Source organism: Dryobates pubescens, chromosome 10 (assembly GCF_014839835.1).
Source record: "Dryobates pubescens isolate bDryPub1 chromosome 10, bDryPub1.pri, whole genome shotgun sequence".
NCBI classification, from domain to species: domain Eukaryota; kingdom Metazoa; phylum Chordata; class Aves; order Piciformes; family Picidae; genus Dryobates; species Dryobates pubescens.
Window position 1 is genome coordinate 7,045,232 of NC_071621.1, and position 144,179 is coordinate 7,189,410.

General features: G+C 44.3%; 2 protein-coding genes across 3 annotated transcripts; one reads left to right on the forward strand and one right to left on the reverse strand.

Moving 5' to 3' along the window:
- Window positions 1-12,788: 12,788 nt before the first annotated feature.
- Window positions 12,789-101,491, forward strand: SLC9A7 (solute carrier family 9 member A7). Of its 2 annotated transcripts, XM_054164615.1 has the most exons (17): window positions 12,789-13,135; window positions 50,397-50,596; window positions 52,426-52,503; window positions 53,257-53,333; window positions 54,284-54,396; window positions 59,289-59,394; window positions 59,680-59,821; window positions 63,853-63,958; window positions 64,678-64,766; window positions 64,882-64,995; window positions 67,401-67,512; window positions 68,850-69,003; window positions 79,616-79,675; window positions 84,689-84,752; window positions 87,135-87,217; window positions 90,441-90,546; window positions 98,945-101,491. In XM_054164615.1, the coding sequence occupies exons 1-17, from the start codon at window positions 12,868-12,870 to the stop codon at window positions 99,191-99,193; spliced, it is 2,121 nt and encodes a 706-aa protein (XP_054020590.1). In that variant the 5' UTR covers window positions 12,789-12,867; the 3' UTR covers window positions 99,194-101,491. The 2 variants fall into 2 exon arrangements, with proteins under 2 accessions (XP_054020590.1, XP_054020591.1); XM_054164616.1 differs by lacking the exon at window positions 79,616-79,675.
- A 25,823-nt stretch (window positions 101,492-127,314) lies between these two features.
- On the reverse strand, window positions 127,315-128,941 carry CHST7 (carbohydrate sulfotransferase 7). Its single transcript, XM_054164820.1, has one exon. The coding sequence runs from the start codon at window positions 128,824-128,826 to the stop codon at window positions 127,426-127,428; it is 1,401 nt and encodes a 466-aa protein (XP_054020795.1). The 5' UTR covers window positions 128,827-128,941; the 3' UTR covers window positions 127,315-127,425.
- Window positions 128,942-144,179: the final 15,238 nt, after the last annotated feature.

Here is a 144,179-nt window from a genome sequence, read left to right on the forward strand (position 1 = left end):
CCTCAGTAAATTTGCAGATGACACCAAGTTGGGTGGGTGTATTGATCTGCTTGAAGGTAAGAAGGCTCTATAGAGGAATCTGGACAGGCTGGATCGACAGGCCAAGGTCAGTTTTATGAGGTTTAACAAGGCCAAGGTCACAACAACCCCATGCAACACTACAGGCTTGGAGCAGAGTGGCTGGAAATCCGCCCATCAGAAAAAGACCTGGGGGTGCTGGTTTACTACCATCTGAACACAAGCCAGCAGCGTGCCCAGGTGGCCAAGATGCCAAACAGCATCCTGGCCTGTGTCAAGAATAGTGTGGCCAGCAGGAATCAGAGACGCAATTACACCCATGTATTCAGCACTTTAAATACTGTGTTCAGTTTTGGGCCCTTCACTACAAGAAGGACATTGAGGTGCTGGAGTGTGTCCAGAGAAGAGCAGCAAAGCTGGTGAAGGATCTGGAGAATGAGTCTTAGGAGGAATGGCAGAGGGAAGTGGGGTTGTTCAGTCTGGAGGAGGCTGAGGGGAGACCTCATCGATCTCTATCTGAAAGGAAGCTGTAGTGAGGTGGCTGTTGGTCTCCCTCATATCAAGCAATAGAACAAGAGGAAATGGAATCTAATTGTGCCAGGGGAGGTTTAGGTTAGATATTGTGAAAAATTTGTTTGCTGAAAGAGTGGTCAAGCACTGGAACAGGCTGCCCAGGGAGGTAGTGGAGTCACCATCCCTGGAGGTGTTAAAAAACCATGTAGACACGGCAGTTCAGGACATGGTTTAGTGGGCCTGGTGGCATTGACATTTGGAGTTGATGATCTTGGAGGTCTTTTCCAACCTTAATGATTTTATGCAATAATCAGATAAGGAAAAATCTCCTCTACTTCTGTAAGTGACTGCACATGTTCAGTTCAGGTGAATTATCAAAAAGTGCCTTTTCTGATTGTTTGTTTGTTTGAGTTTGCAGTGCTTGCTGGGATCCACTGCTATCAAACTAGATTCATAGGTAGGATTCCTTATCCCTACCATAGCAGCTCTAGTTAGATATGTAACTATGAGTTTGTCACCCCAAGCAATATCTTTCTAGTCAGCAGAAAAAAAAAATTAGGATAGTGATTAATCTCAGATAAGCACTTTTGGATGCTAGATAACTCAACTGTCTGATTTTCTTTGTAACCTATAAAGACAATAAAGGGTGATGAACACAGACACCAAAACTTCAGCTGTCTAGAGCTGACCTTCCAAAGCTGTTTTAGGTAAATCACACTTTTTATGTGGAACTGTTTATCATTGATTATTTCCATCGGTTCTCTTTAACCACAGTCCATGCCAGAAAGGGCTTACACCTGGAAAGCAGCTAAGCCAAACCAGCTCACACACACATGACGGAGGTGCATGCTATAATAACTTAGCATCATACAACTGGATAAATTGTACTCACTAATTAAGAAGGTGATATTTCTATAGAGATAGATATAAACCTTGGATCATACCCTGAAACAAATCCACTAAAAATCTTATTCAGGCATATGAAAAGAGGTTGTAATTTAATGACTTGTGTAAGATAAGGTACACACAGTGTTATTTTTCTGTATTAAACTGGCCTGTGATCAGGTTATGGATTTTTTTTAATATTGCTTATTTAAAAGTATTTCCTTTTAAAATAAAGTGCTTTGAAGTTCCTCTCTGTGTTTCATAGCTATTTACACACCAAAGAGGAGAGAATAATAGAAAAGAGCAAGCAAATAATTAGAAAACATCAAAACATGCGGCCAGATGCCATGAATGTAAAGGAGGTGTGCTAGACAAAAACCCCGAACACCCAACTGTGAGTGAAAATGAACTTAAGTGCAAATAAAACAGAACATGTTTTGCAATTGCACTTTGCCAAAATGTCTGTGCACCTCTCTCAGCTGTGGCAGAGCACTTAAATTCTTCCCGCTCATTGTGGCTCAGAGGCCACGGAATATGATGGAAGAGAAGTGAAACCATGGGAACAGGCCCCGTAACTATCAAGAATGTAACTTGTTTGTCCTGGGGTGTCGTGAAACCTGTTGGCTGTGCTGCTGAGAGGCTGCACCAGCAGCTCCCTGTGAGAACACTAATTTTCCAGTCCTGTGGGAAGGCCTGGTTTCCTAATCACACAGTCATGTTCAGTGTTTCCTGTTTCCACATGTGATGCCATTCTCACTTCATCTCTGTGCCAGTAGCTTCTTTCTGGTAGACCTGATCCTACCTTGTCCTGATGCCAAAGTCAGTAGCCCAGATCATGTTTATTCTTATTCTTATTCTGTGGCTGTTGGGACTCTGGACCCTCTAAGAAGAAGACAGCAATGATGTCTCCACCTCTCCAAGGGATTAGGACCCACAAACGCAAGGAAACAGGACATTATTCTGATGATGATGTTAAAAGAAAATGTTACTTCTTTGACTTTCTGAGTCACTGCAGAGGGGACTGCCAATTTCACCTCCCTGACATTCCTTCTTGCACTGGTGTTGCTGGGTTCCTTATTTCTCTACAAGACAAAGCAGGAAAGATTAATGACCATGTGTGATTAGTTGACAATGAAAGCATTGCTGCAAGACATTTACTCTGCTGGGTGTTTGGAATTTCAACTGAATTGAAATTTTTTCTCAGTTGTATCCAGGCAGTGCAACAACATTTGGGATGGCATAAAGTTGGCATTAAGGTGGGGTACAGCAGTACATATGTGATAGTTCCTCTGTAATGTTAGATTTTGCCCAACCATATCAGGCTGCTAGGAGTGAATTTGATAGTGCCTCAGGCTTCATACCACTAGAGGTCATGCAATGTACTTAGTATCTAAGCTGCTTTTGAAAAATGCTCTAATGCTCTACATCTAGTAGATGTTTGTATTGACTCTATTTGCTGACACCTTTGGCTCCTAGATGTCCCTGCTTCATATGCATGTAATAAACACACAATAAATCATCCCATCATTCCATCCTAGGGTGCTGAGAGAGCTGGCAGATGAGCTGGCCAAGCCACTCTCCATCATTTACCACCAGTACTGGCTCACTGGAGAGGTCCCAGATGACTGGAAACTGGCCAGTGTGATCCCCATCCACAAGAAGGGCTGGCTGGATGAACCTGCAAACTACAGGCCTGTCAGCCTGACCTCAGTGCCAGGAAAAATTATGGAGCAGATCATCTTGGGGGCAATCACACAGCACTTAGAGGATGGCCAAGGGATCAGGCCCAGCCAGCATAGATTCAGGAAGGGGCAGGTCCTCCCTGACCAACCTGATCTCCTTCTATAATCAGGTGACCCGCCTGGTGGATGTGGGGCAGGCTGTGGATGTAGTCTACCTGGACTTCAGCAAGGCCTTTGACACCGTCCCCCACAGCAAACTCCTGGCCAAGCTGTCAGCCCCTGGCTTGGACAGCAGCACTCTGTGCTGGGTTAGGAACTGGCTGGAGGGCCAAGCCCAGAGAGTGGTGGTGAATGGTGCCACATCCAGCTGGCAGCCAGTCACTAGTGGTGTTCCCCAGGGATCAGTGCTGGGCCCAGTCCTGTTCAGTATCTTTATTGATGATCTGGATGAGGGGATTGAGTCCATCATCAGTAAATTTGCAGATGACACCAAGTTGGGAGCAGGAGTTGGTCTGTTAGAGGATAGAAGGGCCCTGCAGAGGGACCTTGACAGGCTGGACAGATGGGCAGAGGCCAACATGATGGCATTTAACAAGTCCAACTGCCAGGTGCTGCACTTGGGTCACAAGAACCCCATGCAGTGCTACAGGCTGAGGTTGGAGTGGCTGGAGAAAGGGACCTGTGGGTACCAGTTGACAGCCAGATGAACATGAGCCAGCTATGTGCCCAGGTGGCCTAGAAGGCCAATGGCATCCTGGCCTGCATCAGAAGTAGTGAGGCCAGCAAGAGCAGGGAAATCATTCTTCCCCTGTACTCAGCACTGGTTAGGCCACACCTTGAGTACTGTTCTGGGCTCTCTTTCCAACCTTATTGATTCTGTGATTCTATGCTCTATTCTATTGCCCAAACTTGGAATGTGTCTCAAATAGCACACCACTGGGGAAGAATGAGGAACTGGGAGTGCACAAATAATATTAGCATGAAAAGCCTTCTGTATAGGATGAAGTATCCTATCCACTAAAGTAAGCAATAATCAGGGAAAGCATTGCAATAACACAAGTGGTGGCTTGTGTCTTACCTGACTACTATGATACTGATTCTACTAACATATCTGCCCTGGACTTTTCTTATCTTGGGGGGGGAACAGTTAGAAACAACACTGATTGTGTCTTGAACCATCTGACAACCTCTGTCTTTTGATTTCAAGCCTTTTGGTGTCTTCTTGCCTTTGGCCAGCAGCCTAGCAGTCAACCGAATGGCAAACATTCCATATCTGTGTCATTCAAATCCAGCTCAGTCTCAAATAGGCATGCTTTTAGGGAGCTGTCAGACTTCACATTCCATCACAAATTGGTCCAGCCTTATCCTCATAATTTTTCCAGTAGGTGCAGTTGTGAGAGGACTCAGCTGTTGGAGCCAACATGTTTTTGCTTAGAACTTCTTTTTCACTACTGGAGCAATCACTCTGGTTGCTGTTTGGATTCCCATCTCAACCATGGTACCCTCAGGTGATGTTTGGTTGCCTGCCTCAGCCACAGTACTTTTAGAATACTGAACTGTGGCTCAGTAAGAACAGGCCAGGACCCAAGAAGTTGTTTTCATTGGGATAAGCAAGGCACCCTTCTATCAGATGGTGAGTCAGTTTAGGAGGCTTGCTTGCCTCTTCTGGGGTAAAGTCCCAGGCTATGGGAGGTGATAACTGCCCTAGGAATCTGTCCAAATCCTTCCACACACCCTGCCACCCAGGGACTGACTGCCTCAGGGCACATTTCAGTGTATACCCATCCAAGGACTGTCTCCTTTCATGCCATGATGACACTAAGCTCCACAAAGCCTGTAACATGCCAGTGATTTTGATAAGCAGTGTTAGAGAGCTCATGTAAGGATAGATCAAATCTTGGGGGCCTGCATAATAAAATATGCATAATAAAATTCTCTATATTCATTTCAGGTGGGGAGAAAGAAATTATAACCTCTCCAGCATAGCTCCCACGGAACAGCAGTCCTACAAGCATTAGAAACAAACACATAGCCATTATCTGCCTTGGCATGTTCCTAAATACACTCAATATTTCCAAAACAAAGCAAATGTTATCAACAAGCCACGTGACCAGCACAGAAGCTTGTATCTTAAGCAGGCTTATAGAAAAACTGCAAAACTGCAGCTATGTTGTATTTTCCTGGGGTTTGGCACCAGAATAGACTGTGATGGTTTGGGCCTGGCCTAGGGGCCAAATGCCCACCAAAGCTGCTCTATCACTCTCCTTCTCAAATGGACAGGAGAGAGGGGAGAATACAACAAAGGCCAGTAATAAGATAGAAACAATTTAATAACAAGCAAAAGCAATTGACCACACAGAATCAAAAGCAGAGAGAGAGATATGTTAGAATAGAATAGAATAGAATAGAATAGAATAGAATAGAATAGAATAGACCAGGTTGGAAGAAACCTTCAAGATCATCGTGTCCAACCTATCATCCAACACCACCCAACCAACTAAACCATGGCACCAAGCATCCTGTCAAGCCTCGCCTTGAACACCCCCAGTGATGGTGACCCCACCACCTCCTCGGGCAGCCCATTCCAATGGGCAATCACTCTCTCTGTGTAAAACTTTCTCCTAACCTCCAGCCTAAACCTCCCCTGGTGCAGCCTGAGACTGTGTCCTCTTGTTCTGGTACTGGCTGCCTGGGAGAAGAGACCAACCTCCACCTGTCTACAACCTCCCTTCAGGTAGTTGTAGACAGCAATAGGGTCACCCCTGAGTCTCCTCTTCTCCAGGCTAAGCAACCCCAGCTCCCTCAGCCTCTCCTCGTAGGGCTTATGCTCCAAACCCCTCACCAACTTTGTTGCTCTTCTCTGGATTCGTTCCAGCAAGTCAACCTCCTTCCTAAACTGAGGGGCCCAGAACTGGACACAGTACTCGAGGTGCAGCCTAACCAGTGCAGTGTCCAGGGGCAGAATGACCTCCCTGCTCCTGCTGGCCACACTGTTCCTGATGCAGGCCAGGATGCCATTGGCCCTCTTAGCTGCCTGGGCACACTGCAGGCTCATGTTCAGTCTACCATCAACCAGCACCCCCAGGTCCCTCTCAGCCTGACTGCTCTCCAGCCACTCTGACCCCAGCCTGTAGCTTTGCATGGGGTTGCTGTGGCCAATGTGCAGAACCCGGCACTTGGATGTGTTCAATCTCATGCCGTTGGACTCTGCCCATCTGCCCAGCCTGTCGAGGTCCCTCTGCAGAGCCTCTCTACCCTCCAGCAGATCAACTCCTGCCCCCAGCTTGGTGTCATCTGCAAATTTACTGATGATGGACTCAATCCCCTCATCCAGATCATCAATAAAGATGTTAAAGAGCATGGGGCCCAGCACTGATCCCTGGGGCTCTCCACTAGTGACTGGCTGCCAGCTGGATGTGGCACCATTCACCACCACTCTCTGGGCTCGGCCCTCCAGCCAGTTCCTAACCCATCGCAGTGTGCTCCCATCCAAGCCATGGGCTGACAGCTTGGCCAGGAGTTTGCTGTGGGGGACGGTGTCAAAGGCCTTGCTGAGGTCCAGGTAGACTACATCCACAGCCTCCCCACATCCACCAGGCGGGTCACCTGATCATAGAAGGAGATCAGGTTGGTCAGGCAGGACCTGCCCTTCCTAAACCCATGCTGGCTGGGCCTGATCCCTTGGCCATCCTCTAAGTGCTGTGTGACTGCACTCAAGATGACCTGTTCCATAATCTTGCCTGGCACTGAGGTCAGGCTGACAGGTCTATAATTCCCTGGCTCATCCAACTGGCCCTTCTTGTGGATGGGCACCACGTTGGCCAGCTTCCAGTCCTCTGGGATGTCTCCAGTGAGCCAGGACTGCTGAAAAATGATGGAGAGTGGATTGGCCAGCTCATCTGCCAGCTCTCTCAGCACCCTGGAATGGATCCCATTGGTCCCATGGACTTGTGGGGATCCAAGTGGCTAAGCAGATCACCAACTACCACATTCTGGAACAGAGGAAAACTGTGCTGCTCCCTGAATCCTTCTGCCAGCTCTGCATGCCAGCTGTCTGGAAGACATTCTGTCCTGCTAGAAAAAATTGAGGCAAAGAAGGTGTTAAGTAACTCTGCCTTCTCCTCATCCTTTGTTACAACATCCCCCTCCGTGTCCACCAAGGAGTGGAGGTTGTCCTTGCCCTTCCTCTTGCTATTAATGTATTTATAGAAGGACTTTTTGTTGTCCTTCACAGCAGAGGCCAGTCTAAGATCCAAATGTGCTTTTGCCTCCCTAATTTTCTTCCTACAAGACCTAGCAACATCCTTAAACTTTTCATGGGTTGCCTCCCCTTTCTTCCAAAGATGATACACCCTCTTTTTTTCCCTTAGTTCTTTTAGAAGCTCATCACCCATCCAGGCTGGCCATCTGCCCCGGCAGCTCGTCTTCTGGCACATTGGCACAGCCTGATCCTGTGCCTTCAAGAGTTCCTCCTTGAAGTAGTCCCAGCTCTCCTGGACCCCTTTGTTTCTAAGGGCTGTCTCCCAAGGAACCTTCTGAGTTAGTTCCTTGAGCAACCTGAAGTCCGCCCTCTGGAAGTCCAGAGTAGAGGTCTTCTTGCTGCCCCTCTTAGCTTGCCCAAATACTGAGAATTCAATTATCTCGTGGTCACTGGCCCCTGAACAGCCTCCGACCACCACATCACCCACCAGCCCTTCCCTGTTGGTGAAGAGGAGGTCAAGCATAGCCTTACCCCTGGTAGGCTCACGCAGCACTTGGGATAAGAAGCTGTCCTCCGTGCACTCTAAGAACCTCCTAGACTGTCTCCTCTCTGCTGTGTTGAGATCCCAGCAGATGTCAGGCAGGTTGAAGTCGCCCATGAGAACAAGGTCAGGTGATCTTGAGACAGCCTTAAGCTGCCTATGGAATGCTTTATCAACTTCTTCTTCCTGGTTGGGTGGTCTATAACAGACTCCAACCAGAATGTCAGCCTGTGACCATTTGAGGCTGTGCCTTTAAGAAAGGGGCAGTACTGAGACACTGGCTGAATGTTTTTGTATCAAAATGAAAACCCTCTGATATTCTAAACGAATTTCATTGGTAGATGGGCAGAATGCAACTTTAAGTTTTAGGGCAGTTGGAATTTTTTCTCAGTTTGGGTTTTGGTTTGTTCTGCCGTGCCAGCCTGATCTGCTTCTCTGCCTGTCTGCTTCTCAGCAAACTAGATGGAGCTGACCTTGAGATAAGCAAAACTAATTCTGCATGTGCTTTTGAAGCTTAATAACACCTCTTTTCCTTACTAACTCCCTTTCTTTCTCTCTCTAACCCCTTTTTGGGAAAAAAGGGAGGTAGGGGGGGAGAGAGGGGGTTACAGGGAGGGAAACCCTCCTCTCGAGGAGGGAATTTTGTTGTGTTATTTTTCTTTGCTGTATATTTCTGTATATATATTGTAAATACCTGTATATATTGTGTTATATATAACCTGATTTCTATATATGCTTGTAAATATAGCTTTTGCTTCTCCGACTGAGTTTAGCCGTGGTTTCTTTCTCTGTGGGGGAGGGAGAGCTAGGCCCTCTCTCAACCTACCACACAGTCCTGTTAGCCTTCCCTCTAATTCTCACCCACAGGCACTCAACCTGATGATCCCTGATCTCCAGCTCAATGGCATCTAGTGCCTCCCTGATGTACAAGGCCACCCCTCCACCCCTTCTTCCTTGCCTGTCTCTCCTGAAGAGCCTGTAGCCATCAATTGCAGCGCTCCAGTCATGTGAGTCGTCCCACCACATCTCTGTGATGGCAACTACATCATAACTTTCCTGCTGCAGCAAGGCTTCCAGCTCCTCTTGTGTGTTACCCATGCTTTGTGAATTAGTGTATTTGCACTTCAGCCAGGCTGCCAGTTTCACCTCTGGCTCCAGCTTATCACCCCCAGACTCCTGCCTGGGGGGACTGGTTTCAGCCCCTTCCCCCTTCGAATCTCTTATTCCCATCAGCAGGACAATGGTTGGTCTCAGGAAGCAGGGCTCGCTAAGCTCCATGGTTCCCTAGGTGCCATAGACAAATCCCTCCATTTCCTTCTTTCACTTCAGTCTTTTATCTGAGGTGATGTCATGTGGTATGGAATACCCTTTTGATCAGTCTGGGTCAGCTGTGTCCCCTCCCAAGATCTTGATCACTCCTCAGTGTACTCTTGGGGTGGGAAAGCACTGCCATGTTATCAACTACTGCTGCAAAACACAGCAGGATGCTTTGAGGAGAATTAACTCCAGCCCAGCCAAAACCAGTGCAGTTGGGCTGATCCATATCTGTGGTGTTTTGGTCAGACCCATGTGAATCAATTCTATGTATAAATACACATATTTATTAGCATTTAATACCCAAATCCTCCTGTCTCTCCTCAGGTATGGCTGAACTCTGTTGAATGGTTAGATTTTGTCCTTCATTCTACTTTGGTGCCATCTCATAGGCTTTGGATACCTCTGCTGTGATCCCACTTGGCCACCACCTTCCGTCTCCCTAAGTACACGTTATTGTTCTTGCCTCAAGCGTAGCATCTCAAACAGCAAGCAGATCAAAGGCTTCTGCCTGGGACCAGATTACAAAGCAAAAAATGGGAAAAAAGCAGAAATAGAACAGAACAATAGTTTTGCTAAGCAAGCAGGTTGACTTCTGCCACAGAAATGGCAGCTATCAGACAGACGCAAAATTCAGGTCCCACCTGTAGAGAGCATGAAGGAGGTTTAATGCAGAACAGCTTGGGAAGGTAGGTGGAGGTCTATCAGAAAAAGTCTGGAGCATGAACTATAACCACAGGGTTATTAGAGTGATGGAGCAACCCCTTGAGGAAAAATCGCTGATGCTCCTAGTGGACTGAAAACAGCAATCTGCTAGCTACATTTCTGTAAGGAGCTAATCTTTTTGAGTACAGCTCTCTTACAGGAATGCAGCCTGGTTTACTGTGATGTGTAGACAAGCTCAACTTGCTATCTTTCTTCTTAATTGATAGAATCATGGAATTATATTCTTCTTAATTGATAGCATACATTCCAGACAATCCTGTTCAAATCAGTTAAACTATTCATGCACCATCATATCAATCCACAAATAAAGACAGCAAACTTTTGCCTGTATGAACCAAACATACCATGCATATCAAATTCCATGGCAACAACATATTAGACAGAACACCGAGTTGAGGATAATAATAAGTATTAAACTTTAATGCCCTACATGGACAGAAACAATCATACTTCCAACACTAGTTTTAGTGTGGGATTTAGTTACATCCACATTGTCCAGAGTAAGGATGAGTTGTGCCTGATTTTGTGCAGAACAGTGGTGAACATAATTTTTTTTAATTCAATGAAAATATTTTGGAACAGTACCTACTGATATATTGATTTCAGTGGAGGCGTTCCTAGGATCAGGTGATATTTGTGCACAGGCTACAAGGGTAAGGTAGCAGTGAAAACACCCATAAATGTGAATGTGGTGGTTTAGAGTTGTGCTGATGGCATCAGTAACACACAACAATGGATGAATGCTTTCCTCCACAAACAAAATTGTGCAGCTGTTAAAAAGAGAGAAGGGAAAAAACCCTAAAGCTGGGCTATTACACTTAACTGTTAAAAAAACTGCCTAGATATTTCTCATTGTTCCATGGAGAGCAGAAAGCATAGCAGTGAATACTGAACTGTGCAAATGTTGAAGGATAAAACACAGGTTATCAGTGGAAGACTTTGCAGAAAGTAACTTAAGACCCTGACTGCAGCTGAGGTGAGAGGCAGATGAAATTACAATGTACATGGAAATTGTCTTCTTAAAAAGAGCCACCATACACTTAGTGACAGATGTTCCTCAGCACTATGCATCACACACACAAAAAGAAAACAAAACAAAACAAAACAGAAGAAAGCCTTCTATTATCATTCAGATTATTATTTTAAAACTTAATCAGCATTATGCATAATTAGCATGTCATTGCATACCAGTAGTTTGCTGTGAGGCCTGCAGGTTGTAACCTTATATTATAGGTAAATTGTATCCTAAAGACACACAATGAAGATTCAGCAGTATAATGCTCTCATTTGAGTGTGAGACAATGTACAGCAGTCTTGAGGAAGTAATTTTTCATGGTTCATGTAAGTTTAAGAGCTAGGTCTTCAGGGCAAATACATGTTTTTCATCTCTAAGAGGTGTACAAAATGATGGCACTATCAATACAAACTTTCACCCCTGCACAATTAGATATTTACAGCTAATTGCACATAACTATACTGGGTTTTGAAGGTTACTGAGGCCTTTGCATAAATACCATATTTTAAAAGACTACTGTCATCTTGAAATGCTTCTAAAATAGAGCCTCCTAAACAAAAGTATATGTGACAAGAGACAATTCCAGACCCACTAGCAGGAGGAAAGAAAGTTTCGAAGTGAGGCTCATGTATCTAGAGCACCCCAATAAATACCCTCTGAAGTGGCCAGGCAGCCATGTTAAGAAACTGAACAGTCCTAAAGGAGATAGTATGTGCCGTATAACAACTAGACATATGGCCAAAAGTATTCTGCTTTTTTAAATGGCAAATAATTGCTAAAGTATATGTTGGAAGCTGTGATTGAAAATAAAAATTCTGTCACAGAAACATCGTAGAAGCAGAAATGTCAATGCTGCTCACACCACCACTTGAAACTGGGAAGTCCGTCCTCTGGTAAGCAAAGGCAAAGCACGTTCCTCTCAAAGCTGAGAGAAACAAGAAAAATCCAGAAACCTGAGTTTTACAGTGTTTCATATTTCTTTAAAATCAAACATTTTTATTACTCAGAATTCCCTGGGGCTTTGGGTTTTATTGTTGGTTGTTTTTTTTTGGGTGGGTGGGTGGGGTTAAGTTCTGATTTTGGCTTGTTGGTGGACAGCTAAAAGTGACTTTTCTTTCTCTCCCGCAATGTAAGATGGTTTTAAAAGAACAGGCATATGCTCTTCTTAATTTTTTTTCCCCAGCAAAGAAATTTCAAATGAAAAATACTGACTAACTTTATCAATTTCCTATAATTGTCTTGCTCCCTAGAAGCAAATCTCCAGTAGGGTGTATTTGAATGGAAAAAAACAAGTTAGCAATGTAGGTTTTCTGGAAGGGAAAAGGAAAAGAAAAACTCCAACCAAGCAACCAAAAAAACCCCAACAAACAAAACCCTCTAAAATCAAACATAAGAACCCCAAGTGGGAAAATACTCGACTGACTCAAGCGAGTATATTCTCACTCATCTGGGAAAACTTGCAAATTCATAGAGACCCAAAGCGCCCAGCGTCTGCTCCCCTAGCGCTCTCACTGAGCCTATTAGCCTTTTGCCCCTACGAGGTCTCGAATACGGGCAGAGCCGGCTCCAGGGTGACGATTTTCAGCACCGCACCCATGCCACAGCCGTTCACCGGCTTGCTGTGCGACGCGCGGCGGAAGCAGCAGCGGGACCGAGACTGCAGCGCTGCTCGCTCCGCCGGGGCAGCACCTGCGGGTGTCGAAGCAAAAGCAGCCTCGCAGCGCAGGCGGTTCCTCAGCCCAGCGACTCCTACGCCGTCACCTCCGTGAAGGTGGAGGGTGGTCGGGCCGGACGGGCGGAGCTGCGCCTTTAAGGGACCGGGGGAGGTGGCAGCAGGCGGGTTCTTGCACCCTCCTACCGTCCCCCTTCCCTCCTCCCCACCACCTCCCCCCCGCCAGCCGGGCGGTGGACAGTGCCCGCGGGCCGCCGCCGCGGGTGTGGGGCAACGAGCCACGGCTGCAAGCCCGCAGCCATGGCTGTGCCCCTGCGCCGCCGGCTGCTGGTGCTGCCGCTTCTGCTGGCAGCCGGCGGGCTGCGGGCAGCAGAGCGGAGCAGCGGCGGCAGCAGCAGCGCCATGGAGGAGCTCGCCACCGAGAAGGAGGCGGAGGAGAGCCACCGGCAGGACAGCGTGAGCCTCCTCACCTTCATCTTGCTCCTCACCCTCACCATCCTCACCATCTGGCTTTTCAAGCACCGCCGTGTCCGCTTCCTCCACGAGACTGGCCTGGCCATGATCTACGGTAAGTCCTGGCGGGGCCCCGGCAACGCGGCACGGCGCCTCGGCCAGCGCCGCTCGCCCGCGCTTCAGTCCCGCTCCCCGCCCCCTCCCCGGCGGGCGGCATTCAGAGGACCAGTGTCACCCCTAGCAGGTGCCAACAGGGACGAAGGACGGCGGCCCGGAGGCGGTGGTAGGGAGCCCCGGTGCTCGGGCGCGCCCCGCCGCGTCTCCGCGCCCCCCGCTGCCTGAGGGGAGGCGAGGTGCGGGCGGCGGCGCTGCAGCCTCAGCCCCCCGTCACGGCGGGCGGCAGCACGGGGGTAGGCCGCGCCCCGAGGAGAAAGCCCGCTGATGCTCTTGCATCCCTTTCCCTCGGTGGCACCTTTGTTCGGGCCGGAGGCAGAAGGAGGAGCGGTATATAAGGCCCGCTGCATTCCGTGTGGCAGCAGAGCGATGTCCTCCGCAGAGGTGTGTCCCGCCGCCGTCCCCAGGCACCGAGGTGGCCGTGATGTCAGGAGTACAGCGTTTTCATAACCTCCGCCGCAGAAGGCTAGCTTCTTGCAGGTACTTCTGGCAGTTCGGAGTAGCAGGCCTCGCAGGTCATTATGGTAAAGGTTTTTGGAAAGCTTTATCCAAATACCCTCACCGCGCTGTGGTGTTCACTCTGTGAAAAGGAACGTGTTTAAACTTTGGTGCTCTGGTGTGCACTTACTGGCTGCTGCTGTCACTGGCGATCAGAGGTTGCTGGTTACCGGGTGACTGCAGTGACACCAGATTCCCTGGACAGTGCCAACATCCTAAGACCACTTGGTGGAATAAAGACTGTGATGAGCTTGTCCTCTCCAGCCTCTCTCTCCCCTAGTGAATAGGAGCAAAGGGAAAATAAATCTGCAAAGAGAAGCTGCGTTCTCCCCTGTGTCTGTGGGGCAGATGATCTGTAGGAGCCAGGCTATGTGCTGGTGCTCTTACTGGCTGGTGCAGAGGACCGCAGGTGAACCCTGAATCTGCAGCACAGGGTGCTCTCTTCGCTGTGAACCCTTGCAATTGTATTTTGTGTGCAGTGTGTTAACACAGAACACAAACAGTTGCGATGAGGAGCAGCCATCCGTTTAAAAAAATGATTTGTCTGCTGGTGATTGGCTACTGCCCTAGTGCTGGGAGCACTTCTTCACAAGCTGAACCACATGAAACACCTACTCAGTGTTGGTTGGGATAAGCACATTGAAGGTAACCACAGGTGAGAAATTTGGCACCCCAAGGGAAGGGAAAAGGAAGACATTTCCTCCTTGATAAGTACTCCTGCTTGTGAAAGTGATGTGGTTGCTTGCAAAGCAATGGAATTTTCCTCTGCTGATGCTTCTCTTAAACCACCCCAATTTACTCTTAGTCACTGATCTCTTTTGCTGCATTGCTGTGTGTTTCACATATGCTTGTTGCTGAAAACTGACAAATTAACAACTGGGCATGTAAGTAAGTTTTGTGCTAGCGTGATAGTGCTTAGGCGCTGAATGGTGCCTAGAAGATGGTAGATTAACTGTATACATGCTGACTGGAAGAGACAGAGTAAGGCTGTATGGAAAATATTACCAAAATCTTGTCACCTTCAGAAAGTTCACTTGTGTTTTAAAAGCGTGTCAGTGATTTAGGTGGTTTCTTTTATGGTGGAAATCTTGTCTATGTGGGAATGCTAATGTATGCTGTACAAGTCCCAGGGCATTAAGGGCATTTGGTTATGCATTTTGATGAGCCATGTGGGAAATAAGAAATTGTTCCACTGGAGAACTTCTGCCTCTCATTAAGCTCAAAGTAGTTTACTCTAACATCCAATTCCTGATCCATGAAATGGATGCTACATTCCCAGTTTGATGTGTGAGGGCTGAAATTGTGTATTAGGAAAGGCACTGCACTCTTTCTGCACCATAGGCAGCATTGCTGAAAGAATGGTTCACTCAAACCATTGCATGTTCTTGGTATGCCCTTGTTTAAATGATTTTCTTTTCACAGATCCTTCCTCAATGCACCATTTTCTAGATGAGCCCCTCTAGTATACCAAAATACATGTGCTTTTCCTGCCCAAGCAAAATGACTTGCCATGTCATGGCAAACATCTGATGAAACATCTTTAGCAAGCTCAGCTTCTTTCTAACACTATTAGCCTTCATGCCAGTAAAACTCTGCTGAGGCCCTACTTCACCTGAGCATTTTGCAGACTTGCTTTAGAGCGAAGACATAAACCCAGCAAGTGTCAGATTAACTGCCTGTGATACTTCTGACAACCAGACTTTATTCTTCAAATATGAGTTTCTCCCTTCTTCATCACTTAAAAGAGAGTGGTTAAACTGATGGGTGGTTTGCTGATAACTTGATATCTGAGAAATGCACATTTTTCAAACTGTGTGTGTTTAAAATGCATGCATTTGATCAGTCTGACTTAGGCACAAAATTACATGGCAATATTGCAGTTCTTGGTGTCTAGGTGCTCTTGTAAGGATGTATTTCATACGTTGTTGGTATAGGCTCCAACTTCTGCCTATTAGGTAACTTTGATGTAGTTTTGTGGTGAAGTCTACAGTACTTGTACCATTTGCATTTGAATTTTCTAAAGGAAAAATCAAAGTGTTTTATTCACAGCAGTTTTCAATGCTACCTGAGGAAGTGGCTTTCATTGACAGGAGAAGTAAGCTAGCACTTCAGTGTCAATTAACTTTTACCGTGGAGACACTGACCTAGGAACCACTCCAAAACTCTTGGTTTCAAAGTGAATCGCTGAATGATTCTATTGGATCAAATACACTTTTGACCTGAGCTAGTTAAAACTGTAGGTCTTGATGTTTGCTTGCTTCTTTTGCTCTTTAAGAAGATGTGATGGAGCTGGATTTTTTTTCTTATCTAGCTATGATCGTTTGCAGCAATATGCAATGAAACCCCTTTCCTTGAGCACAGGAGGAAACAGGTGACATGACACTGTCTTGAAATGATGAGCATAGAAGCTGCCTCCAGCCAGAGCTTTAACCAACACTTCTCACCTTTTTCTGAGAATCTAGATATTGGCACATCCTGTTCTCCTTTCACTGTTTCTGATGTTGGTTTGGTGTGTGTTGAGAGCAGTACGTGCTTTACCCAGCTAAAAACACCTGTGGCCCAGGTACTGCTGGTTCTGCCAAAGTCTGCATGTCTTCCAGACTTTGAGTAGTGTGTTTTCTGCTGTCCATTGAATGAGAGGCATCTGTCATGCCTGGCAGTTTAAGTGTGGTGGTCTAATTACCCTGTCCTCAGTAGAACAAAGACTACTGTCACATGCAGATTTCCTGTGTTTTATATGACTTCATTGTGCTGGCTGCTTTGATGGAAGATTAAAAAGTCATTAAAATCATTATGTAGTCTTTCCATGTTTTGTATTTCCTGTGTTACTCTCTCTTCATCAAACAGCCGCTGCTTGTCTGTCTGCATTTTTCTGACATGTGAAGTATCTGTCTCTGGAAATACCTGTTAAGAGAAATAACATGAAGTTTACATGAGTATTTAATTAGTTGTACTGATGCTTTTTCTTGTGATGTCCAGCTTAAAATCCAGGGTTTTGATGAAGCTATATGGAAGTCACAGACCTTAGCTACACATGCTAGATCTGACAATTGTGTAAATTAAAGTTGTTGTTTGGGGTTTTTTGTTTATTTCCTTTGCTTTGGTTTCTAATTTCCTGAAATACTTTGGCAGGTAATTCACAATGCTGACTTGAATCAGTTATGCACCATGCCATTGCACTGGGATTATCTACAGGTCATTCCACAGGGTTGATTTGGCTTATGAAGTGCTAAATACAATTGAATTCTGGTCTTGAAATTGTAACAAGGGTGTTGCTCTGTGAAAGTTAAATACTTGCGTGGGGCAAATGTTCTGCAGTTGCCCCAGCAGCAGCATTACTAATGCAAATCATCTTGGAACAATTGAAAAACAAAACAAAAAACCCCCAAACACCAATACAAAACCAACCAACTCACAACAGACCAATTAAGAGATTGAAACTTTGCTGACACATGCATGACAACTAGTGATAGTGATCATGATGCTTGCTTTTCTTTGTGCTGATCTGAGTCCAAAGGGTAAAGAATTTTCAGCTGTGTTTTTCTTGAAGAAGTTCAACTCTGTGTTTGGCAGGTTACTTCACTCTCTGCTGAGGAGCATTCCCATATGGTAGGGAGCCACAGGAGATGGACTGGGCATTTTGAGAGCCCAGGGCAGAGTTTAAGGATGAAAAGTAATAGTGGCTCCCCAGCACTCTGAATTTTAAGAAGCAGCTGTCTGAATATGTAGATGTGTCCCAGCAGATCCAATTGTATCACTCACATTAGCATTTATTTTTTTCTAGAAACCAGAAATCTGAAAAAGGGAGGGGGAGAGAAGGAGGGGGTGGGGTAGGGGGAGAGAGAGAGAAAAGGTAAGCCTCAGAACTATGGTGTGCTATGTTATAGGACATCTCCTGCAGTACCCGCTATAGATATTGGCCTCTTAGGGGCCTGGCTTGTCATTCCTATCTAGCCCTTTAACACATGCTGTGTACCATGGATGCTCTTTCTTGCTTACATGTTGACTGCTGAGCTGTCCCTGTGCATTCAGGAGATAGCCTCAGTATTTAACTCAAGGCTGTTGATTCCACTCTGACAGCCAAAAATACCAGCTTGTAGACTTGATTTCCCCCCGCCCCTTTCCCCCTGTCTTTCTTCCCAGCAGAGTCCTTATTTGTGACTCAGAATTAATGCTTTATCACCATGTAATACTGAACATAGCCTTTCTCCTCCTGCTTTAGACTAAGTGGTGTCTATACTAAAAGAATGTAATAGAAGCAATTATTCTTAAAGAAAGGCATTTATCTTGAAGGGTTTTTTAGTAGTGTTATAAAAACTACACAGTTGTTTTCAGCAGATCAGATCTTTTCTGGGTCTACCAGAAATGGGTAATTTAGCTCAAATGCACTGCTTTTTTTATCCCCTCTTTATTGAAAAACACTTCAGTCTGCAATTAACTGAGTGTGAAGGGAGAAAGGAATATAGTATGTAACTGCTTTTTATTCTTTCCCCCCCCCCCCATGACTTTAAGTCAGACAATTCAGTTTACTTTAGAAGCTCTTAAAGGCTCTTGAAAGCTATGGTGGAAGAAGCTGGTTTTGGTGTGTGGTGGTGGTTTGTTCATTTGTTTGTTTTTGTCAGGGATAAATAGTTGAAGGCTCTTCCTCAGAGTGGAAGAGATGAACAGTGCTCTTAGCCAGAAGAGAAGTGTAGTTTCTGTGCTTTCTTCCTGGCTCCCATATTTCATGTTCCGTTTCAAAGGCTCTTGATGAAGCTGTATGTTTCCATGATGCATGGAAAAACCTCCTCCTACCTGGTAGATCTGTCCCGTCAAATCACTTGCAGCCCTGCTACCAGGAAGCGTTTGTGGGCTTAGTTGTGGCTGCTGTCCTAGATGGCCTAGCAGTGGGATAGCTCTGTCACCTCTGGAGGGTCCTGTCTGTGAAGCTGTGCTGGTGGGACTTGCAGGTCTGCTGTAGTCTGGATACTTCTCCATAGCTGCTATTCTCTCTGCTTGCAGGGTTTTCAAACTACCCCCACTCTACTGAAAGAGTTTTTAAAGGCTGCTGGGGACGACTGAAATGCGTGGTGCAAACTTGTAAGTGCATGCAATGAGTGTGTCACTGGTTCCTCCTCTGTTACTTTGTAAACCCACTGGAGAGGGCAGTTTGAACAGCAGAGCTGTGTATCTGATGCACACCTTGGTGTACCAACTTAGTGGAAATGTTTAAATAAGGCGATATGCTTATTCTGAATGCCATGCCTCTCTGTAGCTATCTCCACTGCTCACTTATGCTTAAAAGACCAATTAGTACTGAGTAGATTTTCTTCTTTCCAGTGGGTGCTCTTTGACTTGTTCTGCTCTCTTATTGTGAAGCTGAGGGGCTATTTTTAACAGAAAAGGATGAAAACAAAGGAACACAGTATAAATGTATTCTAAAATGCAATTAACTTGTCTGTGCATAGATGACAGCCTTCTGTGTGCTGACTCTGTGGATGTGTGGTGTATGCACCTGCAACTCCTAACATCAGTAGCTAGCTGAAGATGAAGCTGCTGATGCAGCTTGGTGTCTCTTGCATGCAAGGTTCTTCCCAGTGTCAGCTCTGCAGCAGGGCATGCATGATCGGTGCCAAGCCACTGGAAGTGTAGTCATTGCTTCTGAGGCTCGTCTGCTGTCCCATTAATTCAAGAATTGGATTAAATATGAAACTGTTGTCAGCCTTTACCATTGCTTTGAACATGAGATGCTAATAGAAAGATATTATAGCTGCTGATAGTTCTAAAATATCAAGTGTCCCACAAGGATATGAGTAGCTTTTGATTTGTACGCATTGAATCCATTAGAATGAATACCATCTATTTCCATGCTAATTCCAAGACATTGTTATTTTTTCCCCTCCCACACTTCTTAGCACTTAGAAACAAATCCTTCAGTATTGAAAAGAGACCTGTGTTTGCAGTGTCATACATCTCTCTGCTGTTGTTCTATTGCTGCACGATCCTTCCTATTTGCTCTTTCCTTCACGTCAGTCTTCATTGTGGTTACTGACTGTGTAATGGCCTTTTGCCTGGGAATAGTTGCCTTATCCACTAGACAGTTTGACTGTTCTCCCTTCAATTGCCTCCTTAGTGAGTGAGTGAATTGTTAGTATTTATCCTCAGAATCCACCGTCTCCTGTAGCTAAAGAACTTGCTTTACAGCCTTTACTGTCAAGTCTTCAAGCATGTGCAATTCCACTGAGGCTGGAGATCATGTGTTTACATTCCCTGTATGCCCAGCCCTGGTGTTTGCCAACTTAGGATTTAGATGGTTTTGTAGGTGAATTGCAACTCTACTTTTATACACTGCCAAGTGTTTTTGAAAAAGTAAAATTTGGAAAAGTAGAGGCCTCATCTGGGCATACTGGAAAGTGCTCTGAGTTGGCTTTTTCATATAACAGCAATTAGCAAAGATTTAGCTAGGTTCTACCCGATTGATACTGTATTTGTCTGCATAGGAGTAATGAAGCTGATAACCTCAAATGGGTGGAAGAGAATACAATTAATGCTTTATTTGTGTTTGCAAATAGAATGCCATATTCAGACTTGTTATTCTTGGCCTGAAATACCAACTTGTTCCACCTGGCTTTCAGCTGTGCTACATAATTGACTTCTTCCAAATATCCTTTAGAAATTGAACTTACTGGAGAAGTTTGAACTGGCAAACGCAGAACTCCTTGGCTAGTTGGGAGGGATATGCCATCTGAGGTGGGAAGGGGCCATTCACAGGAGAGGTGAAACAGTGTGTGGAGTTGGCATCACTGGTGATGCTGCAGTTCTGCAACAGCTGGAAAATACAGGTATAAGCACAGGGGAAGAAAACTCAATGTAAAAGCTTATTCCTGCTGTGCAAGTGCAACCTCATCGTCCAACCTGGGTTATTTTTGGTGTTTTCGCTGAGTATTACGTAATATTGTATGTTAAGCGCAGAGGAGGCTGGCTGCATGTGACCTTCCACAGACAGGTCTGGCAAGGTTGGCTGTAGCACCTTTTCCTGGCTCACAGTATTGGATTAGGCACTTCTGCTCATTCAGCTTGTCTTGAAATGTTATGCTTTGACAATTGTGACTGCTGCACAGCAAAAAGGTTACAGTTTTGTCATACCTATTTGCAATATTAGTATCTTGCAGGGAGCATATTCCCACCAGACACTGTTTACAGCGAATTGCCCTCATAAGGAGGTATTCTGAAGACATGATGGTGCAAGTGAACTAGCCTTAACTCTGGAATATAGTTTTATATGGGCATCTGAGTGTCAGTACAGCATTTCAGCTTAACCATTCTTGCTTTGCATCTCTGCACAGCAGTATAACCAACTTGTCAGATATTTTGTGATGTTGATTTTTATCTCTAGAAACTTTTAACCTTTTTTTTCAACCACATTCACACATTAGAGCAGTGTCTATCTGCTCAGCCCAAGGCACTTTCTTCAGACTTCAGGAACCTGAATGGAGAGATTTTATTTCTGTATCTGGTTTAATTTTTCTCTGAAGTTCTGATGTACCAAGTTCTTGGGGAGTTTGCTGTTCCCAAATCTTCTGCTCTGAGAGGTGGAGTCTCCTTAGACCACAAAGAAATTTTTTGAGATCCCCAAAAATTCTAATGGACTTTTACAGAGATTCATGAATGTAATCATCTCTTCAGCACTGCATGACTGAAGAGCTAACAAGTGATTTCCTACTGGTGACCTGCTTGTTGAGCCACAGTAACTAAATGTAATTGCAGCATACTCAGTTTTTATGTGTGCCTACATGAAACAGAGAAATAGATATCTTGGTAATGCCTAGGACTTGATTATGTCCCCCTTCTCCATATATTAGCCTCAAGGAACTATTAGAATACATAGAATAAACCAGGTTGGAAGAGACCTTCAAGATAATCGCGTCCAACCCATCAACCAATCCAACACCACCTAAACAACTAACCCATGGCACCAAGCACCCCATCAAGTCTCCTCCTGAACACCTCCAATGATGGTGACTCCACCACCTCCCCAGGCAGCCCATTCCAATGGGCAATCACTCTCTCTGTATAGACCTTCTTCCTAACATCCAACCTAAAAGGAGTTTATTGCTCTTGCTAACAAATGCTTGAGTATATATCTAAACATTTTCAGGTTTTGACTCTAATGGTTTGGGCATTTCTTTCAAAATGTAAAACATAGAACAGTTATGTTTCTTTTTGTCTGTACTTAAGACACAAATACCTATTTTTCTCATTGCTTTCGCTGTGAGATACAGAAGTGTTTTGTCACTTCTAATTAGGGATAGAGGAGATTTTTGCATTACACCTGTGTATGGCAAAGCCCTTCTCATAAAGACTGTGCTTACAGATCCTGCCCATCTTCCAATTTAATCATGTTTATGAACACTTTCTTCATACCCTGTTGAAGCTAAGTGCACACACCCACACCCCCCCAACCCAAGTGCTCAGGGCCTTAATCTTTTAAGTACTGGTAAAATTTACAATTGTGTTCTTAAAAACAAAAAAAACCAGACAAACAAAAGAAAACCAGCTATTTGGTTTGCTACACTTGATGTCAGAAGGATAGAGTTAAAAAATTTTGGGCTGAATAACCTCATAATGACCTGCTTTGAAACCAGGATAACAAAAATGGAAGGCCCTTAGGACTAAAGGATGGGATGACCTGGAAGGTAAAATAATCAGAAACAAGGCATAGTACCCAACAGCAGTATCTAAAGACAGTAGGATTCTGTTAAATTTTGTAGATAATGCTTTGTTGTGGCTTCTTTCCATAAACCAGAGAGACAGATTTGGATGAAGATCTAAACAGTATCCCCTGTATATCTTGTGGTGATTTTAATGCTGAACCTTACACCGCTAGAAGAGAATAGTTCATATGTAAATGTAGGACCACCTTAGTATAATTAATTAGCTAATTGATAGAGCATGCATAAAAATGTGTGGTGTAAAATCATATAACCAATCATACTGCAAAATTGCACTGGATTTGCAATTTATTGCCCATTATCTGATTCTGCAGAACTGAAATGAGGGAAGTACCTTGACTTTATTTTGATTGGCTTTGTATACTGTGTAAAGGACCTCTTTTCTGGGACTACACACTCACTGGCCAAAGTCCTACTGTTGCTGTTATGGTGGATGAACAGAAGCGACATACACACACTTGTAGTGAGCAGAGTACCATTTATTTCTTCAAGCAACACATATTTGTATGTTTGTTATGCCAGTGTGGCTACTTCTAATTGGTTAACAAGTTGTTTTTAAGATTCTTATTGGTTACTGATACATTGCTGCAGTTATTTGCTGAGCTAGGCAAGGTTTCTTCTCCTGTGATTCTTCTGTCTCAATCTTGTAGTTTCTCTGTCTCAACAGGTTACACAGTAGTCTGTCACAAGTTATTTATATTTTCAGCTCAGGGACTTTCCAGACATTCAAGGGTACACAGCTCTTCTTGGCCCATCAAATGGTCCACAGATTCATCACGGTTTCCTACTCTGTTACCAGGCCACAAGCTGTTTTTCTGCATTGGGTGCTACCTCTACCACAGCTCCAAGAAAAACTGGGGACTCCCAGAAATTTTAGTAGCCTTTTCTCTCTTCTTTCTTCACACATGATGTGCCAGAACATACAGATAAATCTTGTCCTCCAGTGATTCCTGTGGCTTGCACTATTCTCTTCTGGTCTTGTCTTTTAGCTCACCTGAAAGAATCATAGAATTGTTTTACTTGGGAAAGACCTCCATGGTCATTGAGTCCAACTGTCCACCTAACATCACCATGGTCATTAAACCAACTCCTGAAGTGCTGGGTCTTGGTATACTTATTCTGACTGCCCTTGTTCTAGTGGGAAGTGACTAGAACTTTCCTCGTTGTTTCCACTTCTCCCCACCACACATCCAATACCTTATTTTAATGCTGACAGCCTGGATTCCTTTCTATTTATTAGGACTACTTTTTCTTTTCTTCCAGTCTAAACTAGATAGCTTTATTTACTTCCCTGCATCTTTGGAGTTTGTAGGAACTGGCTCAAGCTCAGAATGGCTGAATTGACTTCCTGTGTTTTGGCGGTGTTGGTTGGTTTGTGTTTTTGTTTTGTTTTGTGTTCTTTGGTGGTTTTTTTTTCCCCCACTCTTGCTACCACAGCCTTATTCATCTCTCAGGCTGATTCCCAAGCACTGCTGGAATTACCTATACCTTGTCTTCAGCTGTAGGCTGTTTAAGCTGTGTAGGGTTTTTCTAGGTAGTGTGCATGTGACTAATTTTTCTCTCTCTCTACACAGCTACAGTTGAGGCTTTTGTTACAACATTGACTCCTTCAGTGTTCTGCTTCTCAAGGCACGGGAGAATAATTGCATTCAGACTGAAGTTTTGCTGTTTGTGCTATAAGTAGGTTTTTGGTTTTGGTTTTTTTCCCCCCTCAACCTTCTCTTGCTATGTTCTCATCTGTATCTCCTGGCTCTGTGGCTAATGTTTTAGGTTTTTCAATTAATGTTATATGAACCAATGTATTGGTGAAGTGAAAAGTAAAGATGCCACTGTTTCTAGAATGATTTAGTCATGAGTTAAATTAACATCTAACTTGTTAATAGGATGTGTCAAAAGCAAGACCCACATTTTAGTTCTTGGGCTTCCATACATGGCATAAAGTTTGACTTGTGAGCTATGTAGAGACTACTCAGCTATTAAGAAAAAAAACTTGGACCATTGATGACTCTTTATGACCAGGATTGTGTTACAGAATTTTCTTGGAATGGCAAGTGAGAACTTAACTTGGGTTGTAACTGTGACAGACTAAAGCTTGTCTCTCCTTGTGTGACTCAACAAAGATAAAATCACTTGCTGCTTGCCCAGACAATAGCTGATATGTGTTGGGCAGAGCCACTGGAATGACTCTTGGAAGGTGCAAAAGATAACATCAATCACTGGACCACAGCTGGCCTCACAACAAAGGACCGAGGCCACCTTCGGGAATATGCATAAGACAAGATCCTGGGGAACGATTCCTGGATATTTACCTAAGGATGATTTCCTGGCCCCTGAATTCCTGAGGGACAATGCTTTGACACATACCTAAGGACTACAAACTGTATAAAAGACTTGAGCCACTACTGGCTTGGAAGAAGAAAAAGGCAGAAGAAGGACCATGCCGGTGAGAAGGAAGGAAAAGCCCAGGACAATGCTGCTCCAGAGAAAAGAGGCAGTGGAGCCTGGAAGAAGCAGACTGAACCCTCTCTCCCTGTCCTAAGTCCTACCTGCTGCAACTTACGGAGCTGAAGAGGCTGCCCAGAGGACCTCATCTCTTCTCCAGCCAAAGCCTCAGCACCCTTTCTCTACAAACCCAGCATCTCCTGCAGCACCTTTCCTCCACAGACTCAAACTGTCTTGGGGGGGTGAGGGGTGTGGTAATATAATTCCTCTCCCCTTCTCTCGCTCTTCTTTCTCCCCCTCTCTCTTTTCTCCCTCTCCCCTTCTTATTTCCACTTTATTTATGTAATAAGTAATCTAGCTGTTGATATTTTGGCCTCGTTTGTGCCTCTAATTTCACAACACGGGAATATTCAAAAGAACTGAGTCTCTCCAGACCAAGGCAATAACGCTATATTATAATGGATTTGTGAAAAATGGCGTTTTAATGAATCTAATCTGAGCTCTTCGGACTCCTTAATTGCAGAAAAGGGCAATGCTTAAGAACAAAAGTTGGCAGCTTTTGCAATGAAGGCAAAGTGCCAGAATCCAAGTGATGCCATATCTGCATGACATTTTTTTGGACAATTTAATCCTTGAGCTGGTCACATTTCTGACCCACGTGTGTGCACCCACATACAACATGCATGCCTCAGAGTTAAATTACTCACTTTCTAGAATAGCCTGTTCTTGTTTAACACTCTCTATCTGAGCATGGAGTTTCCTGATGCTTTATTTGATTTGAAACAGTATTTCTTTGCATTTGATTCAATATATAAAACCTACCATTTTACATGTGGGTGTTTTGTTTGTTTGTTTGTGGGTTTTTTTGGTGTCACAGAATGTTAGAGGTTGAGAGGGACCTCCAGAGATCATTAAGTCTAACACCCCTGTTTTGGTTTTTTCTTAATAACACCAGAAAAACTTGTCAACTATAGATGTTTAGATGCCCTCTTTATTGTCCTGGAATGTAAACTGAGTGTTTATAGTATAGAGAATGTAAAAAGTCTATAAATCCTATAATGAAATAAATATATGATTGGTGGCACCTTAAGTATCCATTGTGTACACTCCTACATGTAATAATTGTTACTATAGGTGATTTTCCTATTACATTGTATTTACCTTAGTGGTTGAAAAACTTGAAACAGCAGCTTGTTGACATACAAATTTATGGGAAGTTCCTAGGCAATAGAGGTTTTATATGGTGCAGAGGTGGTGGGGCTCATGTGACCAGGAGTGAGTCTGTAAACATGAGACAGACTCTTTTTTTAATTACCCAATTTTGTTGCTATACAGCTTACCACTGTGTCCAGTTCTGGGCCCCTCAGTTTAGGAAGGATGTTGACTTGCTGGAACGAGTCCAGAGAAGAGTAACAAAGTTGGTGAGGGGTTTGGAACATAAGCCCTATGAGGAGAGGCTGAGGGAGCTGGGGTTGCTTAGCCTGGAGAAGAGGAGACTCAGGGGTGACCTTATTGCTGTCTACAACTACCTGAAGGGAGGTTGTAGACAGACGGATGTTGGTCTCTTCTCCCAGGCAGCCAGTACCAGAACAAGAGGACACAGTCTCAGGCTGCGCCAGGGGAGGTTCAGGCTAGGAAAAAGTTCTATACAGAAAGAGTGATTGCCCATTGGAATGGGCTGCCTGGGGAGGTGGTGGAGTCACCATCACTGGAGGTTTTCAGGAGAAGACTTGATGGGGTGCTTGGTGCCATGGGTTAGTTGTTTGGGCGGTGTTGGATTGGTTGATGGGTTGGACGCGATGATCTTGAAGGTCTCTTCCAACCTGGTTTATTCTATGTATTCTATGTATTCTGGGGCTAGTGAAAGATCTCACTAATTCCCATTAGCACCTGTTTGCCAGAGGTCTGTTCTGTAATGCTGGGAGTCAAATCTAAGGAATGCTACACTGAAAACAATATCCTATTTTAAAATGTATGGAAAAAAAAAAGCTTGCTTTTGTACTGTAGCATAACCTATCCAGTTCTGTGCACTTGGAGTTAGTACTGGGATATTGTGTTTTCAGTTCTGCTAGCAAGTGGCTGTATTGACAAGGACAATTTATCTATGACTTGAGTTTGTTGTGCTTGAGGAATGAGCAGTTTCATTGTAAGCTTCAGTGAGCAGATCATCCAGTACTGAAAAAAAATCACCTACCCTGTCTGGAAGAAAGTGCAGAGCAAATTGCTGTGGAAATAGGTACCTCGAGGAGAAATGCTTGGCTGAATTTCATCTGCAGAGAGAAATTTAACCAAGGCATCAGTTTCAGGTAGACTTATTGATATGGACTGAGAGACTGACTATGGGAAGCAAGTATTCTGAGGGGGTATGAGTTTTAATGTTTTTTGGTTTTCAAGAGATGACAAAAAATGTCTGGAAAAAGAAGAAGTTTTTCTGCAAGGAAGAAAAATATTCTGATTATTGATCTAGGCTTTTCACTGCTGTATTCCTGTGCTGTTTGGCAGACCTTTCTACATAGTTTGTGGCTTGCAGTCCAATAACTTCAAGTCTTTGAGCTGATAAATAGGAAATCCTAAAAAAGAGCACTTTTCCTCAGGAACTTCTGGGAAGATAGTTTCTGGCTGCAGCTGGAGTTAGGCTATTGAGCTGTGTGATACATGTTCCTGAACCACCACAACTATATTGGTCAGCCTGTTTAAAGAAAGAAAACAAAAAAAAAGTTTGGTCATGTTTACATTGCATAGGTCCAGTCAGTCTGTGGCTCAGTTGGTGGCACATAAGACCCTTAATGGGAAGGTTGTGAGTTCAAGCCTGCAGTGGGCACTAGTGGCCTCCCTACTCTAGTCATGAGGTCTGTGGTGACAGGTTGGACTCGATGATCTTTGAGGTCTCTTCCAACCTTAGTGATACTGAATCATCTACTGAATCATACTGAACCAGTGAATGATTGGGTCACAGCTGCTTATTAGCCTGAAAGGAGGATTCAGTTCTCCTTACCAGGCTTTGTACCTGTTTATATGGAATGAAAACCAAACAGACAAAAGAATGTGTGTAGGCATTTACAGATCCATGAAATACCATATCGGCATCCAAACATTGTAAAGCTTTCATGATTCTTGTCACTTAAAGGTGGAAAATGGTACTAGGTCAGGATTATGCAACAGGAAAGACTTGCTCAAGGCTTGCTGCTGAATTTGGATCATGATTCTGTCCTTACTCAGTGATTTCCACCAGCATTGTCACTTCTGCTCAGTGAAAAGCAGAACCAGCCACTCAATTCAGTCAGTGCTGAGCATGCTTTTTGCTCCTATAAGGATCATACAGGGCCCCAGCTGAACACAATCTGACTTTGCATACTGTGGTTATGCCTGTAACATGTCTGAGTTTTGCTTTACAGCAGCTGTGCAAAGCAGGCAGGAAGCCATGTCCCTTATAGGAGAAATGTGAGTTCCAGAGAGCATGTGGGTGTTGGTGTGTCTCTTCCACACTGCTGAGACTTGAGCTGGCATGGAAGTGTGCGAGGGACTTGTGCCTTTTTTTGGGGAGATGATTTTTACTTTTTGTTTATGAGTGTCCAGGTACAGGCAAAACAGGAGGGCTTGGTGAATTTTTTAAAATTTTTTTTGGTGGTGTAGTTTTTGGTGATTTTTGGGGGGGGGGTTGGGGGGGGGGGCATTTGCCATGAGTATCTTGGTACAGGCACTGTGTGCATTGCTCGTCGCAAAAGATCTCCTCAGGCCTTTATTCCTGTTTGATTTGATGGGAGATTTTTATTTAACTCTTGTGACAGGAGAATTGCAGCACCAAATTGTGACCTTTCGTGTGAGTTTAGTAATAAATCTTTCACTTTGACTGCTGGAAAAGAGGACTTTCTGCTTGGTGTGTCACCAAAGCTGAACCTAGTGGTTTTATACATTTAATGATGTTTATGTGGGGGGTGAGGGTTTTTGTTTGTTTGTTGGTTGGCTTGTTTTGATTGGTTGGGTTTTCTTGCAATTTGTTGTTAGTGGTCAAAAATGTGGCTGACTGCTGTCTGAGTATTTCCCAATAATCTGTCAGTTTGGTCTGGCACCACTTAGCATGAGTAACCAGGCACATCTTTTGTCTTTGCCCTGCTATTATAACAGTTTAGATGGTGACTTTCTTCTGGATCTCATAACCTGAAACTTTATGGTAACAGTGATAATACTGTGTTCATCCTCAGAGTTCTGTTGTTCCTTCTGAAATATACAAGTATTTATGCCAGAAAAAAATGATAGTCTGCTTGCTTCATTATGATAATTATCTGTGATCCCAAAACAGATTCTGCATACCTGTGGGCCTAATAGCTAGGTAACACTTTACTGTAAGGAGAATTACCCAGTTTGAGCTTCCATTTTGTCATGGTAGGGCCGAATGGCCCCAGCACAGACCCAGACAGATGCTAAGGTGTCTAGACATGGTCACCCTCTCCCCCTCCTTCCTGCAGAAAACCAGGGTAACGTGGGAAAAGGAACAAAGGGGACAGGACCATGCATGTCTGGTAAACAACCCTGTATCTGAGGTAAGGGTATGTGTTCTGGCCATAGCCTGGCAGAACCCCTTCCCATTGGGTAACTATGTGCTGGTTTCAGTGCCCTTATTGGTCCAATCTATCTTGGGCAAGATTTATATACAGGCTGATTTTTAGTTGCCTGTGTCTTGCTCAAACCTTGCTTAGCATTGGTCAGCCTTACTGAAGCCTTGTGTGCCTGAACCTGCTTGGACCTTGTCTGGTTTGAAACTGCCTCGAATTGCATAGCTTCAAGTTGCCCAGTCTAGCGCCTGGGATAAAGCCATGGGTGTACACACCACAAGCTATGAGAGAAGCCACAAGCTTAGGAGTTGGAGCCAAGCCTGATTCTCCTTGTGGCCAGGATTCTGCGGTGCCTCAGTTCACTCAGGACAAAGCAAACACCTGTCACAATAGTGTCGTTCATGGCCCGTTGTTGTCTGAAGCCAGACCAGCCATTGAAGACTGCGTGACATTCCTGCCGGCAACCTGCCATACCTGGCTCAGGAGTGCCCCAAAGTCTCTAATACACAGCAGAGCACTCCCTATCTGGGTACAACCAGTTGTGAGTGGTTAATTCATTGCCTCTTTGGCATAACAGTTGTTGTTGGGTCTCCCCCGCCATGTGGTCGAGTGCCATTTCGCTCCCCGGCTATTCTGTTATATTCCTCCTGGCTTGCATAGAAGTGTTTAAAATTGTTACAGTTGCCCAAATACTGTACATTCCCACTGTAAATATAGTTTGACCATACATCAAACCTTTTGATAAGTTTTGGCGATTTTCATATTAATAAAGGTTATTAATATTTTGGTTGCTATTGCGGTATTGTTTATAAAGTAAAATATTATGAACATTATGTGAATATTATGACTGTTATCACAGTATCACTAAGGTTGGAAGAGACCTCGAGGATCATTGAGTCCAACCTGTCTCCACAGACCTCACGACTAGACCATGGCACCAAGTGCCACGTCCAATCCCCTCTTAAACACCTCCAGGGATGGTGACTCCACCACCCCCCTGGGCAGCACATTCCAATGACGAATGACTCGCTCAGTGAAGAACTTTCTCCTCACCTCGAACCTACACTTCCCCTGGTGCAGCTTGAGACTGTGTCCCCTTGTTCTGGTGCTGGTTGCCTGGGAGAAGAGACCAACCCCTTCCTGGCTACAACCACCTTTCAGGTAGTTGTAGAGAGCAATGAGGTCTCCCCTGAGCCTCCTCTTCTCCAGGCTAAACAATCCCAGCTCCCTCAGCCTCTCCTCACAGGGCTGTGCTCAAGGCCTCTCCCCAGCCTTGTTGCCCTTCTCTGGACATGTTCAAGTGTCTCGATGTCCCTATTAAACTGAGGGGCCCAGAACTGGACACAGGACTCAAGGTGTGGCCTAACCAATGCAGAGTCCAGGGGCACAATGACTTCCCTGTTCCTGCTAGCCACACTTTTCCTAATGCAGTCCAGGATGCCATTGGCCCTCTTGGCCACCTGGGCACACTGCTGGCTCATGTTTAGGCAGCTGTCAATCAGCACCCCCAGGTCTCTGTCTGTTTGGCAGCTCTCCAGCCACTCTGACCCCAGCCTGTAGCTCTGCATGGGGTTGCTGTGGCCATTATGTGAGCGTGCTTTTAGTACAGAAGCGGCAGTGTTGCACAGTGCCTGCACCAGTGTTCCAACATACCCATAGCTGCATTTTACTTTTATCATTCATTTCTTTTCTATGACTTACTGATTTCTAAACCAAAGGGCCAGGGCAAGGTAGTCTTCCTGTGTATTTGGGAGGGAGGGTGCTGTGAAACAACTTAATTTATAAATGTTTGGGTTTTGAAATGCAGTATCTGAGTTATGTAGTGCTTCACAAACCCTTTTTGCCACTCTTTGCACCATTTTGTCTCGAAGAGTGTGTACATTTTCTGTCACTCCTTCGTGCATATCAGCGGATCTTCAGCGCATTCTCTGAAAGCTTGGATTTTCTTTGGATGTTTTTTCATTATGGCCCTATTGCTGCCCCTTACCATCTAAAGAAAGCCTGCATTCATGAGGATTACTGCATCTGCAAAGGATGAAGAATAAGCAGAAATTATGAACTCCAGTGACCATGAATGGACGGATTGTCCTGGGTGTTTTTTCAGTTGCCAGTATATTGTGAAGTATTTGGGCTGGCATAAAATGTTAGCTTTGGGTAACGTACTCTTTTTGTTAAAAGCACAGTACTCAGAGTGTATTCCAGTGCAGCATGTGATATACTAGTGTCTCTATCCTTATGTGTGGTTGATTGTTTTTGTTTTTAGTTTTGTTTGTTTGTTTTCATTAAAAGCTTATAACTTTACATTTTAATTCTACTTGCTGTTGGTAGTTGCCCTTGTCTGATAAGACAAGTCATATCTTAGAAAAGTGCTTGCAGTTCCAAGTAGGATGCTGCATTGTATTATGCCAGGAGCAGTGAAGAGGGAACACCTTGCTGTGCTGGCTGAAGATCAGAGTTGACTCTGGAGTGTGAAATGTTCCCTATATTTGTAAATATAAATAGCACTGTGACAAGGAGTGGCATGCCTTCAGATTCTGCTTTGTGAGTGTTGGGGGGGGTGGTATTAAAATAAGTTTTATCCTTGCTGTTCTGATAAAGCACTTAAACAGTTCTACCCTCTGTTAGACTAGTTGCTTCTAAATACTTTATTAATCAGGTGTGAACGGTCACTGGATAGTTGCTGTACTCGTGTGGCGTGCAGCACTTGGCAATGCTCCAGTACCACAGCAACTAAATAACGTCTCAGGTTACTAGTTTGCCTTTGATAGTGCAGTGCTTCAGCTTTGGCCAACCCTTTAAACAGATAAGATGGTAGAAAGTTAGTACAATGTAGTTTCAAATAATTACTTGGAATGAAATTGTTGAAGTGCTTTTCAGGGTATGGGTACCTAATGTGCCTGGCACTGATGGTGCAGATCAGAATGGACATGTCTCTTGTGACTGACTGGGGCTTCTGGTGCCATTGGTACCATCTATTTTAGCAACTGCACAAACCAAACATAACACCTGTTAGTGCTGTATAAGAAATATGACACTTATTTGTATTGCAGTCTATTAATATTTCAGTTTGAAAAAGACTTTCTTACAGTTTTCATTATGGAATCTGTTTTGGTTGAGTCAACAACCAAACTTGGGGGCTTTCATACAGCTACTGAAGTGTCAAATGCACTTTTGGAAGACATTTACAGCTAAGGAGAGAACGATGTTTTGGTAGTGGCAGTCCATTACTGTGGTGGTTTTCACTGGGATAGTGTTAATTTGCTTCACAGTAGCTGATATGGGGCTGTGGTTTGAATTTGTCCTGGAAACAGTGCTGGTATCACAGGGATGTTTTAGTTGCTACTGCATAGTGAGTGCTCCACAGCTTAAGGCTTTTTCTGCTTCTTGCACCACCCCACCAGCAAGAAGGCTGGGAGTGCACGAAAAGCTGGAGGAGACACAGCTGTGATGGCTGACCCCAACTGACCAATGAGATGTCCCAGCATATATAGCTGGGAGAAGGAGAAGGAAGGAGGGGACATTCAGGCTTTCCTGGGGATGGATGAATGTCTGCCAGCTGATGGGAAGCTTTGCCTATGAAATAGCCTTTATCTCAAGCTACAAGTTTTTGCACTTTTACCATTCCAATTCTCTCCCTCATCCCATAGGGGGAAGTGAGTGGGTGACTGGATGAGGCTTAGCCATTAGCTGGCTTAAGCCATGACAGTCCTTTTTGGTGCCTGACATGAAGCTCAAAGGGTTTGAGATAACAGCAGGTTTGACTGGAATGTGCCAGATTGAATTTATAGCTGTACTGCTGTTTAGCTATTAATTGACAGGCTTCTGTGCCATGGGGCTTGCTTGCCTTATGTTAGATTAGATTCTAATGTTAGAGTCCTATGCTTATTAGTGGCTAATTCTTGATGTCACTGTTTGCTGAGTGACTGTACTGCTAATCATCTTACTCTGCTATGCCTGGGAACATTTTGATAATGAAATATTGATAGCGATGGAGATGTTTCTGGGCTGGCAGATGTCCAGGACATCGCTGCTGTTTCTGCGCAGTAGCACAGGCTGGAACTCCAGTGTGAGCTCTTGTTGAAGGGACTGTAACCTGTGGATGAGTCCACACAGGAGCAGAACACCCTAAAGTGTCTGTGTCCATGGATGAGTCCACAGTGGAGAAGAGACACCTTGAAGCATCTGTGGCTGTGCATGAGGTTGTGCTGGCGCACCTCAGAAGTGTGTGGCCATGGATAAGCCCATAATGGAGCACGTATGTCCCTGGTGAGACTACAGCCATGGATAAGGCTGTGTTGGAGGAGGTTTACTTCTGAAGGGACTATGGCTGTGGATAAGGCCACAAGGGAGGTAGTGCACCCCAAAGTGAGTGTGGCTGTGGAGAAGTCTACACTGCAGTGGGTATACTCCTGAAGAGTCTATGCTTCATACTTAAGACTCCACTTGGAGCAGGTGTACTGCTAAGCACCTGCAGTCTGTGGATATGTTCAAGCCAGAGCATGGGCAAGAGGAGGAGTTCATTTCCATGTTAAACCTGATGATGTCATCCAAGGGGACCAGGTGTGGAGGTCTGTAATGTTGTAGCCAGGGGATTCAAGTTGCATGTTATGGGAGTTAGTGTAGCAGGAGCCACCTGAACCACTGGAGAACAAGTGTAGCAGTGACCGAACCTGAGCTGGATTTTGTGCCTGATAACTTCTTTCCCTGTCCTGAGTGTCCACCATAACTGTTGGAACCTGAAGTCATAGATTAAGTGTTTTGTCAACATTTGTGGACCCCTAGAGAAATTTTGCAGACATTTCACAGAAGTGGTCCATAGAGCCTTTGAATACCAAACTAAGAGTTTGAAAATAGTAGTTACAGTGAGGGAAGAAAGTGAGATTTCCTTTGAAGACACGTTGCTACATAAGCCACCTAGGTGCATATTTTAAATAATGCTTTCTTCAGATTTTCAGTGAACTATTTTGCATGAAATTTCCATCTTTAGGATCCAATAATGTGCTTTTTTTTTGCAGATCTCTGCTAATGTTTCTTAGTTTGATGGGAATTGATGTGAGTGTATCTCCTGACACCAGGATGTCTGTGATTATTGATGATAAAAGTTGGTACTTTGACATTTCCACTTCTGTAGGTATCAGTTGCCCAGCTGTTATCTGTCAGGCAGTACTTTCAGTACTACAATTGTCACAGACTTATTTTCTTTTTCCATATTCATACCAGGTAATTTTGATAGGTTGCACTGAAGCAACTGGTCTGTATTGTACCTTTGTACAAAGCAGCTCCCATGCTACTTCTGGCACGGAAAATCTGTTAACAATGTCCAACCTTAATTGCTCTTTGTTCCCAGAAACCAGCAGGTAGACCATGAGACCATTGTGCCACATTAGACAGCTCAAACATGATGTAACCTCATTCCACCATGTCTCTTGGATTTACTTAAGATCGTGTCCTGGTCTGAGTTAGAACAGAACTAGTAGAAATATTGTCTGCTTCTTGTCTGCAGAAAAACAAGGCATGCAAGTATGCCTTGTGCAAAATCTGCAGCATCAGGTGAAGGTACCACAGAGACCACTCGGTCTGTCAGTGTTGGATTGCAGAGTCTTGAGTTTTGTTAACACCTCTGCAGGTTGTCTGGCCGTAATATTCATTTGGCTCTGCAATCTCCAGAGTGAGAGGCATTGTTTTAAAATCGGCTTTTTACCTTTCTGCAGGCTCTTTAAATTCAGGTGTGTGCTTGCAATGCTATATCTGGAGGCTAAAGCAGTAATTGTCAATTTTTGTGGCTCCATGCTCTTGTTGTATTAAATGTTCAAGCAGTTTACATAAAGAATACTTTATATAGCACAGCAGGACTTTGGTTTTGGTCCTGATTAGTGGGAGTTACTGCAAGTCATTTCAGCAGGGTGAGCATGAAGATGTAATTAACTTGGCAGAAGCTGTTTGTGCAGGCAGCACTACAGCCTGCGTAGCTGGGTTGTCCGTTTGATGCTCAGTGGGACCTAGGCTTTTTCCAGAGGGAGCCGGTCATTGCATGAGTGGGAGATGCACAAGAAGTGCAACTTGCTTGCAGTGAAATGGCAGCAGTTGAAGTTGCAGATAAAGATCTGCTGATGTGCTAGAGAAGAGCAGTTTGGCCTGCTCCAGAAAGACACACTTTTTTCCCTTTTTTTTTCTTTTTTTTGTCTCCTGACAAAAGCTGTGGGGAATCATAGGGAAATACAGTCTGAGTAAGATTGTTTAGGCAGCATCTGTGAATGTCTCTTTAACTATCAAACTTCTGATTTGAGCTCTGGTTTTATCTTTGGATACACAGCAGTCAACTTGCTGACTGTCTGCAGGTTACCACCAGTTGGACTCATTTGTAATAGCAGACAGTGTTCAAATTTGCTAGCTTGAATTGGAAGCTGCTGTTTCACAGCTACCATTTGTGGTTTTCAGTCAGCCGAGGTAAAGGATCTAACTTCTTTCTGCAAAGCCTTAGAGAGCAGAAAAGCCATGCACAATTTATTTCAAGTATTTAGAATATATAGAATAAACCAGGTTGGAAGAGACCTTCAAGATCATAGCGTCCAACCCATCAACCAATCCAACACCACCCAAACAACTAACCCACGGCACCAAGCACCCCATCAAGTCTCCTCCTGAACACCTCCAGTGATGGCAACTCCACCACCTCCCCAGGCAGCCCATTCCAATGGGCAATCACTCTTTCTGTATAGAACTTTTTCCTAACATCCAGCCTGAACCTCCCCTGGTGCAGCCTGAGACTGTGTCCTCTTGTTCTGGTACTGCTTGCCTGGGAGAAGAGACCAACATCCGTCTGTCTACAACCTCCCTTCAGGTAGTTGTAGAGAGTAATAAGGTCACCCCTGAGTCTCCTCTTCTCCAGGCTAAGCAACCCCAGCTCCCTCAGCCTCTCCTCGTAGGGCTTGTGTTCCAAACCCCTCACCAACTTTATTGCTCTTCTCTGGACTCGTTCCAGCAAGTCAACCTCCTTCCTAAACTGAGGGGCCCAGAACTGGACACAGGACTCGAGGTGTGGCCTAACCAGTGCAGTGTACAGGGGCAGAATGACCTCCCTGCTCCTGCTGGCCACACTGTTCCCGATGCAGGCCAGGATGCCATTGGCCCTCTTAGCTGCCTGGGCAAACTGCTGGCTCATGTTTAGGCAGCTGTCAATCAGCACCCCCAGGTCCCTCTCTGTTTGGCAGCTCTCCAGCCACTCTGACCCCAGCCTGTAGCTCTGCATGGGGTTGTTGTGGCCAATGTGCAGAACCCGGCACTTGGATGTGTTAAATCTCATGTATCTTGTTAAGGAAATCCATGCTAAACATGCTAACACTTTGAATTATTCTTGTGTAAGAAGCTGTGTAACTGAAGCTTAAACCACTGCTCTAAGTGGTGTGGTTTGGGAGTTTTCTAGACCTCTCCCCAAAACCTTTTCAGTTTTAAACGGAAAGAAGTGGCTTTTTTTAGTCAGTGGTTTCAGTCACTAACTTTCAGCTGACATCTAGGGGAAATTTAAAAAAAAAAAAAAAAAGAAAAAAAGAAAGTTTAAAATTATTGTTTTTTTCCCCCTGAGGCTTGAATTAAATTCTGATATTTTCTGTTTCTTCTTAGTTAGGTATGCAAGCTGCAAATTCGTTGTAAGAACATCTTATTTTTCTCCTAAAATATCTTTGGATTTTCAAATTGAGCTTGAACTTGAGTATTAGTTGTTTGCCATTCTGGACTCTATGCTTATACTTCAGCACCATCATTTATTTTGTTTGCAGTTGATTACTGTTCTTTTTTTTCCCCACCTATTTTGATGAGCAACCTGAAAGGTGACTGTATAGGAACTCTTGCAAACAGCTAATGGCTTTTAAAAGGCAAATCGTTAAATCAGAACTCTCTTCTTCACGTACACCAGGGACTTTAAGTGCTTGCAGAAAATGAACTTCATTTATAGCACTTCTGTGACTTATTCAAGATGAATTGCAGAAAAGAGCTTCAGTGTCTGCCTATGAGATGTAAATTAACTCAACTCTAATACTTGGAGACATGTTCAAATGTAGTTTCTGGGGTGTGGGAAGTATCCCATTTGTGCAACAATGCTCTGATTGGCTGGAAGCCTCAAGCAGTACGATGAAAGGAGAAGTTCTTTATCTTCTGACTTGCAGCTTGAAGCAGTCATGGGAGGAACAGGCAAGCCTAGGCTCCAACTGGTTTCTCTTCATCTTTTGTAAGCTTGGTTGTTTGGATGTAGGTGAGATGACAGCTGTGTTTCCTTCTGGCTCCAGGCAAGAGCCGTTCCGTTATCCTAGCGGCATTCCTAAATGTCAAAGTATACAGTGATAGTACCAAATGTAAGCTTGGTGGAAGCAAATTAAAAGCTTTCAATGAGTTACTCTAGATACTTTACCTCCACTGGAGTAAATCTGCAGTCTTTGTGTATTACCTACTGACCCAGCTTTTGCGCTGTGAGGGTATTAATAAGCGTATGTGCATTGCCGTTTAACTTGCAAATTGAAATAGTGACAAATCATGGAGTAAGTAATTCCTAAAGTTTCAAGGGATGTTTTTCCAAGTGTCTGGATAATCATTCATCTCTTAACTACGTTGTCCAAAACCAACAGTACTAGTGTGTAATTATTAAAAATACAAAGCTTGTTGTAAAGAGTTGTGTATTCTCCAAGGGTAGCTCATTCTGTTGACAGATGTACGGTGTCTTGGCACTCACGTATGGGGTGGTGTATTTTGCTATCCACATAAACCAATGTTTTGTGAGTTTCTGTGTTGGGTTAAATTATTTATCTGATACCAGAGTCCTACCAACCACAATGCTATTGAATGAGGTACTCTCTGTGGTTTGGTGTTGCAGTTGTAAGCTGTACAATGCATGTATTGCATGCTGTTGTCGCTGGAACTTGTATTATTCTGTCAAACATTTTCTTAGTTTAAGAAAAGAGTGTATTTGGAGAAGTTAAGTCAGAATTAACTGATGCTGTATTTAACTTGAAAAATATAAATGGAAAAACTGAAAGAAAAGGTGATGAAGGTTACATCTGAACAGTAGTGTGGCTGATTAACTCATAAGTGGTAAAAGCTTTGCATGGTGAGCAGCAGCGCTTGGTTTCGTGGCCTGCTTACTCTTCATGCTATCTCGTGGGTTTGAGTCTGTCCCCAGTCCTCTAGTTCTATGCCAAGTGGGAGTTGTTCATGCTTCTGCTGGAAAATGTGCAGGTTCCTGGGTTTTCTTACCTATTATATGCAGTTAACCCTTTAAAAAGCAAGCAACTTTTGAGCTGAACTATTTGCACATAGTTTATTTTTTGCAATAATAAAAATAATGTAATGAGAAACAAGGAAGTCTGGAGGTTATTTTGGTGATGCTTATCTGAAACAGCCCTGACAGTGCAGTGATGTGAAGAGAGTGAAATGGAAAGATCCTTTTTTGGCTTGGTATCTTCCTGAAAGGTTACTCAGCCACTTTGGAATGCAAGAATTGCTTTACAGTGATTATTTTACATATGTCCAAACCCAAGATTTTAGTATGGGACTGGGACATGTGTTGAAATAGTTCGTGTGGTAAAAACTGCTGGCTGAATCTGAGGATCTCTTATTTGTCCTTGAGGTTGTATTTGTTTAGGAGAAAATGCAGGAGAGAAGAATGAGTGGCCAGAAGACAGTATAAATAAATTACTTCATGCATTTTAAATGCCTAGGACAAGAGCAAGCTCATGGGATGTGCAGTGGTTCTGCTCATGTAAGTGAGATCAGCCTTTGGAAGGATGTTTTACTCCTTTTTCTGCCCTGTCATGGGATCTTGCAGCCAAGCCCCTGTGGTGTCAATGGCTGTACTGGATGTCAGTGAGTCAGATTATTCCATGTTATAAAGACCTGCCTACTCTTTATAGCAAATCTGTTCTTACTACTAACACTCACCTGGAACCTTTGTACTAGTGGGGGGATGCATGAAATTGTAGGTTCCCAACCATGTATGTCTGTGCCCGTGGTGAGACATGCTGGGGTTAGAGTTGAGGTGGGATGCAGAGGGGATATGATTGCTCAGGCACCATGCTGATACCACTAATGCTGAAGAGGCTGGAAGGGGTGGCAAAAATGTCAGGGCAGAACAGTACCTGAGATCTGTCCGCAGGAAGATGTCAGTCCATAGTGGAGTCAGAGCAAGAAGGTCGTGACTGGGAATCAAAGGATGGTTTTGCCTGGAGTAAAGTTAAGTTTGTACCAGTTTAGGAGGAACGAAGGAGGGTGATAATAGGAGGGTGAGAATTGCAGCTGTGGGACCTCTGGACAATGTGCTGCTTGTGAGCAGGCTGAGTTTTTGGCTGTCTTTTGTTGCAGCTTGAAGTGCAATCTTTCTCCTTCCTCTCTAGTCCAGGGGAATGGGTCATGAAGACAACTGTCACAAAAATGTATGGCTGCTGCAGGCTGCTGCAACAGCAATTTGCCTGGGTTCTGCACTTAGTACTAAAAGAGGTGCTTCAATCTTACAGATGGGAACAGAAAAATGCAGTCTTGGGCAAGTAATAATCTGTTTCTTTCACCCTCCATTCAGCTGTCCATAAGGTCCCAGAACAGTATTTTCTGGTGCTTTTTGCCTTTTTGGTTGGTTGATTGTTTTTTGTTTGGTTTTTTGTTCCTAGCATGTAAAGTGGGATGGGTGTTAGAGTGGCTGGGTCAGCAGGTTGGACAGCTGTAGATGGGGACTGAGAATTGTGGTGTGGTTGTGGAAAGTCCATGGCCACTGAAGTGCATCTGTTCAAAGCAGTAATCCAGAAAGGCAAAACAGGGAACACATGGCTTCCCAGCTCTGCTTTGGGAGACACATCTGGAAGTGGCTGGTTGCCCCTACAAGATGGGATAGCTCTTCTGTTGGGATTGTGCATATTTTGGATTGTGCAAGAATGATCTAACATGTTGCTCATAGAAAGCCAGGGTTGCTGCTGTTTCTGTCATTTTGGTTGGCACATTTCCCTGTAAGCCACAAACCATCCCGCTTACAAGTGCCTGAAGTGTTCTGCCCACAACTACAGAGTGTGGGGCTTGCATCAGTGAAAGATTCCCTTGAAAATTCCTGTGTTCTACAGGTAGGAGGCTGCGTTGTTAGTAAATAGATGAGGCTTGGCGCAAAAAGGCCTCTGGTAAGAGAGTAGTGCTGGGAAGTTCTCCTTGAGACAGCTGAAAACTGTTCTGATACAAATTTTAGTTCATGCACTTTGAACAAAGTTCTTCCTGTTCTTCGCTCCCTAAGACTGCATGAAACCCTGTTTTAATCAGAAGCTCACAGATGTTTTTTCCAACCCTAACAAATCCCTGATTCTGTGAAGGCCTCCGTGCACATTCATGACTTAAAATTTCCTTCAAATGAGCACTCCTCAAAGCAAGAAAACAGGTTTATCTATAGCTAACAGCTCTCCTTGTAGATATTGTGGGGTCTCTGAACAAAAAGCCATGAAGAGACAGATGTATTTCCTGCCCCTTCCCCCTTCATCCTCTCCTGATGTAAAACCTTCACAGTAAAATGACAGTGTCAGTGAAGAGTTTGCTGCTGCTGCTTAATGAATTTCAATTGGGTTGCAGATTGAAGGCTGATCTTTGCAATGACAAATTAATAACCCCTGCTGCTGGAGCTTTACAGCACGTTTTAGTGGAAGGATAATTATTGTCTGGGCTTTTTCCTTTTAAACTGGACAGCTTAATTTCTTGCTAATGCCGGAGCAAGGCGATACAAATGTAAATGTTTTTGGAACAAGCAGCATAATGCTACATTTTGGACTCTGAGGAGCTTGTGGCCTCTCCTTGGAGGTATGGTGAGCGTTTCTAGCGTGCATGTGACAATAGGGAGAAAAGCAGTAACAAAACACAACAATTAACCAGGAAGTTTTCTGTTATCTATTGTAAAGCTGCTGCTGCTTGTGCTGTCCTTCTCAGTGCCTGCCACTGTGGTCACCAATGTGCCTGGGGAAAAGAGTCTCAGTGTTTGGGGTTTTTCCTCATCTGGCTTAGAAGTCTGTGGAAAGAAGGGTTTCAGCTCTGCTCCTGCTGCAAGAGGACTGGGACCAGTTGCAGTTGGTATCCTGTTAGGGAGTCTCTATGGGGCAATGAAAGCAAGCCACAGTGGGGCAGAGATTAATGTCTCAGTGGCTGCCCATTGCCCATTCACCTCTCAGAGTGTGTGGTGGTGGCATATGTATGGCTTTCACTGCTTTGGGTTATGTAGCTAAGGAGGAATACTTATATTTTTGAAAATACAAAGAATGTTTAAAAAATATTATTTATTAAATGGTATTGTTTTAAACTGCTTTGAATTTGTGTTGCATGAAAAAGTGGTAATGCAGTAAATTAATTTGAAAACATGTAAATTGAGATTAGATGCAGACTCTAAACTTTTTTTGTAATCTCTGACAAATACTTGTGCCTTTTATAACTGGTTATTTCTAAGTTGGGAGTGTCTCTTTGAACTGCCTTCTGTGGCTTCTCTTATCTCTTTCTCTGAGTCACTACTCAAGCTTAGAACTGGCTCAGGAGCCTTGGCTCACAGATCTGTGCTTGGTTCAGAGGCCACATGTTCCTGCCTCAGAACAACAGTTTCTTCCAGGGCTGAACCTTCAGTTTAGGCTCTTCAGTAGATAGTGTGGTGTGGGGTTTTGTTTGTTTGGGGGTTTGTTGCTTGTTTGTTTGGGGTTTTTTGTAGTCTGTGGGTTTTCTTGTTGTTTTGAGTTAGGTTTTTGTTGGTTAACTATTTTTCCTGGAATTTAGATTCTAGGTGATAATACAGGGAGTAATTTTTCTTACTGGTTATCATTTTACCATGTCTTTATGATCATGTTTTTGTGGTTGTCATCTTGCTGATACTATCTATCCATCCCTCCAATTTATTTGGACAAACTAATCATTTTTTGAGTTACAACTCTCCTGTACGAATCTGAATCTATATGTGAAATGTAATAGTTCTTCAGAAATTAACTACTGAAATTCTAAAGCAGTCTTCTGTTGAAATCTCTTCACAGTTATATTTTTAATTACATTTTTCTATCTTAAACCTATTCTTTAACCCCCTCATCAGTAAGAACATGCATTTTTTTACCTTCTTTCCCCCCCCCCACTATTTCACTATACATATTACTATTTTGATCACACTAACACCACCTGAAATCAATTAGTTCCCCTAGAAAAAAACAAGAGCAACAGTTAGTCAGAAGGCATCTTCCACCATCCTGGACATCCTGTGGGTTTTTCAAAACCCAAGGCTTGTGAGAAGGTGAAGGTGCACACAGTACACATGCCCAGCAGTGCAGAGCCAGCAAGTTAATTTGACATTTGGTTGTGCACAGTGGTTTTGAATAATCTGTTTCTTTAAATTCAAAACTGTGCTTATTTTAAAAGTTAATAAAATACTTACTACAAAGATTTCTTTAATCACACACTGCTCTTTTTGCCTACAAGGAAGAATTACCAGGTTGTTCACTGTGTTTTAACTTCCTTATCTAAAATAACCCTGAGGCAATGACAAAGCATGACCTTGAATCTGCTATTCAGTGTGTCAGGCTTTGGATATCCCCAAAATTTCCTTCAGACTTCAAGAACTGGCATCACCTGCCTCGATTCCCACTTGAAAAATGACACCTTTTTGTGTGTGTGTGTGTGTATGTGTGTTACTGAAATGCAATGAAGACTTGTCTTGTGTTTATGCTGCTGAACATAAACTGCCAAACCAAAGGATGAATTTCAAAACAGCCTTCCCATTTTCTAAGTCTTGCATCTTCTGCAGCTCTGTGTCAGGCTGATGTGTGCCATGCTCGGCAGTGTTGCATCATTAGGAAAGTAGCTAAATAGATCAGCAGTGCTAAATGAGAGGCACTAATGGAGGTCTGGAGCCTTGCAGTCACTTCTCTGACCCTTCTTCAAGGGGTTGTGTAGTGCTGTTCCTCTGCACTCCTGTGCAGCAGTGAGTGGCAAGCAAATGGTATAGAGCATGGGTTACTAGCACTTCTGAAAGTGGTACATAATGTTTGATCTCATTTTTTTAAAGGTGCTCTGTCAGTTCTGGATTGGATGCAGTGCTTAATTGTAAGAAGGGCTGAAACTTCCTTATAAATTGCTGTCAAATTTGTAGGTCTGGACTGTGAAGTTCAAAGGTTGACTCGGTATTAGGAGCAACACTTTCTCCCTTGGTATTTCAGGCTATTTTAGGTAAAACTGTACAACTGTGATATCTGGATGCACACAAATGCTCTGTAGTAAAACAAGTTGCATGATAGCTACTATAGTATAGTTTATAATAATTATTATAATTTAATAATATTATTAGGTTTTTGCCTTGAAAAAACTTACAGGGCTTCCTTTCATCCTTCTAGCCAAATTTTTCTTCATCTTTGTTTCTTTGACTTCAAGCTGGTAAACATAAATCCTTTTAATGTATTCTTTATGTGTTTTTCAAAACCAAAACAGGCACTTTCCTCACCATCACCTAGCATTACAAGGAGGCTGGTGTCTAAGTACTCAGAATGTGCTGCTCTGCCTCTGTGTGGGCTGTGCTAAGGGGAGACAGGTTTTGTGTCAAGGTGAGACTGAGTCTTCCTGCTGACAGTGCTCCCCAGCTTGACAAACCAGTCAAGATTTGTTGTTGTATAATTTCCAACATTTTCTGGGTTTACATTAAAGAAAACGGGGAAGGACTGCTATCAGGTGCTTTATCTGCTGTATCACAGTATGTGCTTCTGTGCATTTATGTGGCGTTAACAGCAGTAGAACATTTTGAGTTCTGGCCTAGGGCAGTGGGCAAGTCAGGGTGAACAGAGAAAGTAAAGCAAAAAGAACTCTAAAGCAACAGAAATCCCCAAGAATGACCCAGGAATCACTAAAGGTTGCTTTTGGAGAAACTTTTGCAGCATGAAGTGCTTTTCTGAGAGGTCCCAAATATTCATGAGAAAGAGTATGAGTTGCAGCTGGAAAGGACCTCTGAAGGCAGTCTTGTCCACCCCTCTGCTCACAGCAGGCCCCCACAGCTTGGGAGTCATACTCACATGAGTATCAGCTATGTGCAAGGGTAGAGATAGCACAGCTTTTGTGGGTGCCCTGTTCTGGTGCTTAGCCATTGCACTGTTTGAAAACCAGGAAACCAAACTAAACTTACCTGACTCTTCCACCCTCACCCCTCCACCCACCCCACCCTGCATTTTAACAGTTTTGTTGTCTTTACTTATAATTACCGTGTGCTTCTCAGAGGAGTCTGTCCTTATCTTCCCCTGTCATCTTAGGAGATAGCTGCAAACAGCAGTAAGGTCTCTGCTGAGTTTCCTTCAGGCTGAAACATGGCTAGTACAAACTGTACTGCATAGTGAAAGATCCTCACTGCACAGTGCTTGGCCCTTGACCAGGAGTGTATGGAAGGGGCTGTATCTATACAAGGTTGAGTTCACAAATTGATTTAGTTCCCTGATTCACAGTTCAGGTTAACTGAAGGAACTCTGTGGAGTGTGAATACCTCTGGTTCCTGCAGGCTGCTGACCTCTGAAGCTCCTGGAAACCTCAGGGATACCTCTTCATCAGAGAACCGAGCTGACAACCACACAGAGCATGGCTCAAGTGCTTGTGGTTTTGTGTGCCTATCTGAATTCATATGCTCACTTCAGTGACTTCTGTACACACACAAAACAAAAAGTAAATATGCCATTTAAAGTGTTGTATTGTTAGGCTGGTGTTGATCGTGCCTGAAGTCTAATGTTTTTTATTAGCAGTATTGATTAGTTTTACATTAGGAAAAAAAACACAATCCCAGCTTTTTTATGCTTCATTTCCAGTAAAATGTTCTCTGTGTGTACCAGCTGTGTGATCAGCATTGTACAGGCATGATACAGGCTTTCTCTGTTAAAAGTGAGAATGCAAGTTGTGCAACTTGATGTTGCGACTGTCATCATAAACCAAACCTTTGAAAATGAGGTTTGTCTTAAATTTGGAGGTGTTTGTAGCCCATTTCTAGGCTGTTCTCTTGTGACAATCTTGCAGTAAATGACAGTGGCCCTGGATTAGTGGCCCTAGAAGTTTCTTTTTTGATGAGTCAGATAAACACTTGCTCTGTTGATCCAGATTCTTCTTAAACTCTTCAGCAGTAGAGACCTAGTGGTGCAGAAGTAACACAGTTTGTTTACTGAATATTCTGTATCTATTCATAGCATCCAGCATTCATCCTTCCCTTTGCTTCCAAATGAGCAGCAAAGCTACACTGAGTTTATGCTTAATAGCCTAGAAGTAAGTCAAAACTATCCAAATAGGTTTGTACATTGAGCAATACCAGCTGTCTCCTTTGTTGCTGTTTTTGTTCTGCAGCTGCAACTCTGGTGTTCCAGAAATGACTGAAACCAAGTCTCCAGAGGATGCCCTCGTCTTCTGTATAACACCTAATGGAAGGCATCTTCAAAAGGCATTCTGTATATCAGGCTGTTTGGTCTGCCTGAAAAGTGCTTGAGTGTTTAGGTTTTCTGAGACCTTAAAGCCTGACTATGTAAGCTTTGTTGATGTTGCTTTGTCAGGTGAGATGGGATGTAGAATCATCTAACAAGTCCAGTAACTTTTTAGTGTATAAAAGGCTTGATGTTAATTGGGAAATGAAAAATACTTATGCAAAGACAATTTCAAAAGAGGAAAAAAAAAAGGCATTAATGAGTTAAGGATTTCTGCAGCTTATGTCTGTCAGATGTGCCCAGTTGATGCATTTCTCTTTCATGTTCAAAATCTGGGGGTTTTGGGACTATCTGATAAATATAGTACCTACACCTTTGTGAGGTCAGGAAACTTTTTTTCTTCTTCCAACTCCTCTCTTGTACCAGATGCCTAGTGTTTTTCACTAATGAAGCTGACCATGCAGTTTGTCTTGTCTCATTGAGTATCTTCTGCTTTCATACCTGTTTCCTTTAATGACTTTAGCTTTAGCAACTTGACTGCTTCTGCTAGCCTCTTGCTTTGACATTGGTCTCAGCTGCACCCTGCTGCAAGACAGCAGCCTGGCTGTAGGGATCATTTTCAAAGGTTTGGTTTATAGATATAATTAGTATATTTTCAAAACTGGTTTTAAAATAACTGGTGTATCTTATTATGGGGGGGAAATGTGTGAGTGGATTCTGTCCAGTTGTATAATGTAATCACATCCAGCTCTCCAATTGCTGTTACTAATGTGGTAGCAATGGAGATTTCCTATCTGCTTTGCACTAAGGGACAGTCTCTGAGCCCCAAAAGCATCTATGAAGGGGGATTGTAGTGAGGCAGAGGTTGGTCTCTTTTCTCAGGCAACCAGTACCAGAACAAGAGGACACAGTCTCAGGCTGTGTCAGGGGAGGTTTAGGCTGGAGGTTAGGAGGAAGTTTTACACAGAGAGAGTGACTGCCCACTGGAATGGGCTGCCCGAGGAGGTGGTGGGGTCGCCGTCGCTGGGGGTGTTCAGGGCGAGGCTTGACAGGATGCTTGGTTGCATGGTTTAGTTGATTGGGTGGTGTTGGATGATAGGTTGGACACGATGATCTCGAAGGTCTCTTCCAACCTGGTTTATTCTATTCTATTCTATTCTATTGGTGTCTCACTCGGTATTAATAGCAGTGTGGACCTACCTTTGTGCCAGTACTATTTGTAAGCTCATCTGCAGAGTTTTCATTCTGGCTTCTGATTTACTGCAGGATTTCAGGCTGATGTGGGTTAGATCACCTTTTAAGTGACAGTCTGCCTGATGTGTTAGGTGAGCCTAGCTCTTCCTAGGTGAGAGGGGGATAAGAACAGCAGAAATCTTTGCCTGCTTGCCTGTATGACTTGATGAAGATGTCTGTAGTAATAACTGGTAACACAACTGGCTTTGAAGTGACCTGCTTGTAAACTGTCACTTCGTGCAGACCTGCATTTCCAATGTGTCCATTATGCATAGCTGTAAAATGCTCTGGAGTCATTAGGAATGTGCCTGCATAAACCTCCAAATTTAAAATGTCAGCAATTTGAAATCTCAGTAAGTAGATTTTTCTTGCTGAGAGGGTTTCTTCCCCGGGTGCTCTTTGAGTATGTACTCCTCTTTTCTAAGTAAAGTACATCTTAATCTTCCAGTTACTTTTTAATGATCCTGTGGCTGCTACATTGTCTTGATTGTAGAGAGAGGGCTGGAGGCAAGCTGCCTGCTAGTGTCACAGCTATTACCTGCTGTACTTTCTCTTGCAATAAAACTGTTTCTTCATTCTAAACCTGAAGAGAATTAGGTGTGTTCTTTCAGTTGTTGTCTTTTGGGATACAGTTTAGATGTTCTTTTGCACTGTGCCATCATGATAAGTCTGTCTGTGTGTGTGTGTTAGGATTACCTCATTTATTCTCTGGTTATTACCTGGCAAATTTGTTTACCATATGGATGCAGAGTGAGGGTCACAGGGAGCAAAGCCAACACTGACTACTAATTTGTCAACAAAAGGATTAAACATCCATCTTCATCTTGCAGTTGTCTGGAATGAAGGTTAAATCACAGATCAACCTAAGGCAACAGGGAAGCTTTTAGTAAGTGGGTGTCAATTTGTTTGCTTACCAGACCAAAACCACATTGGCTGTTCTTATACATTCCCTCTGCACAACTGGAGTCTTGCTCTTTTCTCAGTACATTGTAAAAGGAACAACAGTCAGTTAAAATCTTGTGTTTCTCCTGCAGCCTGTGTGGTAGTGAGAAAAGTTCCATTCTCCCCATACACACAAACCACAGCTAACTCAGTCAGAGAAGCAAATGGAAAAAAGGCTGTATTTTTACAAGCAGAATGAAATGCAATGAATATATACACAATATACAGTATTTACAGTATATATAAAAATATACAGGAAAGAACATGACACAGAAAACTCCCTCAGGAGGAGAATCCCCCTTGGGGTTCTCCCCCAAACCCCTTTTCCCCCTTCCTCCTTTTTTCCCAAAAAAGAGTAGAGAGAAAATGGGTATTAAGGGAAATTATGTTAGTTCAAAGCAGTTGTTAAGAGAGGGGGGAAAAAAGTTAGTTTTCTTATCTCATTAGTCCAAGGTCAGCTCTGGCAAGAACAGAAGAGAGAAACTACACAGCACAGAAACAGCCGAACAGACTGAACTGAAACAGCCTAAAACTGTCACACTCCTGGCATGGCCTTTCCATTAGGTCTCAAATTATTTTTTGTTACTGTTTGATGCATCACTTAGTGTTGGCTGAGTAATTTTCCTTACATTCATTAATCTCATGCCTCTTATAATTTTTCATTTTTTACCTTACTATGCTTTTTGTTTGTTTTATGAAGGGTGGACAACACTTGTAAAAGATGTAAAAGATCTTTACGTATGTCTTCTGAATTGTAGTTACAAAGTTTGCAGAGGATGCAGGTGACTGCACAGCAAGCATTGTTTGCCTTCTTAGAATTTCCAGCCAGAAGAAAAGAAGCTATGCCCTTGCTGCAGCCATAAAAATATATGGCAAACATCACTGTTTCAGCTCAGATATGGTTAGTGTTATTTACCAGCAATGCTGCACCTACTCAGTTCTGTCCTCAGGCAAGTGACATGTATTTGATATGCTCAGGGTTTAGCCTTTTGTGCAACTCACAGTTTACTTGTTGGAGGTGTAAATGAGGGTGAGGAAGACAAAACAGGATATGGAGCATTTTATTTGTTACTCAGGACTTCTCTTCCTTTGCATGAAAACTGACAGTAATTTATTGCAAGATGCTTATGATACATATATGTTGTACGGCTTATGTGTTATACCTTGGATGTTTTTCGAAACTAGAAGATTAGGTTCAGGAGTAGCATGTAGGGAGGCCTCTGGATGTAGTCTACCTGGACCTCAGCAAGGCCTTTGACACCGTTCCCCATAGCAAACTCCTGGCCAAGCTGTCAGCACACTGGGAGCACACTGCGATGGGTTAGGAACTGGCTGGAGGGCCGAGCCCAGAGAGTGGTGGTGAATGGTGCCACATCCAGCTGGCAGCCAGGCACTAGTGGTGTGCCCCAAGGATCAGTGCTGGGCCCCATGCTCTTTAACATCTTTATTGATGATCTGGACGAGGGCATCGAGTCCATCATCAGTAAATTTGCTGACGACACCAAGCTGGGGGCAGGAGTTGATCTGCTGAAGGGTACAGAGGCTCTGCAGAGGGACCTCGACAGGCTGGACAGATGGGCAGAGTCCAACGGCATGAGATTGAACACATCCAAGTGCCGGGTTCTGCACATTGGCCACAACAACCCCATGCAGAGCTACAGGCTGGGGTCAGAGTGGCTGGAGAACAGTCAGGCAGAGAGGGACCTGGGGGTGCTGGTCGACGGTAGACTGAACATGAGCCTGCAGTGTGCCCAGGCAGCCAAGAGGGTCAATGACATCCTGGCCTGCATCAGGAACAGTGTGGCCAGCAGGAGCAGGGAGGTCATTCTGCCCCTGTACACTGCACTGGTTAGGCCACACCTTGAGTACTGTGTCCAGTTCTGGGCCCCTCAGTTTAGGAAGAATGCTGACTTGCTGGAACAAGTCCAGAGAAGAGCAACAAAGTTGGTGAGGGGTTTGGAACACAAGCCCTATGAGGAGAGGCTGAGGGAGCTGGGGTTGCTTAGCCTGGAGAAGAGGAGACTCAGGGGTGACCTTATTGCTCTGTACAACTACCTGAAGGGAGGTTGTAGGCAGACGGATGATGGTCTCTTCTCCCAGGCAGCCAGCACCAGAACAAGAGGACACAGTCTCAGGCTGTGCCAGGGGAGGTTCAGGTTGGATGTTAGGAAGAAGTTCTATACAGAAAGAGTGATTGCCCATTGGAATGGGCTGCCTGGGGAGGTGGTGGAGTCGCCGTCATTGGAGGTTTTCAGAAGGAGACTTGATGGGGTGCTTGGTGCCATGGGTTAGTTGTTTAGGTGGTGTTGGATAGGTTGATGGGTTGGACACAATGATCTTGAAGGTCTCTTCCAACCTGGTTTGTTCTATGTATTCTAAATCAGCCTCATGGATTTTTTTTAACTCTCTTCCAGGACTGATAGTTGGGGTGATCTTGAGATATGGGACTCCCTCCACCAGTGGCCATGACAAGCCGTTCAGCTGCTCACAGGAGAGCAGGCCGTTTACAACCTTGCTGGTTAATGTCAGCGGGAAGTTCTTTGAGTATACGCTCAAAGGGGAAATAAGCCCTGGGAAGATCCACAACGTGGAGCAAAATGACATGTTGCGGAAGGTGAGAGGTGTCTTTCCTGTATCTATGCTTCCCTCCCTACTCTGTCCTATTTAAATGTTAGGTAGTATCAAGTGTCTGTTTTCCCAACAGTAACAGCACTTCAATGCGCGATTCAAAAGCACCTTCTGTATCACGTTGCTGCCAGCAGAACTCTGTTGCATGTATGCAGTGCTTTCCCAAAGCACTGTTCGAAGACTTGATGTACATAACATCTTTATTGATGATCTGGACGAGGACATTGAGTCCATCATCAGTAAATTTGCTGACGACACCAAGCTGGGGGCAGGACTTGATCTGCTGGAGGGTAGAGAGGCTCTGCAGAGGGACCTTGACAGGCTGGACAGATGGGCAGAGTCCAACAGCATGAGATTGAACACATCCAAGTGCCGGGTTCTGCACATTGGCCACAGCAACCCCATGCAGAGCTACAAGCTGGTGTCAGAGTGGCTGGAGAGCAGTCAGGCTGAGAGGGACCTGGGGGTGCTGGTTGATGGTAGACTGAACATGAGCCTGCAGTGTGCCCAGGCAGCCAAGAGGGCCAATGGCATCCTGGCCTGCATCAGGAACAGTGTGGCCAGCAGGAGCAGGGAGGTCATTCTGCCCCTGTACACTGCACTGGTTAGGCCGCACCTCAAGTCCTGTGTCCAGTTCTGGGCCCCTCAGTTTAGGAAGGAGGTTGACTTGCTGGGCAACAAGGTTGGTGAGGGGCTTGGAGCACAAGCCCTATGAGGAGAGACTGAGGGAGCTGGGGTTGCTTAGTCTGGAGAAGAGGAGACTCAGGGGTGACCTTATTACTCTCTACAACTACCTGAAGGGGGGTTGTAGTGAGGCAGAGGTTGGTCTCTTCTCCCAGGCAACCAGTACCAGAACAAGAGGGCACAGTCTCAGGCTGCACCAGGGGAGGTTTAGGCTGGAGGTTAGGAGGAAGTTTTACACAGAGAGAGTGATTGCCCATTGGAATGGGCTGCCTGAGGAGGTGGTGGGGTCGCCGTCGCTGGGGGTGTTCAGGGCGAGGCTTGACAGGATGCTTGGTTGCATGGTTTAGTTGATTGGGTGGTGTTGGATGATAGGTTGGACACGATGATCTTGAAGGTCTCTTCCAACCTGGTTTATTCTATTCTATTCTAAGTTGTGACCTTGGGGTCTCTTCCAACCTTAGTGATACTGTGATACTGTGATGACAGTGAAGACAGTAAGAGTATCTGTTTATGTGTATCAGTCTACTATAGGTGTCTAAGGTGAGCTGAAGTGAATCCTATTCTGGGAGTCCATGCTTCTGTTTGTCTGCTAACCTGTGCTTAGGGGGTGAAGAGAACCTAGTCTCACATGTGTGCAGGTCTTCTGTTCAGATTTAAGGCCAACACCAAGGTTTGACCTTTACTGTAGTGTAGTCTTTCGTGGATATCTGGAGCTTCTGCTGAAGTAAATGGAAGCAATATATAATTGTGATTCTGGAATACCAGTCTTGTATCTGGCTTAACTGGTTTATGGTAACTGCACTTCATGTACAGATATATGACTATCATGCACCATGATAAAAGATTTTTCTCCGGGGTAATTTCTTTTTGAACTAAAAAATTCTATGTTTGGAATTGCTGCAAGATTATTGTTGGTGCTGGATATGTAATGCCTGTTTTATCTAGGTGCTGTTTACTGCTAGGTGCTTTTTGCTGCTGTGTCTATAGAGCTGGCTAGTATTTTCAGGGCCAGCTTAGCTCTTTCAACAACCAAAAATAGTACTTGTCAGAAAATGACAGAGGAAAAAGGCCTGACAATTTGTGTATGTCTGTTTCTAATTGAAATTTCATGTTGTTGGTTTTTTTTTTTAGGTAACATTTGACCCAGAAGTTTTCTTCAACATTCTATTGCCTCCCATTATTTTTCATGCTGGTTATAGCTTGAAGAAAGTAAGTATAATAATTTTTGATGAGAATAGCCTCTTCCCTTTTCTCCCCAACCATGAGACTGCAGGTGTGTTTCAGAATTGCACTCTCCATTTTAAGCTGTTTCTGGGTGTTATTTGTGTTGGTTGTGGGGTTGGTTTGTTTTTCTTTAATGGCAATAAGAAAAATCTCATTTTCTTCATAGGTAGTTAAGTCATTGTTTTAAAAGAAAATACATGTGGTTTTTTTTCTATAGACATATGAAACCCTATTCAGTCTTGCTGGTTTGTTTATCCTTTGAACTTCGCCAGACGTTAAAGTCGGTTTCATTTAAAATAGCAGATGTCCAGCTATGAGTTGTTTTGGTCCTTCTCAAATATCCAAAATGTAGTAAACTATGCTGAGAAGTGGACCCAAGCCTGAATCCTAGCAGGGATGTGCGAGACCCTGAATGGCAGAAGGGCCCAGATTCTGCTTTTGCTTGAAGATACCATGGGTTGGCGCTGGTTCTCAGTATGCAGCTAACCTTCACATCTGTTATGAAAATACCTGTGTGGGAAGCTCCTATCAACAAGCTATATGTAAGATTTAATTCAGATTTAGCTTATTCAATTTTTTGAAGTCTGAGAGAATCTGCATTGCAGCAATGTAAGCATTTTTCTGAAACGGGAGGAGTGTTTCTGTGTATTAATAGAAGTGTAGTAATGTTCTGTGTGTTTTTGCACAGGTAATATAGATGGTCTTAAATAAGCATATAAATTTCTTTTTCCTATGCAGAGACATTTTTTTAGGAATTTGGGGTCCATTTTGGCTTATGCCTTTTTAGGAACAGCAGTGTCTTGCTTTATTATTGGGTAAGTGAACTCCATGATACCAGCTCCTTTCTATACTGAAGCTTAAGTTAATAAAATGTACGTTGAGCCTTCCAAATTTGTCTCAGTTTTGTTGGTTTGAGAACTTTTTGTCTGGAGGATAATGTAAATTAACTTTTGCTGAGCATTATCTCATTTCTGAACAATATAATTTCAAGAAACAGTCCTTGAAATGATATTGTCAAGTTTGAATCACTAGATAAGTTCACTGTACTAAAAGGTATTGTTAAGTTTTTGATGTAATGGTGCAGTTCAAGGCAAAACCTTGTTAGATTCTCACTGGAACTGACTTAGCTTGAATTCTGGATGTAACTTGTGATTTGAATTTTAGCTATCTAACTTTCAGACTAATCCCTTTCAGTACTCTATCTGCATATGTGTATTTGTATAGTTTTATGTGTCTATGTGCACACACTTCTGGTTTAAGATAGCTAGTCATGTGAGTGTACTTGTACACAATCTCTTACACCCCTAATTTTACTCTGTCTGATGTATGGACATTCTGAAATACAGAAATCCTGAATTGCATAGGTGACCTTGGTTTATCTCTGTTTCACTAGAGAAATACTTTGAAGGCTATTCTTGGCTGTGTACTGTGTTGGGAGAAGTGATACTGAGGGGAATTTTGAGCACAGAAATGTTGTCTTCAGTGGAAAAAGGGAATAACCTGTAGATTTTGTGTACTAGTGCAAAGAGATTTCATGCTTTGCTTACTGGTTTTAAATGTTATCTTCTGGATCATGTATCATTTGACCTAGTTCATAGGGAAAAGAAAAAAATTACTTTTGAGAGCTTAGTGATAAACTGTGGCAGTCCCACAGAGCTGTAGCAGACTAAGCCTGTCCAAAATGTTATTGCTTCTGCTTTTTCTTTGCTGGCCTGAAATGCACCAACTTGTTTGACTTGGACTATTTTATCCTCTTTCTCTTCAGGAATCTGATGTATGGGGTTGTGAAACTAATGAAGTTGGTGGGTCAGCTCTCTGGTAAATTCTACTATACTGACTGTCTCCTCTTTGGAGCAATAATTTCTGCCACTGATCCAGGTAAGCTTGCGGAACATATTTTAATAGCCTTCCAAAATAATCCTATTGCTAAGATTTTTTTTTTGGCTGCGCAGCACAAAGATATTAACAATGTTTTATTTTCAGTCATGTTGTGCTAGTATCTCTGATTCTCCTCTTCAAAATAAATACAAATTCTGAGTGTATGGAAAGCTGTTCTCTGTTGGCTTGATGTTGGACTAGTATGAGGTGATGGTATGTTTGGGGAGAAATGTAACTTTCCTGATCAAATACTTTAAAATACGTTGATTTCTATTTTTTTTCCCCAGTAGTTTTTTGGCTTAGTTTAAGGCTGAAAGTTGATGAAATAGTTATATTACCTGAATAGCAGGACTTCCTTCTTTAGCTACATTGCTTAAGACAGTGTAGAATTTGAATCAGCAGTGTGCTCAGCTGGCCAAGACCACCAACAGCGTCCTGGCCTGTATCAGGAGCAGCCTGATCAGCCAGCAGGAGTAGGAAAGTGATGGTGTCCTTATACTCGGCATTGGCGAGACCACATGTTGAATACTGGGCTGTGTTTTGAACCCCTCTCAAGAAGGACACAGAGTTGCCAGATAAGGGCAACAAAGCTGGTGAAGGGTCTAGAGAGCAAGCCTTATGTGGAGTGGCTGAGGGAACTGTGATTCTTTTGTCTGGAGAAGAGGTGGCCAAGGGGAGACACTCATTGCTTTCCACAACTACCTGAAAGAAGGTTGTAGTAAGGTAGGTGTTGGTCTCTTCTCCCTTCTATCAGGTAGTAGAACAAGAGGAAATGGCCTGAAATTGTGCCAAGGGAGGTTTAAATTAGATATTAGGGAAAATTTCTTTCCTGAAAGAGTGGTCAGGCATTGGAATAGGCTGCCCAGGGAGGTGGTGGAGTCACCATTCCTAGAGGTCTTCAAACGATGTTGCAGACATGGCACTTTGGGACATGGTGTAATGCCCATGGTGGTGTTAGGCCAACAGCTGGACTTGATCATAGTGGTCTTTTCCAACAGAAACACTTCTGTGATTGTAATTTAAAAGCAATATTTGAGGCTTTTAGGCTCTTTAGGTGTGGGCAATGTTTATTTTTCTTTCAGATGAACTTCATGATCACAGGATGTTAGGGGTTGGAAGGGACCTCTGGAGATCTTTGGGTTCAACCCCTCTGCCAGAGAAGGTCACACAGGAATGCATCTAAATGGGTCTTGAAAGTCTCCAGAGAAGTAGACTCCACAGCCTCTCTGGGGAGCCTGATCCAGTGCTCTGTGTCCCTTACAGTAAAGAAGCTCTTCCTTATGCTGAGGTGGCACTTCCTGTGCTGTAGTTTGCATCCATTGCCCTTTGCCCTATCACAGGGTGCAAGTGAGAACAGGCTGTCCCTTCCTTCCTGACACCCAGCCCTCATATATTTATATATATTTGTTAGGTCCCCTCTCAGTCTTCTCATGCAGACTAAATAGCCCCAGGTCTCTCAGCCTTTCCTCATAGGGCACATGCTCCAGTCCCTTAATCATCCTCGTATCCCTCTGCTGGACTCTCTCAAATAGATCCCTGTCCCTCTTGAACTGGGAAGCCCGGAACTGGATGCAGTGTTCTAGGTGGGGCCTCACCAGGGCAGAGTAGAGGGAGAGGAGATCCTCCCTTGATCTTCTGGACACACTCTTCTTAATGGACCCCAGGATCCCATTGGCCCTCTTGGCCACAAGGATAACTTGTTATCCACCAGGACTTCTAGGTCCTCCTCCACAGGGCTGCTCTCCAGCAGATCACCTCCTAATGTGTACTGGTGCGGTTTATTATTCCTTCCCAGGTGGAATGACTCTGTACTTATCCGTGTTCTACAAGTTTAAGCTGAAGAATGCTCTTCTGGCAAAGTAATTTGAGCTTTTGTCAAAATAACCTAATCATCCTTTGAAGTGCAGAAGACTCACTTAGGTGTCTCTGACAGATCAGTCTTGAGAGCTGGAGTGTTTTGGTCTGGGGTAGGTAGTGGTTTAGTATGAAGCCTGACATTCAAAACAGCTTGAGATGCCCAGTAGTGATTTGTGCAAATATGGGAAGTAGCTCCTTGTGACTGAGTTGAGCTCTCAACAGCTGATGGTTGGACACAATTTGTGCCAAATAATCATCATGTGATTTTTTTGAAGCTTATATATGGGAACATCTTCAAGACAGTGGTCTTTTTATTTTAGACTGAAGTTACTTGAAATAATGGCTGTAAATATAAAGCAGTCTTGGTCTTTTCAAACTCTGCACAAATGCCTGCTGCTGTGGCACAGTGTGCTTCGGGGATCACTTTGGATTATTAGCACTATTTTACAGTGCCCAAAATAACAGCTATGTCAACGGTCCCTGCAGCCTTTAAAAGCAGCAAGAGCTGTACAACTTTTTGTTGATTGCCTTATATGGAATGTGTTCCACAAAAAAACATAGAATATTAGGGGTTGGAAGGGACCTCTATAGATCATCAAGCCCAACCCCTCTGTAAAGCAAGACTACTCAGGGCAGGTCACACAGGAATGCCTCCAGACAAGTTTTGAAGGTAGAATAGAATGGAATAGAATAAACCAGGTTGGAAGAGATCTTCAAGATCATTGTGTCCAACCTATCATCCAACACCACCTAATCAACTAAACCATGCAACCAAGCACCCCATCAAGTCTCCTTCTAAACACTTCCCATGATGGTGACTCCACCACCTCCCTGGACAGCCCATTCCAATGGGCAGTCACTCTGTGTAGAATTTCTTCCTAACATCCAGTCTGATCCGCCCCGGCACAGCTTGAGACTGTGTCCTCTTGTTCTAGTGCTGGTTGCCTGGGAGAAGAGATCAGCCCCTGCCTGTCTACAGCCTCCCTTCAGGTAGTTGTAGAGAGCAAGAAGGTCTCCCCTGAGCCTCCTCTTCTCCAGGCTAAGCAACCCCAGCTCCCTCAGTCTCTCCTCATAGGGCTTGTGTTCCAACCCCCTCACCAACTTTGTTGCCCTTCTCTGGACTCATTCCAGCAAGTCAACCTCCTTCCTAAACTGAGGGGCCCAGAACTGGACACCGTACTCAAGGTGTGGCCTAACCAGTGCAGTGTACAGGTCTCTAGAGGAGGAGACTCCACAACATGTCTGGGTAGCCTGTTCCAGTGCTCTGTCACCATCATGGTCGCTTCTTCCCCGGCCCCTCTGTGTCTCCCTGGCTCCCAGAGAGAGAGAGGGTTAGAGGCAACCTAACCCAACTCGGTGCCTCTTGCAAGGGTGCCTGGGAGGGTGACATGGCTGTGGGCCTTCCTGGAGGAGCTGTGGGAGATTTAAACCCGGCAACACTGAGAGCAGAGGCTCTCAGACTTTGAACTGCGAGGGGATCCCTGTGAGCGGGGCTGAGAGGGAGGAGGGTGCAGTCAGACAGCTGGGAGGGCCTGGCCGTTAGTGCAGGCAGGATAACAGGCACAGGGGGAGCAAACAGGGACTGAGTGTACCCCAGGGGCTCCTTTTGAATTAGCTCAGTAGTTGGCATGAGCAGGGCATATAGGCGGGACACAAGGTGCTTCAGTTTTACTGAAGGCATGATGGTGGCTGCTCGGAGGAGGAAGATTGTGCTCTCTGCACCCCCCAAAATGGATATTGGCATCCAGGCCACAGGTTGTGAGGAATGCCACAGCCTTTCACAGGCAATGGGGGACAACACTGACTATGGGTGTGTGTGGTGTGAGTAGGTTTTTGACCTGCTCAGCCGGTTGGCACAGTTCTAGGATGAAGTGATGGAGCTCAGGGAAGAGGTGAGTAGGTTAAGAAGCATCAGGGAGAGTGAGAGGGAAATCAATAAACTTCACAAACTGATCTTTACAAATGCAGAACAGGAGTCAGTTCCTAGTGGAGCAGAGGATTCGATATCCTCTCATCAGCAAGCCCCCAACCTTCCTGCAGTAACTCGCATGTGCAGGATCAATGGGATCAGGTAGCTACCCGAAGAAACAAATGGTACAAGTGGAGCAAATGTGCTCCTTTAAGAAGCACACCACCCACAGTGCCCTTTCAGAACAGCTATGAGGCTCTGCAGGAGGAACTGGTTGTGAGCAAGGACAAGGGCCCATGAAGGCCAAAAGTGCCACAAAGGCCAGAGGTACCACCAAGGCCAACCCGCCTCAGGCCAGCCATAAAAACTGACCCTGAAAAGAAAAATTGAAGGGTCATCGCTGTAGGTGACTCCCTGCTGAGGGGAGCAGAGGGCCTGATATGCAGACCAGACCCACTTCATAGAGAGCTCTGCTGGCTCCCTGGGGCCTGGGTAAAGGATGTTGTAGGTAAACTTCCCACCCTTGTGAGTCCTTCAGACTATTACCCACTGCTGGTTTTTCAGATAGGTAGTGATGCTGCAGCAGTGAGAGGCTCACAATCAATTAAAAGAGACTTCAGGACTCTGGGACAGCTGCTAAAGGGATCAGGAGCTCAAGTTGTGTTCTCCCTCATCCCTCTGCCATTGGCAATGGATGAGGGAACGTTTAGGAAGACCCAACAGGTCTATTCAGGGCTCTGGGACTGGTTTCATCAACAGGGGTTTGGATTTTGTGATCACAGCTCAGTTTACAGGGGCACCAGAGCTGCAAGCAAGCAGTGGGCTGCACCTGTCCCAGAGGGGGAAAAGGATTCTAGGGCAGGAGTTGGCAGGGCTCATTGTACCCCACGATCATGGAGGTTTTGCTATAAACGCTGTGCAGAGAGGACTGCAGACCTGCCTTAAAACTGGTGGTGGAATTGCTTGCATGTAGGTAAAAATGACAAGTCTGTTTCATAGTTTAGTTTTAATTCTATGGTTTGATTCCTGGGTTTTGTTGCTTTAGGCCAAGTGGAAAGTCTGCATTGTCAGCTGACACAGTTATTCCTGAAGTCATTCAGTATGGTTTTCTCTTCTCTTTCCGTAGTTACTGTGCTCGCAATATTTAATGAGCTGCATGCTGATGTTGATCTCTATGCCCTTCTGTTTGGGGAGAGCGTGTTGAATGATGCTGTTGCCATTGTGTTATCTTCGTAAGTAACTACCTGAATTTCTACTCTGAAATGACTTCATTGCCTATTTGTCTAAAAGAAATGCTTTTATTGAGAAATGTCATTTCAAGTTTAAATGGATTGCCTTGAACTGCATTAATAAACACTTTAAACACTTGCCAAGATCCCTCATACATGGGTACACCAGAATGGCAAATTTGTCTTCAGTATGGGACTGTCTTTTCTGTTGCTCAGGTGTTGCTGTTATAGAAGAAAACTTCTCTGATGAAACTTCTAACTTCTCATTGTTTTACTGTCTCTCCCTAGATCTATAGTTGCCTACCAGCCAACAGGTGAAAATAGCCATGCTTTTGATGCTGCAGCGTTTTTCAAGTCTGTTGGTGTTTTCCTGGGAATATTCAGTGGTTCTTTCATGATGGGAGCAGTGACAGGGGTTGTGACAGCTCTGATATCCTTTCTCATGTTTAGCCCTTTCAGACCAGATGTGACATTCAGGTATTGACGGGGCTCTCCTGTTTCCAGCTGTAGCAAAATTGACTATAGTTTGCTTTAATCTCTGTGTGAAGACATGATCGGCATTCATGTGACTTCTGCCTATACACAGGCACTATAGGTACCCACAGAAATCACCTTTCCTCAGTGTGACTGAGTGTGGTGACCCTAGAAGTTTTAGTGATGTTGCTGCATGCTGGAAGCTAATGAGAGGCGCTAAGTAGGCATGTCCTCATGTTCAGTTTCTATATATAAAACTCCAAAAGCCCTTTACAGGGCTCTTTGAGTCCTGTACTTTGAGCTGGAAATGTGATGTCATCTGTCTTGGAAAATATTGTATCTACCAGAGTGAACATCATAATGTCATGTGCTTGGTGTGATCTGTCTCGTTCTCTTGAGGTTTACTGCTGCTATTTGAATAGAGCACTCAGGTGCTCAGCAAGCAATCCATGTGGGTTTTGGTGTAGACTCAGGCAGCAGACCTTAAGCTCAGCCTGCACCAGAAATCGTATTGCTTCTTCAGAAAGAGATTAAACACCTTAGCTTTCCGACTGGTTAGTATAACCATGTTTGTACATACCACAGATATTTTTGATCTGCCCAGACTTCTGAATACTGATGTAAATGGGGTAAAATGTGATGTTTTATACAGTAATCATGAATCTGTGGCTCGTCATCTTAAGCAATAAGATCTGAACCATATCTTGTGATAGGTGCACTGCGCAGATTTGTCCGATGTGTTTGCATGACGGAAACCTTTCAGGTGTAAGAGGGAAGATGTGCTGTTAATGCTTCCATGGTCAGGCTTCCAGTTCTACTGATCTGCAATCAAAGTGACCCAGAGCCATAACTGTTCATCTGTTTTTTAGGCTACTAGTCATCCATAGCTCTAGCTGTTCAAATGCTGTTGCTGTGGTTTTTGGTTTGCTGGTTGGCTACTAATTGCAGCTGAAATGCATTCACCTCTGTTTTGTAAAATCATCCTTCTGAAGCAGCAATAAGTTCTTGCTGTTTCTAATGTTTGTGCTCAGAAGGGTAATATGAGACTGGGAGTGGGGAGACTGCTCAGAGGACAGTCTCTGGTGGGGTTTTTTGTGTGTGTGTGTTTTGTAACGTTTGGGTTGGGTTGGGTTGCTTACTTTCAGAACTATTTTCTCTTGGAAAATTCTTAAAGTCATGCAATACTGTAGAAAATAACTGTAAATTTGGGGTTTACTCTTCACAGCTGAACTCAAATTAAGTAATAGATGAAGTCAACAAACTGTTATTCTCATAGCTGCCTATAACTCTACCTCTCTAAGTGAGGGAGTTCATGCATTGTCCTTTGAAAACAGGCAGAATACTTAGTTTGCAAATAGGACACATGATATACAAGGACTTGTTCTGGCTTTCAGCAAGCTGACTTGACCTCGCTGTCTGTGGTTATTTTTATAACATTTAAGGTGTTGTATTACTTCATATTTTACTTCTAAATTTCAAAATCTCCTTGTGGAAATGAAGTGGAACAGAAGAGCATGCCTAAGGAATAAAGAAAGTTAGTAAAGAAAACAGAAATAATTCGAATTAATGCCTTAGTTTGAAATGTGATATTTTTTTAACCTTACGTTTCTTGCTTCTCTCTTCCTCCAAAATGATGAGCACAGGTTTTCAGTTCAGATTTCACGAACAGATTTGGTATGATTACTTACAATAACAGCAAGGGGAATGAACAATTTGATTCACAAAGCTGCCAGAAAAGATTGGAAATGAGGAATTGGTTCTGACAAGGGCCCTTGCCAAACATCAGGGGAACAAGGTTCAATCTTTTCTCTTCCATGAAGTGATTGCAGCTATTCAGTTTCCTAAGCATCCATTAATGCCTTTTAAGCCAGGTACTTGTGATGGGGTTATCTGAGCACTTTGTGGGAAGATGGGCTCTAATTATTGCTGTGGTGGGGGTTGCTGCTTAGCTGATCTTAGCAAACGTTTGGGGCACGGGGCAGTGAGGGTAGAATTCAGCTGAGTGTAATAGAGCATTCTCAAACTTTAGAAAGATAGTTTATGTGGAGAAGTGGCTGTGGGGAGAGATAACAGCTGTTTAAAAAAACAGTGCTGAGTTTTATATTTAGTGTAATGCCAACTGTCATTGAGAATAATATTATTATTTTCTAATGATAGTTTGATCTTTTGAGGGCAACTTTCTGAAGTATGTGTTTTGGACCTTTGCCCTCCCCCAGGTTAACAGAAATAGGTATGGGTGGGGAGCTGGTGGTCAGCAAGATGCTGTATTCTAAAGCCCACAGGAAACTATTTCCCCTGAATGTGCTGGGCTACTTCAATTTTGCTAACTGGGAGGCAGTCAAGAGTGCTGTGAGCCTCAGGCCTCCTAGGACCTGTGAATGCCCTATGAAAACCAGTGTTGTTCATTGCTTTTAGCATTTCCTCACATGGAGCCGTGACTCCCCAAGCAGCCCTGCTGCCATTACTGTTAGATTGTGTAGTGCTGCAGAGAGCCCAGGACATAGCTGTATTATGCGTGGAGAGCAACGGTGGATTATGGTGCAGCCTTGATGAATCCCTTGAGGTGCTGATTGCCTTCATATAAGCAGGGGAGACTGCTACCACCTTTCTATTTTGAGTATTCTTGTGCTCCTGCTGTCCTCCTATTAGAATTTCAGAGAAGACTGGGCTTTCAGAAAGACCGGGGATCATTCTTATCACCCCCTTTTAACACATGTTGGTTTTTTTCCCCCTGTGTCTTCTAGTAGCACATAGCTGTCTGCACCTTGGGTACAGTGAGCTGTTCAGTGCTGCCAGAGGAGTGATGAGGACAAAACTCAAACTCTATAAATATGTGAACAACTGCTTTATAGTTTTCAAAGAGCTATATTTAACACTACTGAAATATGTTCCACTTTTTCAGTAGCTGCACGAACTGTTCAGCATGTTTGATATTGCCCAAGTTTTGGGCTCCTCTGGAAAATGAACTTTTTACCCCATTAAAAAGATTAAGTTGCTCAGATTGAGTTAGCTTTTACTCTAAAACACATGAACATGAAGAGAGGAAATACAGTTTCTTGTAGGCAGGATCTCTGTTTAGCCTCAAAAGTACATCACTAGCCACACTTGCTGAAAAAGACATGTCAACAAATCTGAGCAGAAAAATTCTGATAGATCTGCTTCGTCTTAGGGTTGCTGTAGTCCAGAACATCATAGAATTGTTTTGGTTGCAAAAGACCTCTTAAAACCATCAGGTCCAACTCTCAACCTACTACCACCATGGCCATTAAAATACTGTGTCCCAGAGTGCCATGTCCACACATTTCTTGAACATCTCCAGGGATGGTGACTCCACCACCTCTCTGAGCAACCTATTCCAATGCCTGATTGCTCATTCAGGAAAAAAATTTTTTCCTAATATCCAATCTCAACCTCCTCTGGCACAGTTTCAGTCCATTGCCTCTTGTCCTATCACCTGATGCAAGGGAGAAGAGACCAACCTTCTCCTCACTACAACCTCACTTCAGGGAGTTGTAGAGAGCAATGAGGTCTTCCCTCAGTCTCCTCTTCTCCAGACTAAACAACTCCAGTTCCCTCAGCTACTCCTCATAAGAGTTGCTTTCTAAACCCTTCACCAGCTTTGTTGCTGAAACCCAAACCAATCCCTGCTTACCCTGAAAAACACAATTGAAATGGAATGCCAGGTATATACCCCTTCCTTGCTGGTGCTTTGCAGAGAAATGTTGCATAGAGTAAGATATTGTCTCAGAGGTGGAGCTGCAGTTATGCCATGGATATGCAGTAAAAATATCCGAGACTGTTTCAAGGGGAGGCCTTGATTATGGAGTTTGTCTTGCTGTGATGGAAGTGATGCTTTTCAGCATTAAAAGTGTTTTGGGTTTTTTTTCAGCTAGTGTTGGTTGTTAGTGCATAACAGTGTTTTCCATAAATACTGTGTACAGAGAAGCCAAAGGATTAAATTTTTGATCCCTTAACAAATGACTTAACGTGACAAAGTTTACCAAGTTGCACTGCTTCCCCCTGCTGGAAACTGCACTCTTTTTCTTGATGTCCTGGAGCACTTTCTTGCTTGCAGAAGCTTGTGGATTTACTGGTGAGTTGTTGGGATTGAAGGACACAGAAGCAGAATTTTTGTCCATCTTAGCAGGCATTTTTCTGCCTTATTGAAGCTTCCTGTGAGAAATGTGATGTTGGGACTTAAAGGTTTTTGGTTGGGTGGTGGTTACAGTATCACAGTATAAATAAGGTTGGAAGAGACCCCAAGGATCATCAAGTCTGACCTGTCCCAACAGACCTCACGACTAGACCATGGCACCAAGTGCCATGTCCAATCTCCCCTTGAACACCTCCAGGAACAGCGACTCCACCTCCTCCCTGGGCAGCCCATTCCAATGACGAATGACTCGCTCAGTGAAGAACTTTTTCCTCACTTCGAGTCTAAACCTCCCCTGGCACAGCTTGAGACTGTGTCCCCTTGTTCTGGTGCTGGTTGCCTGGGAGAAGAGACCAACCCCTTCCTGGCTACAACCACCTTTCAGGTAGTTGTAGAGGTCAATGAGGTCACCCCTGATCCTTCTCTTCTCCAGGCTAAGTTGCTTGGTGCAATAATGTTGACAGCGCAGCTCACTGCAACTCAAGGGTGTTTAAGAGCAGTGGTTTGGTTCCACAAGATTTCCCTAACTTGCTTGAAAATAAGGTTCATAATATCTCAAGGTTAAGGGTGATGTATAAATTCAATAGAACTTGGGAAGGGAAAACATGTTGAGCTCTGACAGTAAGAAGGTTGATATTGCCGTGTGATTCTGTTCACAGGAGTGGTGGCCGTCCTCTTCTGCGGCATTACCCAGGCGCATTATACGTACAACAACTTGTCAGTCGAATCAAGAAGTCGCACTAAACAGGCAAGAGTGTCTTTCACCTTTTATAGAGTGGATTGCTGTAGCCATCCATGTAATCTTGATTTTTGTAAAGTATCTGTTTTGCTTGGCCCTTAATGTGTGACTGTTTTCTCTCTAGCTCTTTGAGGTATTGCACTTCCTGGCTGAGAACTTCATATTTTCTTATATGGGCTTGGCACTGTTTACTTTCCAGAAACACATTTTCAGCCCAGTCTTCATCATTGGAGCTTTTGTATCCTTTTTGCTCTGTGTGAGGTTTCTATATTGTCTTACATGCCTGAAAACTTGTAGCATCTGTTGGCTTTACCAGATAGAGGATGGTGGCTGACTTAAGTTTCCCTGATGACTTGCAGGAACAATAACATTGAGAACAACCTTTGGTCCGCTGTTGCATCAAAGCACTAAGGCCTCTGTGCCCCACAGTTGTTGGCTCGATACCTGTGTAAGAAGTCATATAAATTAAAAATTAATATACTTTACTGTGTGACTTGGCTATTGACAGCCAGCCTTGCTTGTGTTGCTCTTGTATTTGAACTTTGGAGGCCTAGAAAAAGATTCATTGTTCTCTTCATTTCCAGTGGTCCCTTGAAGAAAGCAAACTAACTTCAAGCAGATGAAAAATATTGAGTGAACAGATTGTCTGAGCAATGCCCTAAAGGTAGAGGTCAGGATCATGGGTGATGGGAGGAAGTCTATGACATGAATGGTACATACTGCTAAAAGGTGCTGGTGTTGGAGGTGTGTTTCCAGTGCCCTGGCTGCCCAGGTACCTGGCTCTTGAATTACCCAGAAGTGAGTAGTTTCATAGTAGTCATACTCACGTAAGCTTGAAATGACTAGATTCCTCTCTGCAGCCCATCCTTACTGAAATGGCCTATATAACTGTTTCTTCACTATGTTTCTGGCTGCTTGAAAATAAAGGGGAACTAGATTTCCAGCCTGTATTTCTCTCTGCCTGCTGCAGGGGTAGTGCTTTTGGCAATGGAGATAAAACCTTGTGAAAGAACATATAAAAATGTCCTAATCCAGAACATACTTCTTTTATCATAGAATCATCATTTTTCTTTTGTTGAATAAGACCTCTAAGATCATCAAGGCAAATCATTGATCTGACACCGCCATTGCCGCTAAACGTGTCCCAAAGTGCCATGTCTACACGTTGTTTGAAGACCTCTAGGTCTGCTCCCTGGGCAGCCCATTTCAATGCCTGACTACTCTTTCAGGAAGAAACTATTTTCAATATCCAATCTAAACCTCCCCACATGCAGTCTGAGGCCATTTCCTCTTGTTCTATCACTTGACAGAAGGGAGAAAAGACCAACACCCACCTTACTACAACCTTATTTCAGGTAGTTGTACAGAGCAATGAAGTCTCCCCTCAGCCTTGCCTTCTCTAGACTAAACAATCCCAGTTCCCTCAGACAGTCTTCAAAAGATTAGTTCTCGAGACCCTTCACCAGCTTTGTTGACCTTCTCTAGATATGGTCTAGCAACTTGTAGTGAGTGGCCCAAAATTTGAGACGGGATTCAAGGTACAGCCTCACCAGTGCTTAATACAAGGGAACGATCGCTTCCTTCCTACTGCTGACCACACTGTTCCTGATACAGGCCAGGATGCTGCTGGCCTTGGCCACTTGGGCTCCCTGCTGGCTCATTCAGCCAGCTGTCAAACAGCACCCTCAGGTCCTTTTATGCTGGGCGGGTTTCTAGCTGTTCTGCCCCAAGCCTGTAGCGCTGCATGGGGTTGTGAACCTGGCACTTGACCTTGTTGAACCTCATACAATCTTACTTTCCTAGAAATGTTGTTTCCTGCAGACAGTATTGCTTTATGTTAGCTATGGCAGTAACCCAGAGGTATCTAGGGGTATTATATGGTTTAGTTTCTTTTCCATAAGAGAACAGTTCCATACCTCTAATGTTGTCATCTCAGCAGTAAATGATCCATGTTCAGTGGAGTTCTGGTTGTATTGGTGATTTATAGGATTTCAGCACATCACTGTAGCTTGTTCCAAAGTGTTCATAGATGGTGGAAGGTGTATTTAGCTTTCTGCTTCTTCAGTGGAACCACTGGATGTTTTGCACTACAGTAAGGGCAAGAAGCAGCTTACCACCTACTGTCATGAATTTCTTTTACTAATCTTTTTAAATTTCATTTTATTACTGAGAAGTTGTGTGGGGTTTTTTATTTTCATCTCAGTAACTCTGTACTCTTCAGTGCTTGCCAGCCAGTAGGAGATTCTGCCTCCGAAGGAGCTTTGATGGAGTGGCCACTTGCTCATCTTTTGTTGGTTTTCCTTCTGTACATACAATTGTGTTTCTGTTGATCTGAAAGATGTAAGTGAGTGGGGGTCATGATAGTTGTTTAAAGTGTGAATTTTTATCATGTGTACAACTGGCTATTTTAATACTAGGTATAATTTTACTGTGCATTAAAAATACTTAGTTATATCAGTTAATACTTGCTTTGTTGCAATGAGTCCTGCATGCACATGATTGGTGAAAGTATTCTTTATAGACAGAGATTGCAAGAACACTTGATATCATGTAAACCTCTCACTGGAACAGAAACTTCATATTAGAGACAGTTAACTTCCTTAGCTCAGGAAAGTGAAATCCTTAACCCTCAGCTGTGAACAGATTGCTATCTTTCTGGGTAGAGCTGCACACATCTACCCTCTGTCCTTCTTGCTGAACCTGGGCAGAAGGCATAAGATCAGCTGGAACTTTCAACACATGATGATGTTTTCAGGTAAAAGCAAAGATGTCTCATCAAGCAAAAAAAAAAGCCTTTTGTAAAAAAGGGCCTTTTGTTTGTTTGTGTTTGGTGTTTTGTTAAAAAAAAATAAATCATAAGCATATTGTAGTACTGCCTTCTGCTTTTGTAATCCACATCCATGCTTCCTGAATAGAAGACTTAGAGATTGTTGCAGCATGTCATGGTGTGTCTTTCAACCTTTACAGAAAATGTCACATGTGGGAAGAGTCATGTCTTGGAATGCCAGCTGCTGGCAGCACTTAGTCACCTCGTGTTGGGAATGGAGCATTTTTATTTGAAGTCTGTCTGAAAGGGATGGGGAAGTTGGGATGTATCCTCCCAGAAGGCTATTTGTAGCTGAGATGGTGTATGTGCTGTTCAGACACAGGTAGCTGTTGGGAAAATTGAGGTGTATTCATGGGTACCCTCTCCCCCTTAGATGGAGAAAGCAAAGTGTTTGACTTATCTGTGTGGCAAAGATCATAAGGTAGGTTAAGTGTTTAAGTGTGTCATTTAAAGCAAAGCATGGAGTCTCTGTTTGTGTCTAAATGTGTGCATCCTCTAGAAGTACTAAGGACGCCTCTATAGCCAAGAGGATGTAAATAAGAAGAAGATAGATTGTTTCCAGTAGAGTCCAGTGACAGGATGAGAGTCAGTGGGCACAAGCTGAAACACAGGAGGTCCCCTCCAGACTACAGGAACACTTTCTTACTGTGTCCAAGCACTGGCAGAGGGTGCCTAGAGGGGTTGTGTCGTCTCCTTCCTTAGGGATTTTCTAAAGCCATCTGATGCTGTCCTGGGCAATTTATATAGGTTACCCTGCTTGAGTAGGTTCCTGAGTTCCAACTGCATTCTTGGCAACCTGATTTAGGTGTACCTCTGTAGGAGGAAGATTGGACTAGATGTTCTCCAGCAGTCCCTTCCAACTTTGATCATCCCGTGGTTTTGTGATTTCTCCCACCTGCAGATGGCTTGTCTTTGGTAATGGAGTTTCATATTCAAGAGCAGGGAAGGAAGGGAATAAAGTCTGCCTGTGAACATGTCACTAACTAGACCATTTTATTTTTTTTTCAGATGATAACAATTTCATGTCAAAAATACATGCTTCGGTTACAGAATCAGCTGGGAAAATGTGGGGGTTTATTTTCATTCAGGGCATTTGAATCCAAAGGTATAATCAAAAAAGAGGAAATCCAAATTTGCTGGAGCCCAGTACTTTCTGTCTGTCACTTTGTGCCTGTGTGGCCGGGATGGAGCAAGGAAACATGCTGTGTTACGAAATCAAGTGCAGTTTCACTTCTGAAGCTCTGCTATTTCGTTCTTTTGCATAGGTCTCAGGGGAGCCATGGCGTTTGCTCTGGCGATACGAGATACTGCTACCTACTCACATCAAATGATGTTCTCAACAACTCTCCTCATTGTCTTTTTCACTGTGTGGATTGTCGGGGGAGGTACAACTCCCATGCTGTCCTGGCTGAACATCAGGTTAGTGTGCAGCTGTATGTTGCAGAAATGTCACTTTTCGAGTGGCAGCTCTGCTAATCAAGCACAGTCCTATAGAACTTGTTTCTTGCTTTGCTAAAGGTGTTCAGGTATTTAGAACATAATGTTTTATGGAGGAAGGTGCTAGTGCAGGCTGGGGAAGAAAGTATACTGATGCTGCTAGGAATCAGTGTACAGCTTTCTAATGGTCCTTTTCAGCCCAGTTGCGATATTGAATAGTGTTGTCTAATACAGCAGCCTGCATATTGAAAACAAAGACTCAAACTCTCTAGTTCTATATAAACCTCTCTTCCTTTATATGAAAACATGTTTCTGTTCTTTGGCTCTTGATAATGGTTCTGTTACATGTTTTAAGTTAAATGGAGTCTTTAGTGGGTTACACTGAACTGCATGCACTTTACCCATCTCTCCAAACAAACCTGATGTTACCTAAACAACTGGGATAACTGAGATCCTGCTGGTTGTCTGGGTGTGTTTCCTCCTGTTTTGAAGGAACCTGTGAAAATAGTAAGTAGCATGATTATAGGTGTTTGCATATCCTGGCCAAGACTTACTACTTGTGGGCTGCAAGTGCAGTCATGTTTGAGGATACTTGTCCACAGAAGAGCTAGAGAATCATGAATCAATCATTGTTAAAGACCACATGTTATCATTCTGTGAAAGTTTTGGCAGTTGGGAGGGGCAAAGGTAGATAGAGTGGAATTGAAACAGTACATGTTGTACAAACACTACAGTGTGTTTTTCATGTATAAATAATTTGTGCTCCCTGACACTGGAAAGCTTGCTTTGTCTTGCTTTCTAATTATACTAACCAGAATTTCTGTCACATTAACTTGTGGTATGACAGGAGAAACAAATGTAAAAACAGTTTCAGTCTTTGGAAGAACTGATGATTCTTAGGGACTAATGCTGCTTTTGGAAAATGTGAGTGGACTGCTTATGACAATTGGTAGCAGCTGCTTTCTAGGTAGAAAATGGGGGGTGGGGGGTGGCAGAAAGTAACAAAGGGACACCCAGAAATGCTTGTGAACTCTTCTTACTGAAGGTACCAAAAGGCAGACATTTCAGTAGTGATTTACAGTATTTCAGCTCTGACTAACAGCAAACATTGGGAAATGGTGGTTTCCTGAGTTTGGTGCCAAATGAATCCATTTCTGTCCTTCAAAACTATCTTTAAATGCAATTTTCAGATGTTTGGCTAGAAATAAGTGTCACCCCTGTGTGGTCAGGCTCTTTGACTGTCATGTCACTAACAGGTAATGCAACACCTGGTGTGAAGTCATTCACTAATCCAATTCCAGTGCAGTTGTGCTATTACAGTATCACAGTATTACCAAGGTTGGAAGAGACCTCAAAGATCATCGAGTCCAACCTGTCACCACAGACCTCATGACTAGACCATGGCACCAACTGCCACATGCAATCCCCTCTTGAACACCTCCAGGGACGGTGACTCCACCACCTCCCTGGGCAGCCCATTCCAATGACTAATGACTCTCTCAGTGAAGAACTTTCTCCTCACATCAAGTCTAAACCTCCCCTGATGCAGCTTGAGACTGTGTCCCCTTGTTCTGGTGCTGGTTGCTAGAGAGAAGAGACCAACCCCTTCCTGGCTACAACCACCCTTCAGGTAGCTGTAGGGGGCAATGAGGTCACCCCTGAGCCTCCTCTTCTCCAGGCTAAACAATCCCAGCTCCCTCAGCCTCTCCTCATAGGGCTTGTGCTCAAGGCCTCTCCCCAGCCTTGTTGCCCTTCTCTGGACATGTTCAAGTGTCTCAATGTCCTTCTTAAACTGAGGGGCCCAGAACTGGACACAGGACTCAAGGTGTGGCCTAACCAATGCAGAGTAGAGGGGCACAATGACTTCCCTGTTCCTGCTGGCCACACTATTGCTGATGCAGGCCAGGATGCCATTGGCCCTCTTGGCCACCTGGGCACACTGCTGGCTCATGTTTAGGCAGGTGTCAATCAGCACCCCCAGGTCCCTCTCTGTTTGGCAGCTCTCCAGCCACTCTGACCCCAGCCTGTAGCTCTGCATGGGGTTATTGTGGCCAAAGTGCAGCACCCGGCACTTGGACTTGTTAAATGCCATCCCATTGGACTCTGCCCATCTGTCCAGTCTGTCAAGGTCCCTCTGCAGAGCCTTTCTACCCTCTAAGAGATCAACATCTGCTCCCAACTTGGTGTCATCTGCAAATTTGCTGATGACTGTCTCAATCCCCTCATCTAGATCATCGATGGAGATGTTGAAGAGGATGGGGCCCAGCACTGATCCCTGGGGGACGCCACTGGTGACTGGCTGCCAGCTGGATGTGGCACCATTCACCACCACTCTCTGGGCTCAGCCCTCCAGCCAGTTCCTAACCCAGAGCAGAGTGCTCCTGTCCAAGCCACAAGCTGACAGCTTGGCCAGCAGTTTGCTGTGGGGGACAGTGTCAAAGGCCTTGTTGAAGTCCAGGTAGGCCACATCCACAGCCTTCCCCACATCCACCAGGCAGTCACCTGATCATAGAAGGAGATCAGGTTGGAGAGGCAGGACCTGCCCTTCCTAAATCCATGTTGGCTGGACCTGAGCCCTTGGCCATCCTTCAGGTGCGCAGTTATTGCTGCCAAGATAATCTGCTCCATCACTTTCCCTGGCACTGAGGTCAGGCTGACTGGCCTGGAGGTTCCAGGTTCTTCCATCCAACCCTTCTTGTGGATAGGGATCACATTGGCCAGTTTCCAGTCATCTGGGACCTCACCGGTAAGCCAGGATGGGAGGAAAATGATGGAGAGTGGCTTGGCCAGCTCATCTGCCAGCTCTCTCAGCACCCTAGGATGGATCCCATCCGGTCCCATGGACTTGTGGGTGTCCAAGTGGCTCAGCAGGTCCCAAACTAATTCCTCATGGATTTCCAGGGCATCACACTGCTCCCTGACCCCATTGCCCAGCTCAGGAGGCCACTCGTCCTGAACTCCTGCCTTGCTGCTAAACATGGAGGCAAAGAAGGTGTTCAGGACCTCAGCCTTTTCCTCATCCTCAGTCACCATGTTCCCCTCCAGGTCCAATAAGGAGTGGAGATTCTTCTTGCCCTTCTTTTTAGTGTTAATATATTTGTAAAAATGCTTTTTATTGTCTTTCACAGAGGTGGCCAGCTTCAGTTCCAACTGGGCCTTTGCCTCTCTAATTTTTTTCCTACACAGTCTAACCACTTCCTTGAACATACCTCAAGAAGCCTTCCCCTCCTTCCAGAGGTGATACAGCCTCTTTTTTCCCCTTAAATCCTCCAGGAGCTGCTTGCTCATCCAGGCAGGTCGCCTTCCCCGCCGGCACATGGGAACTGCCAGTTCCTGTGCCTTCAGAGCTCCTGTTTGAAGCAGCTCCAACCCTCCTGGACCCCTCGGTTCATGAGGGTTGGTACCCAGGGACCTTTGCGAATAAGTTTCTTAAACAGGCTGAAGTTTGCCCTCTGGAAGTCCAAGGTGAAGGTTCTGTTGGTGCTCCTCCCTATCTCCCTGCATATTGAAAACTTCACTATCTCGTGGTCACTGCACCCTAGGCAGCCTCCCACCATCACACCAGCCTTTCTCTATTGGAGAACAGCAGGTCAAGCAGAGCCTGTCCCCTCACAGGCTCACTTAACAGCTGCATCAGGAATCTTCTGGACTGCCTTCTCTCTGCTGAATTAAGTTCCCAGCAGATATCTGGCCGGTTAAAGTCACCTACAAGGACAAGATCTGATGATCTTGAGACAGCCTCCAATTGCTTATAGAATATTTCATCAGCCTCCTCATCCTGGTTGGGTGGTCTATAACAGACTTCAACCAGGATGTCAGATTTGTTAGGCCTCCCTCTGATTTTAACCCACAGGCTCTGAATCGCTTCATCCTCTACCTCAAGCTCTGTGGCAAAGAGTGACTCCTTAATATACAGAGCCACCCCTGCTCCTCTTCTCCCTCACCTGTCTCTCCTAAAGAGCTTGTAACCCCCCAGTGTAGCACTCCAATCATGTGTGCTATCCCACCATGTTTCTGAAATGGCAACTATTCATGGTGATGAGATACCACATACATTTCTAAGCTCAGCTTGACTGGTGTCTGTTCTCATGTGAAAGCCCCACAATGACTTTAGGAAGGTATCTGGAATAGATGCCATGTGCAGCTTTCCATTTGGCACTTGTGACAACAGAAGATTTCTGTCCAGTGGTGGTATATAAGGAACAAGTGCACTGATACACCTCTGCAAGCAGAGCAGGCATGGTGGGTGTGTAACCAGCAGCGCAACCTGACTGTCTGAGGTGCAGGGTGCAAGGGAGCAGGAGATGAGTTCTAGCCGTCTGTACAGAGGTAAGAAGGCTGCTTGCAATCTACTTGCAATGGCCAGGGAAAATCTGCTGAGATTTGCCTGCAGCCTCTGCGATGGCTCATGTGAGTGTATCTCTTGTCTGATAGCCACTTGAGTGGATTCCAAAGCACCTTCTGAAGTGTGGATGCAACCAGGTCAACAAAACTGACTCTTAAGAGCTCTCATTGTAGGTGCTGGCATCCAGAGTCTTCTGCCCTGCTGCCTGCACCTCTTTTTGTTCAGAAAGCATATCTGGATGTTTCCTTCACACCTTGTCCTCTAGCAATGGACAGTGTGTGCTGCTGCCCAACTAAGTGAAGGGGAGCTCTGTGTTTTCAGTCTGCCTGTATCAAGACTAGACTCTAACATGTGGCTTAGCTCTTGGCTTAGCTCTTGGCCAACTGGAAAATAGCTGCGAGGTAGCACACTGTAGGGTTTTGGTTGTTTGGTTTTGGTGGTGTTTTTGGTTTGTTTGACTGGTTTTTTGTTTCAATTTTCCCCTGCTCAGGAAGCAGCTTGTGGAAGCATCCAAAAATAAGCACTTAGTCCTGCTAAAGGAGTAATTTGGTTTAGGAAAGAGACTCTATTAACTTGGTTGATGAATTGTTCCTGAAGGAAGAAAGGGCTAACACTGTGTCCATTCCAGCCTTGCCCTTCAAGTAGGCTATACTTCCAAAAATCATTAATGTGGGCAGCAAGGCAGAACAGCTGGAAAACTGTAGTTTTTAGTGTTTAGCTACATTTTTTTGGGTGAGATGTACCATTCATGCTAGTAAGTAGTAATTTTAATTGTCAATGTGAATACATGGTAAATTTCCCTGTTAAGGAAAAGATATGTAAAGAAAGGAACTCTACATAAGAAGGATTCTAGAGAACTCCATGGGCCTGCCTACAGCTGCCTGGTTGTGTGCTTCTCTAGTAGTGATGGAGACTGCACTCTTAGCAACCACATGAAATAAGATTAGTGCCAGGAGGTGGCAGCTGTGCTCAACTGATGGAGAATGAGAAACTTGGTGGTGGTAAGGCATCCTCTGTGACATAGCCCTTGATGCTGAACAGCTAGAAACCCTGTCTGACCTTACGGATTTAAGAACAAAACAAATTAATTTCCAGCTGAATTTTAGAAGTATGTTGCTTTTCTATCTTTTTCTCCCCAGTGGAAGGAGTAGGCAGGAGATGATGTACTGTCCCAACGCCCTTGCTCAGCAGCAGTGTATAGTGCTTGTGCAGTCCTGAGGCTGTGCAGTAGGTAACTTGTCTCTGGGGTAGCCTGGGATGCTTGCTGAGCCTTGGCACTTGCCCACTAGGTTAGTCTGAGGAGGCTGGAAATACGTAGTGCTCTTGTACAGGATTATTTAACATAAAAGATGATAAAAGATAAAAAGTTAGTTACTTCCTAGATTAAGTGGAGGCACATAGGAAACTAATGCTGTTTGTGTATTGGATTTAAATGTCAGGATTTGTGTGGACTTTGTCCAGCTCTGCTGGCTCACACTTGTATCCTGGTGGATTTTGGCTTTTGTTGAAGAAAAGATGGAAATCTGTTCAGCCATTACCAAATCGTCATGAAGTAATTGGCCTTTCTGCAGTGTGCAGGTGAGCACAAGAGAAGAACCTGCTTTAACAAAGAGTCAACCAAGCTGACTGACCCTTCAGGCTGGTTTAGCTTGCCTGGTCATTGTGTGGCAGTGTGGTGTTTCTGCAGTTCTGTGGTCTGCCTAGCAATGGGGTTTCCCCATCCCCACAGGATGCCCCCTTCAGTAGTTCCCATGATCTGTGATGGGCTGAACTTCTGAAGGAACTGAGCTGGGCAAGTGGGAGGAGCTACAGGCTGGGGTCAGAGTGGCTGGAGAGCAGTCAGGCTGAGAGGGACCTGGGGGTGCTAGTCGACGGTAGACTGAACATGAGCCTGCAGTGTGCCCAGGCAGCCAAGAGGGCCAATGGCATCCTGGCCTGCATCAGGAACAGTGTGGCCAGCAGGAGCAGGGAGGTCATTCTGCCCCTGGACACTGCACTGGTTAGGCCGCACCTCGAGTCCTGTGTCCAGTTCTGGGCCCCTCAGTTTAGGAAGGATGTTGACTTGCTGAAACGAGTCCAGAGAAGAGCAACAAAGTTGGTGAGGGGTTTGGAACACAAGCCCTACGAGGAGAGGCTGAGGGAGCTGGGGTTGCTTAGCCTGGAGAAGAGGAGACTCAGGGGTGACCTTATTACTCTCTACAACTACCTGAAGGGAGGTTGTAGACAGGTGGATGTTGGTCTCTTCTCCCAGGCAGCCAGTACCAGAACAAGAGGACACAGTCTCAGGCTGCACCAGAGGAGGTTTAGGTTGGATGTTAGGAAGAAGTTCCATACAGAGAGAGTGATTGCCCATTGGAATGGGCTGCCTGGGGAGGTAGTGGAGTCACCATCATTGAAGGTGTCCAGGAGGAGACTTGATGGAGTGCTTGGTGCCATGGTTTAGTTGATTAGGTGGGTTGGATTGGTTGATGGGTTGGACACAATGATCTTGAAGGTCTCTTCCAACCTGGTTTATTATTATTATGTTTCCAGATAGGGTATGGTACCAGTGTACCAGGGTCTACTGATCAGCAGAGGTCCCATGGTTTGTGGCAGGCTTAATTTAGTTTACTGCTAGAAACTAAAACATGACTTGGATATTAAAAATACAGTCTCATTCTTTGAGACTAAAACAGACAAACAATTTCTTGCTTGAGGTTTCAACTAACTCAGAAGTCACAGTATCACAGTATAACTAAGGTTGGAAGAGACCCCAAGGATCATCAAGTCCAACCTGTCCCAACAGACCTCACGACTAGACCATGGCACCAAGTGCCACATCCAATCTCCCCTTGAACACCTCCAGGGACGGCGACTCCACCACCTCCCTGGGCAGCCCATTCCAATGACAAATGACTCGCTCAGTGAAGAACTTTTTCCTCACCTCGAGTCTAAACCTCCCCTGGTGCAGCTTGAGACTGTGTCCCCTTGTTCTGGTGCTGGTTGCCTGGGAGAAGAGACCAACCCCTTCCTGTCTACAACCACCTTTCAGGTAGTTGTAGAGGGCAATGAGGTCGCCTCTGATCCTTCTCTTCTCCAGGCTAAACAATCCCAGCTCCCTCAGCCTCTCCTCATAGGGCTTGAGCTCAAGGCCTCTCCCCAGTCTTGTTGCCCTTCTCTGGACACGTTCAAGTGTCTCGATGTCCTTCTTAAACTGAGGGGCCCAGAACTGGACACAGGACTCAAGGTGTGGCCTAACCAATGCAGAGTACAGGGGCACAATGACCTCCCTGCTCCTGCTGGCCACACTATTCCTGATACAGGCCAGGATGCCATTGGCCCTCTTGGCCACCTGGGCACACTGCTGGCTCATGTTTAGGCAGGTGTCAATCAGCACCCCCAGGTCCCTCTCTGTTTGGCAGCTCTCCAGCCACTCTGACCCCAGCCTGTAGCTCTGCATGGAGTTGCCGTGGCCAAAGTGCAGCACCCGGCACTTGGACTTGTTAAATGCCATCCCGTTGGCCTCTGCCCATCTGTCCAGTCGGTCGAGGTCCCTCTGCAGAGCCTTTCTGCCCTCTAACTGACTAACATCTGTTCCCAACTTGGTGTCATCTGCAAACTTGCTGATAAAGTCATGTAAATCAAAACCACTGGCAAAGTTCCTCTTTTCAGAACAGTAGCTGACTGACTTCATTTATCTGTCACAGGAAAAAAGGGAACTCCTAACATTCCTATTTTGAAATGTTGTTTTTTTTCCATTTTTGTCATTAGATATTATTGACCTGGCTTCTTTTATGTTGAATGAAGCAACACAGAGATTAATGCCTTCCTCTCCTTCACAATCTGCCTCAAATAAGGAAGCTCATGTTTATTTTCATTAAGTAATTTCAGCTATACTTAGCAACATTTTTGTGAATTTTAAAGCATTTAATCTTAAAATACTTGAGGATCTTTCTACCATAAAAATGAAAGGTTGCACAGCTAAAGTCAGCTTAGATGTTTACTGCCTTTTGCCTGACTTTGCAAGTGCAATCTTTTTAAGTGGGTTGTGTGTGTGTTTGGTTTGGTTTGTGGGGCTCTCATTTCTTGGGGGTTTGTTTTTTGTTTGGTTGGCAGTTTTTTGTGTTTTTTTTTGTATTAAAGTGAGCAAACTGAACGAGATATTGGGAAACACTAATTCTCACACAGCTGCTATGTGTGCTACCTAACTATCTGGGGTGGTCACAAAACTGACAGCTTAAGTGGCAGTCTCGGGTTATACTCTGTTTTATCCAGGGTGGTCCAGCTATAAAATGTGCATTTCTTGAATGCCATGCCTCAGTGTGCTGCAGTGGCAGGAAGTAAGTGTTGATACTGGTAATCCAGCCTTGTGTAACATTCTGGTCTGGAGTGAGGGATGTCCAGTAGGAGGTAACATCCTTCTGGTTTTCAGTCTCTTTCCATTATTCTATAATCCTTCACTGCCTTCTAGTTGCTGCCTTTGAAGGGCAGGTGCACAGACATGAGTGCTGTCCTTTTCCCTCTGTTGTGGGCTTTTTCCTTTCACCATCTCTTTCTGCAATTCCGGTCATCTTTCCCTGTCTAGTTTCTTCTGTCTTCTTACTTCTCCTTTCCCAGTCTCTAGTTTCTCATCAGCAGCTGTAAATCTCTCTTAAATGCAGACTCTGAACCTCCAGCCTCACCCCTCTGGTTCTTTCCCATAGTAGGAAAGATTGTCATCTCTTCTTTTGGATGTCTGGAATTAAGCATGGAAGGTGCTTCCTTATCTCTGTTCTTGTGCTCTGAAACATAGTGATTCACACTAGAGAGAAAAAATGTTGGGAAGGCCCTGACCCTGAAGGAACTGGCTTGAGATCTATCTAGACCACACAGATTATATGGGTTTAACTGCCAAGCCCCAGCAGGCAGTTTCAGCAATCATTATCTTGGTTAGGTTAGGTAAAGAAATACTCAAAGGCCCCCTAAAACCAACCTGAAACAACTTTACAACTTTTTCTAGCAATTGGCTTGTATTTTATTAAAGAGGGTGGTGGTGGGAAATCTCTCCTTTCTCCGTCATCTTCTGAGAACCAGTTGAACTCTTCCAGAATAGCTAAAAGTTTCCCAAAATGCTGTACTCATTAGAGACATCTGGAAAAACTTCAATATATTAACTTGGCAATGATACAGCAAAGAGAAAGAAGTCATAGAAGGGAAGCTCTTGGGCAGTTCTTAATTTTAGTTTTTGCTGCATATGCAGAGCCATCTGAGTGTTGCCCTTTCAGAGCAGGGTGCTCTGACCTAGGGTGTATGTCAGTGTGGGAGAAGAGCTGTTGAGTCAGGGATCCAAAACAGATCTATCGCAAGTCTGGTATTTGTCTCAGCCTTCAAGGATTAGATGAGTGCCTGCTCTTTTTATCACAAGCTGTAGTCTTAAATATTTGGTTTGTCAAGATGTCAGCCTGCAGTCAGGGCACATACACCTGCTCTTTGAAAAGTGAGGCCTCTGTGGATTTCTGATCATCTGGGCGTGAGGAATATACAGTTCATGTAGCATGCCCTCATAGGAAAACGGGAGGAGTAAACCAGCCACAAGCTGACAAGGACTTTATGTGGAAACTACTAGAAACCAAACATGCTTTCCCTTGTGGTGGTTTTTCTTTTTTAACTGCAACTGAAAAAGGCAAAGCAAGGAGTCAAAACACACTCTGCCGTGACTGGAGCTTAATGATGTTAAAGATTGGTAGTCAATCATTTGTTAAACTGATGATTTAGTATGTGCTGCCAGTTGTTTTGGACTGCTCTGAAACTGGGCAGCCTTGCTGGCTTCTTCCATGTATGTGTAGCTTCCTGTGGTTATTTTCTCTAATGACTTTTTCTCTTTTACACCACGTGCAGGTTCAAAGTAGTAGGAATTGTCTTACGTCAGCTCTGTGTCTGTAGCAGCTTTCTTGAGAGCTATTGAATTTAATTTTCTGGGGGAGGTAGCCTGACATGAATACAGGTGCTTTGCCAGCCTGAATCTGAATGTGTGATGAGTGTTTCTAGATATCTAAATTATAAAGTGCTGCTGTTGTTAATTTTAATGATTTTTGTCACTGTGTCATTGCTCTGCCATTCTTATTTTTGTCTGCTTTGTCTTTTTTGATTGGGTAGGTATTTTTGTTGTTGCTGCTTTGTTTTTGTGGTTTTTTTGTGGCTGGTGGTCTGCATTGTTTTGCTAAGGAGCTGTGTAAAGCTACCATCTCATGAGCATTTTGTTACTCACATTGCATTCTTGTACTGTACCAGAGTTGGTGACCATGTTCCGTCGGTGGAAGAGATGAGTGAAAGCCGCTGGCTGTATTTCAGGTGACACTGTGCTTTCCTTGATACCAAATTAACCCAGTGCTTGGCTTTCTTCATCTTTATAACACCAAGCATCTGCTTTCTTTCTCTACTATGGCATGCTGCTACTGCTTCTCCTTCTCTGCAGTGCCGTAAATGTTCCTCAATTCTGAGTCTATTCTGAGCTGGGAAAGTGTGGATCACACTTCACATCTTTAGCTTAAAAAAATCCTCCCCCAAAGCACTACAACCTTTAACTTTGTGTATGGGTAATGAATGAAGCAAGCTAGCACCACTGGCCTGGAAAGATCGACAGCTGAGAAATCATGGATGTGAATCCTTAATCACACAGATATTCTTAAGCATTTCTTAGGGTTATTTTGTACAAGTGTTCAGGTTGGAAGGAACTGCATAGGTGATTTACCCCAGCCTCCTTGGGGGTGTGGGTTTTTTTAAACATAGGGTTACCACATTGCTTTACAGGAAGATGCTAAGAAGAGGTGAGGAAGAACAGACTTGTAGTCTTCTCTGGCTGGTGGTTTCTAGAATTGAGACGTGGATACAGAGAGAGGAAAAAAAAATCACAACACCCTGCCCCCACCAGATAACAAAATAAATCTCTAAGTAGAATGTATAGGGAAATATGTCATCATATGTGTGTGTGTGTATACACAGCATATTTATGTAAATAAAACTCTTTGGGATTGCCCAATGTTAAGTCTTCCAAGTATCCTGTCACACTTGAAAGTTCCCAGTGAAGCTGTATGATTGCCAGAGATGCAGTGCATTAGCTTAAACAGAGAGTCTGAGAACTGTTATCTATTACAGCATTCTTGGCTGTTGCCACAGTAATTACACATGCTAGAATGTAATAAAGCCTGGTATTTTGGTAACTTGTCATCTGTGTTGCAGAGCCTTGGAAAGGTTTTTGTAGTATCAGAAGAACCAGTTTCAGCCACTTAAAAATGACATAGTCATTCTGCCTTTACTTACCCCCTCCCCCCCATTCCTTTCCATGCATTTTGTTTCTACTTTGCATTCCACGTTTTGTCAGCCATTTTGTACCACGCTGTTTAAATTACTGAATTGTACATAGGTTTAGCATTTGAGAGATCAAATCTCAGTGACTGCTCTTCTGGAGTTCTGGCTGTAGAAAGATGACTGAGAAATTTAGCAGAAATGTGGTGCTTTGGTGCTGGGCATTAGGAGCTCAGTGATAGCCCCTTTGCTATTACAGGGCTCTTGAAGTGTGACAAGCCTTTTACGCCTTGAAGTGAAGAGAAAAAAATAGAGGAGTGAAGAAATTGGTTAAATTGTTGCTGTAGTATGCATATGCCTACAGATTGTAATAAACTTTCCAAGGCAGAAATAAAGGTGACTGAACTATAGAATAGTTGTGTGTACTATTAAGGTATCTATCAAATACCAAACTCAGGGAAATGGGGAGGTAGGGGGAGGAGAGATGCATTTTTCACCAGTTTTGGGATACATATGCATTGTTACAGCTGAAAGACTGCTTGTGTTCTTCATCTGAATTGCTGTTGTACACACTCAGGCAATCTCTTATACACAACTGCTGCAGTGGGCTTTCAGAAAGGGTGCTGGGTAAAGCAAAGATGCTTGCTGGGACCTGCAGTACCCTGGCATTGGCTGTTCTGCAGCTGACATGCCCCTCACTCCCCATCACAGAATGTGCCTCCAGCAAAACTTTGTTTCCAACCAGAGCTTGCTCACCTGCCTTTCTGCTAGGGAATTTGAACAAAACACAGTCATTAGCAAGACTTTGTGTCCCTGATCTCTGAGAGAGGATCTATATAAATCAATTCTGTAACAATTTATCCTAACTTAAAAAAATGGTTATATAAATGAGAACTGATAGCAGCATTTACAGAACATTTAAAGTACAGGGAGCTTTTAAAATGAACTTAAGGATGTGAGATGGACTTTTTTTTAAACCACCAGCAAAAAAAATCAATATTGAAGATATCCATACATGTACCAGCTTTACTTGTACTTTTAATTATGTAAGTAGTTAACTAAGGATGAAGTTATTAAATGTTTTCTATGGTTCTTTTTACAGTAAAGGAGCTTGGGAGAGACTTGAATGATTTTTTGGGTGTTGTTTTGTTTCAGGTGATGAAGATGAGACTTAGAAATGTGGGGGCAGGGCCTGCAAAATTGTGATGCTTGTCATGGTATGATAATAAGGGATAATATTTTTGGAAAACACATTTTCAGTCTCCATGGCACTCTCACACCAGGTTTAAAAAACACCTCTGGAGACTTTCCAGCCCTGCCTGGATGTGTTCCTGTGCAACCTCTGCTGGATTCTATGGTCCTGCTCTGGCAGGGGAGTTGGACCCAAAGATCTCCAGAGGTCCCTTCCAACCCCTTACATCCTGTGAGCCTGTGTGATCCTGTAACCAGAGCTGGATAAAACATGGGAAATGAATTTCCAAAGGCATCCAACCCCCTCTCTCTCTTTTCATAGGATCAACAAGTTGGAAAAGACCTCAAAGATCATCAAGTCCAACCTGTCACCCAAAACCTCATGACTACTAGACCATGGCACCAAGTGCCACATCCAGTCCCCTCTTGAACACCTCCAGGGATGGGGACTCCACCACCTCCCTGGGCTTATGTGCCTTGAAATTCAAACAGGCAGACTTGCTACCAAAAAAATATCTTACAATGCACTTCATGCTAGAGTAGAAAGTAAGAGAGACAGTGTACCAGCTGAAAGATACCAAAAGTAGTTGTGGGAATTCAAAATATGTTGTGTTAATCTGTGAACTGAGGAACATACTTTGAAACATGAACTGGAAAAAAAAAATCAATTAGAAATACCCAAGATGAATAACTTTGGGAAAAAACCCCCACAAACTTACAAAGGGCAAGCCTGTGTCAATATACCATTTCAACATTAAAAGAAATGTCTGTAGTAAGACTGCAGTAAAATTTCTTTTCCTAAAAGCTGAACCATGTTGTTACAGAAAAACTCACATTTCCTCTTCAGCACAACAGTGAACCCCAAACACCTGGCCTGTGGTGTACGATGACTTTTCACTCAACAGTATGGTCATCCAGCTTTGGTTTGCCACTAAGCCCCCTTTCTATGCCTAAGGGCAGTTAAACTCCCCAAAGCAAATACACAATCTTGTAAGTCAAGTAAAAATGGAGATATTTTGAACTGTTTGACTTTCTAATACACTATGAAGTGAATGGCTAGCCCAGTGAGCTAAAACTATTTCAGGAATGCAAGCTATGTTCGTCTGGAACAACCTTCTTGAACTCCCTGTTCACATTCCCAACTGCAGGGTTAACGTGAGCATCATTGCTGTGTATGGTGTAATGAACCTCCCCAGCTGGAGTTTGGAAACCCACAAATCTTTTTTCTTTTATGTGTATTTATAAAGGACTGTGCAATCATATATATTGCCATACCTAGGGAGTTTCCTGATGTTGCTTCTCAGCTTTCTGCATGAGGCTTCAGTAGGTAGCTAGTTTGATTACAGAAAACCCTTCTTGCTGTATCTTCACCACTTGTGATAACCTAAGTGGTCCCTTGTAACCTTTCAGAGCTTTTGTGTGCAGTGGTCTATTTTAACCTATGTTACAATCCAATACCCAATCTCAGTCCAGTGTTCTGGTGAAGGTTCTTCGTCTTGAGCCTGGTCAGTGCCAATGAATTGCCAGGTCAAATGTGCCTAAGGGTTAAGATGACTCTATATGTTCTATTAGAAAGCACTGCTACAAGTTCTTTGAAGGTGTTCCCTTTTATTTTAATCCATGCCATCTTCTGTGCCTGAAGGTAAATTGTGTTTGTATTACTGCTTGCCTTATGCAAGCATGTGTCCCTGGGACACACAAATTATATGTTCTTACAAGCAAGGTTCCGTTTGTTTCTGCTGATCTTCAGGGATGTTGCATAAATAAGAAATAGCTGACACAAAGTCTAAGGAACAAAGAAATTGCACTGAACCATCTCAGTCTCTTCCAAGAGAGGGAAAATGAAGAAGTTAGCCATTTCAGACAATGTTTTTTTGCTGTTGCCTGCATTTTCCTACACTTGTTATGCAACGTGGCAGGACTGAAACACAGTACATTTGAGACTGACAATCTTACCTGATATTTGAAGTGATATAACAAAGTACAGAGATTCAGGCATGAATACAGTTTAGAACTAGACAAGTCTGGTCTTAACAAATAGTTACCCCTAAAACAGACCAGAAAAACCAGAACATAATTGCAAGGATTATGTACTCATCTTGGATAGGAGCACCATGTAAAGGGATGGTATGGTAAAAAGATACTCAATAACTATGCAAAAGTGAGCCTACAGTCTCTTATTAACATTCTGCTATCATCCACCATCTCATTATGCAGACCCTCCCTCACTCAGGTGGGTGGCTGGAACAGACAGGCCTGTTGTAAATTCACTGTGGGCATGTTGTGTTTGGTGAATAAAACTTGCAGCAATTAAGATTGAGTCTTTGTTTGAAAAGAAATAAATCATTGTTTTTTTCATCCAATGCATTAGAACTTGGAGTGTGTGACTTTATGTAAAAAAAAATCATGTATTTGAGCCATTCTCAGGCCTCCCTGGTTGTAAAAGTTACTTGCCATGTCAAATACTGAGATTTGGCTTATCTTCAGTCTCTGGTTTCTTGCTGCTGGACATGAGGGGCTATTCTCCACTGAAGAGCATGTCACCCACAGTTCATCTTTTGAGCCAAAAATAGTGTTTGCTAGTGTCCTAAGAATTGACAACAAAGGTAAGCAGTTGACATTGATCCTGAGATGGAGTTAAAGCTGTTGTCTACAGAGGCAGCTGCTGCTTGAGTGTAAAAGTACTCTGTTTATGGCTGTGTAACTGCAGGGCAATAACAGACAGCTCTTCCTCAAACTATTCTTATAACTTCCTTGAATGCAGCTTTGCTGGGTGCTTAAAGTGCTTTAAAAATGCATTCTGCCAAACTTACAGCATTTGTAACCCTCAGTAATACCACTTGCTTTGTTTTCCTAATGTTTCTGTAGGGTTGGGGTTGACCCAGATCAGGATCCTCCACCTACTAATGACAGCTTTCAAGTCTTACAAGGAGTAAGTAATTATATAACCTGTCTATTAGACTGGTCTTATTTCATAACTAAGACAATAAAGAACTGTAGAAGCTATGTGCATAGATAAAACATTTCTCTCTTAGCTGGCAAGTCAGTAATGCTTTTTACTGTATAATATTCAAGTAATGTCCCCTAGAAAACATTCTGTGGCATTGAGTGTAATGCGGCAGTGTTAAAATGATTGCATGTAAGTACATGTAAGGCATCAAAACTGTTCCTAATCTACTAATACACTCTAAGAATTTGCTTTTCTCCTCCCCCCTCCCCCCATGTTTGCTTTTAACATGCTACAGCATAAACCTAGAATCAAAACTAAGTTTGATCTCAGCTCATGTATAGTGTACCACGAGCCATCTGGGTCTTTGCTGTATGATACAAAAGGAACATTAGAAAATTATTATCTATATTCAGCAAACCTTTAGTGCACTTTTCTGTGCATCAGTAACAACATAACAATTGACTTTTCCCCCTGCAATATGTTATTGGCAAATAAGACTATTGAAAGAATGTTGTTCAAAGCTTACTCCATTTTAAAACTGAGCGAGTTCACAGAAGTGGGGAAAAAACAACCCAGTATTTCCCAGGCACTTCCTCTGTCCAGACCTTATTTTCCCCTCTCCCAGAGTACTGCTTGACAATAATTGTTGAGCAGCATAACTGGTTGCTTATGGAGAAACCTGCTAGAGGAAGGTGAATGACAGGAAAGACAGATGACTTGGGATTCAGAGTCTGCTTAGGGTGCAAGTCTGTGAACTCAGCTTTGTAAACCTCGAGTTGTATGATGCTAATGGTCAAGCTGGTCACAGATACATGCATGGGATACTTTCTGTATTTGAGAGCAGCTTTCATATTATTAACAGTTTCTATTGCCTTTCCCCCCCTCCCCTTTTGTTTTTAGTTTTTTCTTTTTGTCACAAATTGTGGGTTGAAAGTAACTTGTGACTAAAAGTTAGTTGCTCAGGAAGCATCTCTTTCATTGCTGAAATGGCATTAGGCATCTCCATGGCTTTTTTTTGTAGAAGCCACAAAATAGATTCTTAAGCAGTGGGTCTGGGTACCAAAGGGTGAACTTGGTTTTGTATGTGCCTGGAAGAAATCAGAAAGCCAAGACTCAAAGCACATCTTACTATACAGTTATTGCATAAAATTAAGGCTGGGAAGTGGTATCGTGGTAAGATGGCTTTGGCCAGTTCAGACTGAACTTGTCAGTATTTGGGGGAATTGCTTTAACAGGAAGTAGAGCCATTGGTATGCTGTTCTTACTCAGTGTCCAGGTTGCTTTTTTCCCTTGTAAACATAAAGCACTTACCCATTTGTTATCCTCTTTAGCTGTGCACGGCATTCCTAATTGAGCTTGTTCATTTGTTCCCTTTGGATTCCTCTTTCTTTCACAAAGCCAAAATTAGCAGCATGTCACAACTGAAGAAAAGACATCATTTGGGATGGGGAGGGTGTGAAAATGTATTAATTTTCTAACTCTTGGTGGATCATGATTTTTTTTTGCAGATCAGAAGTACATGGGGCAATCCTGTTTTGATATTTTCCAGTGATTTGGAAGATTATTTTTACTTCATCTGTTGAACTGGTCTTAACTTTGGCCTCTGGCCAAAACATATAAAAAATAAATCAAAACAGTAACAAAAGTGAAAAACAAATGCAGCTGCAGACCAGCTGGTGCAATGACTTGCAGCACTGCTAGTGAAGGGATTATATTTAACACTGTTAGGACTTCTGAGCTTGATCTAGTACTTACAAAATCTGCATGACATTCCTCAAATGTGATTTTCGTATGGATTCCCTGTTACACACGTTTCTTTTAAGTGTGATACATTTCATCAGGTTCCTGAGGGTCTGTCAGGTATACTAACTTCCTTTGTTCTTCCAGGGAAGCAAAATGTAAAGGCTGAAGGAAAGAACATGAAACAGAGCTAGAATTAAGGCAGCCAATTAAACAATGAATAGTGATCAGTCTAGATTATTCCACTTCATTTTTCTGGAAAGGGAGATGGGGATGAGACACCTTTGAAGCTTATTTGTCAGTTTGGGACTTCTTTCTGTACTCATTATTGCATTAACTGTATGATAAGCTTTTAGACTCAGGGGAAATTTGTATTAGATGTCTTGCTAAGGTAACTTGAGGGCAATGAAGAGGGCCTACTTCTCTGCAGTAATTTCTAGGGAAAGTAACCATCTAATTATAAGCATGTCTTTAAATAGCTTTCATCTGCAGTTCAAGTACACTATTCAAGTAATTTGGCTTATTTTGGACAGGGTGTTATAACTTGAATGATTGGAATGTGTGATTTGGGGTTTCTTTTTTTTCTGTCTGATATAACTGAATATGTTTTTGTCTTATTTTTAGGATGGCCTAGATTCTGAAAGAAGGAACAGGACAAAGCAGGAAAGTGCTTGGCTCTTCAGGCTATGGTATAGCTTTGACCATAAGTATCCTTTTGAAAACAAAGCTTGGCTTCAAGGCATGAAATATTCAGTTTTCTTTTCCATGTACCTGTATGTACCCATAAGCACTTTAGAGAGTCAAACAGGAGGAAGGTCAAATATCTGACAGGTTCCAAGCACAGAAGTGAAGTGTAAACTCATTGATTCAGAAGATGGACCTTTCTCTGATGCATCCTATGTCACACTTGCTGGAGGACAGAAACCAGTCAATTCTCAAAGTTCCTTCCTAAACAATAAGACAGCCAATTAACCATTTTAAATCTTCTGTGTTGCTCCACTAAGCCTCACTAATGTTCATAGCACAAACAAGTTTTCCAGTTCATTGTGTATGTCTAAGCCCCAGTTTAGTGCTCTTGAAGAGCTTTCTGGTTTTGTGACGAAATTCTCTTTGGAAACCCATTGCTGATATAGGAAGCTCTGGAAGTAAAAATCTACATGTGATCCAGCTTATTCCCTTCAGTATATCCAGAATTTCCTTTGAGTGTTGAAGCAGAGTGTGTCCTTGCATATATATAGTACTGTGCAACCTTTATGAAGTTATCATAATATTTTAATAGCTTTGTTTAAGCTTTGGAACAATTTTTGTGTAGCTATCCCATCTTTCACTTTTTAATAATAGCTTTAATATATTCTTAATCATATAAATAGTCATCTGAATGTCCTGCTTTAACGACTTACATTCTCCTAGTGGAAAATGACAGAGATCATCCTGTGGCCATGGCAAGTTGCCTGTATCCAGATACTCAAATAAATTCCAGTTCTTGATTCCTAGAAGTATGTGAACGTATGTAAATACCTGTGACAGTGTTTTAGTCTCATTGCAGCTTGCATCTGAGAAGTCTTTCCACTGGGGTCTTAGCCACTGGTTGATGAGATTGCTGGCCTGATTGGAGTAGTCTCCTTTTGTGCCTTGTGCACCAATGTCTCCCACCCAGGGAATCCTAGGTACAGTGTTGAAAGCATTCAGATCTTAATAGCACTTGCCTGTTCAGAATAAAATCTGTTTGTGACCGATGCTTTCAGATATAGTAGTACTGGGCAAAAGCCCAGAAGGAAGCATATGTTAAATGTTCATGTATTTTAGTGGTTTCAAGTTAACCTTTTGAGTTGTAGTGACTGGTGTCAAAGTATATTTAAGGTAAGTTTTTGTTAATAAAACAAAACGAAAAACCCCAACAAACAGAAAAACCCAAAACTTAAACATCAAAAACTTTTGTGGTAAGAGCACAAAGTTCTGTCTGTGGCTGACTGCTGCTTTTTGGTCTTGTTAAGGAGGAAGCAGACTTCCCCTGCCTTTGCAAAAGGGATGTGACTGGCAAAAAAAGAGTAGGCGGCAATGCTGCGTTCCCCTCAGCTGAGCTAGCACAAGTGCAGTCGCCAGCAGCTGTAGTAAGGACAGGAGAGTGGGGTGGAGAGTGTTCTAGGTGAAAGTCACAGCTTCATGAGCTGTTTCATGGAGATTTAAGGATGCTGATCATATATTTGCTTTTTCAGTGGTGACTAGCAAATTTTAGGGAAGGTTTATGTGACGTTTGTGCCAAGGAAACTGACATCCAGAAGCAGAACTGTGTTATTGTACCTTAGAGGTAACATTGTGCTCTTCCTCTTGCAGGGGGTATTCAGATAATCCTTGGCTGGGTCAGCTTAAATTTCACAGAAGGAATGATCTTTAAAATTGCCACCTCTGTGCCCACGGCTAAATGTCAAAATCTATTTTGCTGTTGCATTGACTTGGTTTATGGGTAGAAAGGCAGATTATCTCAAAATTCACTCTTTGCAAGGGAACTCTACTTGAAAAAGATGCAAATAGATGCACTTGGCAGTGTGCTCCAGTGCTGGCTACTGGCTGCAGGGCTCTCTGCGGATGGACAACCAGGAACTGCATTGCTGTGGAACACAGAGTTCATTTCATGTCATGGGCTGTTCCCTGGATTCCCCCACAATTGTTAAACATGAAGAAAACTGCAACTGTGACATACCAGATGTCTTTCACTGGTTTTCATTTACTATGGCTGAGTCACTGCATGCCTCCATACAGAGCAGTGTGGAGGCTGGTAGGTTAGTGTAAGGGCCAAGAGTTTCTTTCTTTCCAGGACTGGGTGTAACTACACTGGAGGAGGGAAGAAGGAAACATAACTCTGCAGTGGCATAATCATGCTGATATATGCTCGACTGAACATGCTAATGCCAGACTCTGCTAAAGGGGAGGATATATTTCTGTTAAAATATTCACAAATGGACTTGATTCCGTCTGTGCTTAGAGGCTTAAGAAAGTAAATAGAATATTTGCAATGTATATTTACACTCAACATGATCAAACTGACTGGAAAACAAAACAAACCAAACCCCACATATTAAAACAACAAACCATCAACAACCCAAAGTCCTGTATTTCTGATTTCAGAGAATGTTTGGAATTCTTAGCACTCCTCTCCTGAGCTCTGTTCTTTTGCCAGTTAAGATCAGCATGCTGCTCTGTAGCCTGGACACCTTTCTTTGACTCCTGAGCACTTCCTCAGGCATATCATCAGTCTGGAGCACCAGTGTGAACAAATATGTGGGGGGAGACCTATGAAAAGAGATGTAAAGGCACCTTCCTTTCCCACCCCTGTGCCTCCTCAATGTAGGTAGCATTGCTTTCCTTCTGTCTTACATAGTTCTTGCTGTACCGTTTTCCTTTCAGACACTGTGTGGCATGTATATATACACTGCTGAGAGGTCTTTAAGCCTTACCAGAGAAAGATCCCTGGTTGCATCTCTGTACCTCAGCTACCATCTAGCAGTTAAAGTGGCTGCATTGCTTTGAGGGCCCTGGACGAGCAGTATTTCTTTATCACCTTGTTGAGCTGTATAGGTATGTCACCTTGTTACCTCTGGCTTACAATCCTGACACAGTGTTCCCATTTGCAGAGCACTTGGACCTCCTCTTGCTCATTTTGGCCCTGGAGAGCTGAAAAGTTTGCAACTGCTTGAAACTTTAAGAAGAAAGATAGCTAGTTCCCCTTGCAGTAAATGTGTAGGTAAAGAAATGATGCCTAAAAGGGTCCAAGGAAAAATACTGGGGGAAGATGTCTTTAAATTATTTGTTTATAAGTGCAGATATTTTTTTCCCAGTGGTTGTTGAGCAGAACCACATTTATGTACAATTGTCTTTTTATTTTCAATAGTGGTTTTAAAGCACTGATCTGTTTTCCTTAACTACTTTAAGTTATTTAAAGCCAATTCTCACTCACAGTGGCCCTCCGTTAACCACAACTCTGCCCAGCTGGTGTGGCCTGATAGCCCGCTGCCTGACAAGTCCTCAGGTTTATGATGTAAGTAGAATGACTCAATACTTCTCTGTTTTGTTTTATTATTTATTTAACTTCAACAAAGCAGGCAAAAGGTTTGTATGATATACATACTGCAAAAAACTGCTGGTCTGTCCTAGGCAGAAAAGATTTAAGATACTTTCCCTTGAGGCAACAGCTTCTGTTAGTAGAAATCGGAGGTGGTCTCAGTATTCAAATACTACATTTAAAAAAATAACATCTAAGGACATTGAAAAATTAGGCCTAGTCAATAAACCAGCTGAGGGAATCACTTCAATATATTCAGTCCTTTCTCAACACTTTTGAACGAGATTCTTTCCCTGTTACTTCTAACGTTACATTGAGGTCTCCTTCAGAGAAGATGCTGAGACGTTTACCCGTGCCGGAAAGAAATCCGGTAGAGCTTCCCTGCATTGTTTCCACTGTGAAATTTGAGCTCTCGCTTCAGAAACCGTTAATCAGTTACTTATCTTACTCTAGCAGATCACTATACTGTCTTTACAGCCATGTATTGCCATAATTAATGTTTCATTCTCCTATTACTCTTGCAGTATTCTGATAAGTGCCATTCCTATCCCTGCAGCGCTTCTGAAATCTACCAGTTCCTATGAGCCTCTTGTAAACAAACCCGTAGTACTATGGCCCTTATACTCAAGGGCCATAACATATTCAAATTAGCAGGTTCTGTGCAATGGGAACCTCTCTGCTATGTTTAAGTAGTCTTTAACCAGATTTATGTTAATTTTTTCCTAGACTTAAAAATTCCACTTGCAACTTTGAAATACTTCCCTGCATTTCTTTCTCATACCATTAGCACCTTACTTTACCTGATAGTAAAATTTCAAAGGAATCTGAAATGTCTGCTGCCTACGTGGAGTTATTAGTAATGCAAGAAATCGGCTCTTTTCATATCTGTGCAATGCCACTAGAGATCTTAAAACAGATTGAGGCTGGAAGGCATCCATTGTACCAATTAGCCTGCTTGTGTTTTGCCTGTATGTCTCTGTATGATCTTACAAGACTGATTATCCAGTAACTGAGGCCAGAATGAACACACAAGCTTTGGCATTTGTTTTCTCTAACAGTTGGGCTCTTTCTTTTCCTCTTTACTCATCATTTCTGCTTGTGGAAACATATTCTTTAATCTGACTGGTTCACACATATATTTGGGATGTTAATGCCACCATGGCAATGGATGTAAACTCAATCACAGGAAATTCCACCTCAGCATGCTCGACAGGCTGGACAGATGGGCAGAGTCCAACAGCATGAGATTTAATACATCCAAGTGCCGGGTTCTGCACATTGGCCACAGCAACCCCATGCAGAGCTACAGGCTGGGGTCAGAGTGGCTGGAGAGCAGCCAGGCTGAGAGGGACCTGGGGGTACTGGTTGATGGTAGGCTGAATATGAGCCAGCAGTGTGCCCAGGCAGCTAAGAGGGCCAATGGCATCCTGGCCTGCATCAGGAACAGTGTGGCCAGCAGGAGCAGGGAGGTCATTCTGCCCCTGTACACTGCACTGGTTAGGCCACACCTCGAGTACTGTGTCCAGTTCTGGGCCCCTCAGTTTAGGAAGGAGGTTGACTTGCTGGAATGTGTCCAGAGAAGAGCAACAAAGTTGGTGAGGGGCTTGGAACACAAGCGCTATGAGGAGAGGCTGAGGGAGCTGGGGTTGCTTAGCCTGGAGAAGAGGAGGCTCAGCGGGGACCTTATTGCTCTCTACAACTACCTGAAGGGAGGTTGTGGACAGGCAGCGGTTGGTTTCTTCTCCCAGGCAGCCAGCACCAGAACAAGAGGACACAGTCTCAGGCTGCACCAGGGGAGGCTTAGGCTGGAGGTTAGGAAGAAATTCTACACAGAGAGAGTGATTGCCCATTGGAATGGGCTGCCCGGGGAGGTGGTAGAGTCACCATCATTGGAGGTGTTTAGGAGGAGACTTGATAGGGTGCTTGGTTGCATGGTTTAGTTGATTAGGTAGGTTGGATAATAGGTTGAACGTGATGGTCTTGAAGCTCTCTTCCAACCTGGTCTATTCTATTCTATTCCATTCTAACATGAGAAAAACCTTTTGGGTTGGGTTTTTTTGGTGTTTGGTTGGTTGGTTGGTTGATTTTTGTGTGTGTGTGTGTTGTTCTGTGAGAGTGGCAAAGCACTGGAACAGGCTGCCCAGAGAGGGTGTCAAGTCTCCTTCTTTAGAGATCTTCAAAACCCACCCTAAGTGGTCCTGCTTTGCAGGGATGTTGGATCCGATGATCTGTGGAGGTACCTGAAAACCCCTAGCATTCCATGATAAAAAGATGCTGATGAGGCTGCATACTTTGATAGTAGTGTGTAATGTGGAACTTCCACATTTGTGTTCTCTCTTTTTCTTCCTATTTCAGTGCATTGTTGCATTAGTCTCAGGAAAGAATAAAATGTGGAGATTTTATTTCTAGCCTCTTTTCAAGATGTCTGAACTCTACAGTTGCTATGTAGCGGCTTTCCTGAGTGACTGCTTTTGGTACAGCACTTGACTAGACCATTTTATTACTGGCTGAAAAGCTGTGGGATCTTTTTGCCTTCCTGTAAAGTGCAGGTGAAGCAACTGAGAGCCATATCTTTGGGGAGGTAGAAATTGCTGGAAATAGTTGTGCTTTTGTGAGGTATTTCCTGGAAAGACTGAATGGTGTATCGGAGAGAACTGAAGACTTTGAATTAAACAAGCAGAAAGTCTGTAATTCATAAACCGTTTGTGACACGGGTGGAAAATGGGTTTCAAAAAGTAATAAATCCTAGATTTCAGGTGCCTGTCTGAGCAGTTATGACATCTACAGAGAGAAGAAAGCATACAAGTATGTGGCTATAGTCAATCTGTTTGTGATTTATAGAAGTATATAGAGTAAACCAGGTTGGAAGAGACCTTAAAGATCATCGCGTCCAACCCACCAACCAATCTAACCCACCTGAACAGCTAAACCACGGCACCAAGCACCCCATCAAGTCTCCTCCTGAACACCTCCAATGATGGTGACTCCACCACCTCCCCAGGCAGCCCATTCCAATGGGCAATCACTCTCTCTGTATAGAACTTCTTCCTAACATCCAGCCTAAATCTCCCCTGGCACAGCCTGAGACTGTGTCCTCTTGTTCTGGTACTGGCTGCCTGGGAGAAGAGACCAACATCCACCTGTCTACAACCTCCCTTCAGGTAGTTGTAGAGAGCAATAAATAGAATAGAATAGAATAGAATAAACCAGGTTGGAAGAGACCTTCGAGATCATCGTGTCCAACCTATCATCCAACACTACCCAATCAACTAAACCGTACAACCAAGCATCCTGTCAAGCCTCGCCCTGAACACCCCCAGCGACGGCGACCCCACCACCTCCTCGGGCAGCCCATTCCAGTGGGCAATCACTCTCTCTGTGTAAAACTTCCTCCTAACCTCCAGCCTAAACCTCCCCTGATGCAGCCTGAGACTGTGTCCTCTTGTTCTGGTACTGGTTGCCTGAGAGAAGAGACCAGCCTCTGCCTCACTACAACCCCCCTTCAGGTAGTTGTAGAGAGCGATAAGGTCACCCCTGAGTCTCCTCTTCTCCAGGCTAAGCAACCCCAGCTCCCTCAGCCTCTCCTCACAGGGCTTATGTTCCAAGCCCCTCACCAACTTTGTTGCCCTTCTCTGGACTCGCTCCAGCAAGTCAACATCCTTCCTAAACTGAGGAGCCCGGAATTTATTCTCAGACGTTGTTTGGGTGTTTGGCTTTTTGTGTATTTGTTTTTATTACTTCTTTATTGATTCTATATTGGCTTTAGTACAACCATATTTAGAATTAATTTTCACTTATGTGAGTGGCAGTACATCTTTTGATTTAGATGCTACAAAAGGATTTTAAAGTCTGGAAGTCAGATAATCTTATTACATAGTCCACCTACAACTTATTCTTAATTATGAGATCATGTCCTGTACGCTTGAATTTGCATGGCATACACATTAGGTTCTGTGTCAGCACGGAGGGGTGAGGTACAGTGGATTTTTTTTCCAGAGCGGTCATTGCTGTTCCTTGCTGATGTTCTCTCACTGCTTAAGACTGCCATTAGGCTTACCATTAAGCATTTCCCACCCAAAGAGAATCCAAGCTGGAACTTCAAAAACATGTAAGGTTGTTGCAGATAGTGTTTGAAATGGTCATTTTCAAAAATGCACTCCTACTTGTCTCTTCTGCTGTTACCTTCAGTGCACACTTATTGCTTTCCAATATATCTCAAACTAAGGTAGCTTTCTCTTTTTTTTTCGTGTTTGACACATCCTTTGCAAATTCTGGTAATTCTCTTCAACTATTTATCCTGTTTGGAAGAAGCATCTGTGTTATCACTTGCTCTTTGTCATGAAGCACTCCTGGGATTTGCTTTTTTGGCAGGGTGTGTTTTTCAGGGTGTGTTTTGTCCTACAGACTCTCCTGCCCATCCTTTTGGAAAGTGCTTAGTTCTTGCTCCTTACCCAGCATGACAGCTTGCTATGAAAGCAAAGGGAAATGAATTTTTTTTTCTAAACATGCAAACACAGTGAAGAAACTTCATTTGCAGTCTGTGTAGGACTTGGAGGAGGTAACTTTCAAAGTTGGTGAGAAATCTGTTTAGCTATGTCTCCCTTGTTCCCTTTCTTAGTGGTTCATAGCAAAAATTGTTTAGTTTCCTTGATGAATTTGAACATAACTGGGAGAGAGGGGAAAAGCTCAAAACAGAGCATCAGATTTAAGTTGTAATATCTTTTGCATGCAAACCGCCTGGTAATTTTGTTTTGAAGTTATGAGACGCAAGTTTTGTCACCCACGATGCCTCTGTTGCATTCAACACCAGCCGTGTACCTGGTGACTACTGGCGCTTGGTATGTGTAGTGTACTTTGTATGGCTTCTCTTTGCATTTCCCTAGTAGAGAATAAAGACTGGCTTTGTAAGTGGTCACTAAATAAGCTTTAGCCATTTTCACATCTCCAGGACACATTCTTGGGAGCATGAGAGATTCTTACCACAAATGCGACAGAATGCTGCGAGGTGCCTCACGGTAACGGTCAACGCATCAAAGCAAATTCAGCCGTTTGCAGGACTTTGGGTACTCAGCCATACTGGCTTGTCCCTTTAAGTAGTTCAGACCTATGTTTTTTGAGTGACTGGAAACTCTTCCTACAGAACTGCAGTGGATTGCAGAGGCCAGTTTAGGGTTATTCTTGGAAGAATTTCAAGTCTCTAGGGATCTACTTGGATACATTTCCTGTCTCTCTTGAAAGAATTGTTCATACTGCATGAAGCACAATAGGTTTATTCTCCCATCCTCTTTGCTTGCAAACATAGCAAATCTGTATGCTACATGTGATTGTTCATGGGTATTCTCTGGGGAAATATATGAAATAAATTGCCTGCTGTTTGTGGTGTTTTCAGGAGTGAAATAAGTAAGTGGAACTTGGCATGTACAAGGCAATAGTTGTTCACTATGTTGAGAGAAAGCTCAGTGTTTTCTCTGGAACATGTCATGTTTGCATACATGTAAGTATAGTCAGGGACAAACCAGCAAAAACTGAGTTAGGACTTGCCATGTAGTATAAAACCTGTGGCCTTTCAATACTGTGCTTCCAAGAACTTTTCAGCTTTTTGGGGAAGCTCAAATGTATGTGTTCTTACTGGTTTCTTGTCATACACCCATAAAATGTTTTGGGTTGGAAGTGATCCTCAAAGGTCATCTAGTCCTTGCTTACTGCATGGGTTTTGGACATCTTTAACTAGATCAAGCAGCTCTGTCTCATCCAACATGACCTTGAATGTTTTCAGGAATGGGACTTGTACTACCAGGCAACCCGTTCCAGTGTTTTCATCACCCTCATTGTAAGAAATTTCTTTCTTATATCTAGTCTAAATCTAACTTCTTTAGTTTAAAACCAGTTCCTCTTGTCTTGTAGCAACAGGTCCTGCTAGAAAGGCTGTCTCTATCTTTCTTATGGGCTCCCTTTAAGTATTGAAAGGCAGCAATAAGATTTTCCCGGAGATTTCTCTTCTCCAGGCTGAACAACTCCAACTTTCTCAGCCTTTCTTCATAGGAGAGGGTTTCCAGCCCTCTAATTTTTGTGGCCTTCTGGACCTGCTCCAACAGGTCCATGACTTGTGCTGAGGACTCCGGAGCTGGGCACAGTCCTCCAGGTGAGGTCTCAGCAGAGCGGCAGAATTGCCTCACGTGACCTGCTGGCCACAATTCTATTGATGCAGCCTAGAATGTGGCTGCCTTTCCAGGCTGCCAGTGGACATTGCTGGCTTCGTGTTCAGCATTTCATACACTAGTACTTTCACATCCTCTGCAGAGCTGCTTTCAATCCCCTGCCTGATAGGTGGCTGTAAGGTTTCCCTGTTAAACAGTGTTGTGGAAACAAGACATGCTTTGAGAGCTTGCTGCAGCTGCTTCACTTACGGCCCTGGTATCACAGTATCTCCTGGTACTCTGTCCCTGCCTCACCTTCTTTGGCAGTTCTCGCAGGGCAAACACCATTGAAGGCAACTTGTGACACAGCTTCTCAGACTTCTTTAAAACATAACCAGTCAATGGTCGTAGACTGCCTGCTTCTTACTGGTATTTCTGCTTTTCATCCTTATTTGAATGTCTCTTCTTCAAAACCAGAGTGTATAGGGATAACAGTTGTTCTTAAATAGCAAATTGTTTTGTGTTCCTTTTTAAATCATTTTGGTCTTGTTCTTCAGACTTCTCCGTGGGTTTTTTGCAATGGAAAGCTGGTAAAGGCTGTTTCTGCCAACTGGAGCTGAACTCTTAGTTTCTGCTTCTTTTTCTTTTTAAGATAGTGACAGTAGTTCAGTGTTCTCCTTGCAATTAAAGAAAGAAAGTGTGCTAAACTGTATTTTCTCATTGAGAACTGTGCGCTCTATCACATTACCCCAGTCTCTTATAAGCAATGATAAATTTGGGTGCCACAAAGGTTCAGAGAAATTAGCACTCAAAGTAGGGCTTGTCTTGCTCCTGATGCTGAACTGCATCATTTCTTTCATTGGTTTTGGTAAACTCCTGACGCGTTCTCCAGTCTTCACTACTTAAATATTCTGTCTCATCTAGAGACTTCTGCTTTGTTTCAGCTGATTTATCATTTGAAATCATGACAAAAGGCTTTCTCGGGAAGTTTTATTTAACTGGGCCATGCATTTTTCTTTGTGGACAGGTTAATCAGCATTTTAAATTTCCAGTACCCTCAACTCCTGTTCTGCAATGCAGGTAGGGCTCTCTGGTCAGGCTGCTGACAGACATCCTGTATCACACAGCCTGTGCCCTCCTTCCTTTGCCGAAGTACAAGAGAACGACGTATCTTGAGAAGGCAGCCTGATTGGTGGGTGTCCAGCCTCCTGAGGAGAACAGCAATATGCACACTTGAGGTTTCAGTTCTTGCTAAGCACTATGGGGAAAGAATTGCTTTCAGTTGCACAGAATGGGGCTTATAGTAGTGATGAATTTTCCTCAAATACGAGGAAGCTCCATTTCCTGTCTAATGTAGATGCTTTGCCATTTATCAAGACTATGTTAAACAGGAGTGAAAGACGGTACAACTGCTTACTGTTGCATTATGCTGTGTAGAGAAATTGTTATGTTACACTTCAGCAATTTCTAGTCTCTGACCATGTACTTCATCCCACCTCTGCCAAAATAAATTCACAGGGTTTCATGAGCCACTTTCTTAAATGATTTTGAAAAGAGAACGTGTCAGAGCTAGCTACAAAACTATGAAGCAAGTACTTCCTTGTATCAGACTTTCATACTTTTATGGCTCAGGAACATTGCTAAGAACTAGGTCAAGTAATTGTCTATTTAGTACCAGGTAAGAATAAACAAGGAGATTGAAAACTAACCACAGTCTTCTGAACGGCAACAAAAAATTCTTGAGGAAACCTTGAATATAGAGAGTTAGGGCTCAATGAGTTCTTGCCAGTTTGCATGATTTTTTTACTAATGAACTAATAACTAATTATCATGCAGATGCAATTCTGACTTTGTGTCTGGAGTGGCTTAATTGTGCTTGGTCTCTGTTCTTTTTTTCTGAACTGCCCTCAACATTGTCATGCAAAGCCCCATGTATACTGCTCATCTCTCCTGTACTTTCTGGTAAACATCCAGTGCTATTAAATCCCTAGTTACCAGTTTCATAATCTAGTTCTTGGATTCAGCTCCCCCTCATCTCTCCACAGCAGCAGTGGTTATACAGGGAGCAGTAAGCCGATTTGCAACCACTCTGTTCAAGTTTATTTTTAACATTACTTAAGGTGCAACTTTACTGCTTCTGTATTAGCCCAGGGGTAAAGTTTTCTGTTCAATTACTGTCTTGGCAAAGACCACATGATGTATGTTGTACAGAGATTTTTGTTCTTCTTTATTTCCAGAATCAAGAACAGCTTAGAGAAGAGGATTCTGATTTTATTCTCAATGATGGTGACCTTACTGTCACATATGGTGATACAACAATAACTGCAAATGGTTCTTCTGGCCCCCATACAGCTACCACTAGCCTTGACGGCAGGAGAACAAAAAGTAATTCAGAGGAAGCGCTGGAACGTGATTTGGGAGCAGCAGATCATGAAGTTACAAGCAGGGGTACCCGGCTAGTATTTCCTCTGGAAGACAATGCATGATTACTGACTCTGTAACAATAACTCTTGCCCTGTGGATGGATCAAGGAAGACTGCAGGCCACTGTGACACTTGAGGTGGGGATGTTTATTTAAACAAGTTAACATGCGTAAGTGGTTTTACTAGGGTCTGGAGATGTCACCTATTTTTTACTCAAAATGCTGACAGTGGGTTTTTCTAAATGTCTGAAAAATAGACAAATGAGAAAACTGGTCATTCTTCTCTCAGCTGCATATTGAATCCAGGCATAGCTAGCATGCTGCAATTGTCTTGTTCAGCTGCAGCAGCTCTCTCTGAAGAGAGGCACACGAATTGTCACACAGTATGAGCTTGTCTTGGCCTAGCTTGGGAAAGTAAAAAAGAAATATAAACATAGTTATTGAGATGGAAAAGGATGTGTGTGTATCTGAATGTGGAGAGATCCATTGTTAACTTCTTCTGTGAGACTGAGGGAAATATAGAGTAAAACAGGACGGTATACATTAAGACTACAGGTGCAGGAGTGCAGGAGTCCATAAGGAATCTGTTACTGCAAGCTGTACTTAATGTATTACAGGGGGAGAAAAAGGAGAAACTAAGATTTCTTTACTGACCATGTGTTTAAATAGGAAGTTAATGAGAGTTACTTGTTCCTTTAGCTTTGGGCAATTTCACTATTACTATTAGCCTAACTTTTAGTGCCTCAAAAGAAAAACATCGGCTTCCTGTGGTCTAAGATGTACTTGACCCGACATAAGCTTGGAGCCAGGCTCTCTCAGGTGACAATCCTGAGGTAAAACTTTCTCTCCCTTAAGGTTTTTAAAATCGCATGAAGATAGTTGGGAACATATCCTGAGCTGGGTAAAGCAGCACAGAAGAGGAGGGGAGAGGGGAAAAATAGAGAGTGAGGGGCAGTATTCTTGCATGGAACCATGAGGTTTCATATTGCTCAGAAGAATCCATGGACTCTGCTTACCGTCCTTGTGTGTGATAAACAGCAAACATCTAATTAAACAGGCCAACCAATACTACTGGCTTTACCATTTGTGACTATCCTAAAAGAAAGGTGTTTTGTTCTCTTTCGCAGAGTAGCTGTCGAACTGCAGTGGGGCATTGCACAATATGTAAGCTCCAGGAGTGATGAACTGTAGTATCATCTTCAATGTGAAAAGGGAAAAAAAATCTTTGCCTAGTATTTAGCCCACTTACACGTAGGCTAGCATTAACTTATTGCTAAATGCTTTTTAATTTGCAAGTGAGGTATCATTGTCTTTGCCAATAGCTGAAGCTTATGCTTTGAAAGGCAGCTCAGCTATTTAGAGCATGCTGAAATGTGATTTCTTTCTCATGTCTCAAAGTTTATTTTTTTAAAGAGTTCTGTGGCCACTAATGTGATGTAATATCAGTTTGTCTAAAAAGTGTGTTTTTCTTGCTGCCATTTCATTTTTTTTCTCTCATAAAATTGTGTGAGTAAATACCCACTCTGTTTTTCCTTACCTATTAAACTTTAACAGGCTAACTTTGGTAGGACAACTAACTGCTGCAGAGAACATTGACGTTATTTTGTCTAGTCTGCTTTCTTTTCAATGTGTTCTCTAATGAGTGATCTACCTCCTTGTCTGTCCCTCCAAGGTAAATTTGTAAAGGGCATTGATCTGTAATGACTGTCTGACATTATTAAGAAGAGACAGAAGGAAACCAGAAGCTTTTTTTCTTGTGGTAAAGCTGGAAGAACAATAGTCTGAGCTCTGTTCTTAAATGGTGAAGAGTAACATAGCCTGATGAAGATCTCTGAGCAGAACAACTCAATTTCAGTTCTCATCTGCTTTCAAGGAATACCAAGCAGATAGCCATGATCTGTGTGATTTTTATGCTGTTTAGAAGGCTTGGGTTTTCTTTTTAAAAGTGCTCTGGTGGTAGGAAAAGTAGTTTCCTCCTCAATTACAAAAACAACTGCATTCATTATGAACAAGTCTTTGGGACACATGCTGATAGAGCTGAGTATGGACTTGAGACTGCTACAACCATTAGAGTTGCAGCTGAGTCATATGAGTCATATTTGGGTTCAAACAACGAAACTTACCCTAAATAAATGCACTTCATACAATGGTAATCTTTACAATGCAGCTTGAAGCTTACCAAATCACTTTGGCCAAAAAAACAGAGCCTTACAAAGAGAGAGATCTCTTGTGTAGAAGAAAGATCAGGTGCAGATTCTGGAAGTAGAAATTCTGTTCCATTAACTTCCTCAGGAAGGCTGAATACCTGGAAAGCATCAATAAAACATCTCAGTGTAGATGCTTCTCTGTCTGTGTGTTTAATTCCCATAGCCAAAAAAAAGGGGGGGAAAAAAAAAAGGGCAATTTAATCAAATTCACCAGTGAGCCCAAAATGTGGCTGAGGAAGAGCAAGCAAAGCAGATGGATCATTGGCGAGAAGTGATGAATGTAATAGTCTGATTTCACATTCAAAAGCTACTTACAATGTTTATCCAGCATAGCGAGAAGAGGCTCATATACACACATTTAACTTCCATTCCTGTATTACAACAATGAATTCCTTTCTTAACTTTTATCTATTTTTTAATTTTAAGTCTTCTTTCAAAACTGGACTTTGCTGCCAACAGCTGTAAACTAAAACATCTAGCCTCTCTTCACTACTGACACTGACCCTTGCAGCAAATTCCCAGGGCACCTCTTTACTGGAAAATTGGTGGGGGGAACATAACAACCCCCCTCCTTGTTCTGCTACACTACATATTTCACCAACTCTCTAACAGATCCTTTCTTTTATTGCCTGTATCCTTTCAAGAGAGGGCTCAATCACTGCACCTACTTGTCTGCTGGTTGACGGTAAACTGAACATGAGCCTGCAGTGTGCCCAGGCAGCTAAGAGGGCCAATGGCATCCTGGCCTGCATCAGGAACAGTGTGGCCAGCAGGAGCAGGGAGGTCATTCTGCCCCTGTACACTGCACTGGTTAGGCCGCACCTCGAGTACTGTGTCCAGTTCTGGGCCCCTCAGTTTAGGAAGGAGATTGACTTGCTGGAACGAATCCAGAGAAGAGCAACAAAGTTGGTGAGGGGTTTGGAACATAAGCCCTACGAGGAGAGGCTGAGGGAGCTGGGGTTGCTTAGCCTGGAGAAGAGGAGACTGAGGGGTGACCTTATTACTCTCTACAACTACCTGAAGGGAGGTTGTAGACAGATGGATGTTGGTCTCTTCTCCCAGGCAGCCAGTACCAGAACAAGAGGACACAGTCTCATGCTGTGCCAGGGGAGGTTCAGGTTGGATGTTAGGAAGAAGTTCTATACAGAGAGAGTGATTGCCCATTGGAATGGGCTGCCTGGGGAGGTGGTGGAGTCGCCATCACTGGAGGTTTTCAGGAGAAGACTTGACGGGGTGCTTGGTGCCATGGGTTAGTTGCTTGGGTGGTGTTGGATTGGTTGATGGGTTGGACGCGATGATCTTGAAGGTCTCTTCCAACCTGGTTTATTCTATGTATTCTATGTATAGGACATTGCAGCTGATGTGGCTGCCCTTGTGTTTGGGACTAAGAGGTTTCTTGTTTGTTGGTTGGTTATTGGGGGGGTGTTTTGGTTTGGGGTTTTGTTGGTTCTTTTTTTTTTTTTTTTTTTTTTTTTTTTTTTTTTTTTTTTTTTTGCTTGCTGCCTTGCCAACTTACTGCTGAAAACTGTCACCTGAAGGTGACAAGGAATTTGCTAACTTCTGTCCCTGGAGAAGAGCAAATTGAGGTCTCTAAGCTTATTTCAATACTTCACAGAAACTGACAGCAGGGCAAGTCTGTGTTACAGTTGCTTGAATTCCCATGCAAATGAATCTTTCCACTTTACTTCTGTGGAAGGCCACAGGAATCCACATGCAGTACACTAATATTTTATCTAAAGAGATGAAAAAGGTATTTAAACACTGTTCTGTATTTCTCTATAATGTTGGAGGGGGAAATTAGATTTTTACATAAGGAATGTGGAATACAAAAAGTACCTAGAAAGCTGGCACTTGCTTTGCTCTGGAGTTAATTCAGTGTCTGTGAGAAATTAACTCTGTGCTTTGAGTCACCTGTGCACCACTGCGTGTTTTGTGTAAAAGAGCAAATTCTCTTAGCCTCCATGGGACTGCAGGCAGCTGATTAGTTAAAGATGAATAGCTATGAGCAGACCCTGTGCCTGCTAAGAGCAGCACTGTACCAGCCTCACTACAACCATGGGCATTGCACTGGATTGTTCAGGGTGCTTTTTGTGAGAGGCGTTCAAAGCACTGCTTACACTGGCTTCAGCAGCTGTTCTGAGACTCTGATCTCAAGTTATCAGGAAGGAGGAACGCTATGACAAGTGTGTTTGTGCTGTATGTTATATGTCTGCTATGCAGAGGAAAGGTGTGGTGTAAACTAGTTTCTGATAAAGACTGAACAAAAGTATCACATATTTGGTACTTGGCCAAGGCTAGTCCTATTCCAAAATTCAAGTTTTTTGGCCTATAAAACAACAAAAATGGTCTTTCTTCACACAGTATTGGTCAGAGGAGATTCTTGGAGTCTAATTTGTAACAGTAAACCCCTGGAAATTAATATGCTTCACATGCTTTTCAAAGGAAGGTTTGGTGTTCCTTTTGGTTCTGTCTGAAGTAGGAATAACGTGCTTGACTGCAGCCTTGGCAGACATGGTCTCTGCTTCTGCACAAGTGTGGGAATGGAATTTGAGTACTCAGAAGCCTCAACTTCATGTGCTTTTCTTTAAGACACACGGGGAGGACCTTTTTCAGGGTGAAACTAGAGAACATTCAGGTGCATCAGCAGGGAGTTTTCCTCTTGAAAATACTGAACTCATGACCTGCTGAGACTTAGGAGCAAAGGAAGATAAAACTTGGCCAGGAGGCACAGGCCATCCAGCAGAAAATCAGGCAGTAAATACCTTAAACTGGCTGATGGTGTACAATTTTGGTCATAATTGGAGTCACAGAAAGTAGGGCAGTGCTGCTAGGTAGCTTGAACACATTGACTAAAAGCAAAACATGTAGAACAGTAATTTCAAATGTCCCTACATTAAAAAAGTCTTTGGCAAAAAGCAGCTCACACAAACATCTCACTTCCGAAGTTTGGGGAGGAGTCTTTCATACTGTGCAGTGGGAAACCACAGACACTTCTTGGCCTGGGATTTTTGGGAGTGCCCTTCTGAAAAATAATTTCCAGTAGAAATAAGCCTGCAAAGTGAAAGAGAAGGAAAGTGTGGAGGAAATAGTGAATTACAAACCCAGGAAATGGCTTAAGCAGGCAGTTTTACTGTGGGAACAGCATTGTAAAGAATTGCTACTCTTGATCTTGTAGTCCTAAATGCTGAGAACTTCTGTAGCGTTTGGCATACCTTATCCTAAAACAAGGACAGTGGGATAACACAACCACCCCATGCAGAGCTGGGGTCAGAGTGGCTGGAGAGCAGTCAGGCAGAGAGGGACCTGGGGGTGCTGGTTGACGGTAGGCTGAACATGAGCCTGCAGTGTGCCCAGGCAGCTAAGAGGGCCAATGGCATCCTGGCCTGCATCAGGAACAGTGTGGCCAGCAGGAGCAGGGAGGTCATTCTGCCCCTGGACACTGCACTGGTTAGGCCGCACCTCGAGTACTGTGTCCAGTTCTGGGCCCCTCAGTTTAGGAAGGAGGTTGACTTGCTGGAACAAGTCCAGAGAAGAGCAACAAAGTTGGTGAGGGGTTTGGAACATAAGCCCTACGAGGAGAGGCTGAGGGAGCTGGGGTTGCTTAGCCTGGAGAAGAGGAGACTCAGGGGTGACCTTATTGCTCTCTACAACTACCTGAAGGGAGGTTGTAGACAGACGGATGTTGGTCTCTTCTCCCAGGCGGCCAGTACCAGAACAAGAGGACACAGTCTCAGGCTGCGCCAGGGGAGGTTCAGGCTGGATGTTAGGAAAAAGTTCTATACAGAAAGAGTGATTGCCCATTGGAATGGGCTGCCTGGGGAGGTGGTGGAGTCGCCATCACTGGAGGGTTTCAGGAGAAGACTTGATGGGGTGCTTGGTGCCGTGGGTTAGTTGTTTGGGTGGTGTTGGATTGGTGATGGGTTGGACATGATGATCTTGAAGGTCTCTTCCAACCTGGTTTATTCTATGTATTCTATTCTATCTATGTATGTAAATTACTCTATCTAAACTGATCACAAAATCAAAGGGATTTGCAGGGAAAGCAACTTTGAACATTTTCTTCAAAAGTAATATTTCACTTCCTTACTCTGTATTCTTGACCAAAAAGCCTTCAGTAATTTTGACAGCAGTTCTAGCGTAACATGGATCTGATAAATATGGAGGTGCCCAACCAGATGTACGTACATACAAGCAGGATGTAAATGCTTGGCCAATCATTTGAGTCTGTGTCGCAAACTCAAATGAAATGTCATATCTTTATTTGACACTTCCATTTGTGCAGGCTTTTGCTATGGAAATTGAACAGCTGCGACAAAGTGAACTAGAATCAGTTTAGATTTTCAAGTAATAAGGAGAGCCATCTGGTTTGGATGCTTTATCCATTATGCCTTTATCCTATGCTACTTTCTTCATCATAATCTATTTTGCACCGCCCCACATGGACTTGCAGGCCCCAGTAGCTTTATCTAGGAACTGAAACTTAACCAGGAGAGACACTTTATTATTACTACCACTATTATTATTATTAACTTTGTTGGTTGCCTGCACTGCCTACATCAAGGGACCTGATGGTGTAGGCAGGTGTCTGCAAGGAGGAAGAGAAGTCTTGGCTTTCTGAATACACGTTATGCTGGCATGGATAAAGCCAGTGCGCCTCTCAAGTCTAAGTACACCAACTATAGTAGGACATTGGATACATATTTTTAAAGGGGACATGCAATAGCCACACATCACTCTTGTTCCTGAGCACAAAATGTCAGAGCTATGCTACAATCCTACTTCATGCAAATCTGCTTAATTAGATGGCAGTAATTTAAAATACTGCAGTTAAATTGCCACTTCTGTTTGGAGGAAATAAAACCCAAACACAACCACCAACAGATTTGCATTCCCTCAGAGAAAGTGAATGCTCAACTTGAGCACTTTTTAAACTAGTCAAGTCCCTACAGAGGCAGAGAGAAGTAGGTCATGCAGTTCTATGTTGTATTTATGAATTTTATTTACAGATTTCGTTTTAATCAAGGAGGTTATTCTCCACTGTCTGATTCTGGATTTCAGCCCTCAGTTGCCTGGCTTGAGTGGCTTGATGCTGACACAGATTAGGATCAGAAAACAGAACACCAAAACATACTCTGCTGGATCACATCAGCTGATTCGTAAGGCATTGTGAAATAACAGCCTCCAGCACACGGGGTCACTTGAGGTAAGCTCATCCGATTTTAGTTTGGGATATCGGAAGTAAAGAAAGGAATGTGACCCACAGCTGGTTTCAGTAGAGCAGGGAAAATATAAGTCATCTAAGGATGTCCCAAATTTGCTTCCTTCCTTTAAAGGAGACAGGCTCCTGCGCCTTTCCTTTGCAGTTATAGGATGCACGCTCCTGTTCTGATCTATTCATAAAGCACACAATCAGAAGCAGCATTTAACCTGATTCCTGTTAGTCTGCCTTTCTTACAACTCTTACCCTCTTGTCATTTTAAGATACAAACACATCAGTAAGGCTGCAGCAGGTGTCTTAAGGTAACTTGAAACATAAAAATACACTAGGTATCCAAAGCATAGCATGCTGTCCTGAACAAGAGTGCTGTGGCAGACCAGCTGCACAAAACTCTGGTAACCTCTATGCTCTTGTTAGCAAAGCAGCTAAAGTCAATGTGGTGCGATGGGCTCAAGCTGGGTGTGGGCCAAGAGCTGTGTCAGAGAGGCATAATATAAGTGCTATAGTAGTAGCAGTGTATAGTAAGTGCTGTCCTTCCTAGAGGTGGTGTTCATCTCTTGTATGCAAGGAATTGGGTGTTATTGCACCAAAGGACTCCAGCAATGCTGAAGTCATTACTGTAAGCAGAGGTTTGTAGAACTGGAATACATCCTGATACATCCTCTTCATAGTGTTGAGAGCTACAGCCACAACTGTATTTCCAATATTTGCAATTTAGCATGTGAGGATTTGAGGAGGACAGCAACTTTCTGCAGTGTCAGAGCTGAGATTTTTGGTCCTCAGCAATTGAAGCAATGATGATGTGTGGGTGTTATGAGCCCTAGTTTGGGAATTCAATATCCTGATGAGGCTAAATGGCATGTGATTATTGTTTAACTAAAACAGTGGGTGGGGAAGAGAGAAAAAGCAAAATATTGTGAAAGCTTTCCATGCTATGAGGACAGGAGTAGTGGATGAGGGGGAATAAACACTTGTTGGACTTTGTACCTCTGGCTGATTTGTGTACATACTTAGCTAAACACTCAAACCTGTGCACAAGATACTGCAGTAATTTCATCTTTAAGAATGCTGATTAAGGCTTCATCCATGCATTCCTTTCTCGAGAGAAGAAGTGTTAGTGATGCTTGGAGCTCCTGCTCTGTCAACAAGTTTAAGGGTAGGTATAAAGGTGTTGTTACCGTTCTATGGCAACAAACTACTTCTTTTTCTTTTTAGTAGTCTCCTACTTCACATAACCTTGGAGCCAGAAGTAGCAGGTACAAAGTGTTGTTAGCTTTTGCGGTGTCTGTTGTTTTGCTTCAAGTTACGCCATTAGCTGCACTGACAAAAATAATCCTATTTGTCATCTGTAGTCAAGTCAGAAATAAGTAATCTCTTATTTGACATATAGTAGTGCAAAACTTACTGTGGCTTGACATCCACACTCTGAATTTCAGCTTGGAAGTGAAAAGGGCTGATACCGATAGACCTTTCCTCAAGGTAGAGCCAGCGACTTAGCCCTCTTCTCACAAGATAGATTGATTTGGAGTCCCCTTCTTTAAAATGGATGAATGAGTCTCACCTGGGAGCATCTAACAGTTGCTCCAATAGCCTTTTATTTTAGGAAGAGCTGCAAGCTACAACTAAAAGTAAACAGTATTATATAGAGAAAGAATATATAGCTTTATGTCAATATGGCTGTTACAGACAGTGTGAACGATCACACAGACAAAGGAGGTCTGGATAATTTATTTCATTTTCTAAGATGGTATTTGTGAAGTCCTTTTGCTCACACTGTCTTGGTTGCTGTAGGAAGAGGACTCAGGATTAATAACTGATGAGTTATTCTGGGTTCTGTTTCTTATATCTTTAGCGGGTTTTGCAACAGGTAGAGGCTGCTAGCAATGTCATCCCCAAGGTTTGTGCTGCTGGATCTGAAGGAGTGAGTAGGAAAGTGAAAAACATGTCTGATACTCTGTTACCCAGGATTATGGAAGCCAAGGTTGACTATAAAATGTGGGGAAGCACTTAGTGAAAAGCATCTCCAGCTATACAAATACAGCTGGAGATATATAGCTCCTTGTAAGAAGGAGCTTCAAATAATTATTATCGTTCAGAACACAGCAGGAACATTTAAAAAGACCAACAGTGTTGGGAACTGAAGTCAAAATCACAAACCTGTTGCTCTGTAAGTCCCCCATGTGTCCTTGCCATCGGCACCTTATGTAGCTTTGGTCACATTTGAAAGGACATAAAAATAAAAAATGAAAATGCACAAAGCAGGGCAGAGAGGTAACCAGAAGCACAGTATGAGTTTTATGTTGTGAATAAACACCTGAGTTGTTTCAGTTGGGTAGAAGAGATGGCAAAAGAAGATTTGACATCTGTGAAATTAAAAGTATGGCAAAGGAGAAGAGTGACCTGTTACTAAAAGCTGACATGAAGCAGGAAATCAACACCAAAGGCAGTGTTATTACCCTAAACAAACAGTGAAACCTGCTGTTCAGAATAGTATCAACAGGTTCAAAAGTCAGCATTTCTGACCAGACCAGTTGCACTAATGGCTGTTCAACGTGAGCCAAGCCTGGCCTCTGCTTTAGGCACTCCCAGAACAGCTCAGGAATTTGGAGAGGAGTAAGGACATCTCCTGTCATACTGCTTTTCCTATGTGTCTCCTGCTAGCCTGAGTCAGGTGCCACTGCTGTGAGGTTTTTCCCATTGTACACACACAGTGACATACTTTAAGTTTTGCAGTAAGAGATGAAGGCAGAGAGCAGAGGTCTTGTGTTAACCCCTTCGCTGTACCTGCACAGACCCTAGGCTGGGGAGCTGACAGCACCAGAACAAGAGGACACAGTCTCAGGTTGCACCAGGGGAGGTTTAGGTTGGATGTTAGGAAGAAGTTCTATACAGAGAGAGTGATTGCCCATTGGAATGGGCTGCCTGGGGAGGTGGTGGAGTCACCATCATTGGAGGTGTTTAGGAGGAGACTTGATAGGGTGCTTGGTGCCATGGGTTAGTTGTTTGGGTGGTGTTGGATTGGTTGATGGGTTGGACACGATGATCTTGAAGGTCTCTTCCAACCTGGTTTATTCTATGTATTCTATGTATTACAAATCATTTCTTTGTTTTGATGGCAGTATAATCCACAGAGTCAGCAAATCTGAGCATGAAATACAATGGATCCAGTGGAAGGGGGTGTAATGTTTTACACTATTATCATTGTCTTGTTTCCTTATGAATTGCTGGAAGCGGTGTCTCCAGTCATTGAAAGTTTCTGTATTTTAGCTGTGCTCATCCATTCTGGTCAGCAATGAGGTCTTAAAGAGATTGGAACTTGAACATCCAAGTGCTCCATATTTGAGAGTGCGACTTTATTGGTTAACTGTTGTACTCTACATGCAAAGCCTGTGCTTGCTGGCAAGGCAGCACAGATGCCTCTGCCCATTTTCAGTGGGAGCAAACTGCCCTCTGTGCTGAAGTGCATCCTGGGGTCAAGAAGTGACACTCTGCAGCCAGCCTGAAAGGGAAGTGTGTCAGGTTTTACAATAATAAGTAGGTTTTAGCGTCTGTAGGAAGACATGAAAGCTTGTAATAAGGTAAGTTATTGAATACATAGAATACATAGAATAAACCAGGTTGGAAGAGACCTTCAAGATCATCGCGTCCAACCCATCAACCAATCCAACACCACCCACACAACTAACCCACGGCACCAAGCACCCCATCAAGTCTTCTCCTGAAAACCTCCAGTGATGGCAACTCCACCACCTCCCCAGGCAGCCCATTCCAATGGGCAATCACTCTTTCTGTATAGAACTTTTTCCTAACATCTAGCCTGAACCTCCCCTGGCGCAGCCTGAGACTGTGTCCTCTTGTTCTGGTACTGGCCGCCTGGGAGAAGAGACCAACATCCGTCTGTCTACAACCTCCCTTCAGGTAGTTGTAGAGAGTAATAAGGTCACCCCTGAGTCTCCTCTTCTCCAGGCTAAGCAACCCCAGCTCCCTCAGCCTCTCCTCGTAGGGCTTATGTTCCAAACCCCTCACCAACTTTGTTGCTCTTCTCTGGACTCGTTCCAGCAAGTCAACCTCCTTCCTAAACTGAGGGGCCCAGAACTGGACACAGGACTCAAGGTGTGGCCTAACCAGTGCAGTGTCCAGGGGCAGAATGACCTCCCTGCTCCTGCTGGCCACACTGTTCCTGATGCAGGCCAGGATGCCATTGGCCCTCTTGGCTGCCTGGGCACACTGCAGGCTCATGTTCAGCCTACCATCGACCAGCACCCCCAGGTCCCTCTCAGCCTGGCTGCTCTCCAGCCACTCTGACCCCAGCTTGTAGCTCTGCATAGGGTTGTTGTGAAATTCAGAGTTATTGAAATGTAATGAGAAAAGGACTCTTCTTCAACCTTTCCAAGTGTTATCATGGAAAACAGAGATCTAAGAAAACTAAAGAAAAGTTAGTTCCTGCCTACAGCTACAGGGCCTCTTTGTTTGGGAGTCTCAGGAACTCATGGCTTTAAAGCTCTTTGTTTTCAACTGTTTTTTTTCTTGTTCTGTTTTTCCAATCCAAATGAACCCTTTATATATTTTTTTTTTCCCCTCAAATACATGGGAACTTTTCTAAAAATAAGCTTTTTAAGGATCCTCAGTAAATTTTCAGTCTGCTCAAATCAGCTGAATAGTTGAACTGGATCAAGCAAGGCAGGGCTGGAAATAAAGGTAGGAGATGGTGATCAGCATTAAACTGTGCTTGAAGAGCACCAGACATTCTCCATGCTGTTCTTTCTCCCAGCCATTCTGCCTAGTCTTCAGTGCAATCACTAAAGGACATTGAAGTGTTTGTCAACCTACCCGAGCTCCTCTTCCAAGATTAACACACCTAGGGTATTACTCTCAAAGTAACTGAATTGTGTTAATCCATTTACCTCTAATTTTTTCCAACCAAGAGGGGGTTCACAAAGTTAAACCTGCTAAACTAATCCATGCTCCAAGACAAAGTGGTTTCTGCAAAGCCCCATAAGTAACATAAGCCATGTGCTTTTCCAGAAGGCTGGAGCTCTTTTGTGCAGTGTAACACTTGAAAATGTGACTTTCTTAATACACTGTGCTCCGGGCTATCTGATCACTGAAATGACATCAAATCCATCTCTATTACAAACCTTGAACCAAACCAATTCTCCTGTCTTGGTATGGGACAAGAAGCAGTATTTAAATGTTAAATGACTACACAAAATCTGGAAAAGGGAACCATAACCTGAAAGCACGCTTCATTCTAGAAAGGACAACTACATACAAGCCACAGCTATAGGCAGAAATTTGGCTTAGGGCATGACCTTTCCAATACCAGCTGCAATGTGCTTGTCTTGCACTAGAAACTCCAACTTCTTGACAGGATGCTTGGTGCCATGGTTTAGTTGATTAGGTGGTGTTGGATGATAGGTTGGACACGATGATCTTGAAGGTCTCTTCCAACCTGGTTTATTCTATTCTATTTTCAGCCTTTATGCTACAAGGAGGAGAGAGCTCATGGTTCCATGTTTAGCTATACCCTACCCTTCACCGTACACTAGTCATCCTGTACAAAAAATTGTCTCTGTCCTACTATACCAGTGAGCTTGTCTTGTGTGGCAACAGGGGGTTTGAAAAGGCAAACAGGAGCTGTGGTCACTCAGAGGCAGAGCTTTCCTGGTGTGCTCCACTCTGCTAGAGGAAGTCTCTTCCCAGGTCCTGGACCAGCCTGCTGCTGCAGGGCTAGATGCAGCCACCATGCTCCAGCTGCTTGCTCCTACCTGGTCCCTCACTGCCTAGACCCTGAAAAACCTAGTGCCAGGTGGGCTAGCCAAAGAGTGGCATTTCAACTGTATGTATCTGTGGGCTGGGCTTTTAAGCCAATGTGGTGGGTTGAAGTTTCCCCCCAGTATTAACTTTTTGCCAGACCAATTCAGGCAACGGTAGGAGTTTGGGTTTAGAGTTCAGGCAAGTGGCAGTGTTGAGCGGTTTAAGGCAGTGAAAGGGAGAGGAGCCCAGATACATTTTTGTCTAACAGGTTGTGGGAGAAAGTCCCCTTGGGTATGAGGAACACACATGTTGGTAAAACTGTACTGGAAAAATAAACAGGACAAGATGTGATTTGCCCTCGCTATTAGTACTTAGAAAGGTAGGAGAAGAGAATGCCATCTGACCTATCCTGCCCTCCTCCCTTCACTGGGAAGGAAAACTGTTACAATGTTATGGACAAATGTAGACAGCTTCCTAAAAGCTAGCACTAGGTGCCTGCCTTGATAAGGATGCTAGAGCTGCACAGGGCAGAGGCAGAGGAATTGAAAAAGAATGCCTCTAAAAAGGCAGGTGGTCTATCCTGGGCCTTTATCCAAGAAAATTTGCAAAGATGGGGGTGCTTTGCTTTTTTTTCTTGTAGAAGTTAACACCTCATCTGGAGAATGAGCCCGTGTATGTGTGAAAGCACTTGGTTACAATAATCAACCTGATTTTACCTTTGGCAGTTATTCCAGAACCTGACTGTCCAAAAGAGGTAAACTTTGCTCTGTGTTAATTGCACTTGTGCCATTACAAATATTCCAATTACTGCTCACAGCTGGACTCTTCCAGTACTCCAGCTGGTTTAGTTTCAGGTGTAGCTATCACCTTCCCTTGATAGTTTTTACATTTACTAGTTTAAAATAATTCTATATCAGAATGAACAATTCATGGGTTAAGAAGTGGTGAAGCCCCACAAGACATTCAGGAATAAGTCCTGGGAATTGTTCTGTAGGATTTATACTGCTTCTGCATTCCCCAGATCAAATCATCATTAAAAGATGAGAAAGTTTTATTAATTATACATCTACCTCAAAGTTACTCTAGTAATTCTGTAACAGATCACAAGAAGCTCCTTGCTCACTTACCTCTGGATCTTCCACTCCCATGCAATAATAAAGATTATTTTTTTAAATGAACTTTATTGAAGATACAGACAAGTAGGATTTTGCTGTGAGGAGGAGGCATCACCCACCTGCTCCACAGCCAATACCCACTGAGAAGTGCTCCAAGGGCAGCCCTGGGGAGCCAGATGCCTTGGAGCTGGAATTCCTCCTGGCAGGAATCCATGGAGCCGTAGGTACAGGCATGACTGAACATGCTTTGACAGCCCCAAGCAACCTTGAATTCCGTTCAGAAATAAGCCAAGTTTCTTCAGACTTAAAACTGCTGACTAGCTGTTTCCTTCAAGGTTACTATTACCAGTTTACAAGCAACATGTAAACTGCAGTGGAAACATAAAAGCAGCTGGATGGCCACTTGCCAGTGCAGAAGTATCAAGGTAGTTACACATAACCATGGTGCTTGTTAAGATTTTAACTCCTTTCCCATTAAGGGACAAAGTTTAAGAAATATTGGCTAGTTACCTCCAGCTGAGGGCAACTGCTTTAATTGTAAGTTCTTAGAAGAGTCAACTGAAGCAAACATTTCACCTACAGTTTATGGAGAATCAATAGGAAGTTATGGTTTCCAATTTACAATTTAAGGTTCAAAGTGAAAATCATGCTGAAGTGGCTCCTCGTTTACTGCAGAGTGTAACAATCATAAAATCACAGAATTGTCAGGGCTGGAAGGGACCCCAAGGATCATCTAGTGCCAACCCCCCTGCCATGGGCAGGGACACCTTCCACTAGATCAGGTTACCCAGAGCCACATCCAGCCTGGCCTTAAAAACATCCAGGGATGGCCACAATAGGGTCTCCTTGGAGCCTTCTCTTCTCCAAGCTGAACAATCCCAGCTCTTTCAGCCTGCCCTTTCAGGAGAGGTGCAATCACTCATTTGAGCAGAATCACCAAGGTTGGAAGAGACCTCAAAGATCATCAAGTCCAACCTGTCGCCACAGACCTCATGACTAGACCATGGCACCAAGTGCCACATCCAATTCCCTCTTGAACCCCCCAAGGGATGGTGACTCCACCACCTCCCTGGGAAGGAATGAATGAAGCAGCTTGAGGCTGGGTCCTACTTATGTCAGTTTCTGTACTTCAAAAGCCTTTGTGAACAGCCAAGACCAATTTTCAGGCAAGCAAAAGCACAACACTTTTCATGCAAGAAACTGAGGTTATATAAATGAAATATTTATCTGGTCATCTGATCTGGTGGCATTAAGGCAGAATTGGGGCTTGAGTCAGGTGGAGTATGAAAGCTGCTCAATCTGAAAGCACAAATAAACTGAAGTGCTATATTAAAACAGGAATTGTAAAAATGAGATCTAAATTGGAAACTATCAGCCTGGAAAGCTGAGTGGTTGAATTTTTTTGTTGTTGTCTAAAAAGAATCCTATAATTACATGTTTGTGGTAAGTCCAAGTTAGCACAGAGAAATCATAGCTGTTTTCTGCATCTCGTAAGAGAGCATGTTCAAACTGAATCAAGAATGGTTCAAATAAACGTTTGAGAGTAGTTTTTAACAGTGTATGTACTGGAGGAAGTGACTGCTAAAAGATCTCCAACCTGATCTCCTTCTATGATCAGGTGACCCGTCTGGTGGACGTGGGGAGGCCTGTGGATGTGGTCTACCTGGACTTCAGCAAGGCCTTTGACACCGTCCCCCACAGTAAACTGCTGGCTAAGCTGTCAGCTTGTGGTTTGGACAGCAACACTCTGTGCTGGGTTAGGAACTGGCTGGAGGGCCGAGCCCAGAGAGTGGTGGTGAATGGTGCCACATCCAGCTGGATCAGTGCTGGGCCCCATCCTCTTTAACATCTTCACTGAGGATATGGATGAGGGGCTTGAGTCAGTCATCAGCAAGTTTGCAGATGACACCAGGTTGGGAACAGATGTTAGTCAGTGAGAGGGCAGAAAGGCTCTGCAGAGGGACCTCAACCAACTGGACAGATGGGCAGAGTCCAATGGGATGGCATTTAACAAGTCCAAGTGCCGGGTGCTGCACTTTGGCCACGGCAACCCCATGCAGAGCTACAGGCTGGGGTCAGAGTGGCTGGAGAGCTGCCAAACAGAGAGGGACCTGGGGGTGCTGATTGACAGCCACCTAAACATGAGCCAGCAGTGTGCCCAGGTGGCCAAGAGGGCCAATGGCATCCTGGCCTGTATTAGGAATAGTGTGGCCAGCAGGAGCAGGGAGGTCATTGTGCCCCTGGACTCTGCATTGGTTAGGCCACACCTTGAGTCCTGTGTCCAGTTCTGGGCCCCTCAGTTTAAGAAGGACATCGAGACACTTGAACGTGTCCAGAGAAGGGCAACAAGGCTGGGGAGAGGCCTTGAGCACAGCCCTATGAGGAGAGGCCGAGGGAGCTGGGATTGTTTAGCCTGGAGAAGAGAAGGATCAGGGGTGACCTCATTGCCCTCTACAACTACTTGAAAGGTGGTTGTAGCCAGGAAGGGGTTGGTCTCTTCTACCAGACAACCAGCACCAGAACAAGGGGTCACAGTCTCAAGCTGTGCCAGGGGAGGTTTAGACTTGAGGTGAGGAAAAAGTTCTTCACTGAGCGAGTCATTTGTCATTGGAATGGGCTGCCCAGGGAGGTGGTGGAGTCGCCGTCCCTGGAGGTGTTCAAGGGGAGATTGGACATGGCACTTGGTGCCATGGTCTAGTTGTGAGGTCTGTTGGGACAGGTTGGACTTGATGATCCTTGGGGTCGCTTCCAACCTTAGTTATACTGTGATACTGTGATACTGTGATATGAAAACTTCATCCTCAGCTCCTCTCTTCTCAAAAAAGTGGGGAAAAAATTACTAAGATAATGATGTTGATGTAGGGTTTGTTCTCCTCTGGATTTATTGTACAGCTCTTATATTCAGATGTTATTCAGGTACTGATAAAGGCAAGATCAGCAGATTTCCTCCTAGGAAATGTTATGAGACATTAACCTACAACAGAACACTCCAGAACAAACAATTTCACATTTCCATGAAGGTCAGGCATTGCCTCTGTTTCACAGGGCACAGACAACATGTAGGAAACAACTTTAAAACAGGGCTCAGGTCTTGGTACATTATAGCTGATTTTCAGACTTCAGCACTCTTGTACACAGATTTCCATGGATCATAGGGCTCCTGGACCACACAGCTTCATCCCTTGCTATAACATGGTTGTCTTACCTTATCAGTTCCTTTCTATGGCTAAATTAATGCAGTTGTCTTTTAAAATTAGTTGTCTTTTCCCCCCTCTCCCTTCCTGCCACGCTGTACTCATTGTTAAACAAAACCACCTTCTTCCAGCTTCCAGGCTGAAGTGATTCATCACTTGTGCAGAAAAATCTGTTCTTATGCCAGTATTGTCCATAGCTCAACTACCTCTCTCCCACACTGTATCTGATGCTGTTGTGCACTGCTGTCCTCTTTCAGTCTTGACTTGGAGGCTAAATAAACCACAGAGCTTAGTCTTCTCCAAGACTGAGAGCTGTTAGTTCACTTGCTATTTATCTCTATCTATTAAAAATCTGAATTTATCTCCTTGGGACCTGAGTGGCAAGGACGGAGAACTTGCCACCATACATTTGCCCTTTTCAAAACCAGCTTGCTGAGGGGTTCAGAGCCTTCCCATGAGCCACCGGCATGCCCCAACCAGGCACACCCGCATGCTGACTGCTGCTAAAGCAGTTCTGCAAAAGCCAGCTCCAGCATACCAGAAGTGTCTCTCAGCTTCTGGCAGCCTGATGCAGACTTGGCCTCTTCAGAAAAGCAAACTTATTTGTCTAACATCTTACAGATAGTCTGCCGCCAGGGACGGAGTCTAGTTCATCTGAGAGCTTTTGAATGCCTCAGCCACGAGACACTGCCCCCACCCTCTCTCCTCCTTCAGTCTACTACTGGATTCCTGTGTGCTTTCTAACTTCTGCCACAGACTGGGCAACGCTCACAGTGCCAGACATGTTGCACCACCCATTACTGGCTCAGATGGATCTAACCTTGTGCACTGGCCAAGTGCCATAAAAAACAACCACCTGTGATACCTGACTGTCAAGGAGAAGGAAAGGGGAGCTGTCAGATTTCCTTAGGTGCTTCCTTAGGGACTGGGAGGATGACCAGAGGGCTGGAGCACCTCTCCTATGAGGATAGACTGAGAGAGTTGGGATTGTTCAGCTTGGAGAAGAGAATGCTCCAAGGAGACCTTATTGTAGCCTTCCAATAACTGATGGGGGTGTACAAGAAAGCTGGTGAGGGACTTCTAGTAGCTCAGGTAGTGATAGGATTAAGGGGAATGGATCCAAGCTAGAGAAGGGTAGATTTAGATTAAACATTAGGAAGAAGTTCTTCACCCTGAGGGTGGTGAGACACTGGAACAGATTGCCCAGGGAGGTGGTGGAGGCCAGGCTTGATGTGGCTCTGGGAAGCCTGACCTAGTGGAGGATGCCCCTGGATAGAATCAGCATCTTTTGGATTGGTAGGAACTTCCAAAAGTCAGCTAGCCCAACCCATCCCTGCAGTAAGCAGGGACATCTTTAACATCATCAGGTTGTTCAGAGCCTAGTCCAACCTGCCCTTGAATGTTTTTTGGCATTGAGGCATTCACAACCTCTCTGGGCAACCTGTAACAGTGTTTCACCACCCTCACAGTGAAGAATTTCTTCCTTATATCTAGTCTAAGCCTCATCTCTTTCAGTGTAAAACCATCACTGCTTGTCCTATCACTGCATGGCCTTCTAAACAAGACCCTTCACATCTTTCTTATAGGCCTGTTCAAGTACTGAAAAGCCACAATAAGGTGTCCCCCAGAGCCGCCTCTTCTTCAGCTTGAACAATCCCAACTCTCTCAGCCTTTCTTCAGAGGTGTTCCATCCCCCTGATCATTTCTGTGGCACTCATCTGGACCCACTACAGGAAGTCCATGTCTTTGCTGTGTTGAGGACCCCAGACCTGGTCACAGTACTCCAAGTGAGGTCTCACCAGAGTGGAGTAAAGGGGCAGAATCATCTCCCTTGACCTGTTGACCATACTTCTTTTTGTGTAGCCCAGGGTATGGTTGGCCATAATCCTTTGCACTCACAAAATGAGACTAACAGCTTAAGCTTTACAACTTCAGTTTTGCAGGAGTGCACTTCTTCGTGTGCCTCCCACACCGATGCTGCTAGGGGAACTGTGGGGCAGTGTGGTGTTCCTCATGCAGAGGGGAAGAGAGAAATCTGGTTTACATCAGAAATGTATTTGTATGGGCTGAGAAAGAGACAGTGGAAGACAAGACACCATTGCTCTGTGGACCAGCACTCCATCAGAGGGGCTAGTTCACCACCAGTTGTTTGCACAGCCATTTGAACAGAGAAGCTGGAAGACCTGGCTTTGAATAGCTACCAGTTTTCTCTATACAATTCAAATTCAGCCTCACCCCGTCCTCCACCCCCGAGCAAATCCCTTCCATCTCCTCCAAACTATTCTCTTGGGGCAATTTCCAGCACCTCACTTGCAGCCTAGTTCTTGGTCCCTACTTCTCCCAGCTCACTTTCTCCATGTACCTTCCTGCTCACGTGCTCCTAGCTGCCTCTTTCAATTAAACCAGTCACAGCTTCCAGCTGCCCCTCCTCATCAAATGTCAAGTCTCTCATCCATGTCACACCCTAGCCCTTTGCCCAAAAAATCCCACTCCCTACAACTCAAAGGCCAGTTATTTCCCCACCACCTCATTTAGCTCCCATTGGTCATCAGTGTCTTCTCCCTCTCATCTGTAGTCCCTTCCATTATTAAACACTGAAATGCTCAACGCTGGATTTGAGAGTCTTAGGACTAGCAGCAACAGGGAAAGGAGAAGGCACCAGTGGGAGAGCTGGAATGGCAGACTCCCCCCTGCTCAGCACCAGCACTGCAGCCTCAGCATGGGGCTTTGATTCTTTCTGCTATGTCTTTTACAATTCTGAACTTTTCTTGGGGGGGGGGGAAGGGAGGAGAGGAGAGAATTTCAGCACACTCACTGAAGATAAAACCAATGTCAATTTTATTTGGTATAAAGATACACACACCCCACAATGACTTCCACTGAGCACGTGCTATCCATTATTTACATTAATATATTTGGCCAAATCAGAATAGAAGGCAGAAGTAAAAACAAAACAAGAGGAATCCTCTCCACAGAGGTTATTTCCCTTGCCTGAACCGGAGTTCCTGTCCCAAAGCACTGAAGTGACAAATGACTTCAAGGAAACATCTTTGAGAGCATTTGAACAAAGGCAAAAGACCATCATATCTTAACCCTGGGTTCAAAAGAACATGCACTATTTTGACTGAAGTTCCCCCTAAAGAGACTTTAACCTTAAGCTCAAGATGAAAAGTTTCACACTTCAACATACAGTCAAAGTTTGACAAACAGAAATAAGACAACAGATTTGAAAGTGCAATGCTTAATGCCTCTGGAAGCAAGAATTTCCTGGTGTCCAGACTAAGTATGAAAATGTTATTCAGCTTCCAGCCTGTTGTCCAAACCCAAGACTGCCAGAGGTACGCCTCAACAAAAAGCCCTCAGGCACGGAAACCCAAGACTTCATCGAGTTTGAATTTAACATGTACCACTTTAAACCTCAGTCATGAGTAGGACAGTGTGGATCCTGGCCCCTCACTCACACAGAGTCAGTGAGGTGTTGAAGTAGTGCCAAGTTTTGCCTTGACAGTCATGCTTTCCCCATATCCCTCTCCACGGTGGTAGGTGTCACGTCAAGGTAAAGAGAACTGGCAAAATAACCTGTAAAGCAGTCCCAGAGCCGCATGGCTCGCTGAGTGATTCTGAGAAGTTACATGCACTGTTCTTACTGCCCCTGGACTTCTGATACCATCAGGGTCTCAGCAGTAACTCTTCACGTTAAAGAAAGGAACAGAACACACTGTCAGGCTTGTTGGCTCTTGGGTGTTTCAGGAGTTCAGCTGTTCACCGAAATGTTGTTTAACTGCATTACCAGAATAAACCTAGAAATTCTGCGCCGCGTCTTTTTGTCATCAGGCTTACTGCATGTGGTGATACTGTGAGCTTCATGTAGGCACTCAGAACTTTTCTTGATGCACAGCCTGAGGGGGGCTGGGCCGAAATGGCCTGTGCAGTACCAAGATTGTTAAAGCAGTAGCTCCATGACTGTTCTAACACTTCTGCTAGATACTGCAACTGAGGGAGCTACTAAACTCTTTCTATTGTATCTGAAATATTTAAGTACATACCATGGATATCTACAAGAGCTCCATCGGTAATGTTCCAGGGAGTAAAGGTAAGGCAGGGGCTAAGTGCTTCTTGGCCCTGAACTTTCAGCATTTCTCACAAGTATGTCACTGCTGTTGTCTTCCCAAAAGCAACAATTCAAATGCAGCTAAAATGTTATGAGAGAGCAATTAACAATTCCAGTGTGGAAACATCACAGCCTTTTATGTACTATTACAGTACTCAGATTTCTACCTCCCTTAAGGCAGACACATGATGACCAGAAGTTAAGTAAAACCACATGACAGAAGTAAGACTTCTGAGCATCTGGTAGGTTTTTTCCCATTTCCCACTATGACTTTTTGATATTATTGAGGTTGTTAATTCACTGTATGTAATGTAGCACAGTCCGATCTACTGTAGCTCAGCCCTTCTCTCCACCTCTAAGCCTGCCAAATTCAGCTTGGCTATAAAATGTGTTTATTGCTCTCTTGTTTTTCATTGCATCCTCTGCTCTGAAAGATGCAGTTACAGTTCAGTTTTCTACATTGTTTAGTAGAACTGGAACTTTATTTCAAAATCTCCATTGAGCTCAGTAACAGTAAAAAAATGGTGACCAAGCCATAACACATCCAGCTGCTCTCAAAATGTAGTTTACCACGGGTGTCCCACTTTCAGCAAGTTCTACTTATTCCCAGAGACCTCTGCCAGTGAAACTCCACAGAGGTCTTTATTAGAGAGTTTCTATCTTTTCAGGTAAGTACCAACACCAGCACTTGACAGCACTGGGCTTTAATTCAAGGTATGAGTTTCAAGGCCAAGAAGTATATGCTGTAAGCATCCCAACTGATGCTTTCACAGTATCACAGTATAACTAAGGTTGGAAGAGACCCCAAGGATCATCAAGTCCAACCTGTCACCACAGACCTCACAACTAGACCATGGCACCAAGTGCCACGTCCAATCTCCCCTTGAACACAGGATGAGGAAAAGGCAGAGGTACTTAACACCTTCTTTACCTCAGTTTTTACTAGCTGGAAAGAACGTCTACCAGACAGCTGGCCTGCAGAACTGGCAGAGGGAGCCAGGGAGCTGCATGGTTTCCCTGTGTTCCATGAGCAAGTGATAGGAGCTCTCCTCAGCAGCTTGGACCCCCACAAGTCCATGGGACCAGATGGGATCCATCCCAGGGTGCTGAGAGAGCTGGCAGATGAGCTGGCCAAGCCACTCTCCATTATTTTTCATCAGTCCTGGCTCACTGGAGAGATCCCAGCTGACTGGAAGCTGGCCAACGTGGTACCCATCCACAAGAAGGGCCGGTTGGATGAGCCAGGAAATTATAGACCTGTCAGCCTGACCTCAGTGCCAGGCAAGATTATGGAACAGGTCATCTCGAGTGCAGTCACACAGCACTTAGAGGATGGCCAAGGGATCAGACCCAGCCAGCATGGATTTAGGAAGGGCAGGTCCTGCCTGACCAACAAGATCTCCTTCTATGATCAGGTGACCCGCCTGGTGGATGTGGGGAGGCCTGTGGATGTAGTCTACCTGGACCTCAGCAAGGCCTTTGACACCTTCCCCCATAGCAAACTGCTGGCCAAGCTGTCAGCCCATGGCTTGGATGGGAGCACACTGCGATGGGTTAGGAACTGGCTGGAGGGCCGAGCCCAGAGAGTGGTAGTGAATGGTGCCACATCCAGCTGGCAGCCAGTCACCAGTGGTGTGCCCCAGGGATCAGTACTGGGCCCCTTGCTCTTTAACATCTTTATTGATGATCTGGACGAGGGCATCGAGTCCATCATCAGTAAATTTGCTGATGACACCAAGCTGGGGGCAGGAGTTGATCTGCTGGAGGGTAGAGAGGCTCTGCAGAGGGACCTCGACAGGCTGGGCAGATGGGCAGAGTCCAACGGCATGAGATTGAACACATCTAAGTGCCGGGTTCTGCACATTGGCCACAGCAACCCCATGCAGAGCTACAGGCTGGGGTCAGAGTGGCTGGAGAGCAGTCAGGCTGAGAGGGACCTGGGGGTGCTGGTCGACGGTAGACTGAACATGAGCCTGCAGTGTGCCCAGGCAGCTAAGAGGGCCAATGGCATCCTGGCCTGCATCAGGAACAGTGTGGCCAGCAGGAGCAGGGAGGTCATTCTGCCCCTGTACACTGCACTGGTTAGGCCGCACCTCGAGTACTGTGTCCAGTTCTGGGCCCCTCAGTTTAGGAAGGAGGTTGACTTGCTGGAACGAGTCCAGAGGAGAGCAACAAAGTTGGTGAGGGGTTTGGAACATAAGCCCTACGAGGAGAGGCTGAGGGAGCTGGGGTTGCTTAGCCTGGAGAAGAGGAGACTCAGGGGTGACCTTATTACTCTCTACAACTACCTGAAGGGAGGTTGTAGACAGACGGATGTTGGTCTCTTCTCCCAGGCAAGCAGTACCAGAACAAGAGGACACAGTCTCAGGCTGCGCCAGGGGAGGTTCAGGCTGGATGTTAGAAAAAAGTTCTATACAGAAAGAGTGATTGCACATTGGAATGGGCTGCCTGGGGAGGTGGTGGAGTCGCCATCACTGGAGGTTTTTAGGAGAAGACTTGACGGGGTACTTGGTGCTGTGGGTTAGTTGCTTGGGCGGTGTTGGATTGGTTGATGGGTTGGACGCGATGATCTTGAAGGTCTCTTCCAACCTGGTTTATTCTATGTATTCCATTATTTTTTTTTCATCACCTCCAGGGACGGTGACTCCACCACCTCCCTGGGCAGCACATTCCAATGACGAATGACTCGCTCAGTGAAGAACTTTTTCCTCACCTCGAGTCTAAACCTCCCCTGGCACAGCTTGAGACTGTGTCCTCTTGTTCTGGTGCTGGTTGCTTGGGAGAAGAGACCAACCCCTTCCTGTCTACAACCACCTTTCAGGTAGTTGTAGAGGGCAATGAGGTCACCCCTGATCCTTCTCTTCTCCAGGCTAAACAATCCCAGCTCCCTCAGCCTCTCCTCATAGGGCTTGTGCTCAAGGCCTCTCCCCAGCCTTGTTGCCCTTCTCTGGACACGTTCAAGTGTCTCGATGTCCTTCTTAAACTGAGGGGCCCAGAACTGGACACAGGACTCAAGGTGTGGCCTAACCAATGCAGAGTACAGGGGCACAATGACCTCCCTGCTCCTGCTGGCCACATTATTCCTAATACAGGCCAGGATGCCATTGGCCCTCTTGGCCACCTGGGCACACTGCAGGCTCATGTTTAGGCGGGTGTCAATCAGCACCCCCAGGTCCCTCTCTGTTTGGCAGCTCTCCAGCCACTCTGACCCCAGCCTGTAGCTCTGCATGGGGTTGCCGTGGCCAAAGTGCAGCACCCGGCACTTGGACCTATTAAATGCCATGCCATTAGACTCTGCCCATCTGTCCAGTCGGTCGAGGTCCCTCTGCAACACTATCAAAACACTCTGAAGAGATAAATGGGATGCATTTGTTGGTGAGCCTTAGTTGCCCACCTTGGGGGAATTTTAGAAAGCCTTCTAGTGATTGAGGCACACAAACTGCAACATCACTCAGTAATCACCAAGTCCTAGATACTCTTGCATAGCCTGCTCTAAGATCCAAATCTGGGCTACTTGCTGCTTCTTCAGCTTCAGTTATTCCCTGCAGATTGTTTTGAAGAGTCTTCTAATGACCTCAGACACCCTGAATACAAACCCTGAATACAGCAAGTGCTGTATGTTGTACACGGTGCCAAACAGAGCCCTTTGCACAGTACACAAAACCCCCTGCAAGAATAGCTTGGGATGGGAAGAAACCTAAACTGATTGTGTTAGGAAGCAACCTCCGATGAGAGAAACAAATCTTGATACAAAACCCGCATATATGTCAGACACAGAAACTGCTTCAGAAAATACTAAATAACTTGCACTTCGTGGGTTTCTTCCCAGCTGTATGTATCAAGCTTGTCTAGATGGTAACACTTCTTTCTTCATTGTAACAAACTGGAACATTGTGATGATTGGAACTACGTGTAGATTTATAAAAACCTTCTTGTGAAAGACATTTACCAACTGAAACAGAAAGGTGAGAGTCCCTGTCAAGGTGAAGTGAATGCCTATTCATTGTGCCATACAAATCTGTGACTGCAACTTGCTAAAACCAAATCATTATGGTATTTAATCTCCTATCTGTAAGTACCATATCATCTTTTGCCTGGAAGAAAATCTTGGTTTGTTCCCAATCATGTCACTACAAGCCAGGATAGGTGCACTCCCAGAAAAGCTTTCCATAATAGGTTACCTGACAGCAGCTACCAAAGTGTTTACACAGGTATTGTTCATCTGCTCCAATACCATGTATAGTATATTGTACCATGAGTTTTGGAGAACAGGTCTTACAAGGAACAGCTGAGGGAAGTCTGGAGTAGGCTTAAGCAGGCCTTATTGTTCTCTACAACTGTTTGAAAGGAGATTGTAGTGAGGTGGGTATTGCTCTCCTCCCAAGTAACTAACCATGAGAGGAAATGGACTCAAGTTGTGCATGGTTTAGGTTGGATATCAGGAAAAATTTCTTTACTGAAAGAGTGGCCAGGCACTGAAGTAGGCTGCCCAGGGAGGTGGTGGAGTCACTGAACCTGGAGGTGTTAAAAAAACAGTATTGACATAGCATTTTGAGACAGTTCAGTGGGCATGGTTGACGATTGATGATCTTAGAGGTCTTTTCCAACCAAATGATTCTGTGATCCTACAATCCAGTACCACTGGAATGCCCAGAGATGTACTTTGCTCTCACAATGCGTATGAGAGAACACAGAAATACCCTTCAGATAATACAATAGGTTGTTACAGCACAAAATGAGCCACTCTGATTTTCACTTCAAGCAGAAACCAAAGGATGCAGAATTGTGTGATGCATGCTACCGTGAAATGGATAGATTTACTCAAACACATTTTTATGGCTACATTTTCCGGTCAGATAATGAAAGAAACCTGTTTCTTTCCCCACTGTACTCTCAGGTAGGAAGGTCAAGGAAGAAAAAGAGCTAAAATAAACAAAGGTTCATCCTACCTCACTGATGTATTTTACAGCATGATATTCAGTGCACAAAAACCTATCATGCAACTCAAACATTTCCTCCACGGTAATGTAGTGTCTTGGAACTGCCTTTATTTCTAGGACATTACAAAAATGTTGCTCTCTTCCTGAACCTGAGTTATCCTGAGTTTGAAGTTCACGTTCTCGGTTGTGTTTGAGGACTGCATGTAAACATCCCTATAAACCTGCATGCTCTCGTGGAACTGTTTAAATGCTGCCAGACAGTAATGGAGTCAGAAGCAGTCTCTTAACAAGTTCAGACACTGCATTCCTAAATTGGAATTACATCTTCTATCCCCAAATTAAGAAGAAAGGGAAAAAGGACCCAGCAGATAAATACATGCACACCCTTCTCATATGGGAAAATGTCTGTTTCAAATCCAAAATTAAACTTATGTTTTTAGTTGGTTTGGTTTGGCTTTTTAATACAAGCTTTTATTTGGGAACTTTGCAATTAATTTGTCTTAGCCTCGTTAGGAAACATTTGCTTTTGTCCAGCAGTTGCCAGCTGAGAGGATGTTATTGTTTGGAAGGGATGTGACCAGGAGGACCCTGTGCACAGCACAATGCGTCAGCCCGGAAGCCAGGGAAGAAAAGTGATTCTCTCATCTGGCTGAGAAAACAAAATGGAAGTACCGAGCGTTCACCTTCCAGCCACAGCCACCCTGACACGTCCCAAAGAAACGTGTTAGTCACCTGTATCTCACGAGTATCACCATCTAGTTGTTTCAATACATTAAGAAAAAAAAATCATCCTACTTCAAAAAGAATTACAGATTTCTTTAGAAAATCAAAGATTTCTGCCACAAGCATCTCTGAAACATGTAAGCAGGAGACTGTTTACCCCTCTGCACAACTGCATACCCTGCTGCTCCAAACAATGGACAGAACTAGACGTGGTTTCCCTTCCCTTGGCCAGTGATCCCCTCCCCAGAGCATCAGCAACCCATAGGGACTGAATCACCCTGCTGGGCGCAGGAAAGCTGAGATGTCCCCAGTGGTAAGCACCTTCCTGACCATCCAGGCCTCCACTGACCTCTGCAAGCACTCTTCACAGAAGCTCCTTGTCTGAGTTTCAGTAGTGGTAGGACAGACTTAGGTGCACTTCAGTGCTCAGCAACGGCGATGCTCTCACAGTCACACCTTCCAAGCCCTCCAGTTTCTTGCTCCGAGTCATCAGTTGGGGGATTTTCAAGTTTTGGTGGTGGTGGTTTTTGGTTGTTGGTGTTTGGGTGGGGTGTTTTTTTTGGGGTTGGTTGGTGGTTTGGGTTTTTTTGAGAACACTCCAGCTTTGCATGTGGTCATTGTATATCGTGAAAAGGGCTCCAAAACTGATGCCGTGCCCAGAGGACACCTCTTACCAAACCCTTCTCGTAAATCTGTTTCTTCTGCACGCAACCTGGCAAATGGTGGCCGCAGTGCCCAGATGAAACACAGCCCCATCGAAACCGAGGGGGGTCTGCACGCTGTACCTGAGGCGAAGCGTGTTTGCTTGTGTCAGGGCTGCTCTCGCCGGCGCACCTGACCCGTAAGGTGAGCGGCAGGCCGCCGCCATGCCACCGGTGACTCCCAGAACTCTGCTCTGCCCGACGGTGCACGCACACCCGCCAGGGCAGGCCGCCACCCCGGGGCTCGTCCCAGGCAGACTCCCTGTGCCGCCTCCAGCCGGTCCAGCCCTCACCCGGCGGCGGGCTCTCCCCGCGGCCGGGGCGGGGACGCTACCGGGCGTCGCCGCCACTGAGGGGGTAGGAGAGGAGGCTCATGGCCTCACCGCAGGCGGCCTCCACCTGCCGCACCTGCTGCCGGCTAAGGCGCTCCCGCCAGGCGTGGATGGCCTCCCGTGCGTCGCGGGCGGAGATGAGGAAGGGACGGTCGGAGGAGTAGGCGGCACCGCGAGTCATGTTGTGCACGAAGGACTCCAGGGCGGGCGGCACCGGCAGCCCGGCGAAGCGCAGCAGGCGGCGCAGCTCGGCGCGGGGCTCCTGCACCAGGTCCTCGTAGCGGAGCTGCGTGTAGCGGCGGCGGAGCCAGGCGGGGGCGCGGCGGGCCAGGAGGAGGTCACGGAGCCAGGCCTGGCAGATCACCTCCAGGGCACCGCCGAGGAAGAACTCGGCGCGGTGCTGCGGCTGCGGCGCCCGCCCGCCGCCCAGCAGGCCGGGTGGCAGCAGGAGCTGCTGCTGCTGGCGGCTCGGCACCCGCGGCTCGGCGCGATGGCGACTCCGCAGCACCTGGACGCTCTCCCGCAGCAGCGCTTGCCGTGCCTTCAGGCGGGAGTTGTGGACGGCGCGGGGGTCGCGGAAGAGCTGCACCACCCGCAGGTTGAGGCCAGGCTCCCGCAGGAGCGGCAACAGGGCGCCCAGCTCCAGCAACCGCACGTCCTTGATGACCACCACAGGGTACTTGCGGCACTCGGCTTCCAGCTCCCGCAGCGCCCGCGGAGGGCACGTCTCCTCGCAGGCGGCGCCGTCGACGAGGCCGATCTCTTGGCGGGGCCGCGGGGCGGCGGGGCAGAGCGGCGGCGAGCAGATCACTTTGTTGGTCCGCCAGCCGAAGATGCCGGCCGTGGTGAGGTTGGGGGCGGCGGGCGGGGCAGGGGCCAACGGGTCGCGGGGGCCGGGCGGGGCGGCGTAGAGCCGCAGGACGGAGAAGTCGCATCGGAAGAGGGCGCGCAGCATGTCGCGGAGGGCGCCCTGCAGGCTCAGCGCGTCCCCCGGGTAGAGGGCCTGCCACAGGTGCCACATGGGCTCGTAGAGGTAGAACACGTCGGGATGCTGGTTGAAGAGCTCCCCCAGAAAGGAAGAGCCCGTGCGCCAGGTAGCGTGCAGGTAGATGTGCCGCTTCCCCACTGCGCTGCCGTTACTCGCCGCCCCGGCCGTGCTCTCCTCATCCTCCTGCTCGTCATCCAGCGGCGACTGCTGCTGCTCCCAGCCCCACTCGCTCAGCGCCTCCTCCAGGCTGGGGCAGCGCCGCAGCAGCGGCTCTTCGTCCGCCCGGCTCCGCCTGGACCCGTAGTCCAGCGCGTAGGGCACCAGCAGAAGCAGCAGCAGCGTGTACAGCACCAGCACCGCGGCGAAGCGGCGGTGCTCCCCACGCCACCGCCACCGTCGGCGGCCCTTCATCACGGGGGGTGGCTCCAGACCAACGGGGCTCCACCGACCCTCTGGCAGTCGGAGGGCGGCTCTTCGCGAAGAGGCAAAGTTAGCGGCGGCGGGGGGTGTGGGCTGCAGGCGGCCCTCCCCGCCGGGGAGCACGCCCACGGGCACGCCGGCCAGACTCAGGGCCGCCGGCCCCACCGCCCGCCCTCGCCACCGCCTCCTTCGTCTCCTCCTCCTCCTCGCAGGGCGACGCGGAAGCGGCCGCACCTGCCCCAACCGGCGGGGAAGCGCGGGCTGCTGCTGATGCTGCCGGTGCTGCTGTCGTTGCTGCTGCCGTTGTGCGAGGGTCCGGGCTGCCCGTCGCCCGGCCTCTCTCCTCCCTCCCTCCCCTCGGGAAGGGCCGGAGGGGCGGGTTCGGCACTTCGGGAATAACCCACCCAGGAAAGGGCGCGCCGCGAAGGAGGTACGTTAGCCAGGACAGGTACGGAGTAGATAAGGGTGTCCCGAAGAGGAGCGTGTGGTCCTCTCATCTGCCAGGTCTGCAGGGAAAGAGCACACTACAGTAACGAAAAGAGGTGGAAATGTATTTTTAGGATGGATGACAGCTATTAAAATCTGCAGTGGGTTTCAGAAGTACTGCAGCTCGACACTGTAGAGAGCTGCGGGATTTTTCAGATACTCTTTTGTCTGTGTGCGTGCCGGCAGGATATGGACATCTCGATCATGACTCACTGCTCCAGTTTGTACATCTACCAAGTTTTGTGCCTGCCTGAGCTGGTCACCCTTTGCAGTTGGTAGGAAGAAATGGGCACCCACAGAGGGACATTCAGCCTGTCTTGAATGTCTGATAGCCTTCTGATAGCCCTTCTCTATCAACTGCAGTGGAAGCATAACATTACCAGCTCAGACTTCTGTTTTTTTTTAAAGACATCTAAAATTATCTTAAATGATCTTTTATGGGATGGAGGTCAACCAGAAGTTGGCTTCATCTGTTTACATTCTAACATATAGTCTCAAATCTCCAGTTCAGCCCCTCTTTGACCTTGGAAGGTGCTCACAGAAAGAGATGGACCACAATCCTCTGTTGCTGGTTAAGATATCCACCTGGCAGGAAAGTGATGCCCTTGTGTTGCTGACTGTGTAGCAAGGGCTGCTGACTCTCTTATCCTCTATGCAATGGGTGGCATCCTGTGCAAAGTATTACTGATACTCAAGTATGGCGTGCAAAGTGAAATTCACTGAGGATAACACAATTCTCACCCTCAGTGTGTGAATGTTTGACTTCCAGAACAGTCTATGTGGTATGTATGCAGCTGGAGTAAGGCACATGACCCAAACTTAGTCAGTGATAACACATACAACAGGGTGCAGAAATGTTAGTTACAGAGGTTCTAAAATGCTTCTTCTGTAGTATAGATATATAGATACAGAATCTGCAGCTGCTGCACATAGCCTGATTGTCTAGCTATTAAAAATCTTATTTCAGATTTATCAGGCAAAATAGGAGCACAAAGCAATGTGAGAGAAAAAGCATGCTTCTCTTCTGTCCAGGTGGCAAGCCAGCAGTCTGCCTGCTAACACTTTACTTGATCTTTCTTAAGTAAGTGCTAAAGACTGGGCTTCTTGCAGTTTATGGCATGCTGAGTGAGTAGCTGGTGCCAAACAAGACTTGTAGGCTCCTGAGCAGAATAATGTAGAAATCATGGCATTAGAAAGGAAATTCTGCCCCAGCATGGATTTCACTGCTTGTGTTCATCATGGCTGTGGGGTTTTTCCACAGCCTGACTCTGTAAAGGTCAGGATTTCTTCCAGACCTTCAAGCAGCTAAGGAAGGATGACAGGATAAAAACACACTTGACAAAACCAGGTCACAAAGGTGGTTTTTTGTTTGTTTTTTTAATGACAAAACCCAAACCCCTCCTTCCTTTATCAGAAAGATATGCATCTAGTATTTTGAGAGGTATCTACAGTGTAGCTGACTCCTGTGGCATCCTCTAGTGAGAGAGGATTAGCCTTTAAGTGTTTATTTTGGTCGTTTTGGGTTAGGGTTTGTTTGGTGTGGTGAGCCTCCAGCAAAGCCAGCATTCATTCTGCCACCCAGCAGGTGCCTGAGCTAAGCCAGAAATTGCCAAGCACCAGCCTTCCTGAGGGGTCATGTGAAGCACCCAATCTAAGCATTGGACAGTAGATTGCTGGTCCAAATAGTGTTGGAAAGAGATTTGCTTCACCTTTCAATTCTGTATTAATTTGTTCTCTCTTTAACACAGATGACGGGGATGATATTTTTCCCCCATTTAGGCTTTTTCTATGAACCATAAAGACATTGTTAATGTATACAGATGATCTGTATCTCCTTCCAAGGGCAGGACAGTTCAGTACTGAAGAGAGACAGACAAGTTCTTCATTGATCTGCAGTGACCTGTCCATTTGGCACCTAGCTCCTGCCATTTTTTGGTGATGGTAACTGTGCTTTATGTTATGTTATAAAGAGGGGAGAGGAAGGACATAGGCATAACATGTTCTGCATAGTTTAGCACAGTCGTATTTCCTTTCTAATTCCCAAGCTTGTCACTGAAAGTAGTGGTTGGTTTTAATCTAACACAACATTGGCTTCCTGTGTGTTATCTCTCTAACTTAATTTTTGCTCTTCCGTCTCACACATGACTTCTACTGACAAGAGAGACAGTAAATGCTGGAATGCTGCATTTCACCCTCAGAAACATTTTTATCCTCTCGTCAGAGGTTCCAAAATAGAAAGAGTTGCCTCTGTACTTAGCCATCTTTTGGCTCTTGCGTGCTCTTGTCATTTTCAAAGAGCACTTTGTGATTAAAAATAGCTTGATTAGCTGATAAAATTAAATATGCTTTGCACAAGGAGCACCGCCCTATAAAACATCCTGGCTGTTAATGAGCGCCCTGCTTGCACATACTGTCGCTCACAGACTTCAGCCAAAAGGAAGTCCGTGGTTAATGGCAGCTTAAAAAGCTTCAAGACAACTAGGACAATATTTCCCCCCCGCCACCACCCTTTTATTTTTGAAGCTGCTTTGTCATCAGATGTTTCAACATGTGCAATACCACATGTTTCACATGTGAGACCAGTCTTAGTAGCTCACATTTTGGAAGAGACATGTTGAGAATATCAGAATAGAGAAGAAAGTCCAGGCAAGGCAGTAGGTGGCACAGAAGGGATTTTTCACGGTGGTTTCCTCAAAGCAGAAGAGAAACTGAGGACCTGCAAAAGGTCAAAAATATCACAGAAATTTTGAGAGAAACTTCAGTGGAAATTTTGAGGATCTGAAAAAAGTGGAAAGTGAGTCAAAAGGAGAGAAGACTTCTAACATAGGGGCTGGTAAGCACCTGTGTGGAAAAGGCTTCAGATGCGAAACCACATGCAGAAGGTGATAATTCAGCTCTCTGCACATACACCTGTAGTCACCCTTCAGTACCTGCAAGAAAGATGAAGAGGAAACGAGGCAGGAAAACAGTGTTGTTCACAACTATTGTGGTCTATGTACTGCTTTTGCTAGTTAAGCTGGCACAAGTCCAGGCCTCTAAGTTTCAGCCTGGTACACTTTGGGAGCAGCCAGGTGTACAGCTTCAGGTTTTGGCTAATATACTCAAATAATTACTGTGCAAATCATATGTCCAAGGGCTGTCTGCAAAAGAGCAGGGACAGCAGGAAGACACGAGACCTGTCTGTGATCCTCCAGACTGAGTGGTGATGGAGGTTGTGTATGGGCACCAACAGCATGAGCTGAGCTGGAAGGGGGAGTCTTTGCTCCCTTCTCTTGAATTTCTGTAGCTGTTCCTGAGAACTGGTAAATCACTTAGGCACACTGCTGCTATTCACTGCCCAGCATATGAACTGGGCACAGAGTGGAGGGAGGTGTTCAGATGAAGCCAAATCCAGAGCTGCAGCCTGCTTTTGGGCTAAGAGATGCTTGATAGCACAAGCTCCAGCTGAACGAGCTGCTGGAGCTATCTTTCCACTTTTTTTTCAATTAAGCTATTGCTCATATACTGAGCTGTAAGTATCAGAGTGGGGATTGGGGATTGTGTGTGGTTTTCCAAGATGTGACTTTTCCAAGAGTGTGAGATCTGGTTATGGAAATGGTAAAAATAAATAAATAAATAAATAAATAAACAAACATTTGGAAGCTGTGGAGTGCTTAAAATATGGTCCCTCCTATGGTATCAGTGATCTCCTCAAGCTTCCTCTAAGAAAGGAAGATTATACCCTTGTTGAAGGTCGCAGTAAATGCCACAAGAAAATGCCAGAGATGGAAGGCAGAGAAAAGCAAGTTTATGGATTTGTTGAGGTTCAGGAGAAAGTTAATCAGGAAAAACCCTGTTATTATTTCTAACAGTGGAAATTTGGATAAATCAGTAACAATGAAAGAAGAAGTCATCTATTCTGTGCTAATGTAACTTGAGTCTTTCTAAGTTATGCCAAGGATGTCTCTAATTTGAAGTCTTTAAGCCTTCCCCCTGCAGAGTGTGCTCTGTTATCCCATTAGCAGCGAGACAGTCATCTCACAACCCAGAAAAGGGTTTAGGCTATGTGAATAGCCAGGACATCCACCAAGCCTCCCGCTGCCTGGCAATTTACAGTAGCAGCTGAAGAAAAATGATTCCAATGGTAATGTGTTCAGGGTCTCACAGCTTCAGATACAAGACGTGCCTCAACACTAAAATGCGTGGGAAATAATTATTCGTGATGGCAGAAACCATGAATCTTTTTCAGTTTTCTCTCATTGTCACAGACTCACTGAATTAGAGATGCTGATTACGAATAACAGCAAGCTTTTGCAATGCAACAAGTTAAGCCATTGTGTCGGTATAATTAGGGAACTAAATCTTTTACAGTTCAATCAAGCGAAGAGCGAGAAATTTTGCAATCTATTTTTAAGCGAGGATTATTTTTTTTTTACCCTCCAAACAAGCCACCTTCGAACAGCAATTATAACAAAAACCTTCGAGCTGTCCTGTGCCTTCATAAGGCAACACTTTTGTGCGCAGAATACAATTTTTGGGCCAAGAATCTATCTGCCTTTTCATTTGTTTCCATCTTAGGCGCAAATCTGCACTGGCATGTGCAAACGAAAATGCTGAGGGCTCAATCACTGCACCTACTTGTCTGCTGGTTGACGGTAAACTGAACATGAGCCTGCAGTGTGCCCAGGCAGCTAAGAGGGCCAATGGCATCCTGGCCTGCATCAGGAACAGTGTGGCCAGCAGGAGCAGGGAGGTCATTCTGCCCCTGTACACTGCACTGGTTAGGCCGCACCTCGAGTCCTGTGTCCAGTTCTGGGCCCCTCAGTTTAGGAAGGAGGTTGACTTTGCTGGAACGAGTCCAGAGAAGAGCAACAAAGTTGGTGAGGGGTTTGGAACACAAGCCCTATGAGGAGAGGCTGAGGGAGCTGGGGTTGCTTAGCCTGGAGAAGAGGAGACTCAGGGGTGACCTTATTACTCTCTACAACTACCTGAAGGGAGGTTGTAGACAGACGGATGTTGGTCTCTTCTCCCAGGCGGCCAGTACCAGAACAAGAGGACACAGTCTCAGGCTGCGCCAGGGGAGGTTCAGGCTAGATGTTAGGAAAAAGTTCTATATAGAAAGAGTGATTGCCCATTGGAATGGGCTGCCTGGGGAGGTGGTGGAGTCGCCATCATTGGAGGTTTTCAGGAGAAGACTTGATGGGGTGCTTGGTGCCATGGGTTAGTTGTTTGGGTGGTGTTGGATTGGTTGATGGGTTGGACGCGATGATCTTGAAGGTCTCTTCCAACCTGGTTTATTCTATCTATGTATGTATGTATTCTATGTATGAAAACCATTTTGGTTTGACTGTAGCATTTGCCAACAGAGAACTTGCACACTGACAAACCGCACTTTCTCAGGCTCTGCGAGATAATCCTGCTTAAATTTCCAGTGCCACCATTTCATTTTTGTGACTCCTAAACAGAGGTTTTTGAGAGTACAGGTGTGCCCAGTCAAAGCTGCACCAAACTGAGCTGATCATAAGGTGCTAGACTTGGGAGAACTGGTGGATGAAAGGCTGGACATGAGCTGGCAATGTGCCCTTGCAGCCCAGAAAGCCAATCAGATCATGAACTGCCTCAAAAGCATCATGCCCAGCAGACTGAGGAAAGCGATTCTGCCCCTCTGCTCTGCTCTGCTGGGACGTCACCTGGCGTACTGCGTTCAGCTCAGGACAACATGAAGCTGTTGGAGCAGGTCCAGAGGACAGCCGCAAAAATGTTTAGAGGGGTGGAGCACTTCTCCTGTGAGGACAGGCTGAGGGAGTTGGAGTTGTTCAGCCTGGAGGAGAGAAGACTCTGGGAAGACCTTACTGCTGCCTTTCAATACTTAAAGGGGGCCGTAAGAAATGCTGGGACAATGTTTTTAGTAGGGCCTGTTGTGATAGGACGAGGGGTAATGATTTTAAACTAAAAGAAGGCAGATTTAGACTACATATAAGAAAGCAATTTTATGCAGTGAGGATGGTGAAACACTGGAACAGTTTGCCCAAAGAGGTGGTAGATGTCTCATTCCTGAAAACATCCAAGATCAGGTTGGATGGGGCTCGGAGCAACTTGATCTAGTTAATGTTATCCCTGCACACTGCATGGGGGTTTGGACTAGATGACCTTTAAAGGTCCCTTCCAACCCAAACCATTCTGTGATTCAATGATTCTGTGATAGTTTATTATACTAAAATCTGGAAGCAATTGCTTGGTGCCATGGTTTGGTTGATTGGGTGGTGTTGGATGATAGGTTGGACACGATCTTGAAGGTCTCTTCCAACCTGGTCTATTCTATTCTATTCTATTCTATTCTATTCTATTCTATTCTATTCTATTCTATTCTATTCTATTCTATTCTATTCTATTCTATTCTATTCGCCATGCTGTTGGCCTGAAAGGACAACAGATTTCCTGGTAGGGCCCCCATGTATGCCCACATGCATGCAAACTTGTACAAATCTGTGAATTCCTGTAACAAAGAGAGACAACTGCATTGACATGCACATCTTCTGTCACAGTAATTTTAGTCCTACTCACTCCATCAAGTTTGTAGTTGTCAGAGGTAAGAGAAATTTGCTTCTCAAAGCTGCAGAACAAGGCCAGGGTGCTTCTGCCTTGCAGTCCCTGGGACAAGTGTCTGCTGTCTCCACTTCTCACTTTGGTGGGAGTAAGAAGTAAATGCATTAGGTATCACTACCCTGGCATAAAAAAAAAATGTCATTAGGACAAAATGCTTACACAAGTTTTCTATAAAGTGGGAGGCTGCTTAAGTTTACTGTGGACAGTTTCTGGTACATAAACATTAATTGTCAGGCTCTTTTCTGCATTAGCTATGGAGACCATTTAATGCCATTTTAGGTTTTGTGTGACTGAAAATCGGCTCACTAAATTTACTAAAGCTAAATTTAGCACAGAAATCATCTGGTCTTCTGGAAGCTCTCATAGTAGCTTCACTCTTACAATACCTGTTAGAAAAATGGAGAGAAAACCCACAAAGCCAATTCATGAAACAAGAAGGTGAACTAAAGAAAACCACACTCTAAAGGATGTAGATGCTGATTTACAAATCAGTAATGTTCTACCTGAATAACAAAAGAACAGTTACATGCAATTGTAGAGCTGCTGTGAAAATGAATTTGAATCATGCAACTCAAGTTACTAAATGCAGACTGAAAGCTTCAAGCTGGTCTCCCCCCAGTTTCTGCAATACTTCTCATGCTCTCCTCGCAGAAGAAATTCCTGCCCATTTTGTCTGTCACCTTTGGGCTCACTATAGAAATGTTCTGGGAAAACCTGATCTCAGCACCTCCTGGAATTATCCTCTGTTCTCACATTATGTCTTAGCTGCTGGACTTGCTTGTAGGCATAATGCAGGCATTATGTGTGTTAGGACTGAACAGCCCAAATTGGGCAGCTCCAGCTTGCTGGTCGAAAGGTTCATCAGCCAAGACCAGAGTTGTGTAGTTTTAACTCCCACTGCTCTGCTTACAGGAAACTTTATTATAGTCTCCCCTGCTGTATTTGTTTGTGGATTGATTTTAATTTTTTTTTCCCCCTTCCTCCATTGTTTTCATTTCTCTACTCACAGGGCTTTCTTGTCTGTCTTGCTGGACAGTCTAGTCACTGAACCTCCAGGGAAAGGGCATTCACCCATCTGAGCCTCAAGCAGCTGTCCAGTCAGGAGCTACAGAGAGCTGGTCACATTTACTATGATGCTGGGGTGAAAAGGAAGGCACCCCCCAGTTTACATCTTGTTTTAACATATTGCCATCATTTATGGTTTTACTGTCTGGGGGATTTTTTGGGGGTGATTTCCCCCTCAAAATGCTGTAGGGAAACACACCCTATAAACACTGCAAGATTACTGGTAAAACAGGCAGAAAATTTTACTAAATTTTCTAATATTCTATGTGTCTGAAATTGTTGCCACAGCCACCACCGTCAGAGTTCTGATACTTCCAGCAAGGTAACTTCGATCTATTTTTTTCCTGACTAATGGCCCTGAGCTGGGCCGTAGGCAGGGTGGCAGGACCCTGGGATAGTCTCTGTAGGTGCCCTCAGGAGCCTGCCACTTGGAAACTGACAGTTTTCTTCACTCCTGCCTTTCATTTCTGCCAAGAGTCACTTTGCAGGATGTGCTGGACACCCACTTACATCTGAGCTGACTCATTGCTGTAAGGACCAGGTTTTCACACTTGTAGTAACTTACTAATAATTACAAAAAGAAGGGAAACAATAGTGGGCTGTTGTGTTTTCAGGCTTAGTCCACACCCTCATATCCCCACAGTAAGAATAACACAGACGTGGCGAGGGTGAATATTCTCTGGGTCTCCTTTAAGCACCCACAGCTGTTTGGCAAAGGGAATGGGATATCCTCTTGATAATCGAGGCTAATTCGAGTAACTTCTCCATCGAAGAGTCATACCAGTTGCCAAAACAAGGAAAATCAGGTAGCTAAACAGCCCCTTTACATTTCAGCTATTTAAGGGTTTTATCTTCTAAGTCTTGGTGAAAGGACTTCCAGATGCTTTTCCCCCAAGGTTACAGTCAATGGTGTGTCTTGAAATAAAGGCATTTCTTAGCAGCATCACCGTGCCTTTCAAGTAACTCATCTGTAGCAAACTGTCACCTGATGAACGCTGATGGCCTTCTTTGAAGCTTTGGTTTGAGTCACCTCCCGAGGGACATCTCCTGAATATACAGACCAGGTCAGGAGTACATGGCCCTCTTCCAGCTGTGCAGGGCCCTGGCATCCTGGTTTACTGACAGTCATCAAGGATATCCGTCAGCCATGCCTGGGATTTTGGGAAATTCCTTAATCTTACTTCCCTTATTCTTGATCCGTTTTGTTTGTTGCTTTTCTTATAAAACTATTTTTATATTTTTTCTAGCTTGCAACATGAGCTGTCATCATCCAAGACCTGGGTTTTGATGTACAGTACTGACAAAAAGGGTTTGTAGGGAAATCTGAACCACCACTTTTCAGAGGCATTTGTGCTTACTGCCTTCAGATGATACCTAAGGATTGATCAGGGATTGCTCGATGCCATCCCTCTTCCTCTGGGACGCTTGACAGTGTTTCTACAGGGAAGTCAAATAGATCAGTTTGTTTTGTCTGGTATCTAAGATGCCCTATGTCTATTTACTTGGTTAATTTATCTTTATCCTGTGGGAGTCCTAAAAAAAAATTGAGTTCTCTTTAAAGGGCTCCTGTAAAAACAATTAAAGTAATTAAAATTATCTGCACCTGGCAGGTCTCCTGCTTGCATTAACTCCGCTCTTCACATTAACCCTCTCTGTGTCAGCCTGCATCATTCCAGAAGCAACATCCTCAGAAGGTGACTGGCTGCAAGAGCCATAAGCTTATCGACACGGAACAGCTATAACCTCAGTCTGGTAGAGTGGTACACTTGTGTGACCCATGTTATCTGTTGACAGAAATGTGATTTATTGTATATTTCTGATGTAGAAAATTCTATTCAGGGATTGAAATAAAATTAAGACAATACGTCAGCAAAGCTCTACTATATAATATGATACCAATTTGCAATAAAACCCATTAAAGCATAAATGAAATTAGAGTCAGGTCTTGGTTTTTGTGGGTTTGGATGTTGTGTTGTTTTTTTACTATGCTGTGCTCAGTACAGTAAATTCAATATCCTTGTGTGAGCTATAAAAAATTACTTTGAGTTTGAGCAAGAAGTCTAGACTAGGACTGAAGAATTTTATTGAATAAACGTAAAATGTAGCTGAACAGAAAAGCAGAACTGTTCTTTCTTTGAGTCACAAACTCAGAACCAGTCACAGAGCTCCCTTTTTTATGGTGACCTGATTATTGCTGTTATTCTCACATTACTGTCACAGAGCCTTTGTAGTATAAACTTCAGCACAATTGTTTCGGTAGGATGCTTAACGACACATAATTAAATGAAACCCCAATACAGTCTCAAATCTCTAGGTTATTTTAGGTGCACAGAAAAGCTCAGAAAGTCTTTGGAAATACTTAGGATCATGTTAAATCTGGGGAAAATTTTCTCACTTGCAGTCTCTTATCATTTGCCTTGCTGACAGCCCTACTGCATGCAGTTCTGAGAACCACTCCATGCAGTTTAGGACTTGCCTGCAGCTGTGGCAGGAGAGCCGCTGATGCAGTCTGAGAGTCTCCACTCTGAAATTCTGGTGTGGCAGCCCACTCTGTTAGCTGTCTGGGCATCCTGGACAAATTTTAAAGGGTTAGCTGGACTAATGCTTGCTGGAGATAGGAAAGAGCCCAGCTGAACTGTGTATTTGCAGCAAATTTGACATGAAAGGATGCTGAGACTTCATGGCCTTACTGATAATGTGGTTGGTTGTGTCTCTTTGGCTGCAGACATTGGCTGGGCAGTGTATAGACATGTGCCTCTTATGTGTGGCATGCACAGAGCTGTTGCTTCCCTTATCACAACATTAAATGAAAAAAAAAAGAATAAGAACATGGGGATGGGTATCCCTTCATCAAAAATAATAAACAAGTGAAAAGGGCTCAGCAGCTCTGTTTCCCTAGCCCTGGGGACTCTGGAAATGCAGAATTTAACATTGCAGGCGAGGAGCTCATTATGTAAAACAGTATTTTCTCACTGCTCCAAGAAGAACTGGAGAGCATCTGAGAAGCTTAGCTGTTGACATTAGGATGTTTTATTTTGCCATGGTTTTCTGCTTTGGGGAGTCTGATAAGTCAGTCTTTCCTCAAATATCAGACATCTCAGACTCACTTGATTCTTTTAGGACTTTTACACACTGCAGCCTCCAAGAATTACATATCAGTCAGGTATGAGACTCATGACCGCTTGGATTTGAAGTAGGTCACTAAATATGGTTATTTTTAAGGAATCAACTGTAAAAATGCTCACCATTTTCCACTTTGCAGACTCTGCTGTTCTGATGACTTTCTCCAGAAAAACTGTGTGACACATACAAACAGGTTTTTGAATTCCCAACACAGCCTTATCACACTGAATGGTCTTTAAAAACATTGCCATTGCTTTAGTAGAAGTCACTACAGAAATTACTATTAGAATAAAGCCTTCTAATACAACAAAGCTAGCTGCTCAACCAATTAGTTGGGGAAAAAATACAACAAAGAACTCATGATGAAATCAATAATCTTTACATTTCTTGAGTATTACCTAAACCCAGGTGACTATCCTTGCTCTTGGTAACATGGCCAGCATGGTAACTTTCCTGTGTAAAACTGAGTGGTGGATCACCTGACTCATTTCTGAAATCTTGATAGAGGAAAATGGCATGAAAGTTACCAAAAGGAAACCATTTGACCTATAAAACTATTCCTAGGCCAGCCTTTCTCTTCTTGCATGTCTATGCCTCTGCAGCTGCAGATGATGTACCATCACCCTGCTGCGGTATTCATTAGCCCACGTTGCTTTTACAGCTGGTACAGGCTATTTGTCATTGAGATTTTGCATTGGAGGCAAGCATGACTTGGTTGTGGAGCTCACAAGCCCACATAAGGGTTTGAGGGTGTGTGATCATTTGAGGCTGTGCCTTTAAGACAAAACAGTGCTGGGACACTCTGGCTGAATGTTTTCGGTACTAGAACAAAAACATTCTGGTATTCTAAACGAATTTCATTGGTGGATAGACAAAATGCAACTTTAAATTGTTGAGCAGTTGGAATTTTTTTTTTCCTCAGTTCAGTTTGGTTTGGGAGTTGGGGGAGTTTGGGTTTCAGCCTGTTCTCCCTGCCTGCTTCTTTGCAAACTAGCTGGAGTTGGCCTTCAGATAAGCAAAAACTAATCCTGCATGGGCTTTTGAAGCTTACTAACAACTCTTTTCCTTAGTAACCTGCCTTTCTTTCTCTCTAACCCCTTTTTTGGGGAAAAAGGGAGGTGGGGGGGAGAGAGGAGGTTACAGGGAGGGGATCCCTCCTCAGGGAGGGATTTTTGTTGTGTTATTTCTCTTTGCTGTATATTTCTGTGTATATATTGTAAATACCTGTATATATTGTATTATATATAACCTGCTTTCCATATATGCTTGTAAATATATAGCTTTGCTCCTCTGACTGGGTTAGCTGTGGTTTCTTTCTCCATGGAGGAGAGAGAGCTAGGCCCTCTCTCAACCTACCACAGGGTGTTACGTTGGTCATTTAAAAGAATTATAAAATTAAGCCCCCACTGCTCCATTTGAAAAATCCCCTGTGTCAGCAGCTTTCCAATTTGTTCAAGCACTTCAGCAGAAAACATCTGGTGGAAGCAGCTGGCATAAACCAAAGAAGGTATAAGAGCCGACTGCAAAACATCGCCTTGTACAGCAGGCTGATCTTTATTTTTTCATCTTTAAAAATGTATGAACATGCCAATGTGTCTCATTCTTATTCTGATATGCCCTTATATTTAAGCAAGTTTTAGTTATGAAAGCCAAATGATGCTAGTGATGTTCTGGTTATTTAGGTGCCAAAGGCTCTGTGGTGACATTCCAGGCACCTGATATTTTTCATCACCAGTGCCATACATGGTGTATGCAATATTGTAGGTATATAATGGCTTCATCTTGCAAAATACTGAGCACTTTCACCTCTCTGTTTCTGATAAAAGTAAAACATGCTTCTGCCACACCTGAAAAGCTCTGTATATATTCTCTCATATTGAGCTTTATATTAATTTACTAGTGTTAATCATAGAATGGCTTAGATTGGAAGGGACCTTAGGGATCACCTACTCCAACCTTCCCACCACGGGCAGGGATGCTCCACAACTAGACTCCATCCAACCTGGCCTTGAACACCCCTATGAGGAGGCAGCCATAATCTCTGTGGGTAGCCTATTCCAGAGTTCCACCACCCTCATACTGAAGAACTTTTTCCTAAACCTTCCAGTCTAAACCCACTCTCCCTAGTTTAAAACCATTCCCTCTTGTCTTATTGCTGGAAACCTTTATGCGAAGTCCCTCTCCAGCCTTCCTGTAGCATCCCTTCAGGTATTAGAAGGCAGCAGTAGGGTCCCCCTGGAATCTTCTCTAGATTGAACAACCCCAACTCTCAGTCCGTGTTCACAGCAAGGGTATTACAGCCCTTAGATCATCTTTGTGGCCCTCCTCCGGACTCGCTCCAACAGCTCTGTGTCCTTCTTATGGTGGGGACACAAGAACTGGATACAGTATTCGAGGTGGGGGTCTCACAAGAGCACAGGAACAGAATCACCTCACTTGACCCATCTGGCCACACTCCTCTTAATGCAGCCTATGCTATAATTTGCCTTCTGGGCTGCATGGACACACTGCCTGCTCATGCTGAGCTTCTTGTTAAAAAGGTTGCAGAGCTGTATGACCACACCACTGCACTTAAGCTATGCAGCCTTCTAAAAAAACTAAAACTAGGTTCCTTTTAAGAACTCAAGGTTGGGAATGCCAGCTTTGTTAATGAATTGAAGTGTGTCATGAGGAACATTTAGGACTGAAATGTCCTAATATAAAGTGCTAATTCGAAGGATAAGCAACAGCCAGACAGCAGACAGTGTGTTCCAGATAAATCATTACAGTAGGATTCAGGCGATCTGGATGCCACTGCTTTTTCTCTACTACTCAATTAGGGCATGAACTGTCCCCAGTCATTTCCCATGTCTGAGCCTCTCAGTGTTTGTTTGTCTGTGTTGATCTTGACTAGGAATACTACTGTGGTAAATAAAATAAGGGGAAATACGTAGCTCTTTGCACGAATTGAAAACAGCATTATCATTAAAAGGACACAACATAAATACCCAGGTTTCAGGATAAATTGGAAATTCAGTGCTCCTCCAGCCACACCATCTGCTGAGACCTACAGGCAGAGCTTCACTGGTGTAGAGTATGTAGAGATAAAACAATTTGCAGCACAGGGGAATGAAAGTATCTCTGCAGCAGACAGATTAAGCTGCTTTTTTCACATTCTAATCTGTTAATCATGCACAGGGCTTAAGTATAGCTCAAGGCAGACCAGACATTGAATGCTTTAATTTTGTGCTATTTATCAAACTGTATTTAATTTGGAGATACAGTGTTATCTGCTGCTCAGCAGTTCTTCAAACAACAACAAAAAAAGAATGTCTGTAATGAGATTTCTGCCACAAATCAGTGATTGTGTGTTGAAAACGGGTCATGGGGCTGGCCCTTCAATGTTCCTGTGACTGCAGCTGCCTTTACAACAGTCATGTGGGCTCACCTCTGCAGAATTCACTTGAGGGTCAAATTCGGGGACACTCCATTTAAAGTACTTGCTATCCTTTTTTGTTGTTAAAAAAAACCCCAACAAACACTTTATGGGGGTCAGTAGCTTCAAGCAACTTCAGCCAGCACAGAAAGATGAGAAGAAAAAATTAAAAGAGGAAGTCTCATTGGGAGGCAAGGGAATGGAGCAGAAAACCCGAGCTCAGACAAGATGACGGAAGCTGGTGGACATGCTGGCACAGAGACTCCACAGCAGCTCCTGGGGAGAAGGTGATAAGCTCCACTTTCAGAAGCTGAAAAGGGCTGGGATGCTGACAATGTGGAAAACAGGTCTGGCACCCATAATACACATGGCACCACTTCAGCAAATCCTGAAGGGAGAGCAACAACCAAACATAGAAATATGCTTTGGGATAAGATGGAAAACCAGCTAGATAATGGAGACTGTGAAAGCTCACTGAAAAGAGCCTTCCATTAATTTCAAAATCTTTGCTTTTATAGTTTCTGGAAGGCTGTGAGCCCTTCCTGCAATCGTTTGACCAACAAAGCCTTGGATTTTGTTTATGCTTGTTTATTGTTATAGATGACTCCAGGTAAAAGTTTCTGGTCACAATTTTATTGGCAATAAAGAAAACAAATCCCCAGTTCTGGAT

Bases quoted from the DNA above. Each gene is read 5' to 3' on its own strand.
- SLC9A7 (XM_054164615.1), top strand. From the start codon at position 12,868: ATGGCTGTGCCCCTGCGCCGCCGGCTGCTGGTGCTGCCGCTTCTGCTG. The intron at 52,504-53,256 runs GTAAGTATAATA...TTTCCTATGCAG, and splicing joins CTGGTTATAGCTTGAAGAAA to AGACATTTTTTTAGGAATTT. The intron at 53,334-54,283 runs GTAAGTGAACTC...CTTTCTCTTCAG, and splicing joins GTGTCTTGCTTTATTATTGG to GAATCTGATGTATGGGGTTG.
- CHST7 (XM_054164820.1), bottom strand. From the start codon at position 128,826: ATGAAGGGCCGCCGACGGTGGCGGTGGCGTGGGGAGCACCGCCGCTTC.